This window comes from Camellia sinensis, chromosome 13, assembly GCF_055761805.1.
Source record: "Camellia sinensis isolate YWXY chromosome 13, ASM5576180v1, whole genome shotgun sequence".
NCBI lineage: Eukaryota > Viridiplantae > Streptophyta > Magnoliopsida > Ericales > Theaceae > Camellia > Camellia sinensis.
The window spans coordinates 60789385-60933563 of NC_138973.1; the positions used below are offsets into that span (position 1 = coordinate 60789385).

Genomic DNA, 144179 nt, shown 5'->3' on the forward strand with positions numbered 1-144179 from the left:
TCTCTCTCTCTCTCATTTCTTGTCGCTTTCTCTTTCCATGCCCCTTCTCTTCGACCAACCTTTGTAAATTTCGCTCAGAGAATCGTAACCAGAGCTTCTCTGAATAACCAAATCTCTTCCTTCATATATATATTTATATATATATTTTGTCATCATCTCTCTCTCTCTAGAAATTGCACTTGGGTCTCACACAAAACCTCCATTGATGGGATCCTCATCACCAATCTCAATCCAACAGACTCTTCACCAAGACCCAAATCCCGAATCCTCCCCAAAACCACTTCCCTACAAGAAAAGATTCGTTACTTCTCTAATGGAGGCCGCTACACTCCAAACCCCCTCGTTCCGTGAAGAGTCTTATTTTGTTTCCCACCTTAAATCCTCCGAACGCAAAGCTCTCCAAGAGCTTAAAGACAAGCTCATGGCTTCTCATGGTCCAGACTCCGTTTCTGGGTTTTTTGTTGTGGGTGTATATTACCATTAAATGGTCGCTCATAAGGTAAAAATCTCAATTTGAAAACTGTTTTCTGTGTTTTTGAAACTGGGTTTTGGATTTTGATGTTTTTATTTTCTCGGTTTGTACAAATATTCATCAATGTACCATGGTACTTCAGTGTGTTGTATTCAATGTTCAGTCCGTTCCTGACTCAACGAACTAAGAGCAAGTTCGTGATCTCTAAGGAAGGGAATGTTGCAGAGACATTATACAAGTTAGTACAACTCTATTCTCCTTAAATTGATTCTGATTTGGGTTTTTAATTTGATCTGTTAAATCATAAATGCTCGTATGTTGTTTCATTGTTTGCCTGTTATCTTCTATTTATAGTATCAAGTTATGAATGTTTCAATTGCTTCATTACAGAGTTGTTTGTTTGTTACTACTCTTTAGAGATCTGGTCTGTTGACTATTGCTCTTTATGGTCTCTTTGGTTATGTTTTTGTTTTTTGTTTTTTGTTTTCATTTTTGAAAACACGTTTTTCCCTTTTTATTTATTTATTTATTTTTTGGGGGGAGAGGTCTCTGCAATTTGTGTATGCTGTTTTTCCTTTTCTTTCTTATATCTGTGTTTAGGATTTTGTTTCATTTTGTTTTGTTTTTCATCAAATTTCATGAAAAACAGAGTAAGGATGGACAGATGTGCTTCTGAGTTAAAACTTTAGGCTTCAGAGTGGTACTTCTCTTCTTGCTAGTTGCCACCTTTGGCTAAGGTGACTGCTTCAGTGGTTCTTCCATTTATAGTTTTTACCAACATAGTTGGCTGACCTCTTTCATTCGTTTTTGTTTTTGTTTTTGCATCAAATTTATTTATTTTTATTATTTCAGTATTCTTATGTTTGGTATATGGCCCGTTTTTGCAGGTCTAAGAATGGTAGATGCTCAGTATAACTTAAATGAGCAACCAAATGAAGGTGGGCTGTTCTTTTGGTTCTTCAACTCCATTTTTCTGGGCAATGGTTTAACTATTGACTGCTAACCCAACTATGATGTTTCAATATATGTTATAAGGACATAGTCACCAGTCAGACAAATAAGGTTGTTGACATCTAGCATGCTATAGGTTGCCTAATTTGATGTCATCCCAAAAATTGAAATTTCAGAAAAGTGTTGATCTCTATGGCATATGATACAAATTAAATGGTAAAACTGGAGTGCTACAGTTGCAAAGGTTTGATATCCATTTTATTCTGAATCTTCCTTATCATGTGCAGGCAATTTTGCAACTGGTTTTGAATTTTATATTCTGCTGAAGAAAGATGGTAAAACCATTTGTCGGACACGATGCCTTAATCCACTTATTCAAATGTATGAGTATTGTCCTTTACATTTTGTATGCTAATTTGTTGGTTGTTTTTTGGACTTTCTTACATCCAATACTGAATTTACCATTTTTAGGTTGGTTCTTTGCGTGTTAGGTTGAACTTTGACATGTATTTTGGGGTGCTTTTAGAGATTACAAGCCTGTCTCTCATTTTATGCAATACAGTATCACTTTCCATGCAGGTTACTAGTCCCATTTTCTTTTAGAATTGTGTATGCTAATTCTTACGCAGTTACATCTTCTAGTTGGCCAGAGCCCCGAAAGTTGTGATGAAATTTGAAGTTACACATGTCCATGGCTATTCAAGTTTTTGAGTGACAGTTACAACTTCTGTGTGATTAGGCTTGGGTATTAGATTGAATTATTTTTTCTCTTTGTTGGCCATGGGGCACTCCTTGTAATTAGTGCAATTACTGTGCATGAGTCCTATGTTCTTATGCATCTCTTCATAGTACCAGCTTATCTCCCACATGTAGTTATCTTGTTTTTGTAGGAATATTTATATTTTTTTTACAAAGTGATATGGCCTAGAGCTTTACATGTTACTTTTTTGACAATTTTGAGGCTTACACATTGTGTCTTTAGAAGATTGGTATAATTTAGCTTAACCTATAATGAGGTTCAGCCATGTATATATGTAGACAAATTACGAGTAGGGAAACTAAATCTGATTAAATTGAACAAGGCATAGAATCCGTGATTGCCTAATCATGGGATATCATTCTAGATATTCTTAAAGTAGGTATTCCTACATCTTTTACTTCTTTCCTTATGTGGATTCTTGTTTTCACACTTCTGGAAATAGGTTGTCCCTTGTAGTTTTTTGGTTGGTCCATTTAAGATCTTTTACATTCTTGATCATGAAATTCTACTCACACTAACTATGAAACATTTTGCAGGCCTCTTGTTTGGACCACATCTAATATAGTTCGACAAAAGCCAGATGCTATTGTTTCTGGATTACCTCAATGTATCCTACTCCCTGCTTTTCAAAATTCTCAACAGCAAAATGAGTGGGGACTGTTTTTGGGTTTTCTCCAGAAGTATAAAAGGGTAAAGTTATGTACATGTTACCTGATATTCATTTTGTTTATGTTTAGATGTATACTAAGGCCCTTCCAAATAGCCTAAGTTGACATTTCCAGTGCTTGCTGCTAATTTGAATTGAACTGCCTTAAAGAAATTTTTGTTGCTCACCTGACCACCGTGACATGCACTGAAAGAAACATGTGAATGTTGGAAATTTTTATAAATTTCATTATTTGGCAAGGACAATTGGTTATTGACACTGTATGTAGCTGGCTTCTTGGATTATGTAATTTTACAAGGAATTGGAGCTTGAATAGCATTTTTCAAAGCCTAAAATTAAAGATGATTTTGCCAAATTTGTCTCAAATAAATGGATTGGTGCTATTATTTTCAGTAGGGTCTTGTTTGGTGTCATAACATATTTCCATTGCTTAATTTTCTCAGAAATGCATTTGTTCTCATTGTTGATTGAGATGTTTAATTATCCATGTGGGATTTTATGACTAACAAAAAAAATGTTGTATTTGATGTTGTTGAGAGTTAGAGCCAGATTTCAGATATAATTTTTATGTTTTTTGTATTTGATGCTATAGTAGTTAAATTTTTATTTTTGTATTTGATTGAGATGTTTAATTATCCATGTGGGATTTGATGACTAACAAAAAAAATGTTGTATTTGATGCTATAGTAGTTAAATTTTTATGTTTTTTTGTAATTAACATTAACACATAATTATATTGTCATTAATTATTTTTATTTTTATTTTTCAGATATTTCCCATATAAGAGTGTGCTTCTTGTGGAATGCATGCCTGTGGAGAATGTGACTAATTTTTGTTTTTGTTATTTACGAAGAATGATGAGAAAAACATTTAATTTTGGTTTATGTTATTTTGAATTATGAACAAAATCATGTATTTAAACATTATATATGTATTATGGAACATTATATAGTGGGATAATTTTGTTGATGTGTAATTATGAACGGAAGAATATTTTATTATGGAGAAATTGTTATTTTTATACAGGAATTTTTATATTATTACGCAATTATTATAGAGAAATTTTAATATTTTTAATGATTTTATCGCAGGATGTTTCTTTTCTTTTGTGACGGTACTACACCGTTGCAAAAAACAAAAAATTTTAATATTTTTGTTGATTTTGTTACAGGTTTGACTTTTTGCGACGGCACTAAATTGTCGCAAAAAATAGAAATTTTATTCTTTAAAATAGAAATTTTATTATTTTTTAATACTTTTTGCGACGGCAGTACACTGTCGCAAAAATCGAAATTTTCATATTTTTAATACTTTTTGCGACGGCAACACATCGTCCCAAAAGCAGTGTTCTTGCCGTTGCAAAAAAGAAGACTATTAGCGACGGCTTTTTATGCCGTCTCAAATAACATTTTTAGCGACGGTAAAATAGTGCCGCCACCAAAAAGTCAAGAAATTTCAAACATTATTAGCGACTGTAAAGTGCCGTCGCAAAAGGCAAAAATACCGTCGCAAAACATTAGCGACGACACTGTGCCGTCGCAAAAACTCTTTTGCAATGCCCCCAGTTGCGACCCCCCTCTTGCCGTCGCAAAAAGTTTTTTGCGATAGCATTAGAAGTATTAGCGACGGCATTTTACCGTCGTAAAAAGCTGAAATTTTAGTAGTGAGTACATAGACCCGTATTAATATAAAAGTATATGTATAAAAATAATTATTTTTATTTACATAATTTAAGTAAAAGTAAATTATTTAGTAGCAAAATAAAAATAAAAATTTAACTTTTAACGACCAAAATAATTTTGGTCGCCGAAGAGACTTTCGCGCTAAAAAAGACCACTTTTCGCTACTAAACATATTTTTAGTCGCCAATTGTAGACTTTTTGGCTACTAAATTTTTTTAGTCACCAAAAAACTTACTTTTGGCTACTAAAAAATGTTTTAGTCGGTAAAACCCACATAATTGGCGACCAAACTTATAATTAGTCGCCAATTGTAGACTTTTTGGCTACTAAATTTTTTGTAGTCGGCAAAAACTGTACTTTTGCCTACTAAAAATGTTTTAGTCAGTAAAACCCACATAATTGGCGACCAAAATTTTAATTAGTCGCCAATTGTTGACTTTTTGGCTACTAAATTTTTTTTAGTCGGCAAAAACTATACTTTTGGCTACTAAAAATGTTTTAGTCGGTAAAACCCATATAATTGGCGAGCAAACTTATTTTTAGTCACCAATTGTAGACTTTTGGCTACTAAATTTTTTTAGTCGCCAAAAGGCTTCACAATTGGCTACTAATGCTTTTTTAGTTGCTGAAAGCTCTACTTTCAGCGACCAAATTCCTTTTAGTCGAGAAATTTGGTCGCCGAATGTGTTTTTTCTTGTTGTGATAGGAAATCAAACCAAATTCCGTATGATACCACAGTGTCCTTAAAATAGATTAGCCGCCTCACCGTGGGTGCTGGAGGAACGTCGACTTCTATCTCCCAAGACAAGATGGTTTAAACCGGCAAACTCAGAAGCACCTTCTGTTAGCTTTGGCGAACCAACAATGGCAGCACTCTCTCACAGTAAGAAATTTCTAGCAAACTGACTAAAGAATGAAAGAAACAATTTTTGTCTTTGAGACTTAACACGAGGGTCTCAATTTATACATGTATAGGAGAGAGAGGAGAAGCCTTTAGCCATTATGGCTGGTCACTAATGCACCATTAACCTCTGCAATAAAGGCAGGAGTTACAAACCCCATTAATGCACTATTAAACTCTGCAATAAAGGCAGAAGTTACAAACCCCATTAATTCTTTCATGAAGCTAACATTATAGGACAATTTTTCATTCAATTCTCAATGGTTTTTGGCCATTTTATTTGTGGTGCAAAGATCTCATTGCAAAGTATCTAGACCCACTTAGACCGAACACAATAGATGGTTGGGACCTACTTTAATATTTAGTTAAATTCATCAAAAATTCATTTTTTCCAACAGCTATCTCTATATTTTCTTCATCACCAAACAAAAAAACCAAAAACAAAAGAGTCTATTTTCTATCTATAAAAGCCTAACCCACTCCACCATTTCCCCCAACAACATTCTCTCTCTCTCTCCCCCCCCCAAAAAAAAAGAAGAATTGTAAGAGTTTTTTAGGTGTCATTTGAGATGGCTTCAAAGGGTCTCCTCCTCCTCTCCCTCAACCTCCTCTTCTTCACTCTGGTGAGTTCTAATTATGACCCATGCCCACCACCACGACGAAAAACTCCCAAGCACCACCACAAGCGCCCATCTTGGCCCGCTATGGCCACTTGTCCTAGAGACACCCTAAAGTTGGGTGTTTGTGGTAACTTGCTTGATGATTTGGTGCACCTTGTCATCGGAACCCCGCCCAATACTCCATGCTGCACCCAAATTCAGGATCTTGCTGATCTTGAGGCTGCTGTTTGCCTTTGCACCGCCATTAAAGGTAACGTGTTGGGAATTAACCTCAATGTTCCTACTTCATTGAGCGAGCTACTGAATTGCTGTGGAAAGAATGTCCCAAGTGACTTCCAATGTGCTTAATTAAAGTTTTTGTATTGATCTCATAATTATATCTCTTCCTCGTAAACTCTTCCAGTGTGCTGTTGTATGAGGAACGATCATATGGGTAATCGTTTGAGATGTTACAACTTGATTTATATATCCACCGTATTGTTATCCTTGTTCATGAAGGAGAAAATAATTAAGGATTGCAGGCTTTCAACATCAATAAAATGCGATTATTGATTCTTGTTATTTTGAAAGTTGTTTTGCTTTCTATGATTCCTACTCCATGATTACTTTGGTGTTTCTTTGCAAGTTATGGAGAATATGAGTACAAAATTTTCTTCGTTAATTCTCTTTTAAAATTATGTGAGTGATTGTTGTTTTGCAATTTTAATTTCCGACACCCTTCACCCTCCCCTTTAGATTAGGACATTTCTATGATGTTGTTTGATGTTCTGAAAAACTAAAAAGAAAAAAAAAAGATTGCTATATATAATGAACAGTAATATTAAAATGATTAAATTTTGAACCGGCTTCCCGTTCCGTTTAGTAATTGAATTGAAGGGTCTTGTTAAGGTAGTGTGGGTTTATTTTGGAATCATCTAAATTGTTTATTTTCTATGTAAAAAAATAAAGTTAATTTGAGTCTATAATAATTCATATACTCCATTGGGATCTCTGAGTCTATTGAAATATTGATAATTCGAATAAATGAAAATATAGACAGGAAAAAGAAAAAAAAAAGGGAGAAGTAACCAGTACAAAGTAACCATTTGGTTCACTAACTTTGTTCTAATCATACTATGTATGATAATTTTTCTATTCCTTGAAGCAGGCATTTGCTTCTCTAAACATAGGGTTAAAAAAAAAAAAACCCTAATTACAGCATAAACAACAAAGGAAAAAAAATGTAGTCATCAATGAAAAATCTCATCTACCAATGTGAAAGGCTCCATCAGAATTTTAAATATCAGCTAATACTTATTGAGATTTTAACTTTCGATATTGATATTTGTTGATATATTTACTTATACTATTTATGTATGACTGCATTGTTAATATTAACATGTATTCTGATACTGCTATTTAAAATCATGAGCTCCAAACGCACATTCTGCTTATTCATAGAATAAGGCCTGCGCCCTAGGTCGATGGCTGCTGAAGTTGCTGTACTGCTCATGATGTTGGATTGGGCTGTTCGGCATTTCAAGTCCCTCCCCATGCCCATTTCCAGGATACTGCTACACCACCAACACTGACATGGTGGCCGGAAAATCTGATGGTGCCAACAAATCACCAATTGCACCAAGTTCTGGGCACTTGCTCCAATCTGTCAACCCTGCCGTGAGCGGCGACACCATGCCTTGTCCTCTGCCAACTATGAAAAGGTCATATAATGTATTGTGAATCGATCTTATCGCCGCCATGGTATCTTCCCCATTATTTACCATATTTTCTTTGTAAATTATTGAATCGTTCACAGTTCTTGCCCTAAACTCTTTTATATAGTCCTCGTCTAGTTATTTATCTCTATCACTGTCTGTCACCACTGTCAGTGTGGTAGGGCTGTTGGGTTCGGCGCTAGTCTCCACCCTCGTTGGATCAATTGCATTGTCACCGGCGATGAATCGCATGACGGTTAGACTAATTCCGGGATGCTCAGACATCCTCCAAGCATATGATAATGCCTCTCTGTCATCTGCTCCACCGAAGAACATGACAACAACTTGGTGTGAAACCTGTTAGGATGTTTTAACAAAATCAAAATTATTATTTAATTTTTTTTTATTTTGTCTAAAGATCAGTACTGTTGAAATTAAGTTCAAAACAGATGTACAAAATCCAATACATAATTTATGTTAAATCATTACAGATTTAAACCCATCGATTTTTCAGTTTTGTTACAAAATAATACTCATTTATTGTGTTAGATTTATAGGGATCATGAAAAAAATGTCATGAAGATGATCATAAAAGATTCTCCACCTTTGGATTACACATACAATAAAACATTACACACTTAGCAAAGGATGAAAAATCTTCATGATACATTTCATGATATTTTTTTCATGATCCCTAACATTACTCTTTTTTTATTTTTAAGGTTGTGTTTAGATTATAAACATAAGAAATGATTTAAAAAGGAAAAGGAAAAACTGAGGAAAATGAAGAAAAAATTAACTTATATTTCAGTCATTACTACTGTCATATTATTTAAATTCTAACTGTTTCGTATTTTTTGTCATTTTTATTTATAATATTTGCACTTACTATTTTGATTGTTATTTTTCTAGACTAAGAATAACAATCTCAAACTACTTTTCTTTCTAAATTATAGTAGATCTAGAAGAGAGATGTTAGTGTTACTTGGTTTTGTCAAACAAATTGTTAATATGTTGTTCTCAACTTTTATTTTCCCTCAGTTTATATTATATTTTCTTGTCATTGTTATTATAAGATTTTATATAAATATTATTTTGCTAGATTAACAAAAAGCTGGTTAGAAGCACCTAAACGAGTCAATCCAGTTAGCCCTCGGTCGACAAGAATCCCCACTGAGCATGGCGCGTTAGCCAACGCGTTATGGTTGATGGATCGGAATGCAGCATTGGCAACCTGCATTCCTCCATCCACCGTTTGCTGTTTGTGAAAAGGAATGATGTTAAAGGCAACATGCTTGTCCTCTGCCAAGTTGCAAATTTCCTCGTGCATCATGGTGTAGGGGGAGACGGCGGTGAGAGGGTTGACGAAGACACAAGTGACGCGTTGTTTGAAGTTTTCAAAGGCATTGATAATTTGGTTGGATTGGGCTTGGGTCCAGTTGAGGGCGGGGCTACCAGAGCCTTGGGTGGAGTGGACAATGAGCATGGAAGAGGCTCGACCGGTGAGCTCGACGAGGTGGAGGACGTAGATGCAAAATGGGGAATTTTTTGTGGGGTGGGAGGCTTCAAGGAGTTTGATGATTGTTGGAACATTTCGAGGGGTGTGGATGCAAACTAGTACTCGAAGTTCGGCTTCGGGTTTAAATATCTGAATTGATCTTTGTTTGTAGGGGGCCAACCTTTTTGATGGTTTGTAGATTGTGGTTACAATTGGAGTGATGATCGCAGTCATGGCTACAGCTACAATGATCATGATTGCAAATGCTCTGTCATCTAACACCTGCACAACAAAATGGAAAATGAGACTCCCAATTGTGAATTTTTTGTGTAGTGCTATAAAAATAGAATTTTTTCAAAAATTTTCTTTGGGGATAAGATTGTGAGATTGGATTGTCAATCTAAATTTCGTGTTTGGATATAATAGTAGATTAAATTATAATTGTAGTTATTATTACAAAGATTGAATTGTTATCAATAGTCCGGGTTGGGCTCCCTATCCAGCCTGCAAGTAATATGCCCAAGTCCTCATTGATGGATTGAATCTTATGAACTTTGACCAGTTAACGAGTTAGACCGGGCTGGGCTTGCTTAGCAAATTGAAACCATATTCCACTCATATGCCCTATGTTTATTAGTTAAAATCAAAATGAATCGGGCTTGACTGAGACCATTAGACTTATATTATTACCATTTGTACTTTTTCCATTTTCAACATTTAATATTTCCATTAGTTCGTTTGTTTGTTTTTGTTTTTATTTTTTTAAAACCTGTTTCATGTATTTTCTTTTATTTTTTTCTTTTCCTTGTTACATTTCTCATATAATCGAACAATGATCCTGTAACATAATAAATATTACTGTTGGAATGGAATTAGGCCATTTGACTGTGTGGATTAATAAGTTCTGGAAATGCGTTCTTGTGAGTTTTAGTGTCATTTGGGCTTTCTTTAATTTCATGATAATAGGCCCAATTGAATATGGGTTCAAAATTAGGCAATAAGTAAATCGGTGGACAGTGTTGAGTTTGTGCACGAGAATTATTTTCAGTGGACAATTTGGGTTATGGGCTAATGGGATGGTCGGGTTGAGTTTGCCTGTGCTAGATTTTACGGACTTAACTTATGGGCGCGCTCAGATTACAAATTCTTGATCAAAGTCTTAAATTATCTTTTATGAGTTGGGTTGGAATGGGCTGGGCATTGAAGTGGGTCGAGCCGGGTCAGGACAGGCCATAGGATAACTGTCACGCCCCCAAACCGCCCCTAGTAGTTTGGTGCCGTGATGGCCAGTAACCCGAGGTTACCGAAGGCCGTCTTACAAAAATCACACACAATCAGAGTATAAAATATGGGGCTTACAAGTGCGGAAGCAATATATATATACATATACAAAATCTAAATAGTCCATGAGAGCCGTGCATAAGTCCAATGGAATGTCATACATCAAACATCTTTACAAGTCTTACAATTTAGATACAGCAAGAATGAGATACAAACACATCCTGACCAAAAGGCTTCTCAAGCCGACATATGCCAAAACAAACAAAGAAACATAAGCCGAGAAGCATAATCTTCAAGACGATGCAAAACGCAAATCCAAAACATGTCGGCTATACGCCCAAAACACATCGGCAATCAAAACACATCGGCAATCACGTCTAGGCCTCAATGCCTTCTTGTTCATCACCTACATATATATATATAGAGAGGGTGAGCTTGGATACTCAGTGAATGATATTAGAAATAAAGGTTTGCATGATTGATATCCAAGATTTCTTTCAAAACAATACAAAGTATACTTTACAATCAGGGAAAAGTCAAGTTCATTGCCGGCCTTTCAAGTTCTTTGGATGTTATTACATCTACTTAATACAAGAGGGTGATGACATTCCCAAAACAAGAGTGCAGTTGCATTATAGTCCCCTGCAACTAAGGACTTTCAAGACAAGCTGTGCTGCGAAAGTTTAGAGTCCTCTAGCACTAACGACTGTCAAGACAAGCTGTGCTGCGAAAGTTTAGAGTCCTCTAGCACTAAGGACTGTCAAGACAAGCTGTGCTGCGAAAGTTTAGAGTCCTCTAGCACTAAGGACTGTCAAGACAAGAGTGCAGTTGCATTATAGTCCCCTGCAACTAAGGACTTTCAAGACGAGTCATCAAAACAAGATAGCATTTGATATACAAAATAGGGATAGTCATTCATGCTAGATCAAGTACTTTTCAAAACAAGGCAAGACGAGATTTATGAAAGCAAGTGTAACATAGCTTTATTAAAAATACCACTCACATCGTTTCTTCACACGTCGGGGTCGAGACAAGCCCAAGTCCTACAACACATGGCAAAGCCTATTGAATGCGCTTTCAAACAAGTCTCTCATGTACACAAATGTTTTCGGAAAACATGCTGGGCACCAACCAGGTCTAGGCCGAGGTTCCACACCTCCTTGCCGAGGTGTGTTCCCGAGGGCCACATGCAAGGAAAAGAGGTCGGGAAACTCTGGGTTTCCCTCTGCTGATAGACATGAAGAACATGAGTGTGAAAACATGAAAAATACGAATGTTTGATCATAATCTGCCATCACAAATCTGGGATTTTCGTGCTATGAGTTTGAAAACATGGACCTGGGTACCCGTACTTGAAATCCTTGCGAAAATAAACACAAAATCATGATTCTTTATGCAAGCTTTCGGATCAAAACAAGACTTCCTTGAAGAACACATGAATGTCATTTTCTCTTTCTAAAACCGAACTTCAAAACGATGCATGGCTTACAAATCATTTTCAATCATGCAATGCAATAACATAAACATAAAGAACATCATGAGCAGATCAAGAATCTAACCTTAGAACGCGGATTTAACGGTTCGATCTCTAGGAATCAAGCTTGAAGATCTACTTCCTCACTCTAAAACTCTTTCTTCCTCCTAGAGCTTCTCTCTCTACAAGGCAAGTTTTTGATACCAAATGATAGTTTTCTATACCCGGTTCTGGGGTTAACCCTCTGCTGAGACACGTGGCGGCGACTGATTGGGTTCTTCCTGAAAAGGTGGCTGACAGACCAGACAAAGCATGGTGGAAGGGTGTTCAACAAGCAAAGCGGTATGGGCTCTCTGACAGGGTAATGACATCGGCTAATCATCAAGGCGTATCTAACAAGCTACACAGAATGACACTCCGGCAAGGGGTGACATCGGCTAACAAAGGACTTCGGCAACTAAGGTGACAATGACCTCGGCTAGGAAGGACAACACTTGACTAAGCTGTGCCACATCTTGGCCTAGATGCGCCACACCTCGGTCTGGGTCATACCACTCCAGGACGAGATCACTTGGGTGCAAGGTAACATCTCGGCTAATGTGGTCAAGGCAAGAACTGAGGTCGACAAGGGGTTTCAAGATACTAATGCTAGACTAAGGATGACCTCGGCATTGGAATAACATCGGCTAGCATAACTCAGGCAAGGCGTAACCTAAGTTTCACATCAAGGAAGGAACAAGACAAGCATACTACACTTAGACAAATCACAAGGCTTCAAATCAAGACATGGATCGCATTAGCTCAAGCGAAACAAATCACAACATACACACGCAAGCTAAACAAGTCATAATCATACCGATGCTCATGAACATGATGAGGACATGCAGTGTGGGTTCCTACAATAACTGGGCTAGACTTGGAAATGTTGGGTTTTCTACTTGCGGGCCCACTTGATGACCCTTATGAGAGGCCAACTATAAGGACTATGAGTTTTATTTGTCCCTGTATTTATGCACCTCTTTCTATAGATTTTATCATGGTTATAAAAAAAAAAAAATGAATTTCTAACCTCATTTTCTCACTACAAAACAAAAAGAAAAAGAAGAAGAAAGAAGTAGTAGTGGTGAAAATTTATTCATGTAAGATCCATAACTTTGTTGTCTAGTGTTTAAAAGATGGAACTTTGTTGTCTAGGTATGACATTTTTTCTTTCAAAACTGTTAGAGATACTAAAAGAACTATCAAAATTTCTACACAACTATTATGTAAAATTTTTAGTAATTTTTTTGGGTCTTAGTTTTGCTCTTTTTGTTTTATCATACTAGCATGTGAATAATTGAAAAGGTTTCAAGAAGCAAGTACCTGTTGTTCCCTACCAACATTAAGCACAATCATTTCAACAAGGTCTTTGGCAGTCATCAGCAAACCTAGTGTAAATGCTTTATAAATGGCATTTGGTAATACATTGCAACAACTAGAGTCCCTGCAATTTTCCCAAGAAAAGCAAGAACAATAACCAGAATCAAGTACCCGCATGTTATAGCCCCTGTGATCGCCAAAAAATTGGTTTTCAACCCACTCATGGCGAAAAACAGTCATAGGTGATTCTAATTAGTCATAAGTTTATCACTGCTGGAAAACAGACTTTTAGTGTCGTTTAAAAAACGCCGCTACAAGTGCCAAAAATGCCTCAAAACCCTTTTGCGACGCTTAGCACCAAACGTCGAGGACGCGGCCGTCGCTAGAGCTTTGTGGCGTTTTGAAAACGTTGTGATATTAGTGTAGGCGTTACGCCGCCAAATGTCCTAAATAACAGTACCATGACATCACTGTGATATTTAGCGACATTTTTAAAACGCCATCTTATCTTTTTAAAAACATATGATCGTTAGATTTAGGGTTTAAGTGACGTGATATCCTTTTTCATTTTTTTTTTTTGAAATTGTGCTAATTTTAAACCCATGAAGTAGTATTCAGAGATTTTGAGACAGTTTTCAAACTGCTCTGCAAAAGAGAAACATTATTATAAATGCTTATAGTATGGTAATTTTAAAGAACTCAGCTGAACAGAAGCTAGTGTAAAAAGAAATTGTTGGAGTTCCTAATAATACATCCAAATGCACAATTCATGTAGTCAAGTAGTCTAAGTGAATACAGCAATGAAAGCTTTCCATAAAAAGCAATCTGCCTTCTGAAGCGATGCTCATCACGTGCAACCATTCCACGCATGTCAGCCTGAATAGAAATAATAGAGGAGCACAATTCTTTATAAGCTTTCCTAGCAACATGCATACGAAAATCTCTCTGAATTATCAGACAAGAAGCTTCTCTCCTAATGTTCTCGTAAACTTCCCGAGCAAGTTGTCCTGTAATCAGCACAAGGAAAAAATCATTGAGTTATATACTTTCAAGACCTCAACAATGAGCTAATTAAAGAAGTTCAGTTGAAAAGACACATCTAACACAATTAACTACCTCTACACACATATTGAATCCGACCAATAAAGAATCTTTGCATCTTATAATTTGTAAGTTACAAAAGGGTACCAGGCCAATAACAAGTGCTGTGATATAATCATTTAACATACACAAAATAGGTTCAGAACAATAGCCGAGCCAATCTGAATGCCATTCTCATGGGTAAACTCTTCTCAGATACAGAATTTACGACAACAGCCTCTGTGACATCAAACAGATGTTGAATTACTTCACACTCACCCACATCGGAGTAAAATCAATATTATAGCATAATCACAAGTAGGATAGGTAGGAATATTCCCATGTAGGATCTCAATATTAACAATCATGGTATAAACTATAAAGTTCTCTCATAAAGAAAAATATATGGAAAAACCATAAAAGGCGAGATACCATAATCTCATAGACTCAACTGAAATTTAGGTACACTAAGGGTTTCCATTACCTCCGTTGCTCATTTTAAAAAACCAGCTAAAAAGTGGAAAGCATAATAAAGCTCACACAATCCTTGTTGGCTAATCCTTGGGAAGCAGCAAGACCTTCAGCCATTTGGGCTTGGATGGGGCTCAGGGTGATGCCTTGGCATTGGGCTTCATATTCCTAGCTAGATATCTAGAACTGCCTCCAATTCCACATCCAACATCAACAATATGCTTAGGTCTCTTCATTGGCTCCCCTGCAAACCAATTCATCAAAACATTAAAATATAAAAAAATAGAAACATGTAGAAGGTGACCTCCATTCACAAATATGCATATGTGAGAATAGTGAATCATGAATCATCAGATCCACTTTATTTAGCATTTTATATAATTTTATATATACATCTATAAACTATAAACACATAAAAATACATACAGGATTTAGAATGAAATAAATATCAACATTACTAAATTATATATGTGTATATAGTATATACATATAAAACCACCTATATCAATATAATTGATTGATCATTAACAAAACCTCAAGCTCAGAAGCAACAACAAAGCCCAGATGGAGAGCAATGACTAGCAGAAAACACTACCTTAAAGGTTTTTGTAGCATCGGCAGCAACATCGAAATTTACAAGTTGTATATAGTCAAAAGCAATCAAACGTGAATAAACCTATTGCCTCTGCAGATTTGCAACCAGCAGGGTGGCATCCTTACGGGCCTATTAAAAATAATCTTTTCATAATAAGCAACAGCAATTAAGAAAATTAAACAAAACACAAAAGTATGAGTGAGAAAAAAATATTCATTAACTCAACCATGAAGAAAATAGACAAATAAATTAATGAAGCTAATTCTATTATGCAACTTGACATAGTTACCAACCAATTAGATGATATTCCATACTTAATGGAGATCAATGGTTCTTGCTTTTAAAGCGCACACATAAATTTAATTGGATTTATTAAGCAATTTTCACTCTGCTAAGATGTAATGAAAGGCTGAAGTTACTAAATTTACACTAAATTACACTGACATCAACTGAAAGAGTCCATAATTACCTGTCTCGGTGAAGAGATTGCTTTTCTCCTTCAAGAAAGTAGCACGATTAGAGCCTTCCAACAATGTCTACTCTATTAGGACTTCCAAAATCATATATGGTCATAGTTGAGTTGGAGAGTTGACAAGAAATTAAAAACTTTACAATGATTAAAACCAATTCCACCATCTAAAATAGGTAAATAATTGCAAGCTCCAGCACCATAACACAGTTACTTGAATTGAACAACATACCTCACTGCGTTCACCTTATACCCTTCGCAAATAAAAATTGGACTGAGAGACTAACACTCTTCAGTAGATCTTTTAGCATTTTGTAATGCCAATTATTTCTTCATTGGTAGGATATATGATGAATCTGCTATACTATTAAAGGAAGCATGAAAACTATAAATTTGTCTTAAGTTAAGAAATTTCTCCACACAAGAAATTCAACTATATTGAAATTGAAAGCTCTTTGCACCTCCTTTCCAGCTAAAGCTTGTGAAAATAGCATCAGGCACTGTTTTTGGAATAAAATGATGCCCCAACTACCTAAATCCTCTTCCAGAGGAGCTCCTACCTGAAAAAGAGTGGCGAAGAATTTCCAAACAAATGATTAGAACCAAGAACATTAATACTATAAGCGTAAATTTAACACAAGAAATTTTTGATAACCTGTTTCTTTAAGCTTCATAACTTATGCAAGCACCCAGAAATTTTTGATAACCTGCATCTCTGAGCTTCATAACTTATACCAGGTCACGTCTTCTTTTTCACCCAACTCACAATAGCATCCCTACAAAAGATGAGTAATAAGACAATAAGACAATAGTATTGTTCCATATTGTTCCAACCACCTACATGAAGACAAATTGATCCAAATGAATTCTAACGAACAAAAGTAAAAACCAGAAATCTTCCACTGCAGAGAAAATATATGAGCTACCACCACAAATTACCACAAGTATAGCATACCAATATGTAATAGAATTCGAAACCAACTAAATAAAATTTACATGCCAACAATCTCTAGATCAAGGAGAGATGGGCAGGCTGACAAAGCTGCACAAAGTGCTGCGTTATCCATTCTTTCAATATTGTAAAGGTGCAACCTCCTCAAAAGAACCCTTCAAATTCCAAGACAAAGAAACAAAGTCAATATAATATATATATATATATTATATGGCGAGAATTTCCCTGGGCATGGGCACATGCACCAATAAGGAATTTTAGATAAGCCCAAAAAATCCCCATCGTGCTTAGGACAAATTTATAGTATATATATATCATCCAACCCCTTCTATTGACCCACCAAAAATATACCAATGATAATATACAAGAAAATTTCCTTAGAACCATACCCAGGAGGATCGATGTCCCCACTCAAAGAGCCCAAACAGGACCTAGTGAGAATACATGACGTTGTTTGAATTGCTGAATTCTAGGGTCTGCAGTTTAATGTTTCAATTAATTACTTCAATCAATCATCTAAGAATAAAAAAAACAACTAAATTAGGAAATATATTGTTATTGGTCCCAGCAAAATATAACTATTGATATTGGAGAAGCACTAAAATCAAACTTGTCTTATTTAATTCTAAAATATCAAATATTACCGTGAACATTCATTTTTATTTCTTATCTCTTATATATATATATATATATATATATATGTCTATATATCTATATAAACCCTATCACTTATAAATCATTATCCATAATATACTATATCATCTTTCATTTTTATTAGTATTGTCATTTTTAAAGTTGTAAAATTAATACAGAAGGTGTTTAGTATAAAATTTAGAGAGACACACCCATTTTCCCTAACAGAACGCCTAAAAATAGCCCTTGCTTCTCCAGGTTTTCCCTCATTCCTTTTGTCCATGTCTCGGGCCTGACAACACACAGCATGATGAATGGAAGAAGTAGAAACACTTAAAACACAACAATTAGTGCAAATATGTACCAACCTTCCATTTAAATCTACATCTAACACACTCCTTTGATCTTTTGTCAGCTTTCCAATATATCTCCATATGTCATCACCTAAGAAAAAATTGAATCAGACAGCCTAAGCAGCTGACACTAAAGAATACAATAAACATTGTAAGAAAACTACTAAATAAATAATTTTCCGAAAGCATTGGCATTTCTTCCCAAAGTTAAAATTAATGGAAAAAAGATTAAAACAAACACAAGACCTAGAAGCAATCAATTAAAAATTAAGCAGGATTTAAAACTTCAAGCCCTTGTGTATTCTAAGAAACCAAACACCAAATAAGTCTATAGCTTGATAAGAGCAAAACTCACCAAAGATCTTATAACCTGTAGCTAGAGTATTTAAAGCAGCCTTCCGAATTTCACCATCTCGTTCTGCTGTTAGGCTTGCAACAAGCTGCAAGGATTTTAACTGTCCCACAATCTGTAGGCAAATTATAGAAAACTCAGTACCTTTCAAAGAAGAAAAAAGATCAAATAGCATTCCATATGTTACCTCTGCTCCATGGTTATCAATTAAGAATCCAACAAGATCCACACACTCAATTTGGGTTCGATTGTTTCTGGAACGTAAATCCTCTCTGAAATACTTCATATGATCATTCTGTGGCATAGAAACAATCAAGGAACCTGCCAAATTCAGAGAGATCTAACAGCAAAGCAAGAAACCATCCGTTGAATGCTCAAAAGCACATACCTCAAGATCTTGTATTTGAGTGAGAGAAAGAGAGAGAACTAACCTTTGATCGAAGAAGACGAAGAGTTCCAAATCCACGGAGATAAATCACGGAGCTATGCTCAAAATCAAACTTCAAAATCGCAATCCGAGATGAATCACCGAACTGAAGAAAAATTGAAGAAGAATCACTGAACTTAAGAAGAATCGAGAGAGATTTGAGTGAGAGAAAGAGAGAGGAACTAACCTCTGATTGAAGAAGACGAAGAGTTCCAAATCCACGGAGATGAATCACGGATCTATGCTCAAAATCAAACTTCGAAATTGCAATCCCGAGATGAATCACTGAACTGAAGAAGAATCGAAGAAGAATCACTGAACCGAAGAAGAATCGAGAGAAAGAGAGAGAGAGAGAGAGAGAGATTTGAGTGAGTGACAAGGAGACGGCAGTGCTCAAAACAGGGTTTTCAAAATATAAGTTTAAAGAGATAGAAGAGGGTGTGACGAGAGACAGGGTTTGGAGGCGCTTTTTAAACGTCTTCTATTTACAAAACGGTACCGTTTTACCTAACAACAAAGGCGACTTTTAAAAAACGCCGTTAATTATAAAAAAAAGTGACGTTTAACAAAATGTCGTTAATTAAACGCCGTTAAATCCTCATTTTCCTGTAGGGGGAGAGGAGAAGCAATTTTTGTGTTTGAGACTTGACAGGAGGGTCTCAATTTATACATATATAGGGGAGAGAGGAGAAGCCTTCAACCTTTATGGTTGGTCACTAATACACCATTAACCTCTGCAATAAAGGCAGGAGTTACAAACCCCATTAATGCACTATTAAACTCTACAATAAAGGAAGAAGTTACAAACCCCATTAACTCTTTCATGAAGGTAACTTTATGGGGCAATTTCTCATTCAATTCTCAATGGTTTTTGGCCATTCTATTTGTGGTGTAAAGATCTTATTGCAAAGTATCTAGATCCACTTAGACCCAACACAATAGATGGTTGGGACCCACTTTAATATTTAGTTAAAGTCACCAAAAATTCATTTTTTCCAACAATCTCCCACATGAATAAAAATTGACCAAATGACTCAACAAAGGGACACTGTTCAACAAAGACTCAGAGAGAGAGCACACAGACTAACCCTGCGTCAGAAAAGGTAGCTGTTGGTCTTGAACCTTTCGTAGTGACAACCTATCGAATTTACTAGTTGACCAGTGAACGTGATGTCTTGAACTGTTCTGCCGTTTGTGTAAACTGAGACAATAGGCCTCACACAGGAGTTTGTCCAACCATTGTTCTTGTTCTCACTTATGTGTCCGGTATGGCCCTGGAACACTAGCTTGGTTTAGTGAGTGGTTTTAAAGAATTCAGCCTTACCAATTCTTAAAGAAGCGGCCCCACTTTGCACTCACATAGGTGACCTATATAAGGTATCTCATTATACCCCGGTTGACTATCATATGAGAGGTCATTAAAAGCATTAGCTTAACCTTATACCCTCATCGGGTATCACTGCACAAAGGAATGGACAAGAGGATTTACCTCCTTAGTGACTCATCCATTACACGAAATTAGGTTGTCCCTTTGAACTTAGATCTTGGGATCTCCAGTCAACTAGGTTGGGTTTTCTGTTCCGGTAACATTACTAAAGGCCTTAACCTCATTCATCTTGACGATGTTTCTACTAACTCTCGAGTTAACCCTTTGGTTAGCGGATCCGCAATGTTGTCCTTAGACTTTACATAGTATAGAGAGACAATTCCATTAGAGAGTAGTTGTCGTATGGAATTATGTCTACGACGGATATGTCTAGACTTTCCATTATACATATGACTTTGCACCCGTCTAATCACCGATTGGCTATCGCAATGAATACAGATAGCAGGCATAGGTTTCGGCCAACGTGGAATATTCTCAACGAACTAGTGAAACCATTTAGCCTCTTCAGTTACTTTATCCAACGCAATAAACTCATATTCCATCGTTAATCTCGATATACACGTTTGCTTGGAAGATTTCCAAGACACGGCTGCCCCTCCGAGGGTAAACACATAACCACTAGTGGATTTGGAGTCTTTTATATCAGATATCCAGTTAGCGTCACTATACCCTTCTAGTACCGCTGGGTATCTGGTATAATGCAGCCCATAATCCCGGGTGTGGCGTTGATAACCTAACACCCGCATAATGCCTCTCCAATGAGTGGCATTAGGATTACTCGTGTATCTACTAAGCCTGCTAACAGAGTAGGCTAATCCGACCTTGTACAACTCATCAGATACATCAAACTTCCAATGACCCGAGAATATTTTAGCTGAGAGACACTTTCACCATTATTCTTGGTCAAATGTAGACTCACGTCTATTGGTGTCTAAGACACACTCGTATCTGATTCACTAAATTTCTCAAGTATCTTCTCAACATAGTGAGACTGAGAAAGTACAATACCACTAGATGTTTTGATAATCTTAATACCTAGAATGACATCTGCAAGGCCCATATCTTTCATGTCAAACTTTGAGTTTAATAATCTCTTGGTAGTTTGAACCATTTCATCATTACTACCAACAATGAGTATGTCGTCTACGTATAGACACAAAATGACATAACCTCTGTCAGTGTCTTTAACATATATGCACTTGTCACACTCATTGATTCTAAATCTATTTGACAACATAACATTGTCAAACTTCTCATGCCATTGCTTAGGCGGTTGTTTCAAACCATATAATGAATTGACAAGCTTACAGACTTTCTTATTTTTCCCTGGAGCTGAAAACCCCTCGGGTTGTTCCATGTAGATTTCTTCATCTAAATCTCCATTTAAGAAAGCTGTCTTTATATCCATTTGATATATCTTTAGACCACGTAAAGCGGCTATCGCAATCACCATGCGAATGGATGTAATTCTTGTCACAAGTGAATGCATATCAAAATAATCCAGGCTTTCTCGCTGCCTATATCCTTTGATAACTAGTCTAGCTTTATATTTATCAATTGACCCATCAGCCTTCATCTTTCTTCTAAAGATCCACTTACTGCCCAAGGCCTTACTGCCTAGGGTTAGATCAACCAACTCCCAAGTATGGTTCTGTAAGATGGAGTCAATTTCACTTTTAATAGCTTTTTTCCATAAGGGATTTTTTGGTGAAGTCACTGCTTCATGAAAAGTTCGAGGTTCTCCCTCTAACATATAAGTCAAGAAGTCCGGGCCAAAGGACTTGGTAGTCCTAGCCCTCTTACTCCTTCTCAGCTCATCGACTTTCTCATCTTTATCATTATCTTCAAGTTCCTTCTCAGAACTTTGATCCTCTCCTCGGGTTCGGCAAGGAAATGTGTTTTCAAAGAAAGACGCATTCCTTGACTCCATTATGGTATTCTTATGGATATCTGAAATATCAGACTTGTGCACAAGGATCTTATATGCACTACTGTTCTGTGCATAAGCAATGAATATACAATCCACGATTTTTGGACCTATCCTAACCCGCTTGGGTGTAGGTATCGCCACTTTTGCAAGACACCCCATATTCGTAGGAAATTATAAGAAGGCTTCCGGCCTTTCCCGAACTCATATGGAGTCTTGTCTACTTTTTTCCAAGGGATTCTATTTAGAATGTAATTCGCGAAGAGAATTGCTTCCCCCCACAAGTTCTATGGCAATCCAGAACTTAGCAACATTGCATTCATCATCTTCTTTAGTGTCCTATTTTTCCGTTCAGCAATCCTATTTGACTGAGGAGAATAAGGTGCCGTGGTTTGGTAGAAAATCCCAAATTGAGTACAAATCTCAATAAACGATAATTCATACTCACCACCACGATCATTTCTTAAAGCCTTAATCTTGCGGCCTAATTGATTCTCAACTTCATTCTTATAAAGAACAAATTTGTCAATAGCCTCATCTTTGCTTTTGAGCAAATAGACATAACAATATTTAGTGCAATCATCAACAAAAGTGATGAAATATTTATTGCCACCACGTGATTGTATAAACTTTAAGTCACACACATCACTATGCACTAAGTCCAACGGCTTTGAACTTCTTTCAACAGAATGAAAGGAAGATCTTGTCAACTTCGCTTCAATACAAGTCTCACACTTGTGTTTTGTATTAATCTTAAAAGATGGTATATGATCTAACTTAGTTAATTTATGTAAAGATTCAAAGTTCACAGGTCCTAGTCTACCATGCCACAAATTGGAAGACTCAAGCATGTAAGCAGAAGAAGATGCATCTTTATTTATCTTTGGGATAAAAGTCATTACATTGAGTTTAAACATACCCCCAACATATTACCCTTACCTACATACACTCTGCTCTTGGTCAAAACGACCTTGTCGGACTCAAAAACCAAGTGAAAACTATGTTTGCTGAGAAGAGACCCTGAGACAAGATTCTTACGAATGTTCGGAACATATAGGACTTCGTTCAAGGTCAGCTCCTTTCTTGGAGTCAACTTCGGGACCACCTTTCCTTTCCCCTCAACAATCGAGGTAGCAGAGTTTCCCATAAACAACTTTTCACCGTTTGTAACCGGCTCGAAAGTTGTAAACAGCTTCTTCTCGGAGCAGATGTGGCGTGCAGCCCCAGTATCAATCCATCATTCTCTTGGATTTGAACCCACTAGATTCACCTTAGAGACAACAGCAGACAAGTGCATATCATCCTCCTCGTGGGAGTGCTCTTGTATATCTGCCGTATGAGCACGAGATTTGGTCTTGTATGGTTCTTCTGCTTGCGGCAGCCACTAGCCCGATGCCCCTCGCTACCATAGTTGTAGCACTTCCTTAAGAACCGATAACCAGGTTCTTGCGGCTTGTATGCCGGCTTCTTTGCAACACCACCCCTTGGCCCCAACTTTGAGCCCTAGTTCACAGGAGGCTTCTTCCTCACCGCAGAGGGTTTACCATGCTCGATGATATTAGCCTTCACAGAGGAGGTACTCCCTCCTTTCTTTCTATTATCCTCCTTAATTCGGAGTTAGACAATTAGTTCTTCAACAGACATTTCCTTGTGCTTATGCTTCAAACAGTTCTTGAAGTCCTTCCAACCATTGGGAAGTTTCTCAATGATCACAGCAGCTTGGAATGACTCGTTCAACGGCATCCCCTCAGCATGAATCTCATGCAAGATCACTTGGAACTCTTGGACTTGGCTTATCGCAGTTTTTGAATCAATCATTTTAAAGTCCAAGAATCGGCCAACTACAAATTTCTTTGCCCTAGCATCCTCAGTCCTGTATTTCTTGTCCAGAGATTCCCATAACTCCATTGTTGAGCTCTTGGCACAAAATACACTGTATGGTGAGTCAGCCAAGCTGTAGAACACATAGTTCTGGAAAAAATAATTTGTCTGCTTCCATGTGTCAAGCGCCATGACTTTCTGCCTGTATGGCTCATTCTCTGCTAGAACTGGAGGATCCTCGCTCAAAACCTTTGCAAGGTTCAACGTGATCAAGTAGAATTACATCTTTTGCTGCCATCTCTTGAAGTTCACCCTAGCAAATTTCTCTGGGTGCTCATGATGACTGAGCGGTCCTCTTGGAGCAGCCGGAGTAACACCAGGATTGACCACAGAGGTCACAGCAGTAGGGGTTGGCAACCCAGTTGCCCGGTGTTCAGATCCCCACCAACATTAGCAGTAGCAACAGCATTAGTGATAGTGGCCATTTTTGAAAATTACACCAGAATATCACGTTCTGTGTTTTTCAGAATTGAAACTTAATACTAGAAAATCCCATAGTTGAAAAGTTAATTCAAAATTAGTCTTACCACTAAACCTAGAATCAAACATGGTCAAGAATGTTCCCAGGAAGACTAGAAGGGTCACAACGGTCGCACTTAAAATCCAGTTAACCTTTTGACAAAACTTTCAAGAGCATGTTAACTCCTAGTCCGTGAGAAACAATTTTTAAAATTAAATTTCCAAGGGATGAACTAGGTTAAAACAAACCAAGGTCCAAAACTTTTACAAGAAATGTAAAACAATTGCTACAACATTATAAGCAAATAAAACTTGCTTTTACAAACTTGGCAAACAAACCAAATAAATCTCAAGCAAAAAATTGTTTCAAATATAAAGGAAAAATAAACCAATCCAATTGAGGATTATAAGTAGTCCATAAAATTCCTTTCCACGCTTAGGTATGCCTACAAAGAAAGTTAGTAGCAAACGACAACATAAGACAAAGCAACTAATCTAAAGATATTGTACATACAATCAAATATTATTTAACATTCTAGCAAATCATAGAATAGTAAAATAAATAATGAATTAAGATACTATACAAGTTATAAAGCCTTATAACTCCTAAATAACTTACAAAACTTACAATTCTAACCATTAAATTACAAATTAATTGCCATGAACTATACAAGAATTTAATTCACAATAACCATGTAAATAAATATAAGCAAGTTACACAAATTTTATAACTCCAAAATAAATAAATTTAATTCAAAATTTAATTCATCCAATTAAATCACACTATTTATGGAAATAAATACATAAGTTACAAACCTGAAAATTTATAATCTCAAATACTAAAATTAAATTTATTGCCATGAGTTATATAACAATTATTAAATAATAAACATGGAAATAACTTATGTGTATAATTCTAGAAAACTAGAAGCAATTTCACATGCAAATTAGATAGTACAGCTAGAAGCATGCAAAACCAAAATATACATATGCAACATTAGTCAATTAGGATGAAACCAGTAGCATTCATCCTATTCCTATATGAAATTCATAGTCCAATTATGACAATCATATATGAAACGATAAACAATAAGCTTATTATTATACAAAAGTATATGCTAATTTACATGGGAAAAGAAAAACCAGTGAACTATTACAAATATTAAATAGACTGTAGACATACACAATAGCATCAAATCTTGTTGGTATTACCCAAAAAACAAAAAAACCTCATGCCATGTTTTATAGAACCACATAGAAACCAATACAGCAGCATTCATATGAAATTAATTTTATAATCAAGCACTATAATATTAGAAACAGTGGTCTATACACCATTTTGATCTTCCAGAACCAAACATATATTACATAATACAATATCCTAATCATGACTTTTAGATAATTCTTGACATATTCTGCAAACATGCTATTACACACATAGAAACGAAAATAAACAATTCTGAGCAACAAGTTTTTATGATCAGTATGCAACAGTCACATATGTAACAATATGATGCAACAGTGGGCTAATAGATATAAATTACGTATGAATCTATTTATTTTTTCCATGAAAAATACATAATATGTTTTAAGATTGTTGTTTAAATTGGGTAATTGAAACAAAATAAATAAATTCATGCTTTATTAAATTAACTAAAAGAACATCAAATAAAACCATACTTGATAAATTACATCATAGAGCATAAATATGAAACAAGACTAATATAAGAACATATTTAATCTGAATACGAAAATACACTACAAAAAAAGTCACTTTTAGCTACTAAAATATTGGTCGCCAATTGTCTGTTTTTTGGTTGCCAAAGCCATTCTGCGACAAAAAATTTTGGTCGCTACATTTGTCGCCAAAACCCTGTCGGGAAAGGTTTTGGAGGGTTTTCCCGACTAAAAAACCTTTGGTCGGCTAAAAGCAAGTCTTTAGTGACCAAAATTTTGGTCGCCAATAGTCAATTATATTTCTTTAAAATCATACATTCACCGACCAATGTTTTAGTCGCCAATAGTAAAGGAATCGCCGACCAAAATCTTTAATCGCCAAAAGCTACCAAACAGCGACCAACATTTTTAGTCGCCAAAAGCTTCATCCGTGAAAAAAATAATTCATTGTTAAGCTTTGCATCCACTCTTATGAAGACTCAAACCACCAACCTCCCACACCATAAACCTTATGCATCACACATTTCCCACTACGCCTCTATAACACCACATGATTATAGATGTAATATATATTATTTATATAGTCACTACAAGAAAATGGGGTTTAAGAGACGGAACTTTTTGCGACGGCATAACTTTCTGTCACAAAAAAATGTGACCTTTTGAGATGACACAACTTGTCGTCGCCAAAAAATATGACTTTTTGAGACGGCACAGCTTATCGTCGCAAAAAATGTGACCTTTTGAGACGGCACAACTTGCCGTCGCAAAAAAAAATGTGACTTTTTGAGACGGCACAACTTGTCGTCACAAAAAATAGAGTATTTGCGACGGCATAAAATGTTGTCACGAAAAAATAGAGTATTTGCGACTGCAGAAATTGCTGTCGTAAAAAAAAATAGAGTTTTTGCGACGGTACCAGCTGCAGTCGCAAAAAAAAAGAACAGTTTTTTTCGACCGTAATAGGTACCGTTGCACACAAATATATATATATATATATGTTGTGGCTTTGAGACGGCTTCATATATATATATATAGTCACAAAATGGTTTAAATAAATGCAATGGTATTTTTCTGTCACAAAAAAAAAAAAAAAAAATGACGTCGTCTTACTCTTTTGAACATTTCTCTTTTCACCCATTTTTTCATCTTCCTATCTCTCTGTCTCTGTTTCTGTCTCTCTTCTCTCTTTCTCACTCACTCATCACTCTTCTCTATCTGTCTATCTCTCTCTTTCTCTCTGTGTCTCTGTCTCTCTTCTTTTTTTCTCTCTCTCTCACTCATCACTCTTCTCTGTCTGTCTGTCTGTCTGTCTCTCTCTCTCTTTCTTTCTGTGTCTCTCGTCCATTTCTCTTCTATCTATCTCTCTCATCTCTCTTCTCTTTCTATCTCTCTTCTCTCTCTCTCTCTTCTCTTTATCTCTCTCACTCATCTCTCCCTGTCTCTCTCTCGTTATCTCTTTTCGCTCTTTTTTTTTCTCTCTCTCTCTTTGTCTATATCTTTTCAACCATTTTTTCATCTTCCTCCCTCTCTTCTCTTTCTCTATTTCACTCATCACTCTTCTCTCTCTGTCTATCTCTCTTTTTTTTTTTTCTCTCTCTCTGTCTGTCTCCCACTCATCTATCTCTTCTCTCATCTCTTTTCTCTCCCTGTCTCTTTCGCTCATCTCTGTTCTCTCTATCTCTCTCATCTCTCTCTGTCTCTCTTGCTCATCTCTCTTCTCTCTATTTCTCTCTCGTTTATCTCTCTTCTCTCTATGTCTCTCTTGCTCATCTCTCTTCTCTCTATCTCTCTCTCTCTGTCTCTCGCTCATCTCTCTTCTCTCTTCTCTCTCTATCTCTTTTTCTATCTCTCATTTTCTATCTCTTTATCTTTTTGTCTCTCTCTCTCTCTCTCTCTCCTCCACTGTGTTCGCGTTGCTCACTCTCTTCCTTCCGTCTTCTCTATTTACTGAGTTTCCTCTCGATTTATCTATTCACTACAAGAAAATACACTTTTAGCGACCATTTTGTCTCTCTCTCGCTCATCACTCTGTCTCTGTCTCTCTTCTCTATCTATCTCTCACTCATCTCTCTCTTTCACCACCCATCTCCTTTACCACCTTCACCACTACTGCAAATGCCATTCCACTACCACCATTACTACCACTGTCGCCACTTCACCTCTACGACTACCATTACTACTACGATTGCCACCACTCCACTACCACCACTACCACTACCACTACTGCCACTACTACTACCATTACCTCTCTTTCACCCCTGCCACTCCATCTACTCTACCACTACCACAACTTCACCACTAATCTCCTTCGCCATCACCACCACCACGACCACCATCATCTCTTATCCACCACCTTCACCACTACTGCCGCTCCCTCTCCTTTACCACAAAAAATTAGTTCATGATTTTTAATAACCAAAAAAAATGGACAGCAGAAAAATATTTTTCATTGACCACAGAAAATTAATTTTTATTTTAGTGGAAAATATTTTTCATTAAAATATTACCCCTACTTCTACCAAATAAAAAATAATAATATTTTTTTTCATTAAAATAAAAATGAAACAAATAAATTTTCAATCTTAGTAACTAAAAAAAAGAATTTTTTTTTAAAAAAATTCATTAACTACAAAAAAATATATATTTTAACAAAAAATAAAATTTTTTGACGATGGCAACCCCGTCGCAAAAAAAAAAAAAAAATTTAAATTAAATGGCATTATTTTGTTATTTAAATTTCATTTCTGACCAAAAATAAAAAATAAAAAATTATTGTTATTTTTTATTCCCGCCCCCTTTTTTTCCAATCCCCACCCTTCCCAAAACAAAAAATCCCCAATCTCAAACACAAAAATCCCTAATCTCTTCTTACCTCCGTCTCTCTCTCTCTCGATCGACGGCGAGCGGCGGAGGAGCAGCGTCATCGTCGTCGGAGCAGCGTCGTCGTCTACACAACAGTCTCACACTAATCTTGTCACCTCAAGCACAATAATTTATGTACTCTCTCTCTCTCTCTCTCTCTCTCTCTCATTTCTTGTCGCTTTCTCTTTCCATGCCCCTTCTCTTCGACCAACCTTTGTAAATTTCGCTCAGAGAATCGAAACCAAAGCTTCTCTGAATAACCAATTCTCTTCCTTCATATATATATATATATACTTTGTCATCATCTCTCTCTCTCTAGAAATTGCACTTGGGTCTCACACAAAACCTCCATTGATGGGATCCTCATCACCAATCTCAATCCAACAGACTCTCCACCAAGACCCAAATCCCGAATCCTCCCCAAAACCACTTCCCTACAAGAAAAGATTTGTTACTTCTCTAATGGAGGCCGCTACACTCCAAACCCCCTCGTTCCGTGAAGACTCTTATTTTGTTTCCCACCTTAAATCCTCCGAACGCAAAGCTCTCCAAGAGCTTAAAGACAAGCTCATGGCTTCTCATGGTCCAGACTCCGTTTCTGGGTTTTTTGTTGTGGGTGTGTATTACCATTAAATGGTCGCTCATAAGGTAAAAATCTCAATTTGAAAACTGTTTTCTGTGTTTTTGAAACTGGGTTTTGGATTTTGATGTTTTTATTTTCTCGGTTTGTACAAATATTCATCAATGTACCATGGTACTTCAGTGTGTTGTATTCAATGTTCAGTTCATTCCTGACTCAACGAACTAAGAGCAAGTTCGTGATCTCTAAGGAAGGGAATGTTGCAGAGACATTATACAAGTTAGTACAACTCTATTCTCCTTAAATGGATTATGATTTGGGTTTTTAATTTGATCTGTTAAATCATAAATGCTCGTATGTTGTTTCATTGTTTGCCTGTTATCTTCTATTTATAGTATCAAGTTATGAATGTTTCAATTGCTTCATTACAGAGTTGTTTGTTTGTTACTACTCTTTAGAGATCTGGTCTGTTGACTATTGCTCTTTGTGGTCTCTTTGGTTATGTTTTTGTTTTTTGTTTTTTGTTTTCATTTTTGAAAACACGTTTTTCCCTTTTTATTTTATTTTTTTTTGGGGGGGGGGGGGAGGGGTCTCTGCAATTTGTGTATGCCGTTTTTCCTTTTCTTTCTTATATCTGTGTTTAGGATTTTGTTTCATTTTGTTTTGTTTTTCATCAAATTTCATGAAAAACAGAGTAAGGATGGACAGATGTGCTTCTGAGTTAAAACTTTAGGCTTCAGAGTGGTACTTCTTTCCTTTCTAGTTGCCACCTCTGGCTAAGATGACCGCTTCAGTGGTTCTTCCATTTATAGTTTTTACCAACGTAGTTGGCTGAACTCTTTCATTTGTTTTTGTTTTTGTATCAAATTTATTTATTTTTATTATTTCAGTATTCTTATGTTTGGTATATGGCCCGTTTTTGCAGGTCTAAGAATGGTAGATGCTCAGTATAACTTAAATGAGCAACCAAATGAAGGTGGGCTGTTCTTTGGGTTCTTCAACTCCATTTTTCTGGGCAATGGTTTAACTATCGACTGCTAACCCAACTATGCTGTTTCAATATATGTTATAAGGACATAGTCACCAGTCAGACAAATAAGGTCGTTGACATCTAGCATGCCATAGGTTGCCCAATTTGATAACATCCCAAAAATTGAAATTTCAGAAAAGTGTTGATCTCTAGGGCATATGATACAAATTAAATGGTAAAACTGGAGTGCTAAAGTTGCAAAGGTTTGATATCCATTTTATTCTGAATCTCCCTTATCATGTGCAGGCAATTTTGCAACTGGTTTTGAATGTTATATTCTGCTGAAGAATGATGGTAAAACCATTTGTCAGACACGATGCCTTAATCCACTTATTCAAATGTATGAGTATTGTCCTTTACATTTTGTATGCTAATTTGTTGGTTGTTTTTTGGACTTTCTTACATCCAATATTGAATTTACCATTTTTAGGTTGGTTCTTTGCGTGTTAGGTTGATCTTTGACATGTATTTTGGTGCGCTTTTAGAGATTACAAGCCTGTCTCTCATTTTATGCAATACAGTATCACTTTCCATGCAGGTTACTAGTCCCATTTTCTTTTAGAATTGTGTATGCTAATTCTTACGCAGTTACATCTTCTAGTTGGCCAGAGCCCCGAAAGTTGTGATGAAATTTGAAGTTACACATGTCCATGGCTATTCAAGTTTTTGAGTGACAGTTACAACTTCTGTGTGATTAGGCTTGGGTATTAGATTGAATTATTTTTTCTCTTTGTTGGCCATGGGGCACTCCTTGTGATTAGTGCAATTACTGTGCATGAGTCCTATGTTCTTATGCATCTCTTCATAGTACCAGCTTATCTCCCACATGTAGTTATCTTGTTTTTGTAGGAATATTTATATTTTTTTTACAAAGTGATATGGCCTAGAGTTTTACATGTTACTTTTTTGACAATTTTGAGGCTTACACATTGTGTCTTTAAAAGATTGGTATAATTTAGCTTAACCTATAATGAGGTTCAGCCATGTATATATGTAGACAAATTACGAGTAGGGAAATAAATCTAATTAAATTGAACAAGGCATAGAATCCGTGATTGCCTAATCATGGGATATCATTCTAGATATTCTTAAAGTAGGTATTCATACATCTTTTACCTCTTTTCTTATGTGGATTCTTGTTTTCACACTTCTGGAAATAGGTTGTCCCTTGTAGTTTTTTGGTTGGTCCATTTAAGATCTTTTACATTCTTGATCATGAAATTCTACTCACACTAACTATGAAACATTTTGCAGGCCTCTTGTTTGGACCACATCTAATATAGTTCGACAAAAGCCAGATGCTATTGTTTCTGGATTACCTCAATGTATCCTACTCCCTGCTTTTCAAAATTCTCAACAGCAAAATGAGTGGGGATTGTTTTTGGGTTTTCTCCAGAAGTATAAAAGGGTAAAGTTCTGTACATGTTACCTGATATTCATTTTATTTATGTTTAGATGTATACTAAGGCCCTTCCAAATAGCCTAAGTTGACATTTCTAGTGCTTGCTGCTAATTTGAATTGAACTGCCTTAAAGAAATTTTTGTTGCTCACCTGACCACCGTGACATGCATTGAAAGAAACATGTGAATGTTGGAAATTTTTATAAATTTCATTATTTGGCAAGGAAAATTGGTTATTGACACTGTATGTAGCTAGCTTCTTGGATTATGTAATTTTACAAGGAATTGCAGCTTGAATAGCATTTTTCAAAGCCTAAAATTAAAGATGATTTTGCCAAATTTGTCTCAAATAAATGGATTGGTGCTATTATTTTCAGTAGGGTCTTGTTTGGTGTCATAACATATTTCCATTGCTTAATTTTCTCAGAAATGCATTTGTTCTCATTGTTGATTGAGATGTTTAATTATCCATGTGGGATTTGATGACTAACAAAAAAAATGTTGTATTCGATGTTGTTGGGAGTTAGAGCCAGATTTCAGATATAATTTTTATGTTTTTTGTATTTGATGCTATGGTAGTTAAATTTTTATTTTTGTATTTGATTGAGATGTTTAATTATCCATGTGGGATTTGATGACTAACAAAAAAAATGTTGTATTTGATGCTATAGTAGTTAAATTTTTATGTTTTTTTATAATTAACATTAACACATAATTATATTGTCATTAATTATTTTTATTTTTATTTTTCAGATATTTCCCATATAAGAGTGTGTTTCTTGTGGAATGCATGCCTGTGGAGAATATGACTAATTTTTGTTTTTGTTATTTACGAAGAATGATGAGAAAAACATTTAATTTTGGTTTATGTTATTTTGAATTATGAACAAAATCATGTATTTAAACATTATATATGTATTATGGAACATTATGTAGTGGGATAATTTTGTTGATGTGTAATTATGAACGGAAGAATATTTTATTATGGAGAAATTGTTATTTTTATACAGGAATTTTTATATTATTACGCAATTATTATAGAGAAATTTTAATATTTTTAATGATTTTATCGTAGGATGTTTCTTTTCTTTTGTAACGGTACTACACCGTCGCAAAAAACAAAAATTTTTAATATTTTTGTTGATTTTGTTACAGGTTTGACTTTTTGCGACGGCACTAAACTGTCGCAAAAACTAGAAATTTTATTCTTTAAAATAGAAATTTTATTATTTTTTAATACTTTTTGTGACGGCAGTACACTGTCGCAAAAATTGAAATTTTCATATTTTTAATACTTTTTGCTACGGCAACACATCGTCGCAAAAGCAGTGTTCTTGCCGTTGCAAAAAAGAAGACTATTAGCGACGGCTTTTTATGCCGTCTCAAATAACATTTTTAGCGACGGTAAAATAGTGCCGCCACCAAAAAGTCAAGAAATTTCAAACATTATTTGCGACTGTAAAGTGCCGTCGCAAAAGGCAAAAATATCGTCGCAAAACATTAGCGACGACACTGTGCCGTCGCAAAAACTCTTTTGCGATGCCCCCAGTTGCGACCCCCCTCTTGCCGTCGCAAAAAGTTTTTTGCGACAGCATTAGAAGTATTAGCGACGGCATTTTACCGTCGTAAAAAGCTGAAATTTTAGTAGTGAGTACATAGACCCGTATTAATATAAAAGTATATGTATAAAAATAATTATTTTTATTTACATAATTTAAGTAAAAGTAAAATATTTAGTAGCAAAATAAAAATAAAAATTCAACTTTTAACGACCAAAATAATTTTGGTCGCCGAAGAGACTTTCGCGCTAAAAAAGACCACTTTTCGCTACTAAACATATTTTTAGTCGCCAATTGTAGACTTTTTGGCTACTAAATTTTTTTTAGTCACCAAAAAACTTACTTTTGGCTACTAAAAAATGTTTTAGTCAGTAAAACCCACATAATTGGCGACCAAACTTATAATTAGTCGCAAATTGTAGACTTTTTGGCTACTAAATTTTTTTTAGTCTGCAAAAACTGTACTTTTGCCTACTAAAAATGTTTTAGTCAGTAAAACCCACATAATTGGCGACCAAAACTTTAATTAGTCGCCAATTGTTGACTTTTTGGCTACTAAATTTTTTTTAGTCGGCAAAAACTATACTTTTGGCTACTAAAAATGTTTTAGTCGGTAAAACCCATATAATTGGCGAGCAAACTTATTTTTAGTCACCAATTGTAGACTTTTGGCTACTAAATTTTTTTAGTCGCCAAAAGGCTTCACAATTGGCTACTAATGCTTTTTTAGTCGCTGAAAGCTCTACTTTCAGCGACCAAATTCCTTTTAGTCGGGAAATTTGGTCGCCGAATGTGTTTTTTCTTGTAGTGATAGGAAATCAAACCAAATTCCGTATGATACCACAGTGTCCTTAAAATAGATTAGCCGCCTCACCGTGGGTGCTGGAGGAACGTCGACTTCTATCTCCCAAGACAGGATGGTTTAAACCGGCAAACTCAGAAGCACCTTCTGTTAGCTTTGGCGAACCAACAATGGCAGCACTCTCTCACAGTAAGAAATTTCTAGCAAACTGACTAAAGAATGAAAGAAACAATTTCTGTGTTTGAGACTTAACATGAGGGTCTCAATTTATACATGTATAGGAGAGAGAGGAGAAGCCTCTAGCCATTATGGCTGGTCACTAATGCACCATTAACCTCTGCAATAAAGGCAGGAGTTACAAACCCCATTAATGCACTATTAAACTCTGCAATAAAGGCAGAAGTTACAAACCCCATTAATTCTTTCATGAAGCTAACATTATGGGACAATTTTTCATTCAATTCTCAATGGTTTTTGGCCATTTTATTTGTGGTGCAAAGATCTCATTGCAAAGTATCTAGACCCACTTAGACCGAACACAATAGATGGTTGGGACCTACTTTAATATTTAGTTAAATTCATCAAAAATTCATTTTTTCCAACAGCTATCTCTATATTTTCTTCATCACCAAACAAAAAAACCAAAAACAAAAGAGTCTATTTTCTATCTATAAAAGCCTAACCCACTCCACCATTTCCCCCAACAACATTCTCTCTCTCTCTCCCCCCCCCCCAAAAAAAAGAAGAATTGTAAGAGTTTTTTAGGTGTCATTTGAGATGGCTTCAAAGGGTCTCCTCCTCCTCTCCCTCAACCTCCTCTTCTTCACTCTGGTGAGTTCTAATTATGACCCATGCCCACCACCACGACGAAAAACTCCCAAGCACCACCACAAGCGCCCATCTTGGCCCGCTATGGCCACTTGTCCTAGAGACACCCTAAAGTTGGGTGTTTGTGGTAACTTGCTTGATGATTTGGTGCACCTTGTCATCGGAACCCCGCCCAATACTCCATGCTGCACCCAAATTCAGGATCTTGCTGATCTTGAGGCTGCTGTTTGCCTTTGCACTGCCATTAAAGGTAACGTGTTGGGAATTAACCTCAATGTTCCTACTTCATTGAGCGAGCTGCTGAATTGCTGTGGAAAGAATGTCCCAAGTGACTTCCAATGTGCTTAATTAAAGTTTTTGTATTGATCTCATAATTATATCTCTTCCTCGTAAACTCTTCCAGTGTGCTGTTGTATGAGGAACGATCATATGGGTAATCGTTTGAGATGTTACAACTTGATTTATATATCCACCGTATTGTTATCCTTGTTCATAAAGGAGAAAATAATTAAGGATTGCAGGCTTTCAACATCAATAAAATGCGATTATTGATTCTTGTTATTTTGAAAGTTGTTTTGCTTTCTATGATTCCTACTCCATGATTACTTTGGTGTTTCTTTGCAAGTTATGGAGAATATGAGTAAAAAATTTTCTTCTTTAATTCTCTTTTAAAATTATGTGAGTGATTGTTGTTTTGCAATTTTAATTTTCGACACCCTTCGCCCTCCCCTCTAGATTAGGACATTTCTATGATGTTGTTTGATGTTCTGAAAAACTAAAAAGAAGAAAAAAAGATTGCTATATATAATGAAGAGTAATATTAAAATGATTAAATTTTGGACCAGCTTCCCGTTCCGGTTCAGTAATTGAATTGAAGGGTCTTGTTAAGGTAGTGTGGGTTTATTTTGGAATCATCTAAATTGTTTATTTTCTATGTAAAAAAATAAAGTTAATTTGAGTCTATAATAATTCATATACTCCATTGGGATCTCTGAGTCTATTGAAATATTGATAATTCGAATAAATGAAAATATAGACAGGAAAAAGAAAAAAAAAAAAAAGGGAGAAGTAAGCAGTACAAAGTAACCATTTGGTTCACTAGCTTTGTTCTAATCATACGCTGTATGATAATTTTTCTATTCCTTCAAGCAGGCATTTGCTTCTCTAAACATAGGGTTAAAAAAAAAACCCTAATTACAGCATAAACTACAAAGGAAAAAAAATGTAGTCATCAATGAAAAATCTCATCTACCAATGTGAAAGGCTCCATCAGAATTTTAAATATCTGCTAATACTTATTGAGATTTTATCTTTCGATATTGATATTTGTTGATATATTTACTTATACTATTTATGTATGACTGCATTGTTAAAATTAACACGTATTCTGATACTGCTATTTAAAATCATGAGCTCCAAACGCACATTCTGCTTATTCATAGAATAAGGCCTGCGCCCTAGGCCGATGGCTGCTGAAGTTGTTGTACTGCTCATGATGTTGGATTGGGCTGTTCGGCATTTCAAGTCCCTCCCCATGCCCATTTCCAAGATACTGCTGCACCACCAACACTGACATGGTGGCCGCAAAACCTGATGATGCCAACAAATCACCAATTGCACCAAGTTCCGGGCACTCGCTCCAATCTGTCAACCCTGCCATGAGCGGCGACACCATGCCTTGTCCTCTGCCAACTATGAAAAGGTCATATAATGTATTGTCAATCGATCTTATCGCCGCCATGGTATCTTCTCCATTATTTACCACATTTTCTTTGTAAATTATTGAATCGTTCACAGTTCTTGCCCTAAACTCTTTTATATAGTCCTCGTCTAGTTATTTATCTCTATCATTGTCTGTCACCACTGTCAGTGTGGTAGGGCTGTTGGGTTCGGCGCTAGTCTCCACCCTCGTTGGATCAATTGCATTGTCACCGGCGATGAATCGCATGACGGTCAGACTGATTCTGGGATGCTCAGACATCCTCCAAGCATATGATAGTGGCTCTCTGTCATCTGCTCCACCGAAGAACATGACAACAACTTGGTGTGAAACCTGTTAGGATGTTTTAACAAAATCAAAATTATTTTTTAATTTTTTTTTATTTTGTCTAAAGATCAGTACTGTTGAAATTAAGTTCAAAACAGTTGTACAAAATCCAATACAGAATTTATGTTAAATCATTACAGATTTAAACCCATCGATTTTTCAGTTTTGTTACAAAAAAATACTCATTTATTGTGTTAGATTTATAGGGATCATGAAAAAAATGTCATGAAGATGATCAAAAAAGATTCTCCACCTTTAGATTACACATACAATAAAATATTACACACTAATCAAAGGATGAAAAATCTTCATGATACATTTCATGATATTTTTTTCATGATCCCTAACATTACTCTTTTTTTATTTTTAAGGTTGTGTTTAGATTATAAATATAAGAAATGATTTTAGAAGGAAAAGGAAAAACTGAGGAAAATGAAGAAAAAATTAACTTATATTCCAGTCATTACTACTGTCATATTATTTAAATTCCAATTGTTTCATATTTTTTGTCATTTTTATTTATAATATTTGCACTTACTATTTGTGATTGTTATTTTCTAGACTAAGAATAACAATCTCAAACTACTTTTCTTTCTAAATTATAGTAGATCTAGCAAAGAGATGTTAGTGTTACTTGGTTTTGTCAAACAAATTGTTAATATGTTGTTCTCAACTTTTATTTTCCCTCAGTTTATATTATATTTTCTTGTTATTGTTATTGTTATTATAAGATTTTATATAAATATTATTTTGTTAGATTAACAAAAACCTGGTTAGAAGCACCTAAACGGGTCGATCCAGTTAGCCCTCGGTCGACAAGAATCCCCACTGAGCATGGCGTATTAGCCAACATGTTATGGTTGATGGATCGGAATACAGCATTGGCAACCTGCATTCCTCCATCCACCGTTTGCTGTTTGTGAAAAGGAATGATAATGAAGGCAACATGCTTGTCCTCTGCCAAGTTGCAAATGTCCTCGTGCATCATGGTGTAGGGAGAGATGGCGGTGAGAGGGTTGACGGAGACACAAGTGACGCGTTGTTTGAAGTTTTCAAAGGCATTGATAATTTGGTTGGATTGGGCTTGGGTCCAGTTGAGGGCGGGGCTACCAGAGCCTTGGGTGGAGTGGACAATGAGCATGGAAGAGGCTCGACCGGTGAGCTCGACGAGGTGGAGGACGTAGATTCAAAATGGGGAATTTTTTGTGGGGTGGGAGGCTTCGAGGAGTTTGATGATTGTGGGAACATTTCGAGGGGTGTGGATGCAAACTAGTACTCGAAGTTCGGCTTCGGGTTTAAATATCTGGATTGATCTTTGTTTGTAGGGGGCAAACCTTTTTGATGGTTTGTAGATTGTGGTTACAATTGGAGTGATGATCGCAGTCATGGCTACAACTACAATGATCATGATTGCAAATGCTCTGTCATCTAACACCTGCACAACAAAATGAAAAATGAGACTCTCAATTGTGAATTTTTTGTGTAGTGCCATAAAAACAGAATTTTTTCAAAAATTTTCTTTGGGGATAAGATTGTGAGATTGGATTGTCAATCTAAATTTCGTGTTTGGATATAATAGTAGATTAAATTATAATTGTAGTTATTATTATAAAGATTGAATTGTTATCAATAGTCCGGGTTGGGGTCCCTATCCAGCCCGCAAGTAATATGCCCAAGTCCTTATCGATGGATTGAATCTTATGAACGTTGACCAGTTAACGAGTTAGACCGGGCTGGGCTTGCTTAGCAAATTGAAACCATATTCCACTCATATGCCCGATGTTTATTAGTTAAAATCAAAATGAATCGGGCTTGACTGAGACCATTAGACTTATATTATTACCATTTGTACTTTTTCCATTTTCAACATTTAATATTTCCATTAGTTCGTTTGATTGTTTGTTTGTTTGTTTTTTTAAACCTGTTTCATGTATTTTCATTTATTTTTTTCTTTTCCTTGTTACATTTCTCATATAATCGAACAATGATCCTGTAACATAATAAATATTACTGTTGGATTGGAATTAGGCCATTTGACTGTGTGGATTAATAAGTTCTAGAAATGTGTTCTTATGAGTTTTAGTGTCATTTGGGCTTTCTTTAATTTCATGATAATAGGCCCAATTGAATATAGGTTCAAAATTAGGCAATAAGTAAATCGGTGGACAGTGTTGAGTTTGTGCACGAGAATTATTTTCAGTGGACAATTTGGGTTATGGGCTAATGGGATGGTCAGGTTGAGTTTGCCTGTGCTAGATTTTACGGACTTAACTTATGGGCGGGCTCAGATTACAAATTCTTGATCAAAGTCTTAAATTATCTTTTAAGAGTTGGGTTGGAATGGGCTGGGCATTGAAGTGGGTCGAGCCGGGTCAGGCTAGGCCATAGGATAGCTGGGCTAGACTTGGAAATGTTGGGTTTTCTACTTGCGGGCCCACTTGATGACCCTTATGAGAGGCCAACTATAAGGACTATGAGTTTTATTTGTCCCTGTATTTATGCACCTCTTTCTATAGATTTTATCATGGTTATAAAAAAAAAAAATGAATTTCTAACCTCATTTTCTCACTACAAAACAAAAAGAAAAAGAAGAAGAAAGAAGTAGTAGTAGTGAAAATTTATTCATGTAGGATCCATAACTTTGTTGTCTAGTGTTTAAAAGATGGAACTTTGTTGTCTAGGTATGACATTTTTTCTTTCAAAACTGTTAGAGATACTAAAAGAACTATCAAAATTTCCACACAATTATTATGTAAAATTTTTAGTAATTTTTTTGGGTCTTAGTTTTGCTCTTTTTGTTTTATCATACTAGCATGTGAATAATTGAAAAGGTTTCAAGAAGCAAGTACCTGTTGTTCCCTACCAACATTAAGCACAATCATTTCAACAAGGCCTTTGGTATTCATCAGTAAACCTAGTGTAAACGCTTCATAAAATGGCATTTGGTAATACATTGCAACAACTAGAGTCCCTGCAATTTTCCCAAGAAAAGCAAGAACAATAACCAGAATCAAGTACCCCTATGTTATAGCCCCTGTGATCGCCAAAACATTGGTTTTCAACCCACTCATTGCGAAAAACAGAGGAAGAAAAAGCCCCGAAACAAAGTCCTCAAGCGTTTCAACGAGTGTGACACTAAGTTGTCCATTCGAGATAACTAGACCAAACATGAAAGCTCCAAACACAGAATGTGTCCCAATAGCATCGGTTATAAACCCTGCTACCATAACCCCGGTGAGAATCAAACATACGTAGAATTCGTTTATCGCTTCCCCTTCTGGGGTTCGCTTCATCATCCATGTGACCAGCGGTCTCACGAGGAATATGCTACAAACCACGAAAGCCACGCTTGATACGATCACCCAGAGTGCGGCCATTGAAGTTGTGTCATTTTCGGCTAAGGCAATAACGTTAGCTAATAGAATCCAAGCACACACGTCGTTGATAAGAGCGGATGCCATGGCGATCCTGGCTATATTGGAGCTGAGGAGTTTGAGCTCAGCTAGGATGCGAGGGAGGACAGGGAAGGCGGTGACTGAGAGAGCCACACCAAGGAAGAGGATGACAGTGGCTTGGGTTTTTTTGGACGTGTGTGATTTTTGTTACAAGATGAAGGAGAAGGAGATGCCGATGATGAAAGGTAGTATCATGCCTCCAATGGCTATGGCTAGGGCTTTTCTTCCAGTGCGGTGAATTACGGTTAGGTCCATTTCTACTCCGATGAGGAAGAGGAAGTAGAGGAGACCAACGTTTGCCATTGTTTCTATGACCATTACACTTCTTAGAGGGAACACTGCTTTTGCAAATTCTTCACTCTGTCCTAATATTGAAGGACCTAGTACCACTCCACCCTGTGAGCATTGAGCAAGTCATAGGTGATTCTAATTAGTCATAAGTTTATCATTGCTGGAAAACAGACTATTAGTGGCGTTTAAAAAACGCCGCTATAAGTGCCAAAAACGCCTCAAAATCCTTTTGCGACGCTTAGCACCAAACGTCGAGGACGCGGCCGTCGCTAAAGCTTTGTGGCGTTTTAAAAACGTCGTGATATTAGTATAGGCGGCGTTTTAAAAACGCCGCCAAATGTCCTAAATAACAGTACCATGACATCACTGTGATATTTAGCGACGTTTTTAAAACGCCATCTTATCTTTTTAAAAACATATGATCATTAGATTTAGGGTTTAAGTGACGTGATATCCTTTTTCATTTTTTTTTTTTTTTGAAATTGTGCTAATTTTAAACCCATGAAGTAGTATTCAGAGATTTTGAGACAGTTTTCAAACTGCTCTGCAAAAGAAAAACATTATTATAAATGCTTATAGTATGGTAATTTTAAAGAACTCAGTTGAACAGAAGCTAGTGTAAAAGGAAATTGTTGGAGTTCCTAATAATACATCCAAATGCACAATTCATGTAGTCAAGTAGTCTAAGAGAATACAGCAATGAAAGCTTTCCATAAAAAGCAATCTGCCTTCTGAAGCGATGCTCATCACGTGCAACCATTCCACGCATGTCAGCCTGAATAGAAATAGTAGAGGAGCACAATTCTTTATAAGCTTTCCTAGCAAGATGCATACGAAAATCTCTCTGAATTATCAGACAAGAAGCTTCTCTCCTAATGTTCTCGTAAACTTCCCGAGCAAGTTGTCCTGTAATCAGCACAAGGAAAAAATCATTGAGTTATATACTTTCAAGACCTCAACAATGAGCTAATTAAAGAAGTTCAGCTGAAAAGACACATCTAACACAATTAACTACCTCTACACACATATTGAATCCGACCAATAAAGAATCTTTGCATCTTATAATTTGTAAGTTGCAAAGGGTACAGACCAATAACAAGTGCTGTGATATAATCATTTAACATACACAAAATAGGTTCAGAACAACAGTCGAGCAAATCTGAATGCCATTCTCATGGGTAAACTCTTCTCAGATACAGAATTTACGGCAACAGCCTCTGTGACATCAAGCAGATGTTGAATTACTTCACACTCACCCACATCGAAGTAAAATCAATATTATAGCATAATCACAAGTAGGATAGGTAGGAATATTCCCATGTAGGATCTCAATATTAACAATCATGGTATAAACTATAAAGATCTCTCATAAAGAAAAATATATGGAAAAACCATAAAAGGCGAGATACCATAATCTCATAGACTCAACTGAAATTTAGGTACACTAAGGGTTTCCATTACCTCCCTTGCTCATTTTAAAAAACCAACTAAAAAGTCTAAAGCATAATAAAGCTCACACAATCCTTGTTGGCTAATCCTTGGGAAGCAGCAAGACCTTCAGCCATTTGGGCTTGGATGGGGCTCAAGGTGATGCCTTGGCATTAGGCTTCATATTTCCTAGCTAGATATCTAGAACTGCCTCCAATTCCACATCCAATATCAACAATACGCTTAGGTCTCTTCATTGGCTCCTCTGCAAACCAATTCATCAAAACATTAAAATATAAAAAAAAGAAACATGTAGAAGGTGACCTCCATTCACAAATATGCATATGAGAGAATAGTGAATCATGAATCATCAGATTCACTTTATTTAGCATATTATATAATTTTATATATACATCTATAAACTATAAACACATAAAAATACATACAGGATTTAGAATGAAATAAATATCAACATTACTAAATTATATATGTGTATATAGTATATACATATAAAACCACCTATATCAATATAATTGATTGATCATTAACAAAACCTCAAGCTCAGAAGCAACAACTATAGCGATCCCGGTTGTCCCTTTACTGTTCTGTTGTATTCCGGACCTGGTTCCATGGAGTTGGTAGTTGTATCTATCTTGTTGCTATCCTTTAAATCCTTTTGTTTGAGTTTTAGGATGTGTTGGGCTTGGTTGTTACAGGTTGGTAGAGCTTTGGCTCCCATGGTTGTTGCCCAGTTTTTGGATGGTCCGCCCGAGCGGGTCGTTTTGCGCTCGAGCGGGGTTTGCACCCTTCCAGCATTTCATGTCTCTGCAAAACTTCTACAGATGTGTTTTCTACGCTCGAGCGGGTTTCTTGCGCTCGAGCGGGTTTGTTGGCGCTCGAGCGGGTAGTACAGTTTTGGTGTAAGTTCTGGGAGAGGAAAATCTACGCTCGAGCGAACTGGTTTTCGCGGTCGAGCGGATGTACTTTATTCTTGTGTCTTGGCGCTCGAGCGGACATTATTGCGCTCGAGCGTGTCCAGATTTTTGTGCTTGACGCTCGAGCGTTGTGTTTTTCGCTCGAGCGGGAATGTCATATAATAGAGGGCAGCTGGGCATTTTTGAATCACTTTGTACACTTCCTCTCTCTCTCTCTCTCTTGTATTCTAAAAAGATATTTTGAGAGCCTCTCTCTCTAGAAACTCTCTTCTCTCTAGGTATTGATCTAGTAGGAGTGATTTCCTCACCTTCGGTCTTTACGAAAGTTGGGTTGATCATCGAGGGCTACGTTTTGATCCGAAAATATTGAGTTTTGGAGCACGTTGAGTTTCTTCATATTCTTCCCTTGAACTCCGAATTTGAGGTAGGGATTCCTACTCACTCTTATGGTCTTTGACATAGATCTTTGGTTGTTTTGATAAAGTGTTAAAGTTAGGAAAATTTGGGACCTAGGATTTCAAAATGCTAAAAGAGGGTTTGCTATTTTGATCCTAAAATGGGTATTGTTGGGTTTCAAAATAATGATATTGTCGTTGTTTGTTGATATATAGGCCATTGGGCCAATATTGGGAAATGGGGTAGAAAACCCTAATTTGTGGTGTAAATTAATTGGTATAATTAATTTGGGAAATTGTGGACTTATGGAATTGTGTTGGAAAAAATGAAATTGGCTCATTATATGGTAGAATAGTGGAATTGGATTTGTTAATCGCTCACTTTTGAAAACATTGATATTTTATCTGTTGGAGCTTTTATTATTTGTTTAGAAATAAGTGCTTGGGCTACCGGTGGAGGGTAGTTTTGATTGTTGTAGACAATGCATGATGATTAGGCAAACTAAAACTAATCAATTGGTTATGTCATAGAGTATGACGGTTGATAGAATACATTAACATTATGTATTGATTGATTGTGTATATGACCTATGTGTATATACGTTGTGTGTGTGGGAGGAGATAGGGGATGTACTCCACGGTTTAGGGGAAGATAGGGGATGGACCTCTGAACCGGATGTTGTTTAGGAGGAGATAGGGGATGGACTTCACTGATACAGCTCATATGCTTGTCAGATAGCGTGGTGATACAGCTCATATGCTTATCTATGGAAGTGTCGATATAGCTCATATGCTTATCTGTTGAAGTGTGGATACAGCTGGTATGCTTATCTGTTGAGATGTCGATATAGCTAGTAGGCTTATCTATTGTGTAATGAGAAACGTTTAATATGAGTCATTGTCTCATAAGTGGTTGGCCAGGTTCTGAGCCATCAATATAAATTGTGAAATTGTTAAGAAATGGAAAATGAAATGAAACATGGCCATAGTGATTATAAAAATGGAAATGGGTTATGAATTGATTTATGGAAATTGAACATTTATCAATTGCTAATGTCTTAGTTATTGCTCATACTGTGTTTAGCATATCTCTACTGGGCGTTGGCTCACCCTATATGGGACATTATTTTCAGGTACAGGTAGCATGCCTCCTCCAAGGACATAGCCTGGATGATGACGAGAGTTGAAGACTCTTTTGTTTATTTGTTTGTATTACACGTACATCTAGCCAAGGGCTTATTTTGTATAGAGTTAGTACTCTACTTTTGTGTAACCAAGTGTTGACTTGGAAAGCTGTAAGCCCATAGGGCATTTGCTTTTGTTGTTAACATGTAATACCGTTGTAAAGTTTACTCTGATGAAATGAAATGGTTGGTTTCTTTTATATCAATGCATGTCAAAAGAGATGGATTTTATGTATTTTCGGGGCGTTACAACAACAAAGCCCAGATGGAGAGCAATGACTAGCAGAAAAAACTACCTTAAAGGTTTCTGTAGCATCGGCAGCAACATCGAAATTTGCAAGTTGTATATAGTCAAAAGCAATCAAACGTGAATAAACCTATTGCGTCTGCAGATTTGCAACCAGCAGGGTGGCATCCTTACGGGCCTATTAAAAATAATCTTTTCATAATAAGCAACAGCAATTAAGAAAATTAAACAAAACACAAAAGTATGAGTGAGAAAAAAATATTCATTAACTCAACCATGAAGAAAATAGACAAATAAATTAATGAAGCTAATTCTATTCTGCAACTTGACATAGTTACCAACCAATTAGATGATATTCCATACTCAATGGAGATAAATGGTTCTTGCTTTTAAAGCGCACACATAAATTTAATTGGATTTATTAAGCAATTTTCACTCTGCTAAGATGTAATGAAAGGCTGAAGTTACTAAATTTACACTAAATTACACTGACATCAACTGAAAGAGTCCATAATTACCTATCTTGGTGAAGAGATTGCTTTTCTCCTTCAAGAAAGTAGCACGATTAGAGCCTTCCAACAATGTCTACTCTATTAGGACTTCCAAAATCATATATGGTCATAGTTGAGTTGGAGAGTTGACAAGAAATTAAAAACTTTACAATGATTAAAACCAATTCCACCATCTAAAATAGGTAAATAATTGCAAGCTCCAGCACCATAACACAGTTACTTAAATTGAACAACATACCTCACTGCATTCACCTCATAACCTTCGCAAATAAAAATTGGACTGGGAGACTAACACTCTTCAGTAGATCTTTTAGCATTTTGTAATGCTCAATTATTTCTTCATTGGTAGGATATATGATGAATCTATTATACTATTAAAGGAAGCATGAAAACTATAAATTTGTCTTAAGTTAAGAAATTTCTCCACACAAGAAATTCAACTATATTGAAATTGAAAGCTCTTTGCACCTCCTTTCCAGCTGAAGCTTGTGAAAATAGCATCAGGCACTGTTGTTGGAAAAAAATGATGCCCCAACTACCTAAATCCTCTTCCAGAGGAGCTCCTACCTGAAAAAGAGTGGCGAAGGATTTCCAAACAAATTATTAGAACCAAGAACATTAATACTATAAGCGTAAATTTAACACCAGAAATTTTTGATAACCTGTTTCTTTGAGCTTCATAACTTATGCAAGCACCCAGAAATTTTTGATAACCCGTTTCTCAGAGCTTCATAACTTATACCAGGTCCCGTCTTCCTTTGCACCCAACTCACAATAGCATCCCTACAAAAGATGAGTAATAAGACAATAAGACAATAGTACTGTTCCATATTGTTCCAACCACCTACATGAAGACAAATTGATCCAAATGAATTCCAAGGAACAAAAGTAAAAACCAGAAATCTTCCACTGCAGAGAAAATATATGAGCTACCACCACAAATTACCACAAGTATAGCATACCAATATGTAACAGAATTCGAAACCAACTAAATAAAATTTACAGGCAAACAATCTCTAGATCAAGGAGAGATGGGCAGGCTGACAAAGCTGCACAAAGTGCTGCGTTATCCATTCTTTCAATATTGTAAAGGTGCAACCTCCTCAAAAGAACCCTTCAAATTCCAAGACAAAGAAACAAAGTCAATATAATATATATATATATATATATATATTATATGGCGAGAATTTCCCTGGGCATGGGCACATGCACCAATAAGGAATTTTAGATAAGCCCAAAAAAGCCCCATCGCGCTTAGGACAAATTTATAGTATATATATATCATCCAACCCCTTCAATTGACCCACCAAAAATATACCAATGATAATATACAAGAAAATTTCCTTAGAACCATACCCAGGAGGATCGATGTCCCCACTTAAAGAGCCCAAACAAGACCTAGTGAGAATACATGACGTTGTTTGAATTGCTGAATTCTAGGGTTTGCAGTTTAATGTTTCAATTAATTACTTCAATCAATCATCTAAGAATAAAAAAAGCAACTAAATTAGGAAATATATTGTTATTGGTCCCAGCAAAATATAACTATTGATATTGGAGAAGCACTAAAATCAAACTTGTCTTATTTAATTCTAAAATAAGACTAAAATATCAAATATTACCATGAACATTCATTTTTATTTCTTATCTCTTCTGTATATATGTCTATATATCTATATAAACCCTATCACTTATAAATCATTATCCATAATATACTATACCATCTTTCATTTTTATTAGTATTGTCATTTTTAAAGTTGTAAAATTAATATAGAAGGTCTTTAGTATAAAATTTAGAGAGACACACCCATTTTCCCTAACAGAATGCCTAAAACAGCCCTTGCTTCTCCAGGTTTTCCCTCATTCTTTTTGTCCTTGTCTCGGGCCTGACAAAACACAGCATGATGAATGGAAGAAGCAGAAACACTTAAAACACAACAATTAGTGCAAATATGTACCAACCTTCCATTTAAATCTACATCTAACACGCTCCTTTGAGCTTCTGTCAGCTTTCCAACATATCTCCATATGTCATCACCTATGAAAAAATTGAGTCAGACAGCCTAAGCAGCTGACACCAAAGAATACAATAAACATTGTAAGAAAACTACTAAATAAATAATTTTCCGTAAGCATTGGCATTTCTTCCCAAAGTTAAAATTAATGGAAAAAAGATTAAAACAAACACAAGACCTAGAAGCAATCAATTAAAAATTAAGCAGGATTTAAAACTTCAAGCCCTTATGTATTCTAAGAAACCAAACACCAAATAAAGTCTATAGCTTGATAAGAGCAAAACTCACCAAAGATCTTATAACCTGTAGCTAGAGTATTTAAAGCAGCCTTCCGAATTTCACCATCTCGTTCTGCTGTTAGGCTTGCAACAAGCTGCAAGGATTTTAACTGTCCCACAATCTGTAGGCAAATTATAGAAGACTCAGTACCTTCCAAAGAAGAAAAAAGATCAAAAAGCATTCCATATGTTACCTCTGCTCCATGGTTATCAATTAAGAATCCAACAAGATCCACACACTCAATCTGGGTTCGATTGTTTCTGGAACGCAAATCCTCTCTGAAATACTTCACAAGATCATTCTATGGCATAGAAACAATCAAGGAACCTGCCAAATTCAGAGAGATCTAACAGCAAAGCAAGAAACCATCCGTTGAATGCTCAAAAGCACATAGCTCAAGATCTTGTATTTGAGTGAGAGAAAGAGAGAGCAACTAACCTTTAATCGAAGAAGACGAAGAGTTCCAAATCCACGGAGATAAATCATGGAGCTATGCTCAAAATCAAACTTCGAAATCGCAATCCGAGATGAATCACCGAACTGAAGAAAAATCGAAGAAGAATCACTGAACTTAAGAAGAATCTAGAGAGATTTGAGTAAGAGAAAGAGAGAGGAACTAACCTCTGATTGAAGAAGACGAAGAGTTCCAAATCCACGGAGATGAATCACGGATCTATGCTCAAAATCAAACTTCGAAATTGCAATCCCGAGATGAATCACCGAACTGAAGAAGAATCGAAGCAGAATCACTGAACCGAAGAAGAATCGAGAGAGAGAGAGAGAGATTTGAGTGAGTGACAAGGAGACGGCAGTGCTCAAAACAGGGTTTTCAAAATATAAGTTTAAAGAGATAGAAGAGGGTGTGAAGAGAGACAAGGAAGAGGGTGTGAAGAGAGACAGGGTTTGGAGGCGCTTTTTAAACGTCTTCTATTTACAAAACGGTACCGTTTCACCTAACAACAAAGGCGACGTTTAAAAAACACCGTTAATTATAAAAAAAAGTGATGTTTAACAAAACGTCGTTAATTAAACGCCGTTAAATCCTCATTTTCCTCCGTTAATTATCAAAAAAAGTGATGTTTAACAAAACGTCGTTAATTAAACGCCGTTAAATCCTCATTTTCCTATAGGGGGAGAGGAGAAGCAATTTCTGTGTTTGAGACTTGACAAGAGGGTCTCAATTTATACATATATAGGGGAGAGAGGAGAAGCCTCCAACCTTTATGGTTGGTCACTAATACACCATTAACCTCTGCAATAAAGGCAGGAGTTACAAACCCCATTAATGCACTATTAAACTCTGCAATAAAGGTAGAAGTTACAAACCCCATTAACTCTTTCATGAAGCTAACTTTATGGGGCAATTTCTCATTCAATTCTCAATGGTTTTTGGCCATTCTATTTGTGGTGTAAAGATCTTATTGCAAAGTATCTAGATCCACTTAGACCCAACACAATAGATGGTTGGGACCCACTTCAATATTTAGTTAAAGTCACCAAAAATTCATTTTTTCCAACAATCTCCCACAAGAATAAAAATTGACCAAATGACTCAACAAAGGGACACCGTTCAACAAAGACTCAGAGGGAGAGCACACAGACTAACCCTGCATCAGAAAAGGTAGCTGTTGGCCTTGAACCTTTCATAGTGACAACCTATCGGATTTACTGGCTGACCAGTGAACGTGATGTCTTGAACTGTTCTGCCGTTTTTGTAAACCGAGATAATAGACCTCACACAGGAGTTAGTCCAACCATTGTTCTTGTTCTCACTTATGTGTCCAGTATGGCTCTGGAACACTAGCTTGGTTTAGTGAGTGGTTTTAAAGAATTCAGCCTTACCAATTCTTAAAGAAGCGGCCCCACTTCGCACTCACATAGGTGACCTATATAAGGTATCTCATTATACCCCGGTTGACTATCATATGAGAGGTCATTAAAAGCATTAGCTTAACCTTCTACCCCCATCGGGTATCACTGCACAAAGGAATGGACAAGAGGATTTACCTCTTTAGTGACTCATCCATTACATGAAATTAGGTTGTCCCTTTGAACCTAGATCTTGGGATCTCCAGTCAACTAGGTTGGGTTTTCTGTTCCGGTAACATTACTAAAGGCCTTAACCTCATTCATCTTGATGATGTTTCTACTAACTCTCGAGTTAACCCTTTGGTTAGCGGATCCGCAATGTTGTCCTTAGACTTTACATAGTATAGAGAGACAATTCCATTAGAGAGTAGTTGTCGTATGGAATTATGTCTACGACGGATATGTCTAGACTTTCCATTATACATATGACTCTGCGCCCGTCTAATCACCGATTGGCTATCGCAATGAATACAGATAGCAGGCACAGGTTTCTGCCAACGTGGAATATTCTCAACGAACTGGCGAAGCCATTTAGCCTCTTCAGTTACTTTATCCAACGCAATAAACTCAGATTCCATCGTTAATCTCGATATACACGTTTGCTTGGAAGATTTCCAAGACACGGCTGCCCCTCCGAGGGTAAACACATAACCACTAGTGGATTTGGAGTCTTTTATATCAGATATCCAGTTAGCGTCACTATACCCTTCTAGTACCGCTGGGTATCTGGTATAATGCAGCCCATAATCCCGGGTGCAGCATTGATAACCTAACACGCGCATAATGCCTCTCCAATGAGTGGCATTAGGATTACTCGTGTATCTACTAAGCCTGCTAATAGAGTAGGCTATATCCGGCCTTGTACAACTCATCAGATACATCAAACTTCCAATGACCCGAGAATATTTTAGCTGAGAGACACTCTCACCATTATTCTTGGTCAAATGTAGACTCACGTCTATTGGTGTCTAAGACACACTCGTATCTGATTTACTAAATTTCTCAAGTATCTTCTCAACATAGTGAGACTGAGAAAGTACAATACCACTAGATGTTTTGATAATCTTAATACCTAGAATGACATCTGCAAGGCCCATATCTTTCATGTCAAACTTTGAGTTTAATAATCTCTTGGTAGTTTGAACCATTTCATCATTACTACCAACAATGAGTATGTCGTCTACGTATAGACACAAAATGACATAACCTCTGTCAGTGCCTTTAACATATATGCATTTGTCACACTCATTGATTCTAAATCTATTTGACAACATAACATTGTCAAACTTCTCATGCCATTGCTTAGGCAGTTGTTTCAAACCATATAATGACTTGACAAGCTTACAGACTTTCTTATTTTTCCCTGGAGCTGAAAACCCCCCGGGTTGTTCCATGTAGATTTCTTCATCTAAATCTCCATTTAAGAAAGCTGTCTTTATATCCATTTGATATATCTCTAGACCACGTAAAGCGGTTATCGCAATCACCATGCGAATAGATGTAATTCTTGTCACAAGTGAATACATATCAAAATAATCCAGGCCTTCTCGCTGCCTATATCCTTTGATAACTAGTCTAGCTTTATATTTATCAATTGACCCATCAGCCTTCATCTTTGTTCTAAAGATCCACTTACTCCCCAAGGCCTTACTGCCTGGGGTTAGATCAACCAACTCCCAAGTATGGTTCTGTAAGATGGAGTCAATTTCAATTTTAATAGCTTCTTTCCATAAGGGATTTTTTGGTGAAGTCACCGCTTCATGAAAACTTCGAGGTTCTCCCTCTAACATATAAGTCAAGAAGTCCGGGCCAAAGGACTTGGTAGTCCTAGCCCTCTTACTCCTTCTCGGCTCATCGACTTTCTCATCTTGATCATCTACTTGATCATCATCTTGATCATTATCTTCAAGTTCCTTCTCAGAACTTTGATCCTCCCCTCAGGTTCGGCAAGGAAATGTGTTTTCAAAGAAAGACGCATTCCTTGACTCCATTATGGTATTCTTATGGATATTTGAAATATCAGACTTGTGCACAAGGAGTCTATATGCACTACTATTCTATGCATAAGCAATGAATATACAATCCACGATTTTGGACCTATCCTAACCCGCTTGGGTGTAGGTATCACCACTTTTGCAAGACAACCCATATTCATAGGAAATTATAAGAAGGCTTCCAGCCTTTCCAGAACTCATATGGAGTCTTGTCTACTTTTTTTCCAAGGGATTCTATTTAGAGTGTAATTCGCAAAGAGAATTGCTTCCCCCCACAAGTTCTGTGGCAATCCAGAACTTAGCAACATTGCATTCATTATCTTCTTTAGTGTCCTATTTTTCCGTTCAGCAATCCTATTTCACTGAGGAGAATAAGGCACCATAGTTTGGTAGATAATTCCAAATTGAGTACAAATCTCCATAAACGATAATTCATACTCACCACCACGATCACTTCTTAAAACCTCAATCTTGCGGCCTAATTGATTCTCAACTTCATTCTTATAAAGAACAAATTTGTCAATAGCCTCATTTTTGCTTTTGAGCAAATAGACATAACAATATTTAGTGCAATCTTCAACAGAAGTGATGAAATATTTATTGCCACCATGTGATTGTATAAACTTTAAGTCACACACATCACTATGCACTAAGTCCAACGGCTTTGAACTTCTTTCAACAGAATGAAATGAAGATCTTGTCAACTTCGCTTCAATACAAGTCTCACACTTGTGTTTTGGATTAATCTTAAAAGATGGTATATGATCTAACTTAATTAATCTACGTAAAGATTCAAAGTTCACATGTCCTAGTCTATCATGCCATAAATTAGAAGACTCAAGCATGTAAGCAGAAGAAGATGCATTTTTATTTATCTTTCGGATAACAATCATTACATTGAGTTTAAACATACCCCCCAACATATTACCCTTACCTACATACACTCTGCTCTTGGTCAAAACGACCTTGTCAGACTCAAAAACCAAGTGAGAACTATGTTTGCTAAGAAGAGACCCTGAGACAAGATTCTTACGAATGTCCGGAACATATAGAACTTCGTTCAAGGTCAGCTCCTTTCTTGAAGTCAACTTCAGGACCACCTTTCCTTTTCCCTCAACAATCAAGGTAGCAGAGTTTCCCATAAACAACTTCTCACCGTTTGTAACCGGCTCGAAAGTTGTAAACAGCTCCTTCTCGGAACAGATGTGGCGTGCAGCCCCAGCATCAATCCATCATTCTCTTGGATTTGAACCCACTAGATTCACCTTAGAGACAACGGCAGACAAGTGCATATCATCCTTCTCGTGGGAGTGCTCTTGTATATCTGGCATATGAGCACGAGATTTGGTCTTGTATGGCTTCTTCTGCTTGTGGCAGTCACTAGCCTGATGCCCCTCGCTACCACAGTTGTAGCACTTCCTTAAGAACCGATAACCAGGTTCTTGCGGCTTGTATGCCGGCTTCTTTGCAACACTACCCCTTGGCCCCAGCTTTGAGCCCTTGTTCACAGGAGGCTTCTTCCTCACCCCAGAAGATTTACCATGCTCGATGTTATTAGCCTTCACAGAGGAGGTACTCCCTCTTTTCTTTCTATTATCCTCCTTAATTCAGAGTCAGACAATTAGTTATTCAACAGACATTTCCTTCTGCTTATGCTTCAAGCAGTTCTTGAAGTCCTTCTAACCATTGGGAAGTTTCTCAATGATCACAGCAACTTGGAATGACTCGTTCAATGGCATCCCCTCAGCATGAATCTCATGCAAGATCACTTGGAACTCTTGGAACAGTTTTTGAATCGATCATTTTAAAGTCCAAGAACCGGCCAACTACAAATTTCTTTGCCCTGGCATCCTCAGTCCTGTATTTCTTGTCCAGAGATTCCCATAACTCCTTTGCTGGGCTCATGGCACAAAATACACTGTATGGTGAGTCTGCTAAGCTGTTGAACACATAGTTCCAGCAAAGATAGTCTGTCTGCTTCCATGTGTCAAACGCCATGACTTTCTGCCTGTATGGCTCATTCTTTGCCAGAACTGGAGGATCCTCGCTCAAAACCTTTGCAAGGTTCAATGTGATCAAGTAGAACAACATCTTTTGCTGCCATCTCTTGAAGTTCACCCTAGGAAATTTCTCTGGGTACTCATGATGACTGAGCGGTCCTCTTAGAACAGCCGGAATAACACCAGGGTTGACCACAGAGGTCACAACAGTAGGGGTTGGCAACCTAGTTGCCCGGAGTTCAGATCCCCACCAACGTTAGCAGTAGCAGTAGCATTAGTGATAGAGGCCATTTCTGAAAATTACACCAGAATATCACGTTCTGTGTTTTTCAGAATTGAAACTTAATACTGGAAAATCCCATTGTTGAAAAGTTAATTCAAAATTAGTCTCACCACTAAACCTAGAATCGAACATGGTCAAGAATGTTCCCAGGAAGACTGGAAGGGTCACAATGGTCGCACTTAAAATCCAGTTAACCTTTTGACAAAACTTTCAAGAGCATGTTAACTCCTAGTTCGTGAGAAACAATTTTTAAAATTAAATTTCCAAGGGATGAACTAGGTTAAAACAAACCAAGGTCCAAAACTTTTACAAGCAATGTAAAACAATTGCTACAACATTATAAGCAAAGAAAACTTGCTTTTACAAACTTGGCAAACAAACCAAATAAATCTCAAGACAAAAATTGTTTCAAATATAAAGGAAAAATAAACCAATCCAATTGAGGATTATAAGTAGTCCATAAAATTCCTTTCCACGCTTAGGTATGCCTACAAAGAAAGTTAGTAGCAAACGACAACATAATACAAAGCAACTAATCTAAAGAAATTGTATATACAATCAAATATTATTTAACTTTCTAGCAAATCATAGAATAGAAAAATAAATAATGAATTAAGATACTATACAAGTTACAAAGCCTTATAACTCCAAAATAACTTACAAAACTTACAACTCTAACTATTAAATTACAAATTAATTGCCTTGAATTATATAAGAATTTAATTCACAATAACCATGTAAATAAATATAAGCAAGTTACACAAATTTTATTACTCCAAAATAAATAAATTTAATTCAAAATTTAATTCATCCAATTAAATCACACACTATTTATGGAAATAAATACATAAGTTACAAACCTGAAAATTTATAATCTCAAATACTAAAATTAAATTTATTGCCATGAGTTATATAACAATTATTAAATAATAAACATGGAAATAACTTATGTGTATAATTCTAGAAAACTAGAAGCAATTTCACATGCAAATTAGATAGTACAGCTAGAAGCATGCAAAACCAAAATATACATATGCAACATTAGTCAATTAGGATGAAACCAGTAGCATTCATCCTATTCCTATATGAAATTCATAGTCCAATTATGACAATCATATATGAAACTATAAATAATGAGCTTATTATTATACAAAAGTATATACTAATGTACATGGGAAAAGAAAAACCAGTGAACTATTACAAATATTAAATAGACTGTAGACATACACAATAGCATCAAATCTTGTTGGTATTACACAAAACACAAAAAAACCTCACGCCATGTTTTATAGAACCACATAGAAACCAATACAGCAGCATTCATATGAAATTAATTTTATAATCAAGCACTATAATATTAGAAACAGTGGTCTATACACCATTTTGATCTTCCAGAACCAAACATTTATTGCATAATACAATATCCTAATCATGACTTTTAGATAATTCTTGACATATTCTGCAAACATGCTATTACACACATAGAAACGAAAATAAACAATTCTGAGCAACAAGTTTTTATGATCAGTATGCAATAGTCACATATGTAACAATATGATGCAACAGTGGGCTAACAGATATAAATTACGTATGAATCTATTTATTTTTTCCATGAAAAATACATAATCTGTTTTAAGATTGTTGTTTAAATTGGGTAATTGAAACAAAATAAATAAATTCATGCTTTATTAAATTAACTAAAAGAACATCAAATAAAACCATACTTGATAAATTACATCATAGAGCATAAATATGAAACAAGACTAATATAAGAACATATTTAATCTGAATACGAAAATACACTACAAAAAAAGTCACTTTTAGCTACTAAAATATTAGTCGCCAATTGTCTGTTTTTTGGTCATCAAAGCCATTCTGCGACAAAAAATTTTGGTCGCTACATTTGTCGCCAAAACCCTGTCAGGAAAGGTTTTGGAGGGTTTTGCCGACTAAAAAACCTTTGGTCGGCAAAAAGCAAGTCTTTAGCGACCAAAATTTTGGTCACCAATAGTCAATTATATTTCTTTAAAATCATACATTCACCGACCAATGTTTTAGTCGCCAATAGTAAAGGAATCACCGACCAAAATCTTTAGTCGCCAAAAGCTACCAAACAGCAACCAACATTTTTAGTTGCCAAAAGCTTCATCCGTGAAAAAAAATAATTCATTGTTAAGCTTTGCATCCACTCTTATGAAGACTCAAACCACCAACCTCCCACACCATAAACCTTATGCATCACACATTTCCCACTACGTCTCTATAACACCACATGATTATAGATGTAATATATATTATTTATATAGTCACTACAAGAAAAGGGGGTTTAAGAGACGGAACTTTTTGCGACGACACATTTGCCATCGCAAAAAATGACTTTTTGCGACGGCATAACTTTCCGTCGCAAAAAATATGACCTTTTGAGACGGCACAACTTGCCATCGCAAAAAAATGTGACCTTTTGAGACGGCACAACTTGCCGTCGCAAAAAAAATGCGACTTTTTGAGATAGCACAACTTGCCGTCACAAAAAATAGAGTATTTGCGACGACATAAAATTTTGTCGTGAAAAAATAGAGTATTTGCGACGGCAGAAATTGCTGTCGCAAAAAAAAAAAATTAGAGTTTTTGCTACGGTACCAGCTGCAGTCGCAAAAAAAAAAAAAAGTTTTTTTTTACCGTAATAGGTACCGTTGCACACAAAAATATATATATATATATATATATATATATATATATATGTTTTGGCTTTGAGACGGCTTCATATATATGCAGTCACAAAATGGTTTAAATAAATGCAATTGTATTTTTCTGTCACAAAAAAAAAAAAACGACATCGTCTTACTCTTTTGAACATTTCTCTTTTCACCCATTTTTTCATCTTGCTATCTCTCTGCCTCTGTTTCTGTCTCTCTTCTCTCCCTCTCTCTCTCTCTCTCACTCATCACTCTTCTCTGTCTGTCTATCTCTCTCTTTCTCTCTGTGTCTCTGTCTCTCTTCTTTTTCTCTCTCTCACTCATCACTCTTCTCTGTTTGTCTGTCTGTCTCTCTCTCTCTCTCTCTTTCTTTCTGTGTCTCTCGTCTATCTCTCTTCTATCTATCTCTCTCATCTCTCTTCTCTTTCTATTTCTCTTCTCTCTCTCTCTCTCTCTCTCTCTCTTCTCTTTATCTCTCTCACTCATCTCTCTCTGTCTCTCTCTCGTTTATCTCTTTTCGCTCTTTTTTTTTCTCTCTCTTTGTCTATATCTTTTCAACCATTTTTTCATCTTCCTCCCTCTCTTCTCTTTCTCTATTTCACTCATCACTCTTCTCTCTCTGTCTATCTCTCTTTCTCTCTCTCTCTCTGTCTCTCACTCATCTATCTCTTCTCTCATCTCTTTTCTCTCCCTGTCTCTTTCGCTCATCTCTGTTCTCTCTATCTCTCTCATATCTCATCTCTCTCTGTCTCTCTCGCTCATCTCTCTTCTCTCTATTTCTCTCTCTGTCTCTCTCGTTTGTCTCTTTTCTCTCTATGTCTCTCTTGTTCATCTCTCTTCTCTCTATCTTTCTCTCTCTTTCCCTTTCGTTCATCTCTCTTCTCTCTCTGTCTCTTTTTCTGTCTTTCACTTTCTATTTTTTTATTTATTTGTCTCTCTCTCTCTCTCTCTCTCTCTCTCTCTCTCTCTCCTCCACTGTGTTCTTGTTGCTCACTCTCTTCCTTCTGTCTTCTCTATTTACTGAGCTTCCTCTTGATTTATCTATTCACTACAAGAAAATACACTTTTAGCGACCACTTTGTCTCTCTCTCGCCCATCACTCTGTCACTGTCTCTCTTCTCTATCTATCTCTCACTCATCTCTCTCTCTCTCACCACGCATCTCCTTTACCACCTTCACCACTACTGCAAACGCCATTCCACTACCACCATTGCTACCACTGTCGCCAATTCACCTCTACGACTACCATTACTACTACCATTGCCACCACTCCACTACCACCACTACCACTACTGCCACTACTACTACCATTACCTCTCCTTCACCCCTGCCACTCCATCTACTCTACCACTACCACAACTTCACCACTAATCTCCTTCGCCATCACCACCATCACCACCATCATCTCTTATCCATCACCGTCACCATTACTGCCGCTCCCTCTCCTCTACCACAAAAAATTAGTTCATGATTTTTAATAACCCAAAAAAATGAACAGCAGAAAAATATTTTTCATTGACCACAGAAAATTAATTTTTATTTTAGTGGAAAATATTTTTCATTAAAATATTACCCCTACTTCTACCAAATAAAAAATAATAATATTTTTTTCAGTAAAATAAAAATGAAACAAATAATTTTCAATCTTAGTAACTAAAAAAAAGAAGAAATTTTTTTAAAAAAATTCATTAACTACAAAAAATATATATATTTTAACAAAAAATAAAATTTTTTGACGATGGCAACCCCATCGCAAAAAAAAAAAAAAATTAAACGGCGTTATTTTGTTATTTAAATTTCATTTCTGACCAAAAAAAAATAAAAAATTATTGTTATTTTTTATTCCCGTCCCTTTTTTTCCAATCCCCCCCTCCCCAAAACAAAAAATCCGCAATCTCAAGCACAAAAATCCCTAATCTCTTCTTACCCCCGTCTCTCTCTCTCTCTCTCTCTCGATCGACGGTGAGCGACGAAGGAGCAGCGTCGTCGTCGTTGTCGTCGTCGGAGCAGCGTCGTCGTCTACACAACAGTCTCACACTAATCATGTCACCTCAAGCACAATAATTTATGTTCTCTCTCTCTCTCTCTCACATCTTGTCGTTTCCTCTTTTCATGCCCTTTCTCTTCGACCAACCTCTGTAAATTTCGCTCAGAGAATCGAAACCAGAGCTTCTCTGAATAACCAAATCTCTTCCTTCATATATATATACTTTATCATCATCTCTCTCTCTCTAGAAATTGCAATTGGGTCTCACACAAAACCTCCATTGATGGAATCCTCATCACCAATCTCAATCCAACAAACTCTCCACCAAGACCCAAATCCCGAATCCTCCCCAAAACCACTTCCCTACAAGAAAAGCTTCGACACTTCTCTAATGGATGCCGCTACACTCCGAACCCCCTCGTTCCGTGAAGACTCTTATTTTGTTTCCCACCTTAAATCCTCCGAACGCAAAGCTCTCCAAGAGCTTAAAGACAAGCTCATGGCTTCTCATGGCCCAGACTTCGTTTTTGGGTTTTTTGTTATGGGTGTGTATTACCATTAAATGGTCGCTCGTAAGGTAAAAATCTCAATTTGAAAACTGTTTTCTGTGTTTTTGAAACTGGGTTTTGGATTTTGATGTTTTGATTTTCTAGGTTTGTACAGATATTCATCAATGTACCATGGTACTTCAGTGTGTTGTATTCAATGTTCAGTCCGTTCCTGACTCAACGAACTAAGAGCAAGTTCGTGATCTCTAAGGAAGGAAATGTTGCAGAGACATTATACAAGTTAGTGCAGCTCTGTTCTCCTTAAATTGATTCTGATTTGGGTTTTTAATTTGATCTGTTAAATCATAAATGCTCGTATGTTGTTTCATTGCTTGCCTGTTATCTTCTATTTATAGTATCAAGTTATGAATGTTTCAATTGCTTCATTACAGAGTTGTTTGCTTGTTACTACTCTTTAGAGATTTGGTCTGTTGACTATTTCTCTTTAAGGTCTCTTTGGTTATGTTTTTGTTTTCTGTTTTCATTTTTGAAACATGTTTTTTCCTTTTTATTTTTTATTTTTTTTGGGAGGGGAGAGGGTCTCTACAATTTTTGTATGCTATTTTTCCTTTTCTTTCTTATATCTATGTTTGGGATTTTGTTTCATTTTGTTTTGTTTTTCATCAAATTTCATGAAAAACAGAGTAAGGATGGACAGATGTGCTTCTGAGTTAAAACTTTAGGCTTCAGAGTGGTACTTCTTTCCTTTCTAGTTGCCACCTCTGGCTAAGATGACCGCTTCAGTGGTTCTTCCATTTATAATTTTTACCAACGTAGTTGGCTGAACTCTTTCATTTGTTTTTGTTTTTGCATCAAATTTATTTATTTTTATTATTTCAGTATTCTTATGTTTGGTATATGGCCCGTTTTTGCAGGTCTAAGAATGGTAGATGCTCAGTATAACTTAAATGAGCAACCAAATGAAGGTGGGCTGTTCTTTTGGTTCTTCAACTCCATTTTTCTGGGCAATGGTTTAACTATTGACTGCTAACCCAACTATGTTGTTTCAATATATGTTATAAGGACATAGTCACCGGTCAGACAAATAAGGTTGTTGACATCTAGCACGCTATAGGTTGTCTAATTTGATGACATCCCAAAAATTGAAATTTCATAAAAGTGTTGATCTCTATGGCATATGATACAAATTAAATGGTAAAACTGGAGTACTACAGTTGTAAAGGTTTGATATCCATTTTATTCTGAATCTTCCTTATCATGTGCATGCAATTTTGCAACTGGTTTTGGATGGTAAAACCATTTGTCGAACAAGATGCCTTAATCCACTTATTCAAATGTACGAGTATTGTCCTTTACATTTTGTATGCTAATTTGTTGGTTGTTTTTTGGACTTTCTTACATCCAATACGATTTTTAGGTTTGTTCTTTGCGTGTTAGGTTGATCTTTGACATGTATTTTGGTGCGCTTTTAGAGATTACAAGCCTGTCTCTCATTTTATGCAATACAGTATCACTTTCCATGCAGGTTACTAGTCCCATTTTCTTTTAGAATTGTGTATGCTAATTCTTACGCAGTTACATCTTCTAGTTGGCCAGAGCCCCGAAAGTTGTGTTGAAATTTGAAGTTACACATGTCCATGGCTATTCAAGTTTTTGAGTGACAGTTACAACTTCTGTGTGATTAGGTTTGGGTATTAGATTTAATTATTTTTTCTCTTTGTTGGCCATGGAGCACTCCCTGTGATTAGTGCAATTACTGTGCATGAGTCCTATGTTCTTATGCATCTCTTCGTAGTACCAGCTTATCTCCCACATGTAGTTATCTTGTTTTTGTAGGAATATTTATATTTTTTTTACAAAGTGTTATGGCCTAGAGCTTTACATGTTACTTTTTTGACAATTTTGAGGCTTACACATTGTGTCTTTAGAAGATTGGTATAATTTAGCTTAACCTATAATGAGGTTTAGCCATATATATATGTAGACAGATTATGGGTAGGGAAATAAATCTAATTACATTGAACAAGGCATAGAATCCGTGATTGCCTAATCATGGGATATTCTTAAAGTAGGTATTCCAACATCTTTTACCTCTTTCCTTATGTGGATTCTTGTTTTCACACTTCTAGAAATAGGTTGTCCCTTGTAGTTTTTGGGTTAGTCCATTTAAGATCTTTTACATTCTTGATCATGAAATTCTACTCACACTAACTATGAAACATTTTGCAGGCCTCTTATTTGGACCATATCTAATATAGTTTGACAAAAGCCAGATACTATTATTTCTGGATTACCTCAATGTATCCTACTCCCTTCTTTTCAAAATTCTCAACAGCAAAATGAGTGGGGACTGTTTTCGGGTTTTCTCCAGAAGTATAAAAGGGTAAAGTTCTGTACATGTTGCTTGATGTTCATTTTGTTTATGTTTAGATGTATACTAAGGCCCTTCCAAATAGCCTAAGTTGACATTTCCAGTGCTTGCTGCTAATTTGAATTGAACTGCCTTAAAGAAATTTTTGTTGCTCACTTGACCACCGTGACATGCACTGAAAGAAACATGTGAATGTTGGAAATTTTTATAAATTTCATTATTTGGCAAGGACAATTGGTTATTGACACTGTATGTAGCTAGTTTCTTGGATTATGTAATTTTACAAGGAATTGCAGCTTGAATAGCATTTTTTAAAGCCTAAAATTAAAGATGGTTTTTCCAAATTTGTCTCAAATAAATGGTTTGGTGCTATTATTTTTAGTAGGGTCTTATTTGGTGTCATAACTTATTTCCATTGCTTAATTTTCTCAGAAATGCATCTGTTCTCATTGTTGATTGAGATGTTTAATTATCCATGTGGGATTTGATGACTAACAAAAAAATGTTGTATTTGATGTTGTTGGGAGTTAGAGCCAGATTTCAGATATAATTTTTATGTTTTTTTGTGTTTGATGCTATAGTAGTTAATTTTTTTTTTTTTTTTTGTATTTGATTCAGATGTTTAATTATCCATGTGGGATTTGATGACTAACAAAAAAAATGTAGTATTTGATGCTATAGTAGTTAAATTTTTATGTTTTTTTGTAATTAACATTAACACATAATTATATTGTCATTAATAATTTTTATTTTTATTTTTCAGGTATTTCCCATATAAAAGTGTGCTTCTTGTGGAATGCATGCCCGTGGAGAATATGACTAATTTTTGTTTTTGTTATTTACGAAGAATGATGAGAAAAACATTTAATTTTGGTTTATGTTATTTTGAATTATGAACAAAATCATGTATTTAAACATTATATATGTATTATGGAACATTATGTAGTGGGATAATTTTGTTGATGTGTAATTATGAATGGAAGAATATTTTATTATGGAGAAATTGTTATTTTTATACAAGAATTTTTATATTATTATAGAGAAATTTTAACATTTTTAATGATTTTATCGCAGGATGTTTTTTTCTTTTGTGACGGTACTACACCGTCGCAAAAAACAGAAAATTTTAATATTTTTGTTGATTTTGTTACAGGTTTTACTTTTTGCGACGGCACTAAACTGTCGCAAAAAATAGAAATTTTATTATTTAAAATAGAAATTTTATTATTTTTTAATACTTTTTGCGACGGCAGTACACTGTCGCAAAAATCGAAATTTTCATATTTTTAATACTTTTTGCGACGGCAACACACCGTCACAAAAATAGTGTTCTTGCCGTTGCAAAAAAGAAGACTATTAGCGACGGCTTTTTTATGCTGTCTCAAATAACATTTTTAGCGACGGTAAAATAGTGTCGTCGCAAAAAAGTCAAGAAATTTCAAACATTATTAGCGACTGTAAAGTGTCGTCGCATAAGGCGAAAATGCCGTTGCAAAACAAGTGCCATCGCAAAAACTCTTTTGCAACTCCCCCAGTTGCAACCCCCCTCTTGCCGTCGGAAAAAGTCATTTCCCGTCGCAAAAAGTTTTTTGCGACAGCATTAGAAGTATTAGCGATGGCATTTTACCGTCTGAAATTTTAGTAGTGAGTACATAGACCCGTATTAATATAAAAGTATATGTATAAAAATAATTATTTTTATTGACATAATTTATGTAAAAGTAAATTATTTAGTAGCAAAATAAAAATAAAAATTTAACTTTTAACGACCAAAATAATTTTGGTCGTCGAAGAGACTTTCTCGCTAAAACGGACCACTTTTCGCTACTAAACATATTTTTAGTCGCCAATTGTAGACTTTTTGGCTACTAAAATTTTTTTAGTCGCCAAAAAACTTACTTTTGGCTACTAAAAAATGTTTTAGTTGGTAAAACCCACATAATTGGCGACCAAACTTAAAATTAGTCGCCAATTGTAGACTTTTTGGCTACTAAATTTTTTTTTAGTCAGCAAAAGTTGTACTTTTGGCTACTAAAAATGTTTTTGTTGGTAAAACCCACATAATTGGCGACCAAAATTATAATTAGTCGCCAATTGTTGACTTTTTGGCTACTAAATTTTTTTTAGTCGGCAAAAACTATACTTTTGGCTACTAAAAATGTTTTTCGGTAAAACCCATATAATTGGCGACCAAACTTATTTTTAGTCGCCAATTATAGACTTTTGGCTACTAAAGTTTTTTAATCACCAAAAGGCTTCACAATTGGCTACTAATGCTTTTTTAGTCGTTGAAAGCTATACTTTCAGCGACCAAATTCTTTTTAGTCGGGAAATTTGGTCGCCAAATGTGTTTTTTCTTGTAGTGATAAGAAATCAAACCAAATTCCGTATGATACCACAATGTCTTTAAAATAAATTAGCCGCCTCACCATGGGTGCTGGAGGAACGTCCACTTCTATCTCCCAGGATAAGATGGTTTAAACCGGCTAACTCAAAAACACCTTCTATTAGCTTTGGCGAACCGACAATGGCAGCACTCTCTCACAGTAAAAATTTCTAGCAAACTGACTAAAGAATGAAAGAAACAATTTCTGTGTTTGAGACTTAACAGGAGAGTCTCAATTTATACATGTATAGGGGAGAGAGGAGAAGTCTCTAGCCTTCATGGCTGGTCACTAATGCACCATTAACCTCTGCAATAAAGGCAGGAGTTACAAACCCCATTAATGCACTATTAAACTCTGCAATAAAGGCAGAAGTTACAAACCCCATTAATTCTTTCATGAAGCTAACTTTATGGGACAATTTTTCATTCAATTCTCAATGGTTTTTGTCCATTTTATTTGTGGTGCAAAGATCTCATTGCAAAGTATCTAGACCCACTTAGACCGAACACAATAGATGGTTGGGACCTACTTTAATATTTAGTACTTTAATATTTAGTTAAAGTCATCAAAAATTCATTTTTTCCAACAGCTATCTCTATATTTTCTTCATCGCCAAACAAAAAAACCAAAAACAAAAGAGTCTATTTTCTATCTATAAAAGCCTAACCCACTCCACCATTTCCCCCAACAACATTCTCTCCCCCCTCCCCCCCCCCCCAAAAAAAAAAAAGAAGAATTGTAAGAGTTTTTTAGGTGTCATTTGAGATGGCTTCAAAGGTTCTCCTCCTCCTCTCCCTCAACCTCCTCTTCTTCACTCTGGTGAGTTCTAATTATGACCCATGCCCACCACCACCACCAAAAACTCCCAAGCACCACCACAAGCGCCCATCTCCGCCCGCTATGGCCACTTGTCCTAGAGACACCCTAAAGTTGGGTGTTTGTGGTAACTTGCTTGATGATTTGGTGCACCTTGTCATCGGAACCCCGCTCAAGACTCCATGCTGCACCCAAATTCAGGATCTTGTTGATCTTGAGGCTGCTGTTTGCCTTTGCACCGCCATTAAAGGTAATGTGTTGGGAATTAACCTCAATGTTCCTACTTCATTGAGCGAGCTGCTGAATTGCTGTGGAAAGAATGTCCCAAGTGACTTCCAATGTGCCTAATTAAAGTTTTTGTATTGATCTCATAATTATATCTCTTCCTCGTAAACTTTTCCAGTGTGCTGTTGTATGAGGAACGTTCATATGGGTAATCGTTTGAGATGTTACAACTTGATTTATATATCCACCGTATTGTCATCCTTGTTCATGAAAGAGAAAATAATTAAGGATTGCAGGCTTTCAACATCAATAAAATGCGATTATTGATTCTTGTTATTTTGAAAGTTGTTTTGCTTTCTATGATTCCTACTCCATGATTACTTTGGTGTTTCTTTGCAAGTTATGGAGAATATAAGTAAAAAATTTTCTTCTTTAATTCTCTTTTAAAATTATGTGAGTGATTGTTGTTTTGCAATTTTAATTTCCGACACCCTTCGCCCTCCCCTTTAGATTAGGACATTTCTATGATGTTGTTTGATGTTCTGAAAAACTAAAAAGAAAAAAGAAGATTGCTATATATAATGAAGAGTAATATTAAAATGATTAAATTTTGGACCAGCTTCCCGTTCCGTTCAGTAATTGAATTGAAGGGTCTTGTTAAGGTAGTCTGGGTTTATTTTGGAATCATTTTGATAATCTAAATTGTTTATTTTCTATGTAAGAAAATAAAGTTAATTTGAGTCTATAATAATTCATATACTCCATTGGAATCTCTGAGTCTATTGAAATATTGATAATTCGAATAAATGAAAATATAGACAGGAAAAAGAAAAAAAAAAATGGGAGAAGTAACCAGTACAAAGTAACCATTTGGTTCACTAGCTTTGTTCTAATCATACTCTGTATGATAATTTTTCTATTCCTTCAAGCAGGCATTTGCTTCTCTAAACATAGGGTTAAAAAAAAAAACCCCTAATTACAGCATAAACTACAAAGGAAAAAAAATGTAGTCGTCAATGAAAAATCTCATCTACCAATGTGAAAGGCTCCATCAGAATTTTAAATATCAGCTAATGCTTATTGAGATTTTAACTTTCGATATTGATATTTGTTGATATATTTACTTATACTATTTATGTATGATTGCATTGTTAATATTAACACGTATTCTGATACTACTATTTAAATCATGAGCTCCAAACGCACATTCTGCTTATTCATAGAATAAGGCCTGCGCCCTAGGTCGATGGCTGCTGAAGTTGTTGTACTGCTCATGATGTTGGATTGGGTTGTTCGGCATTTCAAGTCTGTCCCCATGCCCATTTCCAAGATACTGCTGCACCACCAACACTGACATGGTGGCTGCAAAATCCGATGATGCCAATAAATCACCAATTGCACCAAGTTCCGGGCACTCGCTCCAATCTGTCAACCCTGCCGTGAGCGGCGACACCAAGCCTTGTCCTCTGCCAACTATGAAAAGGTCATATAATGTATTGTCAATCGATCTTATCGCCGCCATGGTATCTTCCCCATTATTTGCCACCTTTTCTTTGTAAATTATTGAATCATTTACAGTTCTTGCCCTAAACTCTTTTATATAGTCCTCGTCTAGTTGTTTATCTCTGTAACGCCCTCAAAAAAAACCCAATATATATATGTGTCATTGACATGCACTATTTAAAGAAAACAATTCATTAATTCATTTATCAGAGTATTACTAAATAAAAGCATTACATGTAACATCGAATAAAATGCCCTACAGGCTTACATCTTTCCAAGCCAACACTTGGATACAAAAAGATGAGTTCTAACTCAATACAAGAAAAGCCCTAGGCTTGGATGTTTACATGTACTAATAAATAAAGACAATTAACTAAAGATAGTCTTCGAAATCCAAATCCCTTCCAAGCTAAGTCCTTGGAGGTAGCTTATCACCTGAACCTGAAAATGATGTTCCCATATAGGGTGAGCCACAGCCCAGTAGAAATATACTAAACCACATATAAGCAATGAATAAAGCAATAGCATTCAACAGATGGTTAACCAAGATAATTAATTACTTCATTTTACAGTCTCATGACACTATTGTCTAAGACACGTTTTACTTTCCAATTTTATCAACATGGCTCAGAACCTGGCCAAACTTACAACAGTGAATTATATATATCATCTTCACATTCTCCCAATATCAACAAACAAGTGAGACTCAAGCTCAATTCAAAACACTTCATACTTCCAGATTGATACACATTTTAGTGCTGTATCAATAAAACACTTCTATATAAATAAGCACACATAAAAGTGATGTTAATGGAGTCCATCCCCTATCTCCTCCCAAACAAAATCCGGTTTAGAGGTCCATCCCCTATCTTCCTCTAAACCGTGGAGTACATCCCCTATCTCCTCCCACACACAAAAACAACGTATGCAAATGCAATGCTCAATCAATACACGTATTTTCTGTATCAATGCAATAGTCAAAATTAATGACTTAACCAATGTGATTAGTTTCAGTTATTCCTAATCCACATGCAATGTCTACAACAATCACGACTATCCTCCACCGATAGCCCAAAACAGTTATTTCTAAACTGAAAATAACCATGTCAACAATTCAATAGACAAATGATTCAAATTATCCAACTACGCCATTTAATCAATGATTTCCCCAATTCCATGAATTAATTATACAAATTAATTTAATAATACAACTAGGGTTTTTCCCAAAATTTACAAAGTATCCCCAACATATCAAAATACCAAAACTTAGAACAAAACCTATAAAATGGAGTAGGAAATCCCTACCTCAAAGAAAACAACCCAAATGGTGAAGACAGAGATGAGTGCCCAAATACCAATGTGCTCCAAATCGCCAAATGTTCAGATTAAATGAAAGCCCTCGACTCCCTCTATATTTTTAATAAAGCAACTAGGGTAGAAACACCCTCTAAATAGATCAAATCTAAGAAAGAAGGTGAGTAGGGAGAGAGAGAAGTCGGACCTAGGGTTTGGAATCAAAAGAAGATGAAAAAGACTGATCAAAACCCGCTGCTGTGTATATAAACTGGACAGGCTCGCTCGAGCGAAGACTTGGTCGCTCGAGCGACCAGACACAAGAAGCTACGCTCGAGCCAAGGAAGCCTTGCTCGAGCCAGCAACCCAAAAGCTCGCTCGAGCGAAAGAAAACTCGATCGAGCGAAGAACTCAAACCCTCAGGTCTGAAACCAGACACACGCTCGAGCGAAGGAACTATAGCTCGAGCGAATGATGAACTAACTCGCTCGAGCGAAGAAAATCTCGCTCGAGCCAAGAATACAAAGCTACAGGTCCATACTGGACGCCATCTCTCGCTCGAGCGACCAAACCCCAGCTCGAGCGAAGAACCAAAACGACATCTCGCTCGAGCGACCAACTCCTCGCTCGAGCGAAAAACCAAAAACCTGGACAGCAACACTTGGTTTCTAAACCCAACCAACCTGAAACAAACCTGCCCAACACATCCTATAATTCCAAATGAGAAAATAAAGGACAACAACAACAATTATACAATGACAGAATCTACGGAACCTAAGTCCGGATACAATAATCAAATGGGAAAAGACCGGGGTCGCTATAATCTCTATCACTGTCTGTCACCACTGTCAGTGTGGTAGCATTGTTGGGTTCGGCGCTAGTCTCCAGCCTCGTTGGATCAATTGCATTGTCACCGGCGATGAATCGCATGACGGTCAGACTGATTCCGGGATGCTCAGACATCCTCCAAGCATATGATAGTGCCTCTCAGTCATCTGCTCCACCGAAGAACAGGACAGCAACTTGGTGTGAAACCTGTTAGGATGTTTTAACAAAATCAAAATTATTATTTAATTTTTTTTATTTTATCTAAAGATCAGTACTGTTGAAATTAAGTTCAAAACAGTTGTACAAAATCCAATACAAAATTTATGTTAAATCATTACAGATTTAAACCCATCGATTTTCCAGTTTTGTTACAAAATAATACTCATTTATTGTGTTAGATTTATAGGGATCATGAAAAAAAAATGTCATGAAGATGATCATAAAAGATTCTCCACCTTCGGATTACACATACAATAAAACATCACACACTAATCAAAGGATGAAAAATCTTCATGATACATTTCATGATATTTTTTTCATGATCCCTAACATTACTCTTTTTCTATTTTTTCTATAATATAAACTGAGGAAAATGAAGAAAAAATTAACTTATATTTCAGTCATTACTACTGTCATTTAATTTAAATTCTAATTGTTTCGTATTTTCTGTCATTTTTATTTATAATATTTGCACTTACTATTGTGATTGTTATTTTTCTAGACTAAGAATAATAATCTCAAACTACTTTTCTTTCTAAATTATAGTAGATCTAGCAAAGAGAAGTTAGTGTTACTTGGTTTTGTCAAACAAATTGTTAATATGTTGTTCTCAACTTTTATTTTCCCTCAGTTTATATTATATTTTCTTGTCATTGTTATTATAAGATTTTATATAAATATTATTTTGCTAGATTAACAAAAACCTGGTTAGAAGCACCTAAACGGGTCGATCCAATTAGCCCTCGGACGACAAGAATCCCCACTGAGCATGGCGCGTTAGCCAACACGTTCTAGTTGATGGATCAGAATGTAGCATTGGCAACCTGCATTCCTCCATCCACCATTTGCTGTTTGTGAAAAGGAATGATGATGAAGGCAACATGCTTGTCCTCTGCCAAGTTGCAAATGTCCTCGTGCATCGTGGTGTAGGGAGAGATGGTGGTGAGAGGGTTGACGGAGACACAAGTGACGCGTTGTTTGAAGTTTTTGAAGGCATTGATAATTTGGTTGGATTGGGCTTGGGTCCGGTTGAGGGTGGGGCTACCAGAGCCTTGGGTGGAGTGGACAATGAGCATGGCAGGGGCTCGACCAGTGAGTTCGACAAGGTGGAGGACGTAGATGCAAAATGGGGAATTTTTTGTGAGGTGAGAGGCTTCGAGGAGTTTGATGATTGTTGGAACATTTCGAGGGGTGTGGATGCAAACTAGTACTCGAAGTTCAGCTTCGGGTTTAAGTATCTGGATTGATCTTCGTTTTTAGGGGGCAAACCTTTTTGATGGTTTGTAGATTGTGGTTACAATTGGAGTGATGATCGCAGTCATGGCTACAGCTACAATGATCATGATTGCAAATGCTCTGTCATCTAACACCTACACAAAATGGAAAATGAGACTCTCAATTGTGAATTTTTTGTGTAGTGCCATAAAAACAGAATCTTTTCATAAATTTTCTTTGGGGATAAGATTGTGAGATTGGATTGTCAATTTGAATTTCGTGTATGGATATAATAGTAGATTAAATTATAATTGTTGTTATTATTACAAAGATTGAATTATTATCAATAGTCTGGGTTAGGCTTCCTATCCAGCCCGCAACTATTATGCCCAAGTCTTCATATATGGATTGAGTCTTATGAACTTTGACCAGTTAACGAGTTAGACTGGGCTGGGCTTGCTTAGCAAATTGAAACCATATTCCACTCATATGCCCTACGTTTATTAGTTAAAATCAAAATGAATCGGGCTTGACTGAGACCATTAGACTTATATTATTACCATTTGTACTTTTTCCATTTTCAACATTTAATATTTCTATCAGTTTGTTTGTTTTTTTTTTTTTAAACCTGTTTCATGTATTTTCATTTATTTTTTTCTTTTCCTTGTTACATTTCTCATATAATCGAACAATGATCCTGTAACATAATAAATATTACTGTTGGAATGGAATTGAGCCATTTGACTGTGTGGATTAATAAGTTCTGGAAATGCGTTCTTGTGAGTTTTAGTGTCAGTTGGGTTTTCTTTAATTTCATGATAATAGGCCCAATTAAATATGGGTTCAAAATTAGGCAATAAGTAAATCGGTGGACAGTGTTAAGTTTGTGCACGAGAATTATTTTCAATGGACAATTTGGGTTATGGGCTAATGGGATGGTCGAGTTGAGTTTGCATGTGCTAGATTTTACGGACTTAACTTATGAGCGGGCTCAGATTACAAATTCTTGATCAAAGTCTTAAATTATCTTTTATGAGTTGGGTTGGAATGGGCTGGGCATTGAAGTGGGTCGAGCCAGGTCAGGCCAGGCCATAGGATAGCTGGGCTAGACTTGGAAATGTTGGGTTTTCTACTTGCGAGCCCACTTGATGACCCTTATGAGAGGCCAACTATAAGGACTATGAGTTTTATTTGTCACTGTATTTATGCACCTATTTCTATAGATTTTATCATGGTTATTAAAAAAAAAAAAAAAACGAATTTCTAACCTCATTTTCTTACTACAAGACAAAAAGAAAAAAAAGAAGAAAGAAGTAGTAGTAGTGAAAATTTATTCATGTAGGATCCATAACTTTGTTGTCTAGTGTTTAAAAGATGGAACTAAAAAATTGGTTTAGGTACGACATTTTTTCTTTCAAAACTGTTAGAGAGACTAAAAGAACTATCAAAATTTCTACACAATTATTATGTAAAATTTTTCGTAATTTTTTTGGGTCTTAGTTTTGCTCTTTTTGTTTTATCATACTAGCATGTGAATAATTGAAAAGGTTTCAAGAAGCAAGTAGCTGTTGCTCCCTACCAACATTAAGCACAATCATTTCAACAAGGCCTTTGGTATTCATCAGCAAACCTAGTGTAAACGCTTCATAAAATGGCATTTGGTAATACATTGCAACAACTAGAGCCCCTGCAATTTTCCCAAGAAAAGCAAGAACAATAACCAGAATCAAGTACCCCCTTGTTACAGCCCCTGTGCTCGCCAAAAAAATGGTTTTCAACCCACTCATGGCGAAAAACAAAGGAAGCAAAAGCCCCGAAACAAAGTCCTTAAGCTTTTCAACGAGCGTGACACTAAGTAGTCCATTCCGGATAACTAGACCAAACACGAAAGCTCCAAACACAGAATGTGTCCCAATAGCATCGGTTATAAACCCTGCTACCATAACCCCGGTGAGAATCAAACATACATAGAATTCGCTTATCGCTTCCCCTTCTGGGGTTCGCTTCATCATCCATGTGACCAGCGGTCTCACAAGGAATATGCAACAAACCATGAAAGCTATGCTTGATACGATCACCCAGAGTGCGGCCATTGAAGTTGTGTCATTTTCGGCTAAGGCAATAGCGATAGCTAATAGAATCCAAGCACACACGTCGTTGATAAGAGCGGATGCCATGGCGATCCTAGCTATATTGGGGCTGAGGAGTTTGAGCTCAGCTAGGATGCGAGCGAGGATAGGGAAGGCGGTGACTGAGAGAGCCACACCAAGGAAGAGGATGACGGTGGCTTTGTTTTTTGTGGAGGTGTGTGATTTTTGTTGCAAGATGAAGAAGAAGGAGATGCCGATGATGAAAGGTAGTATCATGCCTCCAATGGCTATGGCTAGGGCTTTTCTTCTAGTGCGGTGAATTACGGCTAGGTCCATTTCTACTCCGATGAGGAAGAGGAAGTAGAGGAGACCAACGTTTGCCATTGTTTCTAGGACCATTACACTTCTTAGAGGGAACACTGCTTTTGCAAATTCTTCACTCTGTCCTAATATTGAAGGACCTAGTACCACTCCACCCTTTGAGCATTGAGCAAGTCATAGGTGATTCTAATTAGTCATAAGTTGATCACTGCTGGAAAACAGACTTTTAGTGGCGTTTAAAAAATGACGCTATAAGTGCCAAAAACGCCTCAAAATCCTTTTGCAACGCTTAGCACCGAACGCCGAGGACGCGACCGTCACTATAGCTTTGTGGCGTTTTAAAAACGTCGCGATATTAGTATAGGCGGCATTTTAAAATCGCCACCAAATGTCCTCAATAATAGAACCATGACGTCACTGTGATATTTAGCAACGTTTTTAAAACGCCATCATATCTTTTTAAAAACATATGACCATTAGATTTAGGGTTTAAGTGACGTTTTGAAAAACGCTGTGATATCCTTTTTTAATTTTTTTTTTTTTGAAATTGTGCTAATTTTAAACCCATCAAGAAGTATTCAGAGATTCTAAGACAGTTTTCAAACTGCTCTGCAAAAGAAAAACAATATTATAAATGCTTTATAGTATGGTAATTTTAAAGAACTCAGTTGAACAAAAGCTAGTGTAAAAAGAAATTGTTGGAGTTCCTAATAATACATCCAAATGCACAATTCATGTAGTCAAGTAGTCTAAGAGAATACAGCAATAAAAGCTTTCCATAAATAGCAATATGCCTTTTGAAGCGATGCTCATCACGTGTAACCATTCCACGCATGTCAGCCTGAATAGAAATAGCAGAGGAGCACAATTCTTTATAAGCTTTCCTAGCAAGATGCATACAAAAATCTCTCTGAATTATCAGACAAGAAGCTTCTCTCCTAATGTTCTCGTAAACTTCCCGAGCAAGTTGTCCTGTAATCAGCACAAGGAAAAAATCATTGAGTTATATACTTTCAAGACCTCAACAATAAGCTAATTAAAGAAGTTCAGCTGAAAAGACACATCTAACACAATTAACTACCTCTACACACATATTGAATCCGACCAATAAAGAATCTTTGCATCTTATAATTTGTAATTTGCAAAGGGTACCAGACCAATAACAAGTGCTGTGATATAATCATATAACATACACAAAATAGGTTCAGAACAACAGCCGAGCAAATTTGAATGCCATTCTCATGGGTAAACTCTTCTCAGATACAGAATTTACGGCAACAGCCTCTGTGACATCAAGCAGATGTTGAATTACTTCACACTCACCCACATCGGAGTAAAATCAATATTATAGCATAATCACAAGTAGGATAGGTAGGAATATTCCCATGCAGGATCTCAATATTAACAATCATGGTATAAACTATAAAGTTCTCTCATAAAGAAAAATATATGGAAAAACCATAAAAGGCAAGATACCATAATCTCACAGACTCAACTGAAATTTAGGTACACTAAGGGTTTCCATTACCTCCCTTGCTCATTTTAAAAAACCAGCTAAAAAGTGGAAAGCATAATAAAGCTCACACAAACCTTGTTGGCTAATCCTTGGGAAGCAGCAAGACCTTCAACCATTTGGGCTTGGATGGGGCTCAGGGTGATGCCCTGGCATTGGGCTTCATATTTCCTAGCTAGATATCTAGAACTGCCTCCAATTCCACATCCAACATCAACAATATGCTTAGGTCTCTTCATTGGCTCCCCTGCAAACCAATTCATCAAAACATTAAAATATAAAAAAATAGAAACATGTAGAAGGTGACCTCCATTCACAAATATGCATATGTGAGAATAGTGAATCATGAATTATCACATTCACTTTATTTAGCATATTATATAATCTTATACATACATCTATAAACTATAAACACATAAAAATACATACAGGATTTAGAATGAAATAAATATCAACATTACTAAATTATATATGTGTATATAGTATATACATATAAAACCACCTATATCAATATAATTGATTGATCATTAACAAAACCTCAAGCTCAGAAGCAACAACAAAGCCCAGATGGAGAGCAATGACTAGCAGAAAACACTACCTTAAAGGTTTCTGTAGCATCGGCAGCAACATCGAAATTTTGCTAGTTGTATATAGTCAAAAGCAATCAAACGTGAATAAACCTATTGCCTCTGCAGATTTGCAACCAGTAGGGTGGCATCCTTACGGGCCTATTAAAAATAATCTTTTCATAATAAGTAACAGCAATTAAGAAAATTAAACAAAACACAAAAGTATGAGTGAGAAAAAAATATTCATTAACTCAACCATGAAGAAAATAGACAAATAAATTAATGAAGCTAATTCTATTCTGCAACTTGACATAGTTACCAACCAATTAGATGATATTCCATACTCAATGGAGATCAATGGTTCTTGCTTTTAAAGCGCACACATAAATTTAATTGGATTTATTAAGCAATTTTCACTCTACTAAGATGTAATGAAAGGCTGAAGTTACTAAATTTACACTAAATTACACTGACATCAACTGAAAGAGTCCATAATTACCTGTCTCGGTGAAGAGATTGCTTTTCTCCTTCAAGAAAGTAGCACGATTAGAGCCTTCCAATAATGTCTACTCTATTAGGACTTCCAAAATCATATATGGTCATAGTTGAGTTGTAGAGTTGACAAGAAATTAAAAACTTTACAATGATTAAAACCAACTGCACCATCTAAAATAGGTAAATAATTGCAAGTTCTAGCACCATAACACAGTTACTTGAATTGAACAACATACCTCACTGGGTTCACCTCATAACCTTCACAAATAAAAATTGGACTGAGAGGCTAACACTCTTCAGTAGATTTTTTAGCATTTTGTAATGCTCAATTATTTTTTCATTGGTAGGATATATGATGAATCTGCTATACTATTATAGGAAGCATGAAAACTATAAATTTGTCTTAAGTTAAGAAATTTCTCCACACAAGAAATTCAAATATATTGATATTGAAAGCTCTTAGCACCTCCTCTCCAGCTAAAGCTTGGAAATAGCATCAGGCACTGTTGTTGGAAAAAAATGATGCCCCCAACTACCTAAATCCTCTTCCAGAGGAGCTCCTACCTGAAAAAGAGTGGCGAAGAATTTCCAAACAAATGATTAGAACCAAGAACATTAATACTATAAGCGTAAATTTAACACTAGAAATTTTTGATAACCTCTTTCTCTGAGCTTCATAACTTATGCAAGCACCCAGAAATTTTTGATAACCTGTTTCTTTGAGCTTCATAACTTATACCAGGTCCCGTCTTCTTTTTCACCCAACTCACAATAGCATCCCTACAAAAGATGAGTAATAAGACAATAAGACAACAGTATTGTTCCATATTGTTCCAACTACCTACATGAAGACAAATTGATCCAAATGAAGACAAATTTTGAATTCCAAGGAACAAAAGTAAAAACCAAAAATCTTCCACTGCAGAGAAAATATATGAGCTACCACCACAAATTACCACAAGTATAGCATACCAATATGTAACAGAATTCGAAACCAACTAAATAAAATTTACAAGCTAACAATATCTAGATCAATGAGAGATGGGCAGGCGGACAAAGCTGCACAAAGTGCTGCGTTATCCATTCTTTCAATATTGTAAATGTGCAACCTCCTCAAAAGAACCCTTCAAATTCCAAGACAAAGAAACAAAGTCAATATAATATATATATATATATATATTATATGGCGAGAATTTCCCTGGGCATGGGCAAATGCACCAATAAGGAATTTTAGATAAGCCCAAAAAAGCCCCATCGCGCTTAGGACAAATTTATAGTATATATATATCATCCAACCCCTTCTATTGACCCATCAAAAATATACCAATGATAATATACAAGAAAATTTCCTTAGAACCATACCCAGGAGGATTGATGTCCCCACTCAAAGAGCCCAAACAGGACCTAGTGAGAATACATGACGTTGTTTGAATTACTGAATTCTAGGGCCTGCAGTTTAATGTTTCAATTAATTACTTTAATCAATCATCTAAGAATAAAAAAAGCAACTAAATTAGGAAATATATTGTTATTGGTCCCAGCAAAATATAACTATTGATATTGGAGAAGCACTAAAATCAAACTTGTCTTATTTAATTCTAAAATAAGACTAAAATATCAAATATTACCGTGAACATTCATTTTTATTTCTTATCTCTTATATATATATATATATATATATGTCTATATATCTATATAAACCCTATCACTTATAAATCATTATCCATAATATACTATATCATCTTTCATTTTTATTAGTATTGTCATTTTTAAAGTTGTAAAATTAATACAAAAGGTGTTTAGTATAAAATTTAGAGAGACACACCCATTTTCCCTAACAGAACGCCTAAAAACAGCCCTTGCTTCTCCAGGTTTTCCCTCATTCCTTTTGTCCATGTCTCGGGCCTGACAAAACATAGGATGATGAATGGAAGAAGCAGAAACACTTAAAACACAACAATTGGTGCAAATATGTACCAACCTTCCATTTAAATCTACATCTAACACGCTCCTTTGAGCTTTTGTCAGCTTTCCAACATATCTCCATATGTCATCACCTAAGAAAAAATTGAATCAGACAGCCTAAGCAGCTAACACTAAAGAATACAATAAACATTCTAAGAAAACTACTAAATAAATAATTTTCCGCAAGCATTGGCATTTCTTCCCAAAGTTAAAATTAATGGAAAAAAGATTAAAACAAACACAAGACCTAGAAGCAATCAATTAAAAATTAAGCAGGATGTAAAACTTCAAGCCCTTGTGTAAACCAAACACCAAATAAAGTCTACAGCTTGATAAGAGCAGAACTCACCAAAGATCTTATAACCTGTAGCTAGAGTATTTAAAGTAGCCTTCCGAATTTCACCATCTCGTTCTACTGTTAGGCTTGCAACAAGCTGCAAGGAGTTCAATTGTCCCACAATCTGTAGGCAAATTATAGAAGAGTCTGTACCTTTCAAAGAAGAAAAAAGATCAAATAGCATTCCATATTTTACTCCTGCTCCATGGTTATCAATTAAGAATCCAACAAGATCCACACACTTAATCCGGGTTTGATTGTTTCTGGAACGCAAATCCTCTCTGAAATACTTCATAAGACCATTTTGTGGCATAGAAACAATCAAGGAACCTGCCAAATTCAGAGAGATCCAACAGCAAAGCCAGAAACCATCCGTTGAATGCTCAAAAGCACATACCTCAAGATCTTGTATTTGAGTGAGAGAAAGAGAGAGCAACTACCCTCTGATCGAAGAAGACGAAGAGCTCCAAATCCACGGAGATAAATCACGGAGCTATGCTCAAAATCAAACTTCGAAATCGCAATCCGAGATGAATCACCGAACTGAAGAAAAATCGAAGAAGAATCACTGAAATTAAGAAGAATCGAGAGAGATTTGAGTGAGAGAAAGAGAGAGGAACTAACCTCTGATTGAAGAAGAAGAAGAGTTCCAAATCCACGGAGATGAATCACGAATCTATGCTCAAAATCAAACTTCGAAATCGCAATCCTGAGATGAATCACCGAACTGAAGAAGAATCGAAGAAGAATCACTGAACCGAAGAAGAATCGAGAGAGAAAGAGAGAGAGAGAGAGAGAGCAAGGAGTGAATGAGAGATTTGAGTGAGTGAGAAGGAGACAGCAGTGCTCAAAATAGGGTTTTCAAAATATAAGTTTAAAGAGATAGAAGAGGATGTGAAGAGAGACAGGGAAGAGGGTGTAAAAAGAGACAGGGTTTGGAGGCACTTTTTAAACGTCTTCTATTTTCAAAACGGTACCGTTTTACCTAACAACAAAGGCGACGTTTAAAAAACACCGTTAATTATCAAAAAAAGTGACGTTTAATAAAACGTCATTAATTAAACGCCGTTAAACCCTCATTTTCCTATAGGGGGAGAGGAGAAGCAATTTTTGTGTTTGAGACTTGATAGGAGGGTCTCAATTTATACATGTATAGGGGAGAAAGGAGAAGCCTCCAACCTTTATGGTTGGTCACTAATACACCATTAACCTCTGCAATAAAGGCAGGAGTTACAAACCCCATTAATGCACTATTTAACTCTGCAATAAAGGCAGAAGTTACAAACCCCATTAACTCTTTCAGGAAGCTAACTTTATGGGGCAATTTCTCATTCAATTCTCAATGGTTTTTTGCCATTCTATTTGTGGTGTAAAGATCTTATTGCAAAGTATGTAGATCCACTTGGACCCAACACAATAGATGGTTGGGACCCACATTAATATTTAGTTAAAGTCACCAAAAATTCATTTTTTCCAACAATCTCCCACATGAATAAAAATTGACCAAATGACTCAACAAAGGGACACCGTTCAATAAAGACTCAGAGAGAGAGCACACAGACTAACCCTGCGTAAGAAAAGGTAGCTGTTGGCCTTGAACCTTTTGTATTGACAACCTATCGGATTTACTGGCTGACCAGTGAATGTGATGTCTTGAACTGTTCCGCCGTTTGTGTAAACCGAGACAACAGACCTCACACAGGAGTTAGTCCAACCATTGTTCTTGTTCTCACTTGTGTGTCCGGTATGGCCCTGGAACACTAGCTTGGTTTAGTGAGTGGTTTTAAAGAATTCAGCCTTACCAATTCTTAGAGAAGCGGCTCCATTTCGCACTCACATAGGTGACCTATATAAGGTATCTCATTATACCCCGGTTGACTATCATATGAGAGGTCATTAAAAGCATTAGCTTAACCTTCTACCCTCATCGGGTATCACTGCACAAAGGAATGGACAAGAGGATTTACCTCTTCAGTGACTCATCCATTACACGAAATTAGGCTGTCCCTTTGAACCTAGATCTTGGGATCTCCAGTCAACTAGGTTAGGTTTTCCGTTCCGGTAACATTACTAAAGGCCTTAACCCTATTCCTCTTGACGATGTTTTTACTAACTCTCGAGTTAACCCTTTGGTTAGCGGATCCGCAATGTTGTCCTTAGACTTTACATAGTACAGAGAGACAATTTCATTAGAGAGTAGTTGTCATGTGGAATTATGTCTACGACGGATATGTTTAGACTTTCCATTATACATAAGACTCTGCGCCCATCTAATCGGCGATTGGCTATCGCAATGAATACAAATAGCAGGCACAGGTTTCGGCCAACGTGGAATATTGTCAACGAACTGGCGAAGCCATTTAGCCTCTTCAGTTGCTTTATCCAACGCAATAAACTCAGATTCCATCATTAATCTTGATATACACGTTTGCTTGGAAGATTTCCAAGACACGGTTGCCCCTCCGAGGGTAATCTCATAACCACTAGTGGATTTGGAGTCTTTTATATCAGATATCCAGTTAGTGTCACTATACCCTTCTAGTACCGCTGGGTATTTGGCATAATGCAGCCCATAATCCCGGGTGTAACATAGATAACCTAACACCCGCATAATGCCTCTCCAATGAGTGGCATTAGGATTACTCGTGTATCTACGAAGCCTGCTTTTAGAGTAGGCTATATCCGGCCTTGTACAACTCATCAGATACATCAAACTTCCAATGACCCGAGAATATTTTAGCTGAGAGACACTCTCATCATTATTCTTGGTCAAATGTAGACTCACGTCTATTGGTGTCTAAGACACACTCGTATCTGATTTACTAAATTTCTCAAGTATCTTCTCAACATAGTGAGACTGAGAAAGTACAATACCACTAGATGTTTTGATAATCTTAATACCTAGAATGACATCTGCAAGGCTCATATCTTTCATGTCAAACTTTGAGTTTAATAATCTCTTGGTAGTTTGAACCATTTCATCATTACTACCCACAATAAGTATGTCGTCTACATATAAACACAAAATGACATAACCTCTGTCAGTGTCTTTAACATATATGCACTTGTCACACTCATTGATTCTAAATCTATTTGACAACATAACATTGTCAAACTTCTCATGCCATTGCTTAGGCGGTTGTTTCAAACCATATAATGACTTGACAAGCTTACAGACTTTCTTATTTTTCCCTGGAGCTGAAAACCCCTCGGGTTGTTCCATGTAGATTTCTTCATCTAAATCTCCATTTAAGAAAGCTGTCTTTATATCCATTTGATATATCTCTGGACCACGTAAAGCGACTATCGCAATCACCATGCGAATAGATGTAATTCTTGTCACAAGTGAATACATATCAAAATAATCCAAGCCTTCTCGCTGCCTATATCCTTTGATAACTAGTCTAACTTTATATTTATCAATTGACCCATCAGCCTTCATCTTTCTTCTAAAGATCCACTTACTCCCCAAGGCCTTACTGCCTGGGGTTAGATCAACCAACTCCCAAGTATGGTTCTGTAAGATGGAGTCAATTTCACTTTTAATAGCTTCTTTTCATAAGGGATTTTTTGGTGATGTCACCACTTCATGAAAAGTTCGAGGTTCTCTCTCTAACATATAAGTCAAGAAGTCCGGGCCAAAGGACTTGGTAGTCCTAGCCCTCTTACTCCTTCTTAGCTCATCGACTTTCTCATCTTGATCATCTACTTGATCATCATCTTGATCATTATCTTCAAGTTCCTTCTCAGAACTTTGATCCTCTCCTCGGGTTTGGCAAGGAAATGTGTTTTCAAAGAAAGACGCATTCCTTGACTCCATTATGGTATTCTTGTGGATATCTGAAATATCAGACTTGTGCACAAGGAGTCTATATGCACTACTATTCTGTGCATAAGTAATGAATATACAATCCACGATTTTTGGACCTATCCCAACCCGTTTGGGTGTAGGTATCGCCACTTTTACAAGACACCCCATATTCGTAGGAAATTATAAGAAGGCTTCCAGCCTTTCCAGAACTCATATGGAGTCTTGTCTACTTTTTTCCAAGGGATTCTATTTAGAATGTAATTCGCGAAGAGAATTTCTTCCCCCCACAAGTTCTGTGGCAATCCAGAACTTAGCAACATTGCATTCATCATCTTCTTTAGTGTCCTATTTTTTCGTTTAGCAATCCTATTTGACTGAGGAGAATAAGGCGCCGTGGTTTGGTAGATAATCCCAAATTGAGTACAAATCTCGATAAACGATAACTCATACTCATCACCACGATCACTTCTTAAAGCCTTAATCTTGCGGCCTAATTGATTCTCAACTTCATTCTTATAAAGAACAAATTTGTCAATAGCCTCATCTTTGCTTTTGAGCAAATAGACATAACAATATTTAGTGCAATCATTAACAAAAGTGATGAAATATTTATTGCCACCACGTGATTGTATAAACTTTAAGTCACACACATCACTATGCACTAAGTCTAACGGCTTTGAACTTCTTTCAATAGAATGAAAGGAAGATCTTGTCAACTTCGCTTCAATACAAGTCTCACACTTGTGTTTTGGATTAATCTTTAAAGATGGTCTATGATCTAACTTAATTAGTCTACATAAAGATTCAAAGTTCACATGTCCTAGTCTACCATGCCACAAATTGGAAGACTCAAGCATGTAAGCAGAAGAAGATGCATCTTTATTTATCTTTCGAATAACAGTCATTACATTGAGTTTAAACATACCCCCCAACATATTACCCTTACCTACAAACACTCTGCTCTTGGTCAAAACGACCTTGTCGGACTCAAAAACCAAGTGAAAACCATGTTTGCTGAGAAGAGACCCTGAGACAAGATTCTTACGAGTGTCCGGAACATACAGGACTTCGTTCAAGGTCAGCTCCTTTCTTGAAGTCAACTTCAGGACCACCTTTCCTTTCCCCTCAACAATCGAGGTAGCAGAGTTTCCCATAAACAACTTCTCACCGTTTGTAACCGGCTCGAAAGTTGTAAACAGCTTCTTCTCGGAGTAGATGTGCCGTGCAGCCCCAGTATCAATCCATCATTCTCTTGAATTTGAACCCACTAGATTCACCTTAGAGACAACGGTAGAAAAATGCATATCGTCCTCCTCGTTGGAGTGCTCTTGTATATCTGCCATATGAGCACAAGATTTGGTCTTGTATGGCTTCTTTTGCTTGCAGCAGTCACTAGCCTGATGCCCCTCGCTACCACAGTTTTAGCACTTCCTTAAGGACCGATAACCAGGTTCTTACAACTTGTATGCCGGCTTCTTTGCAACACCACCCCTTGGCCCCAGCTTTGAGCCCGTGTTCACATGAGGCTTCTTCCTCACCCCAGAAGATTTACCATGCTCGATGATATTAGCCTTCACAGAGGAGGTACTCCCTCATTTCTTTCTATTATCCTCCTTAATTCGGAGTCAGACAATTAGTTATTCAACAGACATTTCCTTCTGCTTATGCTTCAAGCAGTTCTTGAAGTCCTTCCAACCATTGGGAAGTTTCTCAATGATCACAGCAACTTGGAATGACTCGTTCAACGGCATCCCCTCAGCATGAATCTCATGCAAGATCACTTGGAACTCTTGGACTTGGCTTATCACAGTTTTTGAATCGATCATTTTAAAGTCCAAGAACTGGCCAACTACAAATTTCTTTGCCCTGGCATCCTCAGTCCTGTATTTCTTGTCCAAAGATTCCCATAACTGCTTTGCTGAGCTCTTGGCACAAAATACACTGTATGGTGAGTCTGCCAAGCTGTTGAACACATAGTTCCGACAGAGATAGTCTGTCTGCTTCCATGTGTCAAACGCCATGACTTTCTGCCTTTATGGCTCATTCTCTGCCAGAACTGGAGGATCCTCGCTCAAAACCTTTGCAAGGTTCAACGTGATCAAGTAGAACAACATCTTTCGCTGCCATCTCTTGAAGTTTACCCTAGCAAATTTCTCTGGGTGCTCATGATGACTGAGCGGTCCTCCTGGAACAGCCGAAGTAACACCAAGGTTGACCACAGAGGTCACAGCAGTAGGGGTTGGCAACCCAGTTGCCCGGAGTTCAGATCCCCACCAACGTTAGTAGTAGCAATAACATTAGTGATAATGGCCATTTCTGAAAATTACACCAGAATACCACGTTCTGTGTTTTTCAGAATTGAAACTTACTACTAGAAAATCCCATAGTTGAAAAGTTAATTCAAAACTAGTCTCACCACTAAACCTAGAATCGAACATGGTCAAGAATGTTCCCAGGAAGACTGGAAGGGTCACAATGGTCGCACTTAAAATCCAGTTAACCTTTTGACAAAACTTTCAAGAGCATGTTAACTCCTAGTCCGTGAGTATAGCGACCCCGGTCTTTTCCCATTTGATTATTGTATCCGGACTTAGGTTCCGTAGATTCTGTCATTGTATAATTGTTGTTGTTGTCCTTTATTTTCTCATTTGGAATTATAGGATGTGTTGGGCAGGTTTGTTTCAGGTTGGTTGGGTTTAGAAACCAAGTGTTGCTGTCCAGGTTTTTGGTTTTTCGCTCGAGCGAGGAGTTGGTCGCTCGAGCGAGATGTCGTTTTGGTTCTTCGCTCGAGCTGGGGTTTGGTCGCTCGAGCGAGAGATGGCGTCCAGTATGGACCTGTAGCTTTGCATTCTTGGCTCGAGCGAGCTTTTCTTCGCTCGAGCGAGTTAGTTCATCCTTCGCTCGAGCTATAGTTCCTTCGCTCGAGCGTGTGTCTGGTTTCAGACCTGAGGGTTTGAGTTCTTCGCTCGATCGAGTTTTCTTTCGCTCGAGCGAGCTTTTGGGTTGCTGGCTCGAGCAAGGCTTCCTTGGCTCGAGCGTAGCTTCTTGTGTCTGGTCGCTCGAGCGACCAAGTCTTCGCTCGAGCGAGCCTGTCCAGTTTATATACACAGCAGCGGGTTTTGATCAGTCTTTTTCATCTTCTTTTGATTCCAAACCCTAGGTCCAACTTCTCTCTCTCCCTACTCACCTTCTTTCTTAGATTTGATCTATTTAGAGGGTGTTTCTACCCTAGTTGCTTTATTAAAAATATAGAGGGAGTCGAGGGCTTTCATTTAATCTGAATATTTGGCGATTTGGAGCACATTGGTATTTGGGCACTCATCTCTGTCTTCACCATTTGGGTTGTTTTCTTTGAGGTAGGGATTTCCTACTCCATTTTATAGGTTTTGTTCTAAGTTTTGGTATTTTGATATGTTGGGGATACTTTGTAAATTTTGGGAAAAACCCTAGTTGTATTATTAAATTAATTTGTATAATTAATTCATGGAATTGGGAAAAGATGTTTAAATTCATGAAATTGGGGAATTCATTGATTAAATGGCGTAATTGGATAATTTGAATCATTTGTCTATTGAATTGTTGACATAGTTATTTTCAGTATAGAAATAACTGTTTTGGGCTATCGGTGGAGGATAGTCGTGATTGTTGTAGACATTGCATGTGGATTAGGAATAACTGAAACTAATCACATTGGTTAAGTCATTAATTTTGACTATTGCATTGATACAGAAAATACGTGTATTGATTGAGCATTGCATTTGCATACATTGTTTTGTGTGGGAGGAGATAGGGGATGTACTCCACGGTTTAGGGGAAGATAGGGGATAGACCTCTAAACCGGATTTTGTTTGGGAGGAGATAGGGGATGGACTCCATTAGCATCACTTATATGTGTGCTTATTTATATTGAAGTGTTTTATTGATACAGCACTAAAATGTGTATCAATCTGGAAGTATGAAATGTTTTGATTTGAGCTTGAGTCTCATTTGTTTGTTGATATTGGAAGGATGGGAATTTGATATATGTAATTCACTGTTGTAAGTTTGGCCAGGTTCTGAGCTATGTTGATAAAATTGGAAAGTAAAACGTGTCTTAGACAATAGTGTCATGAGACTGTAAAATGAAGTAATTAATTATCTTGGTTAACCATCTGTTGAATGCTATTGCTTTATTCATTGCTTATATGTGGTTTAGTATATTTCTACTGGGCTGTGGCTCACCCTATATGGGAACATCATTTTCAGGTTCAGGTGATAAGCTACCTCCAAGGACTTAGCTTGGAAGGGACTTGGATTTTGAAAACTATCTTTAGTTAATTGTCTTTATTTATTAGTACATGTAAACATCCAAGCCTAGGGCTTTTCTTGTATTGAGTTAGAACTCATCTTTTTGTATCCAAGTGTTGGCTTGGAAAGATGTAAGCCTGTAGGGCATTTTATTCGATGTTACATGTAAAGCTTTTATTTAGTAATACTCTGATGAATGAATGAATAAATTGTTTTCTTTAAATAATGCATGTCAGTGATATATATAATGGGTTGATTTTGAGGGCGTTAAAACTTGGTATCAGAGCGTACCGGGTTTGAATACTTTGGGTACGTGGGAAGTGATTAGTATCACATTGGGTTCGTCTCGTTTGATAGAGACTTAGTGTAATGTTATATGCTTATGTGATAACATGTTTATGTGATTATGTGGGTATGGAATGTAGTTTCTAGGATGTTGATTGGACCCTTGAGTTTCTAGTAGTCTTGTTGGAAAGGCACTTGATCACTGCTGCTTCCAATCGGAACTATAGTAACGCATTGGGACTATCATTATCCGGGAATGAAATTCGTAGGTGCTTATGTGATTATGTGCTTACGTGGAATGAATTATTGTTGTCCATTGCATTAGGACGCGAGTGTTTAGCTTCGGCACATTTATTAATGTGCTAATGTCTTTGTTTCCTTTATTAGGATGTCAGGACAAGGACGAGGACGCGGTAGGCGTGGTAGGCCGGGTAGGCAGGAGGTGCCTGTGCCAGAGGAGATTCCGGCAGTTCAAGAGGGAATTGGCCAGGCCAATGTGGCCGAGCCAGTAGGCCAGCAGGCTATGGGCGCTCTAGCCCGAGAGATAGCAGGGGCATTCAGGGAGTCAGTAGGCATTCTCAGAGCTGAGAATCAAGCTCAGGCTGTTATTGCGGATGCAGGACCTTCCTTTCTGAAGAGGGAGTTCTTCCGGTCTAATCCGGATGAATTTGTGGGTGATCCTAAAGAGCCGCTTAAGGCAGATGAATGGCTCGAACAGACAACGAAGACGTTTGAGATGCTTGGTATCGAAGACGAGGGGTTGAAAGTGACCTTGGCATCTTTCCAGTTGAAGGGGGATGCGGGTCAGTGGTGGAAGTTTACTAAGGGGCGTATAGGAGGTACGTGGGAGGCTTTTGTGAATGCTTTCCAGGAGAAGTTTTTATCTCCGGCAGTCAGGGAGAAGCTGCGAGACCAGTTTTGTCAGCTTAAGCAGGCGAGTTCTTCAGTGGCCGAGTTTGAGGCTGCATTTACTAGTTTGTCCAGGTTTGCACCTGAGTTGGTGGCGTCTGAGGAACGCCGTTGTATTGAGTTTGAGAAGAAGTTGAGGCGTGGCCTCAAGCTGAGAGTTGGGGGAACTATGATTCGGGATTATGGGCGTATGGTTGATGCTGCAGCCCACATGGAAATCATGATGCAGGAGGAGGAGGAAGGACAGAAGGTCTCCAAGAGGAGTCAGGATGGTCAGAGTGATGGTAGGAGACAGAAGGGTTTTAATCCTCAGCAGTCTCAGGGCAGCTTTTCTAGATCGACTTTTCCTGTGCCGAGTGCTAGTTCGGGGAAAGGCAGTCAGGGAGACATTACCTGTTTCAAGTGTGGCCAGCTGGGCCACAAGTCTCCAGTTTGTCCTCAGAGGGGAGGAGTGCAGAGAGCAGCATCATCTTCGGCTCGATCTCAGAGCCAGAGTCAGGGTAGAGGTCAGCCACTCTCGTGTTATCAGTGTGGTCAGCCAGGGCACATGAAGAGGTATTGCCCACAGTTGGGTGGCACACCTGGTGCATCTGGTTTGAGGCAGATTCAGGGTCAGCAGCCAACTCAGTCGGGTCAGGCCTCGAGGGCTAATCAGGGGGCTTCATCGTCCCAGTCGGTACAGCAATCTTATGCTCCTAGGGTTGAGCAGGTTGATCAGAGGTCGTCTGGGCGCGTGTATGCTGTTACCGCGCAGGATCTTGTGCCAGCACCATCAGTTGTGAGAGGTACCTTCTTGTTTTACAACTCGGTTGCTAATGTTTTGATTGATACGGGTGCATCCCATTCCTTTGTGTCTGCTGCATTTGCATCTGTTTTGGAGTTGGAGTTAGCACAGTTAGCATCTCCTATATGTGTAGTATCACCTCTTGGGGGTGAATTGATTTTGAAACAAGGTGTTAGGGGTTGTGATATAGAGATTGATTATCATAGAATCCCATTTTCCTTTGTAGTTATGCCTATGAGGGGTTTCGATGTTATTTTGGGTATGGACTGGTTATCGTCATACCGGGCAGTTATTGATTGCTACCGCCAGAGGGTCACTTGTTGTACCGTGAGCGGAGAGTATTTCCATTTTCTGGGGGACCGGGTGGGTAATGTGTTGCCACCGGGGTATGTTCCGCGAGGACGGAGTGAGCTTAGTGGTCTACTTGCTAACCTTTCGATTAGTGAGGATGATGAGTCTCAGATTGTGTTGCCAAGGGTGGTTTGTGAGTACTCGGACGTCTTTCCCGAGGATCTTGTTGGTTTGCCACCGCATCGAGAGATTGAGTTCTCTATTGACCTAGTGCCCGGCACGGCGCCGATTTCTATGGCACCTTATCGTTTTGCCCTAGCCGAGTTAGTTGAGTTGAAGATTCAGCTCCAGGAGCTGCTAGATAAGGGCTTTATTCGTCCTAGTGTTTCGCCGTGGGGAGCACTGGCCCTCTTTGTTAAAAAGAAAGGTGGTGCTTTGAGACTTTGTATAGATTACCGGAAATTGAATCGGGCTACGGTTAAGAATAAGTACCCTATGCCTCGTATCGATGATCTGTTCGATCAGTTGAAGGGTTCCCGTTGTTTCTCGAAGATAGATTTGAGATCGGGTTATCATCAGTTAAGAGTCAAGGAAGAGGATATTCCAAAGACGGCATTCCGTACTCGGTATGGCCACTATGAGTTTTTGGTGATGCCATTTGGGCTCACCAATGCACCGGCAGTTTTTATGGATTTGATGAACTGGATCTTCCGGAAGTTCTTGGATCGGTTTGTAGTCGTTTTTGTGGATGATATCCTTATCTATTCACCTTCTGAGGAGGAGCACGAGGAACACTTGAGAGTGGTGCTTGAGTTACTTAGAGCCCATAGGCTGTATGCCAAGTTTGGGAAGTGTGAGTTCTGGCTGAGGGAAGTCAAGTTCTTAGGCCATGTAGTTTCTGGGGAAGGAGTGTCTGTTGATACATCCAAGACTGAGGCAGTGCAAGATTGGGCACAGCCTAAGAGTGTGTTTGAGATCCGCAGTTTTCTGGGGTTAGCTGGGTATTATCGTCGGTTTGTGAAAGATTTCTCCAGATTAGCTTCGCCTTTGACTAGGTTGACTCGGAAGGGAGTAAAATTTGTATGGAGTGAGATTTGTGAAAAGTCATTCCAGGAGTTGAAAGTTAGACTGACCACCGCTCCAGTATTGATTATTCCAGAGAGAGGGTTGGGTTATGCAGTCTATTGTGATGCCTCACGAGAGGGTCCGGGTTGTGTGTTAATGCAAGAAGGGAAAGTAGTTGCCTATGGCTCACGTCAGTTGAAAATTCACGAGCAGAATTACCCTACGCATGATCTAGAGTTAGCAGCTGTGATATTTGCCTTGAAGATTTGGAGGCATTATCTTTTTGGTGAGAGATTTGAGGTTTTCTCGGATCATAAGAGTCTGAAATATTTGTTTACACAGAAAGACTTGAATTTGAGGCAGAGGAGGTGGATGGAATTCATAGAGCATTATGACTTTGAGTTGCATTATCATCCGGGAAAGGCCAACGTGGTGGCCGATGCCCTTAGCAGGAAACCTGTTGGTGACATAGCTAGTATAGCCATCCGAGAATGGGAGATGTTGGGTGCACTTGGGGAGTTTGATTTACTTTTGGGCGAATCCGTTGAGACTGCGGCATTGTTTTCTGTTGTTGCACAGCCTACACTTGTGACTCGAGTGTTAGAGGCTCAGAGGGGTGACCTTGAGATAGAATCTCTCCGTGAGAGGATTTCCGGTGGGAAGGGTGAGAAGGGTTTGACGGTGTATCCCGACCTGAGTGTGAGATACCGAGACCGTCTGTTTGTGCCAGAGTCTTGTCGAGAGGAGGTACTCCGAGATTTTCATCATTCACGCCTTGCGGTGCATCCGGGAGGCACTAAGATGTATCGGGATTTGGGTCGCCAGTTCTGGTGGCAGGGTATGAAGAAAGATGTGGCAGCTTTCGTATCTAAGTGCCTTACTTGTCAGCAAGTGAAGGCCGAACATCAGCGGCCAGCGGGTTTGTTGCAACCCTTGCCTATTGCCGAGTGGAAGTGGGAACACGTCACTATGGACTTCGTTATGGGTCTTCCGAGGACTCAGCGGGGTAGTGATGCTATTTGGGTGGTCGTAGACCGGTTGACTAAGTCGGCGCACTTCATTCCTATGCGCGTGAGAGATTCGGTAGATCATCTTGCCGACCTATACATTCGGGACATAGTGAGATTGCATGGGGTCCCAGTGACGATCGTCTCAGATAGAGATCCTCGTTTTACTGCCAGGTTGTGGCAGAGTTTGCAGAGTGCCTTAGGCACTAAGTTGACCTTTAACACGGCTTACCATCCTCAGACTGACGGGCAGTCCGAGCGTACTATTCAGATCCTTGAGGATATGCTTCGGGGTTGTGTTCTAGACTTTAGTGGGTCATGGGAGAGGCACTTGCCGTTGGTGGAGTTTGCCTACAACAACAGTTTCCAGTCTAGTATCGGTATGGCACCATTTGAGGCCTTGTATGGCCGACCGTGTAGATCTCCTGTTTGTTGGGCCGAGGTGGGTGATGCACCTCTATTGGGTCCGGAGTTGGTGAGGGAAACGACGGAGAAAGTTGAGCTTATCCGTAAGAGGCTTGTTACAGCACAGAGTCGTCAGAAATCTTATGCCGACCGTAGGAGGAGACCTTTGGTGTTTGAGGTGGGTGATCATGTCTTTCTGAAGATATCACCTAGACGGGGTTTGATGAGGTTTGGGAAGAGTGGGAAGTTGTCCCCTCGGTTCATTGGACCATTTGAGATCTTTGAGAGGATTGGCGAGGCTGCTTATCATTTAGCTTTACCACCGCAGTTGTCCGGAGTACATGATGTGTTTCATGTGAGTATGCTTCGGAAGTATGAGCCGGATCCATCACATGTGTTGGATTGGACCGATTTAGTGGTTGATGAGGATGTCTCGTATGAGGAGAGACCGGTTCGGGTCTTGGATAGGCGGGATCAAGTTTTGCGAGGCAAAACCATCCCTTTGGTGAAAGTTTTGTGGAAACATCACGGAGTGGAGGAAGCCACTTGGGAACGTGAATTGGAAGTCCGCCAGAAATATCCGGACATATTTGTTGATTTGTAATCTTATAACTAGATTCTGTTATATTGTTAAACTTAAGAGCTTTATATATGTCTTAAGTTGCAAAACATTGAGTTTGTATTGGTAAATGGGTATATCTTGAAACTTGCTTCATTATAGAAGTGTAGTGTAACATTGCATCTGTTGAGTACATTGTTGATTGTGTGGCATATATCATGCGATTGAATATGATATGGGAATTACTAACATTGGAAGGATTAATGCATAATAATGATACAGGCTGAAATGTTGGTTGCTTTATATATATTGTGAGATGCCTCTTAATAAAGAGATGAGGTGACCAGTATTGGGTCAAGTTGTTTATTATGGTTATATAATATCATTGGGAATTGAGAAAAATCTATTTTCAAAAACTTAAGCTTAATTTCGAGGACGAAATTCTTTGAATGGGGGAGGTTATAGCGACCCCGGTCTTTTCCCATTTGATTATTGTATCCGGACTTAGGTTCCGTAGATTCTGTCATTGTATAATTGTTGTTGTTGTCCTTTATTTTCTCATTTGGAATTATAGGATGTGTTGGGCAGGTTTGTTTCAGGTTGGTTGGGTTTAGAAACCAAGTGTTGCTGTCCAGGTTTTTGGTTTTTCGCTCGAGCGAGGAGTTGGTCGCTCGAGCGAGATGTCGTTTTGGTTCTTCGCTCGAGCTGGGGTTTGGTCGCTCGAGCGAGAGATGGCGTCCAGTATGGACCTGTAGCTTTGCATTCTTGGCTCGAGCGAGCTTTTCTTCGCTCGAGCGAGTTAGTTCATCCTTCGCTCGAGCTATAGTTCCTTCGCTCGAGCGTGTGTCTGGTTTCAGACCTGAGGGTTTGAGTTCTTCACTCGATCGAGTTTTCTTTTGCTCGAGCGAGCTTTTGGGTTGCTGGCTCGAGCAAGGCTTCCTTGGCTCGAGCGTAGCTTCTTGTGTCTGGTCGCTCGAGCGACCAAGTCTTCGCTCGAGCGAGCCTGTCCAGTTTATATACACAGCAGCGGGTTTTGATCAGTCTTTTTCATCTTCTTTTGATTCCAAACCCTAGGTCCAACTTCTCTCTCTCCCTACTCACCTTCTTTCTTAGATTTGATCTATTTAGAGGGTGTTTCTACCCTAGTTGCTTTATTAAAAATATAGAGGGAGTCGAGGGCTTTCATTTAATCTGAATATTTGGCGATTTGGAGCACATTGGTATTTGGGCACTCATCTCTGTCTTCACCATTTGGGTTGTTTTCTTTGAGGTAGGGATTTCCTACTCCATTTTATAGGTTTTGTTCTAAGTTTTGGTATTTTGATATGTTGGGGATACTTTGTAAATTTTGGGAAAAACCCTAGTTGTATTATTAAATTAATTTGTATAATTAATTCATGGAATTGGGAAAAGATGTTTAAATTCATGAAATTGGGGAATTCATTGATTAAATGGCGTAATTGGATAATTTGAATCATTTGTCTATTGAATTGTTGACATAGTTATTTTCAGTATAGAAATAACTGTTTTGGGCTATCGGTGGAGGATAGTCGTGATTGTTGTAGACATTGCATGTGGATTAGGAATAAATGAAACTAATCACATTGGTTAAGTCATTAATTTTGACTATTGCATTGATACAGAAAATACGTGTATTGATTGAGCATTGCATTTGCATACATTGTTTTGTGTGGGAGGAGATAGGGGATGTACTCCACGGTTTAGGGGAAGATAGGGGATGGACCTCTAAACCGGATTTTGTTTGGGAGGAGATAGGGGATGGACTCCATTAGCATCACTTATATGTGTGCTTATTTATATTGAAGTGTTTTATTGATACAGCACTAAAATGTGTATCAATCTGGAAGTATGAAATGTTTTGATTTGAGCTTGAGTCTCATTTGTTTGTTGATATTGGAAGGATGGGAATTTGATATATGTAATTCACTGTTGTAAGTTTGGCCAGGTTCTGAGCTATGTTGATAAAATTGGAAAGTAAAACGTGTCTTAGACAATAGTGTCATGAGACTGTAAAATGAAGTAATTAATTATCTTGGTTAACCATCTGTTGAATGCTATTGCTTTATTCATTGCTTATATGTGGTTTAGTATATTTCTACTGGGCTGTGGCTCACCCTATATGGGAACATCATTTTCAGGTTCAGGTGATAAGCTACCTCCAAGGACTTAGCTTGGAAGGGACTTGGATTTTGAAGACTATCTTTAGTTAATTGTCTTTATTTATTAGTACATGTAAACATCCAAGCCTAGGGCTTTTCTTGTATTGAGTTAGAACTCATCTTTTTGTATCCAAGTGTTGGCTTGGAAAGATGTAAGCCTGTAGGGCATTTTATTCGATGTTACATGTAAATCTTTTATTTAGTAATACTCTGATGAATGAATGAATAAATTGTTTTCTTTAAATAATGCATGTCAGTGATATATATATAATGGGTTGATTTTGAGGGCGTTACAGTGAGAAACAATTTTTAAAATTAAATTTCCAACGGATGAACTAGGTTAAAACAAACCAAGGTCCAAAACTTTTACAAGCAATGTAAAACAATTGCTACAACATTATAAGCAAATAAAACTTGCTTTTATAAACTTGGCAAACAAACCAAATAAATCTCAAGCAAAAAATTGTTTCAAATATAAAGAAAAAATAAACCAATCCAATTGCGGATTATAAGTAGTCCATAAAATTCCTTTCCACGCTTAGGTATGCCTACAAAGAAAGTTAGTAGCAAACGACAACATAATACAAAGTAACTAATCTAAAGAAATTGTACATACAATTAAATATTATTTAACTTTCTAGCAAATCATAGAATAGAAAAATAAATAATGAATTAAGATACTATAAAAGTTACAAAGCCTTATAACTCCTAAATAACTTACAAAACTTACAACTCTAACTACTAAATTACATATTAATTGCCATGAATTATAAAAGAATTTAATTCACAATAACCATGTAAATAAATATAAGCAAGTTACATAAATTTTATAACTCCAAAATAAATTAATTAAATTCAAAATTTAATTCATCCAATTAAATCACACACTATTTATGGAAATAAATACACAAGTTACAAACCTGAAAATTTATAATCTCAAATACTAAAATTAAATTTATTGTCATGAGTTATATAACAATTATTAAATAATAAACATGGAAATAACTTATGCGTATAATTCTAGAAAACTAGAAGCAATTTCAAATGCAAATTAGATAGTAAAGCTAGAAGCATGCAAAACCAAAATATACATATGCAATATTAGTCAATTAGGATGAAACCAGTAGCATTCATCCTATTCCTATATGAAATTCATAGTCCAATTATGACAATCATATATGAAACTATAAATAATGAGCTTATTATTATACAAAAGTATATACTAATTTACATGGGAAAAGAAAAACCAGTGAACTATTACAAATATTAAATAGACTGTAGACAGACACAATAGCATCAAATCTTGTTGGTATTACAAAAAGAAAAGAAAAAAAACCTCACGCCATGTTTTATAGAATCACATAGAAACCAATACAGCAGCATTCATATGAAATTAATTTTATAATCAAGCACTATAATATTAGAAACAGTGGTCTATACACCATTCTAATCTTCCAGAACCAAACATATATTACATAATACAATATCCTAATCATGACTTTTAGATAATTCTTGACATATTCTGCAAACACGCTATTACACACATAGAAACGAAAATAAACAATTCTGAGCAACAAGTTTTTATGATCAGGATGCAATAGTCACATATGTAACAATATGATGCAACAGTGGACTAACAGATATAAATTACATATGAATCTATTTATTTTTTCCATGAAAAATACATAATCTGTTTTAAGATTGTTGTTTAAATTGGGTAATTGAAACAAAATAAATAAATTCATGCTTTATTAAATTAACTAAAATATCAAATAAAACCATACTTGATAAATTACATCATAGAGCATAAATATGAAACAAGACTAATATAAGAACATATTTAATCTGAATACGAAAATACACTACAAAAAAAGTCACTTTTAGCTACTAAAATATTGGTCGCCAATTGTCTGTTTTTTGGTTGCCAAAGCCATTCTGCGACAAAAAATTTTGGTCGCTACATTTGTCGCCAAAACCCTATCGGGAAAGGTTTTGGAGGGTTTTGCCGACTAAAAAACCTTTGGTCGGCAAAAAGCAAGTCTTTAGCGACCAAAATTTTGGTCGCCAATAGTCAATTATATTTCTTTAAAATCATACATTCACCGACCAATGTTTTAGTCGCCAATAGTAAAGGAATCGCCGACCAAAATCTTTAGTCGCCAAAAGGTACCAAACGGTGACCAGCATTTTCAGTCGCCAAAAGCTTCATCCGTGAAAAAAAATAATTCATTGTTAAGCTTTACATCCGCTCTTATGAAGACTCAAACCACCAACCTTCCACACCATAAACCTTATGCACCACGCACTTCCCATTACGCCTCTATAACACCACATGATTATATATATAATATATATTATTTATATAGTCACTACAAGAAAATGGGGTTTAAGAGACGGCACTTTTTGCGATGGCATAACTTTTCGTCGCAAAAAATGTGACCTTTTGAGATGGCACAACTTGCCGTCGTAAAAAAATGTGACCTTTTGAGACAACACAACTTGTCGTCGCCAAAAAATATGACTTTTTGAGATGGCACAACTTGCTGTCGCAAAAAATGTGACCTTTTGAGACGGCACAACTTGCCGTCACAAAAAATAGAGTATTTGCGACGTCATAAAATGCTGTCACGAAAAAATAGAGTATTTGCAATGGTAGAAATTGCTGTCGCAAAAAAAAAAAAAATAGAGTTTTTCCGACGGTACCAGCTGCAGTCGCAAAAAAAAAAAAAGAGTTTTTTTCGACCGTAATAGGTACCGTTGCACACAAAATATATATATATGGCTTTGAGACGGCTTCATATATATACAGTCACAAAATGGTTTATATAAATGCAACGGTATTTTTCTGTCACAAAAAAAAAAAAATGACGTCGTCTTACTCTTTTGAACATTTCTCTTTTCACCCATTTTTTCATCTTCCTATCTCTCTGTCTCTATTTCTGTCTCTCTTCTCTCTCTCTCTCTCTCTCTCTCTCTCTCTCTCTCACTCATTACTCTTCTCTGTCTGTCTATCTCTCTCTTTCTCTCTGTGTCTCTCTCTCTATTTTTTTTCTCTCTCTCACTCATCACTCTTCTCTGTCTGTCTCTCTCTTTCATTCTATGTCTCTCGTCCATCTCTCTTCTGTCTATCTCTCTCATCTCTCTTCTCTTTCTATCTCTTCTCTTCATCTCTCTCACTCATCTCTCTCTGTCTCTCTCTTGTTTATCTCTTTTCGCACTTTTTTTTTCTCTCTCTCTCTCTCTTGTTTATCTCTTTTCGTACTTTTTTTTTCTCTCTCTCTCTCTCTCTTTGTCTATATCTTTTCACCCATTTTTTCATCTTCCTCCCTCTCTTCTCTTTCTCTATCTCACTCATCACTCTTCTCTCTCTATCTATCTCTCTTTTTGTCTCTCTGTGTGTCTCTCACTCATCTATCTCTTCTCTCATCTCTTTTCTCTTCTTGTCTCTTTCGCTCATCTCTCTTCTCTCTATCTCTCTCATCTCTCATCTCTCATCGCTCTCTGTCTCTCTCGCTCATCTCTTTTCTCTCTATTTCTCTCTCTGTCTCTCTCGTTTATCTCTCTTCTCTCTATGTCTCTCTCGCTCATCTCTTTTCTCTCTATCTCTCTCTCTGTCTCTCTCGTTCATCTCTCTTCTCTATCTGTCTCTTTTTCTGTCTCTCACTTTCTATCTCTTTATCTTTTTGTCTCTCTTTCTTCTCTCTCTTCTTTCTCTCTCTCCTCCACTGTGTTCGCGTTGCTCACTCTCTTCCTTCCGTGTTCTCTATTTACTGAGCTCCGTCTCGATTTATCTATTCACTACAAGAAAATACACTTTTAGTGACCACTTTGTCTCTCTCTTGCTCATCACACTGTCTCTGTCTATCTCTCTCTGTCTCTCTCCTCTATCTGTCTCTCACTCATCTCTCTCTCTCTCACCACCCGTCTCCTTTACCACCTTCACCACTACTGCAAACGCCATTCCACTACCACCATTGCTACCATTGTCGCCACTTCACCTCTACGACTACCATTACTACTATCATTGCCACCACTCCACTACCACCACTACCACTACTGCCACTACTACTACCATTACCTCTCTTTCACCCCTGCCACTCCATCTACTCTATCACTACCACAACTTCACCACTAATCTCCTTCGCCATCACCACCACCACCACCATCATCTCTTATCCACCACCTTCACCACTACTGCCGCTCCCTCTCCTCTACCACAAAAAATTAGTTCATGATTTTTAATAACCAAAAAAAATGGATAGCAGAAAAATATTTTTCATTGATAACAAAAAATTGATTTTTATTTTAGTGGAAAATATTTTTCATTAAAATATTACCCCTACTTCTACCAAGTAAAAAATAATAATATTTTTTTTCATTAAAATAAAAATGAAACAAATAAATTTTCAATCTTAGTAACTAAAAAAAAGAAGAATTTTTTTAAAAAAAAATTCATTAACTACAAAAAATATATATTTTAACAAAAAATAAAATTTTTTGACGATGGCAACCCCGTCGCAAAAAATAAAATAAAATAAAATAAACGGCGTTATTTTGTTATTTAAATTTCATTTCTGACCTAAAAAAAAATTTATTCACTGTGTTTGGTTTGAGTTTTTTGGATTAAGTTTTTTGAAAACTGAGTTTTTTGATTTTCGTGTCTTTTTGTTTTTAGTGAAAATTTTTAAAATTTTAAATTTTTTTTTTTACTTTTTTAGATGCACCTTACTTAGATGTGTCTAAAAAGTAAAAAAATTGCGAAAAAATATTTTTAAAAATTAAGAAATACATAAAAATACAAAAAATGTACTAAATTCTTGTATTTTTTTTTTGTATTTTTGGTATTTAGCGAATTTTTAAAAGATTTTTTTTACAATTTTTTTTACTTTTTAGGTGTATTTATGTTAGGTGTGTCTAAAAAGTAAAAAATTTGCATAAAATATTAAAAAAATTCAATAAAAACAAAAAAATAAAAAAAATAAGAGTGTAAAATTTTCTGAAAATTGTTTTTAAAAAATGGGAACCAAGCAAAGTGATTGTTATTTTTTATTCCCACCCCTTTTTTTTCCAATCCCCCCTCCCCTCCCCAAAACAAAAAATCCCCAATCTCAAACACAAAAAATCCCTAATCTCTTCTTACCCCCGTCTCTCTCTCTCTCGATCGACAGCGAGCGGCGGAGGAGCAGCGTCGTCGTCGTCGTCGTCGTCGGAGCAGCGTCGTCGTTTACACAACAGTCTCACACTAATCATGTCACCTCAAGAACAATAATTTATGTTCTCTCTCTCTCTCTCACTTCTTGTCGCTTTCTCTTTCCATGCCCCTTCTCTTCGACCAACCTCTGTAAATTTCGCTCAAAGAATCGAAACCAGAGCTTCTCTGAATAACCAAATCTCTTTCCTTCATATATATATATATACTTTATCATCATCTCTCTCTCTCTAGAAATTGCGTTTGGGCCTCACACAAAACCTCCATTGATGGAATCCTCATCACCAATCTCAATCCAACAGACTCTCCACCAAGACCCAAATCCCGAATCTCCCCAAAACCACTTCCCTACAAGAAAAACTTCGTCACTTCTCTATTGGAGGCCGCTACACTCCGAACCCCCTCGTTCCGTGAAGACCCTTATTTTGTTTCCCACCTCAAATCCTCCGAACGCAAAGCTCTCCAAGAGCTTAAAGACAAGCTCATGTCTTCTGATGGTCCAGACTCCGTTTTTGGGTTTTTTGTTGTGGGTGTGTATTACCATTAAGTGGTCGCTCGTAAGGTAAAAATCTCAATTTGAAAACTGTTTTCTGTGTTTTTGAAACTGGGTTTTTGATTTTGATGTTTTTATTTTCTGGGTTTGTACAGATATTCATCAATGTACTATGGTACTCCAGTGTGTTGTATTCAATGTTCAGTCCATTCCTGACTCAACGAACTAAGAGCAAGTTCGTGATCTCTAAGGAAGGGAATGTTGCCGAGACATTATACAAGTTAGTACAGCTCTGTTCTCCTTAAATTGATTCTGATTTGGGTTTTTAATTTGATCTGTTAAATCATAAATGCTCGTATGTTTTTTCATTGTTTGCCTGTTATCTTCTATTTATAGTATCAAGTTATGAATGTTTCAATTGCTTCATTACAGAGTTGTTTGTTTGTTACTACTCTTTAGAGATCTGGTCTGTTGACTATTGCTCTTTATGGTCTCTTTGGTTGTGTTTTTGTTTTCTGTTTTCATTTTTGAAAACATGTTTTTCCCTTTTTATTTATTTATTTTTTTTAGGGAGGGGGGGGGCTCTGCAATTTGTGTATGCTGTTTTTCCTTTTCTTTCTTATATCTGTGTTTGGGATTTTGTTTCATTTTGTTTTGTTTTTCATCAAATTTCATGAAAAACAGAGTAAGGATGGACATATGTGCTTCTGAGTTAAAACTTTAGGCTTCAGAGTGGTATTTCTCTTCTTGCTAGTTGCCACCTATGGCTAAGATGACTGTTTCAGTGGTTCTTACATTTATAGTTTTTACCAACGTAGTGGGCTGACCTCTTTCATTCATTTTTGTTTTTGCATCAAATTTATTTATTTTTATTATTTCAGCGTTCTTATGTTTGGTATATGGCCCGTTTTTGCAGGTCTAAGAATGGTAGATGCTCAGTATAACTTAAACGAGCAACCAAATGAAGGTGGGCTGTTCTTTTGGTTCTTCAACTCCATTTTTCTGGGCAACAGTTTAACTATTGACTGCTAACCCAACTATGTTGTTTCAATATATGTTATAAGGACATAGTCACCAGTTAGACAAATAAGGTTGTTGACATCTAGCATGCTATAGGTTGTCTAATTTGATGACATCCCAAAAATTGAAATTTCATAAAAGTGTTGATCTCTATGGCATATGATACAAATTAAATGGTAAAACTGGAGTGCTACAGTTGCACAGGTTTGATACCCATTTTATTCTGAATCTTCCTTATCATGTGCAGGCAATTTTGCAACTGGTTTTGAATGTTATATTCTGCTGAAGAAAGATGGTAAAACCATTTGTCGGACACGATGCCTTAATCCACTTATTCAAATGTACGAGTATTGTCCTTTACATGTTGTATGCTAATTTGTTGGTTGTTTTTTGGACTTTCTTACATCCAATACTAAATTTACCATTTTTAGGTTGGTTCTTTGCGTGTTAGGTTGATCTTTGACATGTATTTTGGTGCGCTTTTAGAGATTACAAGCCTGTCTCTCATTTTATGCAATACAGTATCACTTTCCATGCAGGTTACTAGTCCCATTTTCTTTTAGAATTGTGTATGCTAATTCCTACGTAGTTACATCTTCTAGTTGGCCAGAGCCCCGAAAGTTGTGATGAAATTTGAAGTTACACATGTCCATGGCTATTCAAGTTTTTGAGTGACAGTTACAACTTCTGTGTGATTAGGTTTGGGTATTAGATTGAATTATTTTTTCTCTTTGTTGGCCATGGAGCACTCCCTGTGATTAGTGCAATTACTGTGCATGAGTCCTATGTTCTTATGCATCTCTTCATAGTACCAGCTTATCTCCCACATGTAGTTATCTTGTTTTTGTGGGAATATTTATATTTTTTTTACAGAGTGATATGGCCTAGAGCTTTACATGTTACTTTTTTGACAATTTTGAGGCTTACACATTGTGTCTTTAGAAGATTGGTATAATTTAGCTTAACCTATAATGAGGTTCAGCCATGTATATATGTAGACAAATTACGAGTAGGGAAATAAATCTGATTAAATTGAACAAGGCATAGAATCCGTGATTGCCTAATCATGGGATATCATTCTAGATATTCTTAAAGTAGGTATTCCTACATCTTTTACCTCTTTCCTTATGTGGATTCTTGTTTTCACACTTCTGGAAATAGGTTGTCCCTTGTAGTTTTTTGGTTGGTCCATTTAAGATCTTTTACATTCTTGATCATGAAATTCTACTCACACTAACTATGAAACATTTTACAGGCCTCTTGTTTGGACCATATCTAATATAGTTTGACAAAAGCCAAATACTATCACTTCTAGATTACCTCAATGTATCCTACTCCCTGCTTTTCAAAATTCTCAACAGCAAAATGAGTGGGGACTGTTTTTGGGTTTTCTCCAGAAGTATAAAAGGGTAAAGTTCTGTACATGTTACCTGATATTCATTTTGTTTACGTTTAGATGTATACTAAGGCCCTTCTAAATAGCCTAAGTTGACATTTCCAGTGCTTGCTGCTAATTTGAATTGAACTGCCTTAAAGAAATTTTTGTTGCTCACCTGACCACCGTGACATGCACTAAAAGAAACATGTGAATGTTGGAAATTTTTATAAATTTCATTATTTGGCAAGGATAATTGGCTATTGACACTGTATGTAGCTAGCTTCTTGGATTATGTAATTTTATAAGGAATTGCAGCTTGAATAGCATTTTTTAAAGCCTAAAATTAAAGATGGGTTTGCCAAATTTGTCTCAAATAAATGGTTTGGTGCTATTATTTTCAGTAGGGTCTTATTTGGTGTCATAACTTATTTCCATTGCTTAATTTTTTCAAAAATGCATCTGTTCTCATTGTTGATTGAGATGTTTAATTATCCATGTGGGATTTGATAACTAACAAAAAAAATGTTGTATTTGATGTTGTTGGGAGTTAGAGCCAGATTTCAGATATAATTTTTATGTTTTTTTGTATTTGATGCTATAGTAGTTAAATTTTTGTTTTTGTATTTGATTGAGATGTTTAATTATCTATGTGGGATTTGATGACTAACAAAAAAAATGTTGTATTTGATGCTATAGTAGTTAAATTTTTATGTTTTTTTTGTAATTAACATTAACACATAATTATATTGTCATTAATAATTTTTATTTTTATTTTTCAGATATTTCCCATATAAGTGTGTGCTTCTTGTGGACTGCATGCCTGTGGAGAATGTGACTAATTTTTGTTTTTGTTATTTACGAAGAATGATGAGAAAAACATTTAATTTTGATTTATGTTATTTTGAATTATGAACAAAATCATGTATTTAAACATTATATATGTATTATGGAACATTATGTAGTGAGATAATTTTGTTGATGTATAATTATGAATGGAAGAATATTTTATTATGGAGAAATTGTTATTTTTATACAAGAATTTTTATATTATTATGCAATTATTATAGAGAAATTTTAATATTTTAATGATTTTATCGCAGGATGATTTTTTCTTTTGTGACGGTACTACATCGTCGCAAAAAACAGAAAATATTAATATTTTTATTGATTTTGTTACAGGTTTTACTTTTTGCGACGGCACTAAACTGTCGCAAAAAATAAAAATTTTATTATTTAAAATAGAAATTTTATTATTTTTTAATACTTTTTGCGACGGCAGTACACTGTCGCAAAAATCAAAATTTTCATATTTTAATATTTTTTGCGACGGCAACACACCATCGCAAAAACAGTGTTCTTGACGTTGCAAAAAAGAAGACTATTGGCGACGGCTTTTTTATGCCGTCTCAAATAACATTTTTAGCGACGGTAAAGTAGTGCCGTCGCAAAAAAGTCAAGAAATTTCAAACATTATTAGCGGCTGTAAAGTGCCGTCGCATAAGGCAAAAATGCCGTCGCAAAACGTTTTTGTAACGCCCCCAGTTATGACCCCCCTCTTGCCGTCGCAAAAAGTCATTTCCCGTCGCAAAAAGTTTTTTGCGACGGCATTAGAAGTATTAGCGACAGCATTTTACCGTCGCAAAAAGCTGAAATTTTAGTAGTGAATACATAGACCCGTATTAATATAAAAGTATATGTATAAAAATAATTATTTTTATTGACATAATTTATGTAAAAGTAAATTATTTAGTAGCAAAATAAAAATAGAAATTTAACTTTTAATGGCCAAAATAATTTTGGTCGCCGAAGAGACTTTCGCGCTAAAAAAGACCACTTTTCGCTACTAAACATATTTTTAGTCTCCAATTGTAGACTGTTTGGCTACTAATTTTTTTTTAGTTGCCAAAAAACTTACTTTTGGCTACTAAAAAATGTTTTAGTCGGTAAAACCCACATAATTGGCGACCAAACTTATAATTAGTCGCCAATTGTAGACTTTTTGGCTACTAAATTTTTTTTAGTCGGCAAAAGCTGTACTTTTGGCTACTAAAAATGTTTTAGTCGGTAAAACCCACATAATTGGCAACCAAAATTATAATTAGTCGCCAATTGTTGACTTTTTGGCTACTAAATTTTTTTTAGTCGGCAAAAACTATACTTTTGGCTACTAAAAATGTTTGTCGGTAAAACCCATATAATTGGCTACCAAACTTATTTTTAGTCGCTAATTGTAGACTTTTGGCTACCAAATTTTTTTAGTCGCCAAAAGGCTTCACAATTGTCTACTAATGCTTTTTTAGTCGCTGAAAGCTATACTTTCAGCGACCAAATTCTTTTTAGTCGGGAAATTTGGTCACCGAATGTGTTTTTTCTTGTAGTCATAAGAAATCAAACCAAATTCCGTATGATACCACAGTGTCCTTAAAATAGATTAGCCGCCTCACCATGGGTGCTGGAGGAATGTCCACTTCTATCTTCCAGGATAAGATGGTTTAAACCGGCTAACTCAAAAACACCTTCTGTTAGTTTTGGTGAACCGACAATGGCAGCACTCTCTCACAGTAAAAAATTTCTAGCAAACTGATTAAAGAATGAAAGAAACAATTTCTGTGTTTGAGACTTAGCAGGAGGGTCTCAATTTATACATGTATAGGGGAGAAAGGAGAAGCCTCTAGCCTTCATGGATGGTCACTAATGCACCATTAACCTCTGAAATAAAGGCAAGAGTTACAAACCCCATTAATGCACTATTAAACTCTGCAATAAAGGAAAAAGTTACAAACCCCATTAATTCTTTCATGAAGCTAACTTTATGGGACAATTTTTCATTCAATTCTCAATGGTTTTTGGCCATTTTATTTGTGGTGCAAAGATCTCATTGCAAAGTATCTAGACTCACTTACACCGAACACAATAGATGGTTGGGACCTACTTTAAAATTTAGTTAAAGTCATCAAAAATTCATTTTTTCCAACAGCTATCTCCATATTTTCTTCATCACCAAACAAAAAAACCAAAAACAAAAGAGTCTATCTTCTATCTATAAAAGCCTAACCCACTCCACCATTTCCCCCAACAACATTCTCTCTCTCTCTCTCTCTCTCTCTCTCTCTCTCTCTCTCTCTCCCCCCCCCCCAAAAAAAAAAAAAAAGAAGAATTGTAAGAGTTTTTTAGGTGTCATTTGAGATGGCTTCAAAGGATCTCCTCCTCCTCTCCCTCAACCTCCTCTTCTTCACTCTAGTGAGTTCTAATTATGACCCATGCCCACCACCACCACCAAAAACTCCCAAGCACCACCACAAGCGCCCATCTCCACCCGCTATGGCCACTTGTCCTAGAGACACCCTAAAGTTGGGTGTTTGTGGTAACTTGCTTGATGATTTGGTGCACCTTGTCATCGGAACCCCGCTCAAGACTCCATGCTGCACCCAAATTCAGGATCTTGCTGATCTTGAGGCTGCTGTTTGCCTTTGCACCGCCATTAAAGGTAATGTGTTGGGAATTAACCTCAATGTTCCTACTTCATTGAGCGAGCTGCTGAATTGCTGTGGAAAGAATGTCCCAAGTGACTTCCAATGTGCTTAATTAAATTTTTTGTATTGATCTCATAATTATATCTCTTCCTCGTAAACTCGTCCAGTGTGCTGTTGTATGAGGAACGATCGTATGGGTAATCGTTTGAGATGTTACAACTTGATTTATATATCCACCGTATTGTTATCCTTGTTCATGAAGGAGAAAATAATTAAGGATTGCAGGCTTTCAACATCAATAAAATGCGATTATTGATTCTTGTTATTTTGAAAGTTGTTTTGCTTTCTATGATTCCTACTCCATGATTACTTTGGTGTTTCTTTGCAAGTTATGGAGAATATGAGTAAAAAAATTTCTTCTTTAATTCTCTTTTAAAATTATGTGAGTGATTGTTGTTTTGCAATTTTAATTTCCGACACCCTTCGCCCTCCCCTTTAGATTAGGACATTTCTATGATGTTGTTTGATGTTCTGAAAAACTAAAAAGAAAAAAAAAGATTGCTATATATAATGAAGAGTAATATTAAAATGATTAAATTTTGGACCAGCTTCCCGTTCCGGTTCAGTAATTGAATTGGAGGGTCTAGTTAAGATAGTGTGGGTTTATTTTGGAATCATTTTGATAATCTAAATTGTTTATTTTCTATGTAAAAAAATAAAGTTAATTTGAGTCTATAATAATTCATATACTCCATTGGGATCTCATAGTCTATTGAAATATTGATAATTCGAATAAATGAAAATATAGACAGGAAAAAGAAAAAAAAAAATGGGAGAAGTAACCAGTACAAAGTAACCATTTGGTTCAGTAGCTTTGTTCTAATCATACTCTGTATGATAATTTTTCTATTCCTTCAAGCAGGCATTTGCTTCTCTAAACATAGGGTTAAAAAAAAAAACCCTAATTACAGGATAAACTACAAAGGAAAAAAAAATGTAGTCATCAATGAAAAATCTCATCTACCAATGTGAAAGGCTCCATCAGAATTTTAAATATCAGCTAATACTTATTGAGATTTTAACTTTTGATATTGATATTTGTTGATATATTTACTTATACTATTTATGTATGACTGCATTGTTAATATTAACACGTATTCTGACACTGCTATTTAAAATCATGAGCTCCAAACGCACATGCTGCTTATTCATAGAATAAGGCCTGCGCCCTAGGTCGATGGCTGCTGAAGTTGCTATACTGCTCATGATGTTGGATTGGGCTGTTCGGCATTTCAAGTCCGTCCCCATGCCCATTTCCAAGATACTGCTGCACCACCAACACTGACATGGTGGCCGCAAAATCCGATGATGCCAACAAATCACCAATTGCACCAAGTTCCGGGCACTCGCTCCAATCTGTCAACCCTGCCGTGAGCGGCGACACCATGCCTTGTCCTCTGCCAACTATGAAAAGGTCATATAATGTATTGTCAATCGATCTTATCGCCGCCATTGTATCTTCCCCATTATTTACCACCTTTTCTTTGTAAATTATTGAATCGTTCACAGTTCTTGCCCTAAACTCTTTTATATAGTCCTCGTCCAGTTGTTTATCTCTATCACTGTCTGTCACCACTGTCAGTGTGGTAGGGCTGTTGGGTCCGGCGCTAGTTTCCACCCTCGTTGGATCAATTGCATTGTCACCGGCAATGAATCGCATGACGGTCAGACTGATTCCGGGATGCTCAGACATCCTCCAAGCATATGATAGTGCCTCTCTGTCATCTGCTCCACCGAAGAACAGGACAGCAACTTGGTGTGAAACCTATTAGGATGTTTTAACAAAATCAAAATTATTATTTAATTTTTTTTATTTTATCTAAAGATCAGTACTGTTGAAATTAAGTTCAAAACAGATGTACAAAATCCAATACAGAATTTATGTTAAATCATTATAGATTTAAACCCATCGATTTTCCAGTTTTGTTACAAAATAATACTCATTTATTGTGTTAGATTTATAGGGACCATGAAAAAAATGTCATGAAGATTATCAGAAAATATTCTCTACCTTTGGGTTACACATACAATAAAACATCACACACTAATCAAAGGATGAAAAATCTTCATGATACATTTCATGATATTTTTTTCATGATCCCTAGCATTACTCTTTTTTTATTTTTAAGGTTGTGTTTAGATTATAAATATAAGAAATTATTTAAAAAGGAAAAGGAAAAATTGAGGAAAATGAAGAAAAAATTAGCTTATATTTCAGTCATTACTACTGTCATTTAATTTAACAGCAATGCTAGGTATCATAAAAAAACTTTCATGAAAACAATCATGAAAGTTTGTAACCCTTGGATTACACTTAGAATAAAATACCACACACTAATCAAGGTAATCCAAAGATCATAAATTTTTCATGATCATTTTCATGAAAAGTTATTCATGATCCCTAACTTTTCTCTTAATTTAAATTCTAATTGTTTCGTATTTTCTGTCATTTTTATTTATAAAATTTGCACTTACTATTGTGATTGTTATTTTTCTAGACTAAGAATAACAATCTCAAGCTACTTTTCTTTCTAAATTATAGCAGATCTAGCAAAGAGAACTTTTACTTGGTTTTGTCAAACAAATTGTTAATATGTTGTTCTCAACTTTTATTTTCCCTCAGTTTATATTATATTTTCTTGTCGTTGTTATTACAAGATTTTATATAAATATTATTTTGCTAGATTAACAAAAACCTGGTTAGAAGCACCTAAACGGGTCGATCCAGTTAGCCCTCGGTCGACAAGAATCCCCACTGAGCATGGCGCGTTAGCCAACACGTTCTGGTTGATGGATCGGAATGCAGCATTGGCAACCTGCATTCCTCCATCCACCGTTTGCTGTTTGTGAAAAGGAATGATGATGAAGGCAACATGCTTGTCCTCTGCCAAGTTGCAAATGTCCTCGTGCATCGTGGTGTAGGGAGAGATGGCGGTCAGAGGGTTGACGGAGACACAAGTGACGCGTTGTTTGAAGTTTTCAAAGGCATTGATAATTTGGTTGGATTGGGCTTGGGTCCGGTTGAGGGCGGGGCTACCAGAGCCTTGGGTGGAGTGGACAATGAGCATGGCAGAGGCTCGACCGGTGAGCTCGACAAGGTGGAGGACGTAGATGCAAAATGGGGAATTTTTTGTGGGGTGGGAGGCTTCGAGGAGTTTGATGATTGTTGGAACATTTCGAGGGGTGTGGATGCAAACTAGTACTCGAAGTTCGGTTTCGGGTTTAAGTATCTGGATTGATCTTCGTTTGTAGGGGGCAAACCTTTTTGATGGTTTGTAGATTGTGGTTACAATTGGAGTGATGATCGCAGTCATGGCTACAGCTACAATGATCATGATTGCAAATGCTCTGTCATCTAACACCTGCACAACAGAATGGAAAATGAGACTCTCAATTGTGAATTTTTTATAAAAACAGGATTTTTTCATAAATTTTCTTTGGGGGATAAGATTGTGAGATTGGATTGTCAATCTGAATTTCGTGTTTGGATATAATAGTAGATTAAATTATAATTGTAGTTATTATTACAAAGATTGAATTGTTATCAATAGTCCGGATTGGGCTCCCTATCCAGCCCGCAACTAATATGCTCAACTCCTCATATATGGATTGAGTCTTATGAACTTTGACCCGTTAACGAGTTAGACCGGGCTGGGCTGCTTAGCAAATTGAAACCATATTCCACTCATATGCCCTCATATATGGATTGAGTCTTATGAACTTTGACCCGTTAACGAGTTAGACCGGGCTGGGCTGCTTTGCAAATTGAAACCATATTCCACTCATATGCCCTGCGTTTATTAGTCAAAATCAAAATGAATCGGCCTTGACTGAGACCATTAGACTTATATTATTACCATTTGTACTTTTTCCATTTTCAACATTTAATATTTCCATTAGTTTGTTTGTTTGTTTGTTTGTTTTTTTAAACCTGTTTCATGTATTTTCATTTATTTTTTTCTTTTCCTTGTTACATTTCTCATATAATCAAACAATGATCCTGTAACATTATAAATATTACTGCTGGAATGGAATTGAGCCATTTGACTGTGTGGATTAATAAGTTTTGGAAATGCGTTTTTGTGAGTTATAGTGTCATTTGGGCTTTCTTTAATTTCATGATAATAGGCTCAATTGAATATGGGTTCAAAATTAGGCAATAAGTAAATTGGTGGACAGTGTTGAGTTTGTGTACGAGAGTTATTTTCAGTGGACAATTTGGGTTATGGACTAATGGGATGGTCAGGTTGAGTTTGCCTGTGCTAGATTTTACGACCTAACTTATGGGCGGGCTCAGATTACAAATTCTTGATCAAAGTCTTAAATTATCTTTTATGAGTTGGGTTGGAATGGGCTGGGCATTGAAGTGGGTCGAGCCGGGTCAGGTCAGGCCATAGGATAGGTGGGCTAGACTTGGTAATGTTGGGTTTTCTACTTGCAGGCCCACTTGATGACCCTTAAGAGAGGCCAACTATAAGGAGTACGAGTTTTATTTGTCCCTGTATTTATGCACCTATTTCTATAGATTTTATCATGGTTATAAAAAGAAAAAAACGAATTTCTTACCTAATTTTCTTACTACAAAACAAAGAGAAAAAAAGAAAGTAGTAGTAGTAGTGAAAAGTTATTCATGTAGGACCCATAACTTTGTTGTCTAGTGTTTAAAATATGGAACTAAAAAATTGGATTATGTATGACATTTTTTTTTCAAAACTGTTAGAGATACTAAAAGAACTATCAAAATTTCTACACAATTATTATGTAAAATTTTTAGTAATTTTTTTGGGTCTTAGTATTGCTCTTTTTGTTTTATCATACTAGCATGTGAATAATTGAAAAGGTTTCAAGAAGCAAGTACCTGTTGTTCCCTACCAACATTAAGCACAATCATTTCAACAAGGCCTTTGGTATTCATCAGCAAACCTAGTGTAAACCCTTCATAAAATGGCATTTGGTAGTACATTGCAACAACTAGAGTCCCTGCAATTTTCCCAAGAAAAGCAAGAACAATAACCAGAATCAAGTACCCCCATGTTATAGCCCCTGTGATCGCCAAAAAATTGGTTTTCAACCCACTCATGGCAAAAAACAGAGGAAGCAAAAGCCCCGAAACAAAGTCCTCAAGCTTTTCAACGAGCGTGACACTAAGTTGTCCATTCGGGATAACTAAACCAAACATGAAAGCTCCAAACACAGAATGTGTCCCAATAGCATCAGTTATAAACCCTGCTACCATAACCCCAGTGAGAATCAAACATACATAGAATTCGCTTATCGCTTCCCCTTCTGGGGTTCGCTTCATCATCCATGTGACCAGCGGTCTCACAAGGAATATACAACAAACCACGAAAGCCACGCTTGATACGATCACCCAGAGTGCGGCCATTGAAGTTGTGTCATTTTCGGCTAAGGCAATAGCAATAGCTAATAGAATCCAAGCACACACGTCGTTGATGAGAGCGGATGCCATAGCGATCCTGCCTATATTGGAGCTGAGGAGTTTTAGCTCAGCTAGGATGCGAGCGAGGACAGGGAAGGCGGTGACTGAGAGAGCCACACCAAGGAAGAGGATGACAGTGGCTTGGTTTTTTGTGGTGGTGTGTGATTTTTGTTGCAAGATGAAGGAGAAGGAGATGCCAATGATGAAAGGTAGTATCATGCCTCCAATGGCTATGGCTAGGGCTTTTCTTCCAGTGCGGTGAATTACGGCTAGGTCCATTTCTACTCCGATGAGGAAGAGGAAGTAGAGGAGACCAACGTTTGCCATTGTTTCTAGGACCATTACACTTCTTAGAGGGAACACTGCTTTTGCAAATTCTTCACTCTGTCCTAATATTGAAGGACCTAGTACCACTCCACCCTGTGAGCATTGAGCAAGACATAGGTGATCTAATTAGTCATAAGTTTATGAATAAATCTACCTATACAGAAATCGGTGACACAAAATGCATGCATACGAATAAGATTTTTCAAAGTGAAACTGCTAATAAATCTTGTGAAATCTTATTTCTTTGTGTATTTTGTGTTTGATTTTGTAATAAGTTTAAAGAATGAAAGTTTATTGAAAAAGATGAAGAGATAGCATTGCAGATATCTCAGAAGCACAAATTTCTGAAACGAACATGTGATATTATACGGACAAGCGGACAAATAAAATTTTGAAAGTTTAAGGCATGATAGTCAGTAACATGGGCAAAAAAATATAATTTTATATAATTATTATGTCATAAATTTTAGTATTATATATTTATTCTATGTTAAATATTTATATTCATCAAATTCATCAACCTTAGTAGTTATTCTAGTATTTTTTTTAATGGGCCTCCAATGTGTCTTAATGTGTCTTTATTGTGTTCTCATCGACTCCATCCACTGTGTCCGACATGTATCCGAAGAGTGTCTATGTTTGACATGTGGCAAGCATTGGTATATGACTTTCGAGGGGTGTCCCTGCTATATAGGCATGAACAATACATTTAAACTTCCAATTTTGGTGATTTTATCATGTCGGTTAAATACACATTATTAGTCTCTTTATAGTTTTTCTACATGTACAAAATTTGATCACAAAATATGTAAATGAGTTGTGCTTGATTTTGTAATCGAATTCTATATATCTCAAATTTCTCATGTCTATATGATTGTTTTACGAGTTTGCATTTATAGTTCACCTCCAATGATCAACTTGTGCATTCATGATTCTCTCATTATTAGACCAGCAAAAATGAGACATGAATATAATTTTCGGTTCCGCTACGTAGCTCGAAATATCAAAGGCTCGAATGGCTCGAAATTTCAAAACGACGTCGTTTTAAGGATTTTTTTATTCTCTTACCAGTAAGATAATATTTTCCGTACCATTCGAGCCATTCGAACTTTACACATTCGAGTTACAGATCATTTTCGTATAATTTTTACACAAAAAAATCCTTTCATAATGATGACAATGATAATTTTGAAAGTATGACTATTATGATGGGCTATTCTGATTTAGAATAAAAGGATCATAACTCTTCTTATTATTGGTCTTTAGATCATCATTTTGCCATGTAATTATATGTTTCTTGCTACTAACTAGGGAAGGAAGGGCTTCTTGTCCTATTGATTTATGCAAATTTTCGTGCCAAGATGGGTTTTTTATTGTTTTTTCCTCAGCTTTTTCAGATCTGACTAATACTGTGGGATTTTTAGATTTCCCAAAACTTTTATAAGGAAAATGAGTGAGAGCACTAATTAGTACTATCATTAATGATGTGACAGTGGGTCCCATCAGGAATGATTTGATGTTTTGGTCTTGGTGTTATATTTTTTTTTTTTTTTATTGAGTGCCATGTCATTAGTGGTCTTTTTAGAGGTTCAAAATTAGTGGTATCTATCATTGTTGCTTTTATAATTAGTTGGTCTTATGGATTTCATATAAATTTGAATTGGTTTCTTTCAAGTGAAAAATTTAGGGCTCGTTTAGGGGACATATTATTTTAATAATTTTTTTAATATTTTAATTAAAATATGAGATAAAAAAATTAATATGTTTGGAATGATTTTTTAATTTTTTATAAAAAAAAATGCAAAAAAGTAGAAAAAAAAAAGAAGAAATTTTTGACTTTTTATTATAGATTATAGGCTTTTTGATTTTTTTAGTAATTTTTACTTTTTAACTAAAACACTCATATGCCAAACGAGGCCTTAGTAATCTGTTAATTCATCATATTAAGAGTTTGACATGAATTGTAATGATAATTTGGCACTGTCAAATGCAAAAGGGGGGGGAAAAAAAAAAATACGTACAAGGATTTCAGAGAGAACACGAGGCTGGCGAAGGGGTTTCAAGATGAAACCGAGAAGGCGAGTAGTAACAACAATCAACAACAATTGCAAGATGAAGAGAGGGAGGGAATAATTGAGAGGATTGTCACCCTGCCATATCCCATTAGTTGTTATCATCGTTGGTGCATAACACACTATTGTTGCGTTCTTTGTTTTATTTGGTAATATTGCCTCTTCCATTTTCGTCTGCCTGTGTTTTTTTTCACCACCACCACCACCACTATCACAACTACAACCACCACCGACACCACCTCTTTTATCTCTTATAATACCCAAACTTAGCACAACAAATGAAACCTAGACCTCCTTGGCCGCCACCCACCACGAATAATACCATCACTAGGGAAGGCTTGAGAAGAAGCAAATTTTCTTTTCTTTTCTTTTCCTTTTCAACAGAAACTGTAAAAGAAAGAAATGGTAAACTCTCTTTCAGATGGGAAGGGAAGGAAAGAAATTTGGATAAAAAATTAATGATTTAGTTATTGTGGGTTGTGTTTGTTGGTGCATTGACCATGAAAGAGGAATGGATGAGGAGAGAAGTTAAGTTAGCTTAGGTGGTTGCCTGCCCACCCCTTTTGGGCCATGTTTCTCTCTTCTTCTGGTCTCTACTTACCAAACAGTTGTCTGTTTTAAGAAATGACACAGTTAATAAAAGTAATACACTAACATTTTTTACATTTTTTTACAAACATACCTAGCACTTGATTATTCGACTGTTAAATACCACATCACAACTATTTAATTACTCAAAAAAAAAAAAAAAAAAAATCTCTATTTGTCCATTGGTAAAGAATAAGCAAAGTTGCATTGTTCTTCACTGATTTTTCGGTAAACTATAGGTTAGTTTGATTTTCAATATAATATTCCTAATTTTTTCTATTTAAGTCCTCCAACTTCAATCTTGATTTATTGTGATTCTTAAACTTTAATTTTTTTCTATTTAGGCCTACAACTTTAATAAGTCAAGTTAATCCATTCTATTAATAGATGTGGGAAAAACTATGCTATATTTTTTAATTCTAGATTTAAACTAAAAACAATAGTTTAAATGTAAAGGAAAAAAAAATGCAGAGTAAAAACTATTAACAGTTTACGAGGATTGATTAGGATAAATTTGCACTGTTATCGGACAAGACAAAGAGGTGAGATTCGACCATTTTAAGTAATTCAGATCTTCTATAAAACATTGCTCGTAATATCTCAAAAGGACAAATTATTATATTCTTTTATTTTAAGTTGTACCCCAAAACGATATCGTTTTAGAACACTATAGAGTACGCAACCGTCAATGCTCCTATAGAGAATCTAAATTCTAGTTTTTCTTGTCTTTGACGTCAAAGACCAAACTGAATATCAGTAAACCCTACATGTTCCTTTACATTCAATCTGACCATCAATGAGACAAACAAACGTGTCCATTCTCTCTATAGTGTGGTACTACTATGACTTTATTATCAGATTGCTTTATGGCCTTGGGGGAAAATCATATTGCAGAAATTTGAGTATATTGCACAGTCAAAATTAAATAATTCAACACTGAATCTTTTCCCTAATACAAATTGATGAAATGCACTTTCTTTTTCATTCTTTTTCCATGTGAAGATGCATTATTTTTTCATCAAATTGTTAGTCACGGACTCATTACTGTGCTACAAAATGCTGAAAGATTTCTTCCAAAGGGACCCATGAAAAAATTGGCGTACAATGAGTACCATGGCCTAGCTACTTTAGAAGCAGTAAATGACAAATTTAGAATGATGCAAGCTGACTCAATCACTACGTAACATCTAGCATCGCCAAACAAACCTTAAAAAAAAATTATTTTCTTTTAATTTGTTGAAAATTAAAATAAAATCTTATTTTGATGTTCATTCTGAATCTCCACTAATCCAAATGCTCTAGCTATGAAGTTTAAATCTTGAATCTTGATCCTTATTAAGTCTGTGTACTGTTTCTTCTTTGATTTAATGAACCATTCTTTAGCTGATTTAGAAAAAAATAAAAAAATAAATAATTAAAAAAAAGCTGCAAGATCAATCCAAGTTGCTCGGTGAGCTTTTTGTATATTAACTATAAACAATTGAATGATAAATTTTTTTTTTGGTTAAATTTTAAAAAAACTTGAAAAGTAATCATGTCTTGATGGATGATGGATCACTACTGCCTGAGCCTATATGTCCAAAGTTTTGAGTTAGTAGAAACTAATAAATAGAATGGATTTAGAACTGAGAAGTTGAGGCTGACGGGGAGATATTAAAATCTATTCAGGCCATGTGATTTGAGATCTATTTTTGTTTCTCTGGCATAACCACATGGTAGTGTGTTTTTTCATTTCGATCTTTTCCATTTGGTTGAATCGGCATATTCATTACATTGCGTAAGGTTGCAATATATAATTAATATTGAAATCAATGGCATATAATTGTTACATCAATTTAAATTTTAAAATATTCGTAATTATTTTTTAATTTGTAATAAAAATTGGTTGATTTGATGCAATTCTCATAATATTTTTTTTTTTTTGAAACAGCCAAAAGGAAAATTTATTGATAATGATCAAGCAAATATGTTGACAATTATCAATAAAAAGATAGCCCGATCCCAACTAAGTTGGCACCGAGAAACAAAACAAAGAGATAGAAATCACCACCCACCCACAGTTGGTAAGACACCAACCCAAAGCACAAGGGAGAACTATATTAGCAGCCCAATACAATTTTACTCCCCAAACTGCATCTGATTTGGCTCAGATTGGTCAAGAAGTCCAGAATAGTGAAGTGAGAATCCTTAAATCTTTAATTCAGCCATGTTGCAACTTTAACCTTAATCAAATTACAAACTTCCTCCAACTTAGGTGTAGCAGAGTAAAAAATGCACTCATTTCTACATTTCCACGATGACCACAAGACTGCCAAGGGGATGATCTTCCAAATCAATTTTTCTTTTCTGTTCAATTGATCACAGTCCCACCAATGAAGTACAGCTTCCACAGAATCTGGAAGAGCTCCTTGCATCTCCCACCAATTCAACATTGTAGTCCAAACCTTCCACGAAAAATAACAATGCAGCAGCAGCACATGACAGATCGATTCAATTCTCATAATACTTTGTATGTCAATTTGTTTACTTTCGTGCAGGCATTCAGTTTAGGTCCATCAGCATACCATGGTTTCTACTCTAGAGATTTAAATTGTGCATCGGAAAAAAAAAAAAAAAAAAAAATCAAATTGATTCAATAATCGCAATCACATAATTTCATCATATTTGTTTTTAAAAATATATGACAAATATGATATTAAAAATATATCATCTATTTTTTTTGAATAAAACTAAGGGAAAATCTTGCAATTACGATTATTGAATAATTTTTTTTTTTGGTGGATGATCTAAGAAGAATAGTTTGGGGTATCAAAATGAGATTTATGCCAAGTGCATGGGCCGAGGATTGGAGCAATGCTATAATGCATTTTTATTTTTTGTCACGAAACAAAAATGTTAACAATTAATATTATTTTTTTTTTTTACTCAGGAGATTGTTGGAAACTTTACTCCAAAATAGTCCCCAAATACCTCCTTGTATTTCTATATTTCGACTTAATCATTAAAATAAACAAAAAAATTTGCCAAAAAAAGAGAAAAGAGTGGGGTATGAAATTTTCAGCCATTGGAAATGTGTTTGATGGAATTGGAATCCAGAGATGTAACACTGTTATTGCTGAACAATATCAGGGTCAGGGGATCACATCTAGTGTGAGAAAAATAATTACAAATTAATAATTTTTTTATCAAAATTAATACTTAAAATTATAAAAAAAATTTAATGATTTTGCAACTATTTTTCTGTTAGCATACTGCATTGTAATTTTCCTAAACAAAATCATGAAAAATATGTTTGGATCAAAATCATGAAAATGACGATATTTGATTATAAACTCTGAAATTCATTGTTTAGGAATTAGGATAACTGTGTCCCAACATTTACCAAAAATTTGGACACTCATTTTGCTCATAAATATGCATGTAATATGATATTACCTTTGATTATGCCTTAAAATAAACAAATTTGATATATATTTAGATTAGGAAACAATAATCGAGTCGGTCAGTAATAGCGTTCATCACCCATTTCCAAGCACTTTATGCCATGGACTTGTTTCGTTGCACTTACAAGTCATATTACAAAATTTTCAAAATTTTAACACAGATGATTCCTGAATCATATACATATACATTTTATCAGAAAAAATGAATAAAAAAATAAACAAAAACAAAAATAAAATGCATGAATCAGATTTATGATCCACATAACATTAAATTCGAATTCAAAAACTAACTTTTTTAATTATATCTAAAATTTTTGAACACTTTCAGAACAATTTCTCTTGGTTTTTAGCTTTTCTGAGAGTAGTAGTAATAACCTTTCATTTCTAGAAGTAAAGGTAGTAACTTACACAAAAGCAAGCCAAGTGATCACTTGAGATCTTCCACAAGGAAACTTATTACATCTCACGAAATCAAATTACACACAAATCACTATTACAAAGGAAAAGGTGAAGTATCCACCACACAAACACAACACAACACAAACTTAATAGCAAGAAACAAGAAGCTAGGTGAAAGAGAGGGAACTAATTTAGGCACAATGAAAGCCAGAAGGAACTTTTTTCTCACAAACATTAAGAAGCAAGCTGAGGGAAAGAGGGACATTAAGGTTGATTCCCAAAACATTTGCTTTAATGGCAGTGCAAAGGCAAACAGCAGCTTCAAGGTTAGCTAGGCCTTGAATGAGACTGCAGCATGGAGTTTTTGATGGAGTACCCACTGTTATATTAAGCAATCCGCCGAGCAAATCGGCACACACACCTAATTTTAGGGCATCTTTAGGGCAGGTGGCCTTAGATGGCTTTGGTATTGGTTTTGGGTTAAATGGGCAAGTGCCACATGAACTTACAAAGGTAAAGAAGAGAAGGTTGAGTAAGAGGAAAAGGGTAAGTGTTGCATTGCCCGTTGAACCCATCTCTCAAAAACCCTAATAAATCTTTTTAAGCTAAAGATGTGAGAGAAGGGTATTTGGAATGATGGAGAGATTTGAGAAGGGTGGGTTTTTATAGAGTGCAAGGAAGAGGGTTAGTTCCTTGATTTGATTTGAATGAAAATATTATAAACAAAATCCATGTACGCATGTGAACCTTTGGGATTTTAAATGGAAGATCAGGATTTGGCAAACTTTTGGATGTATATGAGGGGGAGAAGGCAAATTGCCATGTTATCTGCAATACATGGAACTATATGCATCATTTCTTGTGGCTGCACAGTTTTAAATTCATAATTCAAACAGTAGAAATCATGTTATATAAGATCAACTTCCCTTGTATTTTATGCAATGTCTCTCCTATACATACCCCCATCTTTTATCAAAGGAGAATACCGACATAATTTCTATACATAAAACTCACACTACTATTGTGATGGTGGTAATTTTATAATTTTGAGCAATAATGATAGATATTTTATTTTGGAATGAGGGAATCACAAAATACCATATCATTCCATATAAAATTTTGGGACAATTGCAATAAATGGAAAGACCAAAAATAATTACAAAACATGTGACAATTAGATTTGGGGTGGCTGCTATGCAATCAAATGGTCCAATTTCGGGGTCCATTTTGATGATCTGAACTATTTACATTTTAGAATACATTGAGTGGAGATACTACAAAAAAATCAAGTTAATTGGATATTGTTAATCTTTTCATCCACTCACATTTGTATCTACAAAAATAAGAGTAAATTACATTTTGCACCCCTACACTTTGCACCAAATCTCACTTTGTCTCCTACACATGAAATCATGATAGTCAACCCCTACACTTTTGGTCAAATCCCACTTTAGTCCCTACACATGAAATCGTAACAGTCATCCCCTGTACTTTTACTCAAATCCCACAATGTCCCTCTTCTATTATTTTATTTTTAAATCTTTAACAAAATCCAATCATATGACAAAAATGTGACTACGAAATAAGAGTTAGAGAAGAAAATCATCAATATTTCCTACCAATACATTTTGTCCTACGTGATAAGCATATGAGAATTATACAAATACAATATATATATATATATGTTCGTATGGTAAAAATTGGGACGAAAAGGGAAAAAAAAAAAGTAGAACTTTTAAAATAAAAAAAATGCGACAAAGAAATCAAAGAGAAATAAAGATGAATAAATAGAAGACCGTTTTACCGTGAAAATAAAGTTCCGTGATTCTAATTTATGCAAATCTTTAGTTTATCTTTTTAATTGTTCACAATCTGCGTTTTGTTTTAGCCTAATACAATCATATTTTGATGTAAATTTTGGGATAAAGTGTGTATTGGTGGAAAATATAAATAATTTTCCTTTCTTATCCTTATGTTATAGTCACATTTTTATCACATGATTAGATTTTGTTAAAGATCTAAACAATTAAGTAACAGAAAGGCGACATTGACACATGTGTAGGAACTAAAGTGAGATTTTATCAAAAGTACAAGGGGTTGACTGTCACAATTTAATGTGTAGGGATCAAAGTAAGATTTGAGAAGAAGTGTAAGGGGTTAACTGTCATAATTTCATGTGTGAGGTCAAAGTAAGATTTGATGCAATATGTAATTTATCCAAAAATAAATAATAATTGTGATTTAAAATATTAAAATTAATACAAATATAAGTAGATAAAAGGGTTAGCGATATTCGATTAATTTAATTTTTTATAAGTATATTTTATTGGATGTGCTCTAAAATGTGAATGGCTTGTATCATCAAAATGAGTCTAAATGAACCCATTTAACTGTATAGTAGTGATTGTTGTGCCACCAACCCAACAATCATTCTAATTCCACGATAATCTAAAATAATTGTAGTTGACATGGAAGCTTCTAAAATAATTATAAAACAGCAAATTCTATTGGTTGAAAGGCTTGAAAGATATGTTACCGTTTTGAAAGGATTAATGCCCTTTCAAGAAAGCATAACGCATTCCTTTGGTAATTATTTTTTCATCTTGCCATTTATTTGCAATTCTCAAAATTTTTATAAAATTTTTTGTTTTTATGGTATTACTTTTAAATTAAAATGATATGATAATAATATTTTTAAAAATTTTATTTATACGATATTACTTTTAAATTAGAATGATATGATAATAATATTTCTACAATTATATGTTTGTCACAAATGAGTATTTGAACTTGGTTGTGACCTTGTGGGTGAGTATTTAAAAAAATAAAAAACGTATTCGAATCTATGAAAAAAAAAGGGGTTCTATTTGTATAGTACTATTAAAGTGGGTGTCGGCCCAACAATCCCATGTCCCAGGGCTGTCGTGACTGGCTGCATTAGTAGGTTATGTATGTTTTATTCATCGTTGATTTGAACCCTGTGCTGTGGGGGCAATGTTTTGATTGTATTTGAGATTTTACTGGAAACATATTAATTTAGGAATAAGTTATTTTAGTAATTTTTTAATTAAAATATGAGATAAACAAATGTGTAAAAATTAAAAAATCAAGAAGTCACTAAACTTATTTTTGTAAAAAATTAAAATGACAACTAACATAGTTAAAAAAAAAAAGAAAAGAAAGAAACTCTAAATATGCCATCTATATGTTGCGTAATCAACAGTAAGCAATCACATACAAATACAGTCCAATCAATTCACTATATTATAATCCACAGCAAAATGCAAGTAAGATTTTACAACTCAACCTAACTGAATTAAAGCATTTTAGGCTTTTTAGTTGTCGAATCTACAAATTTGCAATTGTGCTTTTTTGTAACAACCAAATCCTATAACATAGTTCCCACTTTCGGTGCACATTGATATATTATTTTAGGCATAATTAACATTATTTTAAGACATAGTTTCAAGATCATTATAAAAATAATTAAAATCATCATTTTAGAGAATAGAAAGGCCAACATGCCTTTGCACATGACATGTTAGGCTTGGACGGACTCGATTGAGTTAAGAGTTAAGAGTTAGTCCAAACTCAGCCCGAAATATGAAGGGATTAGTCCAAGACAAAACTAAGTCCAAGCCCAAGCACCTGCACCTAACCTCTGCCTAAATGAGTTTGAGGCCTCGTTTGGGAACAGGCTAATTTAGTAATTTTTTGGCTATTTGGCTAAAAAGGTAGGAAAAAAAAACTTGTATGTTTGGGATGACTTTTTGGCTAATTACGAAAAGATGTGCAAAAAGTAGAGAGAAAAGAGAATCTTTGACTTTTTGGTATGGGGTTGTTGGCTTTTTGGCTAATTTAGTAACTTTTTGGTTAATTGACTAAAATAACCTCTTGCCTAACGAGGCCTGAGTTTAATTCAAAGAATCTAAACTAGTTTTGGATTGTCAAAGAGAAGAAAAAAAGAAAAGAAAAAAAGAACTATGTTTGCCCTATGTTAAGTATTGCTTCTTCTTTTTCTTTTTTTTTTTGAAAATAAAACAAAGTAAAATAAATATTTATTAAGTCATGTGTTTGAAACAATAGAATATATTACATCACATATGTTCTAATCCAAATGATAAAAGAAATAATAAGTGTTTTTTTAATATTTTATGCATATTATATTAATTTATAATAATACTCAAGTTGATATAAATATAAGTTTTAGTAAGAGTTCCCAACCTATATCCGAATTTAGTTTGGATTGACAATTATAAGTTTTAATTACTCAAAGTTGAGCTTGATTAAATTTGGGCACTCCTAATGATATAGGCACCCAGTGTTACTTTTATTCCTTCTAAAACTATGTTTGAACGTTAGATTTGAATAGAATAGTGTTTAAAAAAAAAAAAAAAAGGCAATGGTAGAGAGCCACAATTTTTGTGGCTCAAATGGCTCAAAACTGTCAAAACGACGTCGTTTTGAGCACAAAACATGCCAAAACAACGTCGTTTTAGCAGTTTTGAGCCATTTAAACCACAAAAATTGTGGCCTTCAAACATTATTCAAAAAAAAAGTCAATTACCTTGCCTTTTCTGTTGATTCAAAGAGCAAATTGTCTGAGGAAGGCTTCACATTTCCACTTAATTCACTGATTGAAAATGTAGAGGGCACTATCACACACCTAAATTTTTTACTCATAATTTAAATTAAAAAAAATAATTTATGATTTAAATTCATTTGATATGTAAAAATTATATTAAATTAATTTAATTTTTATTACACAATCTTATTCTAATTAATAATTTGATTTTTGAGTCCTGCTAAGACCCAGCAGGAGAAGACCCCAGCATCCCTCCACGTGGAGGGCTGCCAATGGATAAAAAAAAGAAAAAAAAATTAAATTAAATTGTTTTAGACCAATCAAAAGGGACCCAGCACCTTCTGAAGTCTCATGCATTTTCCTTGATTTTTTTTTTTAAAATTAATAGATTTCTAATTTACTGCTAATACCAGCATGCGAAAAGGTGATTGAAATAGAGGTTTCGACAAGACCACATAACAATTTTCTGTTGGCTCTGCTGGTTTACATGTTCTCTCTCTACATGTCAATATCAACCCGTTGGCTCACTTTGTTAAATTAAATAACAACAATGATTCATACTCCTTTTCTTCCCATTCTCTTTGATCTCCTCTCTCTCTCATTGGTTATTTTTTTTTTTCTTTTTTTTTTTCTTACTCCTCTAATCACCACCCGTCACGTGGCAAAGGGGGTGAGGGGTGACCCCCAAAAAGGGTCCCAAGTATTATTTATTAAATAATGATTTACTTTATGAAATTGCGGCTGCTGCGCGGATTACAGAGCAGCAATTGCTGTACAGTTTTATACAGTAAAATAGTTTCATTTTAAGATTTATTTTGATGAAAAATGATGCAGATCAGTAATTAGTGGTTACATTGGGGATGTGACAGTGGGTCCTACTCACCGTTATATGTGTTTTGTGTCTTAGTTTTTTTTTTTTACTTACCACATCATTAGTGATGGTGTTAGTGGTAGAAATTTAATGGTCTGTAACATTGTTATATTTTGATAATTTAAGTTGTTTTTATTTTAAAATATATTAAGTAAAATATATATACAAAAAAATAACTTAATCGGATATCATTTATCTATTCATTAATTCACATTTGTATTCATTTTAATACTTTAAGTCACAATTATAATTTATTTTTGTAGATACAAATATGAGTGGATGAATGGATAAACGATATCCGATTAATTTGATTTTTTGCAAGCATATTCTACTTGATATATTTTAAAATGTGAACGGTTTGGATTATCAAAATAGGCCCCAAAATGAGCCATTTCATGGCACATCAGTTGCTACTGCGCGGACTGCGCAGCAGCATCCCCAATTCCTTACTTTATGCTGTGTTTGGTTAGAGAATTGAAAAGAGATTTAGAAAGAAAAATGAAAAAGGTAAGTGACATACGAATAAAATATACTTAAATTTTATCTAATTTCACATACCTTTTCTCTTTTCCTTTTCAAATTCCTTTTCAAATCTCCTAATCAAATACAATATTAATGAAAACAAAAATGTTAGACATCTCAAATAAATTATTAAATATTTTAGCATCGCTATATTTACTAAATTTGTTTAGTTTGAATTTGTCCGAATAAAACTCTTACCAGTAAGAGTTTACCGTTTTAAAAAATTTTGAAAACTCTTACCAATAAGAGTCTTATTTGGACGAATTTAAGTTGAACAAATTAAATGAATGAACCATTAATTTAAATATTTTACACGATACTGAGTACTGGGTAAAATATTTGATAATTTTTTTTAGTGTTTCTAACGTTGCTCTTTTTCAATGGTCACAAAAATTGTGGGGGCACGTTTTTTTGCTGTTGAAAAATTATAACAAAAACATCGCATAAAAGAAAAATATCATTTTTAATGTATGTTTAAATTTGGCAATAGAATCCCAATCTAATTTGCAGCTTAATTCCAAGAACGAATCTCTTTGGAGTTTTAACCTAATTTATCTTTTACCATAGGACTTAATGTTATTATATATATATATATATATAATAAAATAGGATGGTTTTTGAATTTGTCCTACACACATTTGTCCAACTATAACATTTGAACGACTCAGATCTATTCAATTTATAAAACAAAGGCTGAGATATATTTTTCAAAAAATATTCTACATGTACATTTTCTATTTTCCTACTTCACCCTCTTACTTTTTCTTTTTCTCACACATTATTCTATGATCTCATCATCCCACCTTCATTTCTCTTTTCTTTTTATTTTTTTATTTTCTCCCGTTTTTATTTTTCTCTCTATTTGTTTTTATTTTTCCCTCCTTTTTGTTCACTTATTTTTTATTCATATTATATGGAAAAGTTTGCAATCCCAAAATTAGGAACCAAATTTTACTCTGTTTAGTGGAGATTAAATTAATGAATTTTATAGTCCACAAATTAAATGAATTTGAACAATTAATTATTATTTTTAAATATATTGAATACATGATAGACTTCATAAATTTATATCTCAAATGAATCTTCAACATCTATATAATAAAGTAGGATGGTTTTGAATTTGTCCAACACACATTTGTCCTACTAGGACATTTGAACGACTCAAATCTATTCAATTTATAAAACAAAGGCTGAGATATATTTTTCAAAAGATCTCCTACATATACATTTTCTATTTTCCCGTAAGATAGTTTTTGAATTTGTCCTACATACATTTGTCCTATTAGGACATTTAAACGGCTCAGATCTATTCAATTTATAAAACAAAGGCTAAGATATATTTTTCAAAAAATATTCTACATGTACATTTTCTATTTTCCGCTTCTCTCTTTTACTTTTTCATTTTCTCACCCATTCTTCTATGATCTCATCATCCCACCTTCCTCTCTCTTTTCTTTTTATTTTTTTTATTTTTTTATTTTCTCCCCGTTTTTATTTTTCTCTTTATTTGTTTTTATTTTCCTCTCCTTTTTGTTCACTTATTTTCTATTCATATTATATAGAAAAAATCTGCAATCCTAGAATTAGGAACCAGATTTTACTCTGTTTAGTGCAGATTAAATTAATGAATTTTATAGTCCACAAATTAAATGAATTTGAACAATTAATTATTATTTTTTAATATATTGAATACATGATAGACTTCATAAATTTAGATCTTAAATGAATCTTCAACATCTATATAATAAAGCATGATGATTTTTGAATTTGTCCAACACACATTTGTTCTACTAATACATTTGAACGGTTCAAATCTATTCAATTTAGAAAACAATGGCTGAGATATATTTTTCAAAAGATATCCTATATGTAAATTTTTTATTTTCCCTCTTTTCTCTCTTACTTTTTTCTTTTCTCACTCATCCTTCTATGATCTCATCATCCCACCTTCCTCTCTCTTTTCTTTTTATTTTTTGATTTTCTTCCATGTTTATTTTTCTCTCTATTTGTTTTTATTTATTTTTTTATTTTCTCCTTTTTTTCACTTATTTTTTATTCATATTATATGGAAAAATCTACAATCCCAAAATTAGGAACTAGATTTTAATTTGTTTAATGGAGACTAAATTAATGAATTTTTATAGTCCACAAATTAAATAAATTTAAACAATTAATTATTATTTTTAAATATATTGAATATATGATAGACTTCATAAATTTAGATCTCAAATGTATCTTCAATATCTATATAATAAAGCGGGATAGTTTTTGAATTTGTCCTACTAGGACATTTGAACGGCTTAAATCTATTCAATTTATAAAATAACGGCTGAAATATATTTTTTAAAAGATATCTTACATGTACATTTTCTATTTTCCCGCTTCTCTCTCTTACTTTTTCCTTTTGTCACCCATCATTCTATGATCTCATCATCCCATCTTCTTCTCTCTTTTCTTTTTATTTTTTTATTTTCTCCCATTTTTATTTTTCTCCTATTTTTATTTTTCTCTCTATTTGTTTTTTTCCCCCCTCCTTTTTGTTCACTTATTTTTTATTCATATTATATGGAAAAATCTGCAATTCCAGAATTAGGAACCAGATTTTACTCTGTTTAGTGGATATTAAATTAATGAATTTTATAGTCCACAAATTAAATGAATTTGAACAATTAATTATTATTTTTGAATATATTGAATACATGATAGACTTCATAAATTTAAATCTCAAATGAATCTTTAACATCTATATAATAAGGGAAGAGGATTTTTGAAGATATATAAATGTATGAGAGATACATTTTAATGGCTGAGATTAATCCCAAATTCATATCAATGGTTCAGATCAATAGATCTCTCGCCCAAGACTTCTCTCCTTAAGCATCATTGTCTTTCCCACCTACCTACGTCTGCCTCCCCACCTTCCCTTTCTATCTCTCTCTCCCTCTCCCTCTCTGTTCTTGAATACATCTCTCTTTCACAGATACATCTCTCTCTTTCACAGATACACCTCTCCTCTCCCTCGTCGGAGAACCAAACTTGAACCCTCTATTCTTGTCCTCATCCCTTCATTTCCCGCTCCTTCATCCTCCTTCCCCATTTTAGGCCTTTGTTTTGCAACAAACCCATACCTTCTTCGATTCAATGAGAGGAGAGAAAGAGGAGGGCATCGTCGTCCCGCCCCGCCGACGCCGACGCCCTACTCCGTCATCCCCGACAAGAAGGTTCGAAATACATAAGGTAAAAGGTCGCAGTCCACCTGATGAATTTAGATTCAGTTTTGGAACTAAAATTTGACAATAGTAGATGGTATGAGTGTGTGTCTTTGCCCAAGAATCTGTGATGTTTTGTGATGGTTTCGATGGCTTCTACTTCCTGTCAATTTTTTTTTTTTTTTTTGTATCTCTCCATCTAAGATTCTAAGAATCTGTTGGGTTAAGATTCTAAGAATTTTATATGCATTATTAATTTTCTGAATCTGTTAGGTTAAGATTCTAAGAATTTTTTGAACTCTTAATCGTTAGGTGTTTGTTCCATTGGGTTCCATTGGGTTGTTTTATTTATTTATTTCCATGCTCTGTTTTTTTTTTTTTTTTTTTAAAGAAAATTGTATTCAAAGTTAGATTTTTTTGTAATGGAAAAGTATTTGATTGTAATGAAACTTAGAATCTGTTAGGTTCAAAACATCCCCTAGCTTCAATTCACAACCCGAACCCCGATAGGAGCTCTCCGGGTTCGTTTTCTTCTCTTGCCATTTTGAGTTTGCTTTGAAATTTCAAATTTTGCTTGAAATTTCAGATTTTGTTTGAAATTTCAGACCGATTGGAGCTCTCCGAGTTTTGTTTTCTTAAATATTTTTTTGGTCTGATGGGAATGTTTTTTGATATGTATAATTGGGTTCATTTAGTTGTCAGCATCATTGATTTGTGATCAAAGTTTGAATTGAATATTGTTAGGTCCCTTGATTGTCAAATCCAGGTACAAAACTCTGTGTTGAACAAGTTGTATTTTTCCTGTGTTTTTTGTTCTTCCCGCTCGAGCGGGACTATTGGCGCTCGAGCGTAGATTGTTGTCTCTCAGTATTTTGTCAGGTTTGTAAAAATACTGGAAGGTATGATTTCGCGCTCGAGCGGGTCATCGAGCGCTCGAGCAGAACTCTGTTTTGTTGCACGCAGTTTTTGCTGAAGCCGCTCGAGCGGGATGTTGGACGCTCGAGCGGAGATCGCGGACTCAGGAATCCTATTTATATCTGTTTAGGTTGTTTTTAGGACTACTTTTCCAAGATCTGATTCAAGAGTCCTAGGGTTTTGTTGGAAGTTTTCTTCTGAGGTTTTTTATGAGTTTTTCCTTGATGTTTTGAGAAGAGTTCTTCAATCATGATCTAAGATACATACATCAAGGAGTTGGTTACTTTAGATTCAAGAGAGATCTCTTCGGTGGATTCCGAAGATTCAAGCGTAGAGTATCAAAAGGAGTTCAATTCTGTACGTAGTCGTTCATTCGACAAGTGAAGTTGTGGATTCAACTTCAGGATTGATCAGTTCCGAGACGAAGGCGTGGTGAAAGAGTTACAGAAGATTCAAAGGCAAATTGACTGAGTGGGGTAATTTGTGTGTTATCTTTGTAATCTTTCTTACTTCAGTAGTGGATTGATTAGTGGCGTTTCGCCCGTGGTTTTTTATTACAATTGAAGGTTCTTCAATTGTGGTTTTTTCCACGTAAAAATCGTTTGTGTCGATTTATTGTTTATTCTGAAAAACAAACAATCTACGTTGGTTTAGATTGTGTGTTTTGGATACTTGGGATTTGGAATATTTTAATCTTGATCTAATCACGAATCACTTAGGATTTTCAATTGGTATCAGAGCAGGTCACTCTTTTTTTTTTAAAAAAAAATATAGGAGTGTGATTTTGTGTGATTAGTGATATGGATTCTATTCGTGAAGGTAACTCGACCCATAGACCTCCTTTACTCGATGGTACAAACTATTCTTATTGGAAAGCTCGTATGAGAGCGTTTTTAAAATCCATCGATGAGAAAGTTTGGCACAGCGTAATCTATGGGTGGAGTGAACCTACTATCACCATTGATGGTGTTGATATTCCTAAACCCCTTGATAAATGGGACACTACTGATTACCAAAACTCGAGTTGGAACAGTAAGGCTCTCAATTCCCTGTTTTACTCCGTCACACCTGAAGAATTTCGTCGTATCTGCACGTGTGAGGTAGCAAAAGAGGCTTGGGACATTCTTGAAACAATTCACGAATGTACTACTTCTGTCAAAGGTCAAAACTTCAATGTCTCACCTCATCCTTTGAAACCCTTTTTATGCGCGATGAGGAGACGTTTGATGATTTCTATACAAAACTTAGTGATATCGTGAATTCCTGTTTCACACTCAGGGAAAAAATCCCGGAAGCTAAAATTGTTGGAAAAATTTTGAGGTCTTTACCCGAGAGGTTCCAACCAAAAGTGACAGCCATTGAGGAGGCTCAGAATGTTGATACCCTCAAGCTTGATCAATTGGTTGGAAACTTGCAGACTTATGAAGCCCACCAGATTTCAAAGAAAAAACAAAAAGAAAGTGTGGCTTTCACTAGTGCTCATGAGTCTGCAAAAACTCCGGAGGCTGAATTTGATTTAGAGTCTGAAATGACGGCTAAGTTTACTAAACAATTTTAAAAAATTTTGAAGAAAAAGAAGCCTAATTTCAGAGACCCTATTTCCAAAGACAAGAGTAATGAAAAATCCAAAACTTTTCCACCAAAATTTGCTCCAAAAACTGAAAAGAAGATTGTAAAGGGGCAAGGGGTCAAGTGCTATGAATGTCAAGGGTTTGGTCACATTGCCCTTGAATGCCCTTCGAAAAAGAATCGAAAGAAAGTCTACACTGTAACTTGGGATGATGAAAGCGGGTCGGAGCAAGAACCCGAAGAACCTGAATCTGGAGAAGACGGGGATAGTGCTTTCATGGCATTTTGGTCCACTTTCACTCAAACTCTTCCAAAGCCTGCGGAGTTAGCTCGTGGTCAGAACCTACATCATGCTCCTACCTTTGATGTGAGTAACTACCTGCTTTGGAAAATCAAAATGAGGGCTTTTCTGAGAGCTTTTGATCCAGAAGGCTGGCAGGCCATTGAAGAAGATACAGACAGGGCTGACAATCCGAGCAGTCAGAGAGCCCTGATCACTATTCGTGGAGCAATTTCTACTGAAGAACAGCAACGGGTTGTTCATTGCACAAAGGCTAAAGAGGCATGGGAAATTTTGAACCAATTCCATGAAAGAGGAAATTCACTTTCACTACCATCCAGCAACCTTCCTGTCTTAGTTGCTAGACTGGATGAGGTCAAGGAGAATGAAGAGCAAAAAGAGGATGATGAAACATCTGAAGATAATGATGAGATCAATGGCGATGAACTACAACAAGCCTACGAAAAGCTGTACGAGGAATCTCTGAATTTGTCCAAAATCAATAACAAACTCTCTCTCAAGCTCAAAACACGTGAGAGTGAGAATGTTGGGCTGAAAGGAGAACTTGCAACAACAAAGCAGAATATCATCAAGATCTCTAGTGATAGGCAAGAATTATGTGGAAAACTTCTATTCTGTGAAACTGAAAGGAATGAACTCCTAAAGGTGTATTCCACATATGAAGAAAAGCTTGAAAGTCTTGAGATGTCACAAGCTACATTGGAAGAGAGAGTCTGTCAAAAAGATGAAGAACTCCGTGTTGCTAGAGCCACTATAGCCATGTGGAACAAAGGTTCCAAATCTTTAGAGAACATCCTCGGGTCTCAACAAATGGGTTGTGACAAAAGCGGGCTAGGTTATGGTGCAACAGCTCATAAGGGATAGGCCTCCACTTCTTATGACATGAAGACTCAAGCAAAGGGAAAGTTGAAGGTAGACCAGGCTGATCTCTCTCTTCATCCACCTAAAGTTGGTAAGATCAACAAAAGGGAGGTAAAACCTGTTTTTATTTGTCATCACTGTGGTAGGTATGGCCACATTCGTCCTTATTGTTTTGAATTGTTTGGTACGGTGTCTCAAAAGGATAGAAATTCGAAAACTTTTTGGGTTAGGAGACAACCTTATATGTCTAGGCAAAATACCAAGACTAAAAAGATTTGGGTGAGAAAAGATGATTTGACTTGTTTAGTTGTTCACACTGCTCTAAAAGCACGTGATTCCCACATGTGGTATCTTGACAGTGGGTGCTCTCGTCATATGTCCGGTAACAAATCTTACTTCACCTCCCTTGAAAAATATGAAGGAGGAATTGTTACTTTTGGAGATGGCGGCACTTCTAGAGTCATTGGTAAGGGCTCTATAAGTGTTGCTGGTCTTCCTAAGCTCGAAAATGTTCTTCTTGTTGATGGTCTTAAAGCAAATCTTTTGAGCATTAGTCAAATGTGTGATTCCCATCATGAAGTATTGTTTTCAAAAAATAAATGTGAAATTTTGGATAAAAAGGGAAATACTGTCTTACATGGGGTTCGCACATCTGATAACTGCTATGGGATTGTTACTGCTAATGATCTCACGTGTCACTCTGCCATCATTAGTAACATTGACCTGTGGCATCAAAGATTAGGTCACATGAATTTCAAAGACCTAACTAAGATAGCCAACAAAGAGCTTGTGAGAGGAGTACCTAAATTGGGTAAGAATTTGAGCCATGTGTGTGGACCATGTCAACTTGGAAAGCAAACCCGTGCCCCTCATAAAAAGGTGAACAACTTTACAACCAAACGTCCTCTTGAATTGGTTCACATGGATTTAATGGGTCCTATTCGCACTGAAAGCATCGGAGGTAAAAGATACATTTTTTTAACTGTGGATGATTTTACTCGATTTTCATGGGTAAATTTTTTAAAGGAAAAATCTGATACGTTTGATGCTTTCCAGGCCTTAGTCTTTAAAATTCAAAATGAACAAGGTGTTTCCATTGGTCGTATCATAAGAATCCGAACCGATCATGGTCGTGAATTTGAAAATAGTTCGTTTTCGGATTTTTGTGATACACATGGAATTAAGCATGAATTTTCTGCACCCATTACTCCACAACAAAATGGAGTTGTTGAGAGGAAGAACAGGATTGTTCAAGAAATGGCTAGGGTCATGCTCCTTAGTAAGAAACTTCCTCCAAAGTTTTGGGCCGAAGCCCTAAATACTGCTGTTTATGTCATAAATCGCGTGTATTTAAGGCCTGGCACTTTACAAACTCCATATGAATTGTGGAAGGGATTGAAACCTAATGTAAAATACTTCAAAACTTTTGGGAGTAAGTGCTACATTTTCAAAGATAGAGAGCCTTTGGGCAAATTTGACTCCCGAAGTGATTAAGGTATTTTTCTAGGGTATTCAACCACTAGTAGGGCTTTTCAAGTCTATAACCTGCGAACTTCATCTTTAATGGAATCTATCAATGTGGTTATAGATGATACAGGTGCACCTACTCCAGCAACATATGAGGATGACAATGATGAGTCTCCAATCTTGGATACTGAACCACAAAATCAAGGAGAAGCAGCGGACCAATCACAAGAAATTATTACAGCTCCATCCTCACAGGTAAGTTCAAATCCAAAGAGTGCTCCAAAGGACATCACTCCTGTTGCACCTGTCACCACAAGTCCTGAGCTAAAACCATCAGCTAGGGTGAAACTGAATCATCCAGCTCAACAGGTCATTGGAAGTGTTTCAGATCGAATGAAAACCCGAAGATAGATTCGGGATGAGGTATCACATATGTGTTATGTTTCATTAATTGAACCTAAGAATTTTAAAGAGGCCTTGCTAGATGATAATTGGGTCAATGCTATGCATGAAGAATTAGGTCAATTTGAACGTAACAAAGTTTGGACTCTAGTTCCCAGACCTAGAGACATGAATGTGATAGGTACCAAGTGGATCTTTAAAAATAAATCTGATGAGAATGGTACAGTTGTTAGGAATAAAGCTAGGTTGGTTGCTCAAGGCTACACACAAGTAGAGGGTGTTGACTATGATGAGACGTTTGCCCCAGTTGCACGTCTCGAATCTATTCGTATTTTGCTTGGTGTTGCATGTTTTCTTGGCTTTAAATTGTTTTAAATGGATGTGAAAAGTACCTTTCTGAATGGGTACTTGAGAGAAGAGGCATATGTTGAGCAACCAAAAGGGTTTGAGGACCCTAAATGTCCTAATCATGTCTACAAGTTAGACAAGGCTTTGTATGGATTGAAACAGGCCCCTCGAACTCGGTATGATAGACTTACTACATTTCTTTTTTATAATGATTTTCAAAGGGGTAGTGTGGATAAGACTTTATTTGTGAAACATACTAAGTCTCATATTCTTGTTGCTTAGATTTATGTTGATGATATTGTGTTTGGATCCACTGCTGAACATCTTGTGAAATATTTTTCGGATTGCATGATACATGAGTTTGAGATGAGCATGATGGGAGAGTTGTCTTATTTTTTGGGTCTTCAAATTAAACAGTCTCCTTCAGGTATATTTGTGTCTCAGTCTAAGTATGCGAAAAATCTTGTGTCTAAGTTTGGTCTTGAGTCTGCCAAACATGCTTGCACTCCCATGAGCACCAGTCTTCACCTCTCCAAAGATTCCTCTGGTATTGATGTTGATCCTACCCTCTATAGGAGTATGATAGGGAGTCTTTTGTACCTCACAGCCAGTCGTCCTGATATTGCTTTCAGTGTAGGTGTTTGTGCCCGTTACCAAGCTAGTCCTAAAGAGTCTCATATTTTTGCTGTCAAACGCATCATTAAATATGTTAATGGAACATTGGGGTATGGGGTTTGGTTTTCTACTAATACTACAGCTGAGATTACTGGTTTTTCTGATGCCGACTGGGCTGGGTGTGCTGATGATAGGAAAAGTACATCCGGGGGGTGTTTTTACCTTGGGAATAATCTGGTTTCCTGGCATAGTAAAAAGCAAAATGCCATCTCTCTCTCGACTGCTGAGGCTGAGTACATTGCTGCAGGGAGTTGTTGTGCACAAATGCTGTCGATGAAGCAAATGCTTCATGATTATGGGATAGAACAGAACACTCTCACTCTTTTCTGTGATAACACAAGTGCCATAAACATTTCAAAAAATCCTGTCCAACACTCTCGCACCAAACACATAGACATACGTCATCATTTTATTCGAGAGTTAGTGGAAGGGGGCCTTGTTGTTCTTGAGCATATTCCCACTGAGCATCAAAAAGCTGATATTTTTACAAAACCCCTTGATCTTCTTCAGTTTGAGTTCCTTAGAAAGACCTTGGGTGTCATGCTCGATCACTAGAGTGTTACTTGTTTCTTGAGTAGGTGTAAGTGTTTTGCCTTATGTATGCTTGGATGTGATAATCTCATTGTCATTGATATCCGTTTTACTTGCATCCAACTTTTTATGTACACTACTCATGCTGCTTACAAGATCTCATTGTTCATTGGTCATAGCTCATTTTGAATGCCCATACTCATTAACATCATGATCTCATTCTGTACACATCCTTGAGATTAATTATTGCAGGGGTTTCCGCACATGTGATCAAAGTTCTCTATGGACCACTAACAGTTTTTCTTGTACTTTTATAGTGGAATTGACCGATACTAGCATATCATGGGTGATGTTGAGTCTCTTAACCATCTACCATCTGTTTTTCACTTCCACGGTTTCTCCCTCAGTTCTTTGAAGTCCGGGCATTAGGAAAAGGCTACCTCAGAGGCACCAAACAGGCCATCCTTTATGATTTCATTCTTCTCTGGTTTGGTTTCCATACTCTTGAGAGTGAAAGCCACCAGTGAGTGCCCACAAGAAAGAAAATGTTAAAAAAAAAAAAGGGGGACTCATTGATTGAGGGGGAGCCTCCGCATTTACTCAACAAATATCCTGTGATTCCTAGTGGTTTGACTTTTCTCTGTATTGTTGAGTTACTCTTGATGGAGGTCCAGCCATCCGATCACTACTAGGATTAACTCTAGCTCAGTGACCTCTCATGGATTGCACACACACACTTTCTTTTGTGAGCTCTCATGTTGGATTTTGAGTTGTACATTCTCATGTAGCTTATGATCATTGATTATATTTTATCTGCTTTGCTCATGATTTCCAGTGTCATTTTTTTTAAAATTTGCAAGTTTACGGAATTCATGAATTGCGGATTATTTCATCTTCGTCGTCAATTTTGGCTAAATGTGATCATCCACTTTTGTCCCAGGTTTCTTCTAGATCTTGAGTTTCTTGTTTTATTTAAAAAAAAAAAAAAACAAACTTTCCGCTCGAGCGGATATTTCCACGCTCGAGCGTGTTTTTGCGCCTTGCAATAGTTTGCTCTTTGCTTTACAGTTCTGAGAGATGTATTTTTGCGCTCGAGCGTCCTTATTCGAGCTCGAGCGGGTGTCAGCTTGCCTTGACTGACGCTCGAGCGTTCTTTCCTACGCTCGAGCGGACCTATTTTGTATAAAACTCCCTCCCTCGACTCTTCAGGTCATTTTTTTCTCTCCTCTTCAGTTTCTCCGACCTAGGGTTTGGCTCGTGTGCTTCGCATGGTCGATTTCACCTTCCTTCTTCCTCTTCCTTGCCGATTTCACCTTTGGTAGGTTTTACTCTCTCTTCTCCTCTGTTTTTCTCTGTAATTTCGGCACCTTTGGGGGTTGTATTTCGGGTTTTTTGGTTTCTTTTGTGTTTCATTTTTTTTTCCTTTCTCTCACACACTTTCACTGAGTCGTTTTGTCTTTCTCATGTTGCATCTCCTGTTTGTGTGTATGGAGTTTGTGTTGTCCATTCAACCTAGCATTGTGTTTTCCACATGCTTGAGGTATTTGTGTTTGTGCTTCAAGTTTGAGCAACTGTTTTGACCACAAGATGGAATAGTGTTGACATAGGAGTCCTCTTGGTTTTTATATCAGTAATTAGCTTCACAAGGTTATTGATATTCTGCCATTGCCATTATGCACATTTTTGCATTCTGCATTTCATTGATCTTTGTCCTCCATGTTTCTGAACTGATATCATTGATATTTCTCCTTCATGATTATGCATTATGCGTTTAATGTTACTAATGCTCTCTGTCTTGTGCATGTTTTGTTTTTTGGGTTTGGTTTCTTTTTGGCTTTGTTGGGTTTTTGGGTTTTAGTCATCTCTCATCTCATCATGTCCACCCCTAAACGCCGAAAGGTGACCATGTCTCGTCCATCCTTTAATTCTGAGAGGTTTCACACTGCTAAGCAAGACAAGTTGTTCCATAAATCTTTTGACGCTCACACTGTTCACCTAGAACGGAATGTCCAGCCTACCACTTTCGAGTCCATCCCTATCCGTCCATTGTTTGATCCTCTAGGTGGTGATTTGGTGTTGTCTTTTTCTGGGCGTCAAAATCTCGACTGGGTCCGAGAATTTTACTGCAATATTGAACAAATTAGTGATTTTGAGCCTTCATTCACTACTTGGGTTCGGTCCAAATCCATTTCAGTCACACCTGCTCTCATTCGCCATCTTCTTAAGATTGATCAAGTGTACCCTCAACACTATCCTTTTCCTGTCCCAGGTCGTCCTACCTGTGATTTCAATAATGTGGCTGAGGTATTATGTGGTTCTTCCCGTCCTTGGCCTACGGGCGCTTTGATTAAACAGTTTGAACTTCTTCCGGAGTTTAGACTGCTTAATCTAATTGTTTGTGCAAACATTCTTGTGACCACTCACTCCTCCGAAATTAATCAAGACCAAGGTTTTGTTTTGTTTTGTATCGCCCGACACATGTCTATTGATCTAGCGACCCTAATTATTAGGAAAATGATAGGAGTTTCTGGGAATAAACAGTTAGGTCTTCCTTATGGGTGTTTGATCAACCGTCTTTTGACTGAACTTGGGGTTCGAGTGTTAGAAGATGATGAGTTTGCCTTCCCCTCCCGACCTTTCACAAAGAAAACTGTTTCTCAGAGTCGGGCTCATGTTAAGGGGGAGTCTTCTCGGGCTGATTCTTCTGCAGGTACCACTGCTGGCTTAGCTGAGGAGGCTGAGTTTGATGCTGCAGCAGCCGGGGGTGAGGCGGATACTCCTCCACCTGTTCCACCTCGCACTTTTCATGATCAGCTTCAGCATTTTGAGGAGGCTATGACCCGGAGGTTGGACTTTCTCGATGCCCGTTTTGATGCCTTTGATGGTCGTCTTGGTCAGTTGGAGCAGACTGCCGCTCACACTACTTCTCAGCTGGACCACATCATTTCCTTACTAACGCTTTAGCCGCCACCCCCTCCACCTAGCGCATGATTTCTTGCTTCCTTGATTCCCGGTCAAAAAGGGGGAGAGTTTGGTATTTACTGTGGTGTATTGGTGTATTGGTGTATTGTGCTCATCCTTCATTGGTGATATTGGTGGTGCTCATCCTTCATTGGTGATATTGGTGGTACATTTTTTTTTGTAAGATGGTTATTTTGTTTTGTTTGTTCATTTGGTTCTGTCACATGGATATTTTGTTTATATGGATATTTTGTTCCTTTGGTTCTGTCGGATGGATACGTTTTGATATACTCTTATACAGTTCCACAAGTTTTGGTTTTTCTGGTATGTTGCTAGCCTTTTCTCAGGTGAATGTTGGATGAAGAATTGGATTGATGGACTGATACATGGCAATATTGGCAAGATTGGTTGTTTATAGAGTTGTTTTGAGTTTTTTTATTTTGTTTTTAATCTTGTCTAGTGCGTGTGTTTAAGGACATTTGTTTAGAAAGGTTTTGTCCGGGAATTGACAAAGGGGAAGATTGTTAGGTCCCTTGATTGTCAAATCCGGGTACAAAACTCTGTGTTGAACAAGTTGCATTTTTCCTGTGTTTTTTGTTCTTCCCGCTCGAGCGGGACTATTGGCGCTCGAGCATAGATTGTTGTCTCTCAGTATTTTGTCAGGTCTGTAAAAATACTGGAAGGTATGATTTCGCGCTCGAGCGGGTCATCGAGTGCTCGAGCAGAACTCTGTTTTGTTGCACGCAGTTTTTGCTGAAGCCGCTCGAGCGGGATGTTGGACGCTCGAGCGGAGATCGCGGACTCAGGAATCCTATTTATATCTGTTTAGGTTGTTTTTAGGACTACTTTTCCAAGATCTGATTCAAGAGTCCTAGGGTTTTGTTGGAAGTTTTCTTCTGAGGTTTTTTATGAGTTTTTCCTTGATGTTTTGAGAAGAGTTCTTTAATCATGATCTAAGATACATACATCAAGGAGTTGGTTACTTTAGATTCAAGAGAGATCTCTTCGGTGGATTCCGAAGATTCAAGCGTAGAGTATCAAAAGGAGTTTGATTCTGTACGTAGTTGTTCATTCGACAAGTGAAGTTGTGGATTCAACTTCAGGATTGATCAGTTCCAAGACGAAGGCGTGGTGAAAGAGTTACAGAAGATTCAAAGGCAAATTGACTGAGTGGGGTAATTTGTGTGTTATCTTTGTAATCTTTCTTACTTCAGTAGTGGATTGATTAGTGGCGTTTCGCCCGTGGTTTTTGATTACAATTGAAGGTTCTTCAATTGTGGTTTTTTCCACGTAAAAATCATTTGTGTCGATTTATTGTTTATTCCGAAAAACAAACAATCTAAATCACTTTCGTAAGTGCTTGTTGGTTTAGATTGTGTGTTTTGGATACTTGGGATTTGGAATATTTTAATCTTGATCTAATCACGAATCACTTAGGATTTTCAATATAACACTATTGTCTCTGTCATTGTTGTTGATTTTTATGCATCAGTTAGGTTTTATAAATGTGTTGATTTGGTTGTCTGCATTCAAAGATCAGTGATCAAAGTTTGAATTGAATATTTTGCTTGAAATTTCAGATTTTTCTTGAAATTTCAGACTGATTGGAGCTCTCCGAGTTCGTTTTCTTCTTCCATTGTGGAGTCTACTAGAGTTTTCACTAATATGGAAAAGGCTGCTGCCCACTTGAGGGTTTGATTTAATTTCCTATTTGTTTTTTTGTTTTCTTAAATATTTTTTTGGTCTGATGGGAATGTTTTTTGATATGTATAATTGGGTTGATTTAGTTGTTTTTTGATATGTTTTTTGAATATAACGCTATTCTCTATCATTGTTATCGGGTTGATTTAGTTTTCTGCGTACAATGATCATTGAAGTTTGAGTTGAATGTAACACTATCTCTATCATTGTTGTTGATTTTTGTACATCTTGCTTAGTCGGGTTGAAGTTTGAGTTTGCTTTGAAGTTCTTGACTTGGGTTCACTTCTGTTTATCATCATTTCTGGTTTCATCTTTGGGATTCTTTATAAATCTGCTGATCAACATTTGAGTCTTAGATCACAGTTTTTGAGTCTTTCTCATTACTCAAATTTTAAAATCACTAAATGATTTGCCTAATGATCATTGTTCGAGTTATTTTTGAAAATAGGTAAAAGAACCAAACATGCTGTCAAGAACCAAACAGTTATTTTTAAAATCACTAAATGATTCCCAAATGATCCTCTTCACAGGTTCAAGAACCAAACATGCTGTCAAAAATTGCTTCTAGGTCTTCAATTTTTCTTCCATGTTTTTCAATGGGGACCCAATTATAGTCTAAATCTTCTAAGGTCTGATGTCATCTCTGGTCTCACCATTGCAAGCCTTGCAATCCCACAGGCCTGTTTCTGTTTTCATTGGAAGAAGATGACAAATGGGCTTATGTTCCTTTCTTAGGTGGAATCTTACTTAAACCTTTATTAGTCAACTGCAAGTGCCATTTCACACCCACTTTTCTTCCTTTATTGCATTTTCTTTTTGTTAATAGTAAAACCAATACAGACCAATGCAATGTAGGAATGGCAACAAAATATGTAGGTACTCTGCTTTTAATTTTACTAAAGTATTTGCAATTGGGTCTTTTTATAATCCACAATAGGCCAGTGTATTGAGTTTTCTATTTGTACTTAAGTACCGACATTATGTTTTGTTCCTTTCTTGACTTGGGTTCATTTCTTCCAATTATGAAAACTTTAGTTAGGCCTGTTTCTGTTTTCATTTTCTATTTTTGTTTTTAGAAAACAGGTAAAAAGGTTGGTGTTTCGTTTTTTGAACAAACATAAAAAGGTTGGTTGGTGAACTATTTTTGATTTAATTAAATTTTTGTAATGAACAAAACCCACTTTTTAGGAATTATTTTTTGAATTTTCGTAAACTGTTTTTGCTTAGCAATGAAAAAATTCACTTTTTTATATTATTTTTTATTTTAACATTTCATTGTTCCTTTTTTTTTTTTTTAAACATGAAAAACAAAGAAACAAAAGCATAACCAAACAGGCCTATGTAGGAAAATTATCCAGTTTTATGTCGCATTTCTGGATATTTTCCAAAAATGAAAAACAGATGACAGAAAATGAAAGCATTCGAGTATTTATATGTATATATAATCATAAATATTAAAATGATGGCCATTTTTAGAATTTTTCATTGTCTTCGCTTTTCAAAAAAACTAAAAACAAAAACACAACTAAACGGCTAGGAAAATTATTTGTTCTATGTCACATATCGGGGTCATATACTATCCCAGAAAAATATATAGCAAAGAAGAAAATCTATACCTTTTTCCCAGATCTCATGTCGATTTTATCTTTAAATAGTGTTGGGAATAAATTTAAATTTAAATAGTTTTGGGAATAAATTTAAGTATTGTTGGGGTTAAATTTAAATTTAAATAGTGTTGGGATTAAATTTAAACAGTGTTGGGATTAAATTTAAATTTAAATGGTGTTGGGATTAAATCTAAATTTAAATAGTGTTGGGAATAAATTTAAATTTAAATAGTGTTGGGATTAAATTTAAATTTAAATAGTGTTGGAATTAAATTTAAATTTAAATAGTGTTGGGGTTAAATTTAAATTTAAATAGTGTTGGGATTAAATTTAAATTTAAATTTAAATAGTGTTGGGGTTAAATTTAAACTTAAATAGTGTTGGGATTAAATTTATAATAAATTTAAATAGTGTTGGGATTAAATTTATAATAAATTTAAACAGTATTGGGATTAAATAGTGTTGGGATTAAATTTAATTTTATCAAATTAAAAAATGAATTTAAATAGTGTTGGGATTAAATTTATAATATAAATTTAAATAGTATTGGGATTAAAAAATAAATTTAAATAGTGTTGGGATTAAATTTTATATTAAATTTGTAATTTTATCAAATTAAAAAATAAATTTAAATAGTGTTAGGATTACTAGAAGAACCGACCTGATCAGCAGAATACAATGGAGGTGGTTTCGACCACTCGGCTGTGGTTGAGATTGATGAATTTAATTCTTATCTCGAATAGATATTGAATTTAATATATAAAAAACCATATAATCGACTCAATCAATTTATTCATATGCGTACAACTTGAAACATGCGTGTTTATTTTCTAAATTAATAACTTGAATTCAACTTTAAACAATTGTCGCTAAAGGACTTTAAACAATTGTCGTAGAGTATAGTCTGTTAAATATATTTTTATAACTGCATTTTAATCTTAATATTATTTACACCGTGCCTTTAGGCACGGGCATACGCTATTTTCAGCTCCCAAAACTCTCAAACCTGTTTTTGAGAACCTGTTTTTGATGACAAAATATATTACTGTAATATATTACTTGATCACAGTAACATATCCCAAAACTCTCAAACCTGTTGGGTTCAAAATATATTTTTTAGAACCTGTTTTTGAGGTTTAAAAAATATATTTTTTGTAATGGAAAAGATATGCTCCATGTTAGTAGTCATCTTGGGCATGTTATTGATCGTATATATATGTATATGCATATCTTAGCTTGGTGGCGGGTTGTTGATTTTGCTTTGATTTTCTGTCGGGCTGTATTGATTTTTTGTTGGTTTCAGATTCTAAGAATGTATCAGATATACATTTTGTTTAAGGGTTGAGATCAATCCCAAGTATATATTAATGGTAAAGCAGGACTGCTGTTGTTATAGTTCCTGCCCAAACATTTCTCTCCCTAACCATGTTTGCCCATGTCTGCCCCCCCTCCCACCTTCCCTCTCTATCTCTCTTTCACTCTCTGTTCTCCTACTTGAACAGAACGAAAAAAATCCTTTGGTCGCTGTTGTAATGCTATCATTGATTTCAACTCAGAAGGTAATTTCGTCGATTTCGGTCGCTAATGATTATGTTGTTTCTCTGATCTCCTCTTTCGAACTGTCATTGATTATGTTGATTGTGTTGTTTTTCTCCTCTCCTCCTTCAAATTGGCTGATGGCTTTTTCATGGTTGTATCTATTTTTATTTTTATTTTTGGCTGTGTTAGGTTACCATTTTTACGTTGAAGTTCCCTTGCTGACGCTGCTCCTCCTTCGGCTCCCTTCAACTCCCTTCGAACTCGCACTCGCAAGGTAAGACTTCAAACTCGCCGCTCTTAATCACTGTTGTGTTTTCCCATTTCTCTGCTCTTGATCGCTGTTCTTGGTTTATTATGTTGTTTGGATTTGTCTAATTCTCCAGCTTGAATGAGTAATTTTTGGTTTTGTAGTTTAGGTGTTTGACAAAATGTCTGTGAGTCCATCATATTGGTTTGGAATTTTAGGAAATTAGGAGACATGAGCATCTTAAAGGAGCTGGAAAACTTTGTTCTTTACCTACTTGCAAAACTTTTTGCTTTATTGTTGACTATAAACTATGTTCACACCAATATTTTTGTTCATGCTTTATGCAAAAAAAATAAACATAAATTTCTAGAGAGGGTGATAAATAAAAATTATTCATAAACATAAACATAAATTTTAGGTGTACTTGATTCTCAATGTTCTTAGCTTAAGAAAGAGTGATAAATGAAAATTATTCAAACAAAACATTATTGACAATGTGCCTTTAGGCACGGGCATACACTAGAAAAATTGTCATTTCGTTTATAACATTCAATTGTCATGTACTAATGTTAATTTCGTTTATAACATTCAATTGTCATGCAAGGTTATAACATTCAATTGCCAAATTTCGGTTACTATTATAGAAAAATTGTCACTCACTTTTCCAATTCATTCGATTTTCGCTAATTCTTCCTGCATATATTCTGCATACTAAGTTTCCGGGAGTACATAGCATAGTTTTTGGTTTACTGGCAAATTTATTGTAATGTTGTTTCAACATCATTTCATCCTAAAAGATGAGATCCATAGATATAAATCTACATGACCAAACCTACGCCATTTTCCGGTTCAAGATTATTGATTAGATAGATGGTAGGGAAGAGTTGAGAGGGAACTGCATATAAACTACACATCATTAGCTGCCCCAGGGTTAAAGCAGAAATAATCTTCCTCACGGAAAAGCTTCCATTCCAAATTATGGTATAACTTGACATAATCCAACATTTGTTTAATAATGTGTCTAACTCGAAGACAATTTGGTAAAAAACCACTTCCATCGACCAAATGGAGTTTGTCAAAAGTAAAGCCACTAGAGTTCTATTAAGAGCACAAAGCAATTGTCAATTGGTTTTACACCAAATTCCAATACAAACCACAGTCAATAACTACCCAACAGTAGCATGTGCTTCCTTCCAAGGCCTAATCAGCAAAACCCTTCAGCACCACAAAATCAATTATTAGCTGGCACAAACACGAGAGAGAGAGAGAAAGAGAGAGAGAGAGAGATCAATAAATGGTAAATCAAGTGCATGCCTCAGGAGCCATGTAACCAAGGGTTCCAGTTTCACCAGTCATGATTTATTTTCATTTTATATTGTTAGGTATGAGTTTTACAGAATTCTCTCTAACGTGCTGTTAATAGGTTATTTCTGCTCTCCTCCCTTTTTGATCTCATTGATGATTGAGATTTTATCCTTTTGATTGCCTAATGACTTGGTGATTAGGGTTTATTAATTTTGATTGTATTGTGGTTTCAAAACTTATTTGTGCGTTAATTTGTGGTTGAGAAAACAATATTGTTCATTATTGATTTCTAATAGCGATTAGGTTCTATAGTTTTTTTTCACATATATGGGATGTTGTTTTTTATTTATTTATTATTTTTTTATTTGGGTAACAAGAAGAATTATGTTACAATTGGGGAATTATTGATTGTATTGATACTGATGTTATTTAGACTCTTCCCATTGTTATTTTTATGTCCTAAAATGCTTAACAAAGCCAAGATAGTTAGGTTTGTGTGAATGCATTTAACAGAGGGACAACATTGAAACTTCTTAATATATTGAACGTTGAAAATTCTTAATATATTGAAAGTCAAGTTACTTATGTGTTTATGGGATATTTATGTGTTTATTTGATTTGGAAAACAAGAAGAATTATATTAAAATTGGGAAATTATTGGTGAAATTAATATTGATGATATTTACACTTACTAACAGAGTATGTCCGCCCACCTTCCATTGTTGTTTGGGATGTCTCAAATAGTTAACCATCTTGAAGAGCCAAGAAACTAATACTGTTACCATCATTTTGTTAAGTTTGAATGCATTTAATAGATGGACAACTTTGAACATTCTTACTATACTGTTAAAGTGTAAACATATTAACTCATTTGTTTTAAATTGGGATATGTACGAAATTAGATGCATTCTTTATTTGTTTATTTATTTTTAAATTAATGAGGGGCCGGTATTGTGATTTATGGGTGGAAAATTGAATTTAGGAAGGTGAGTAATCACTTAGTTTGTTGATCTGACATCACAGTAATTTATAATCTGCAAGATATCTGAGAAATTATTGAGAGGAGTTAGAATTCCATAGAGAAATTGATGGATTCGCAAAAATTCTGATTTATATCACTTGGGAGAACAGGAAAGTAGGTACTTGCAATTTGTAGGTGTTTGAAATGATTTGGTAATTCTAGACATAAGAGAGAATTTTTTATGATGGAGATTAATTTAGCTGATTATATCTCTTACCGTTGATGGTAAAATTAGTACATTATTGCATTAAAATTGGCGTATTCTAAGCTAACATAAAAAATTCATGTATTTGTGTGCAATGAAAAACAAATAGTTGATGAATAACATAGAATGGATGAACATTCAAATCTGATGCATTGCATTTAAAAAATTGTCCCATGTTCCTGTCACAGAATCGAATTTTGCCAGATAAAGAAAATTCATGTATTATGTAAAGCGTGAATTTGTGGTTGAAAAAACAATATTGTTCATTATTGATTTCTAATAGCGGTTAGGTTCTACAATTTTTTTTCACATATATGAGATATTGTTTTTTTTATTTATTTGGATAACAAGAAGAATTGTGTTAAAATTGGGGAATTATTGATTGTATTGATATTGATGTTATTTAGACTCTTCCTATTGTTATTTTGATGTCCTAAAATACTTAACAAAGCCAAGATAGTTAGGATTGTGTGAATGCATTTAACATAGGGA

The 144179-nt window shown here is 35.9% G+C and overlaps 2 protein-coding genes, 2 long non-coding RNA genes and 6 pseudogenes across 5 annotated transcripts; 7 read left to right on the plus strand and 3 right to left on the minus strand.

The window, feature by feature from the left end:
* Positions 1–176: 176 nt before the first annotated feature.
* Positions 177–3123, plus strand: LOC114309187 (uncharacterized). 2 transcript variants are annotated; one of them, XM_082901047.1, is made up of 5 exons: positions 177–710; positions 1360–1410; positions 1711–1804; positions 1950–2002; positions 2720–3123. In XM_082901047.1, the coding sequence occupies exons 1-5, from the start codon at positions 689–691 to the stop codon at positions 2746–2748; spliced, it is 249 nt and encodes an 82-aa protein (XP_082757173.1). In that variant the 5' UTR covers positions 177–688; the 3' UTR covers positions 2749–3123. The 2 variants fall into 2 exon arrangements, with proteins under 2 accessions (XP_082757173.1, XP_082757171.1); XM_082901045.1 differs by lacking the exon at positions 1950–2002 and having other exon boundaries at positions 568–710.
* Positions 3124–6002: 2879 nt separating this feature from the next.
* On the plus strand, positions 6003–6401 carry LOC114309203 (putative lipid-binding protein AIR1 pseudogene; annotated as a pseudogene).
* Positions 6402–29646: 23245 nt separating this feature from the next.
* On the plus strand, positions 29647–31386 carry LOC145805835 (uncharacterized). Its single transcript, XR_014347987.1, has 3 exons — positions 29647–29746; positions 30393–30443; positions 30744–31386. It is a non-coding gene; the product is annotated as an uncharacterized LOC145805835 (long non-coding RNA).
* Positions 31387–35036: 3650 nt separating this feature from the next.
* Positions 35037–35435, plus strand: LOC145805432 (putative lipid-binding protein AIR1 pseudogene; annotated as a pseudogene).
* Positions 35436–36519: 1084 nt separating this feature from the next.
* Positions 36520–50322, minus strand: LOC114309158 (cation/H(+) antiporter 15-like; annotated as a pseudogene).
* A 9049-nt stretch (positions 50323–59371) lies between these two features.
* LOC145806173 (uncharacterized) lies at positions 59372–100966 on the plus strand. Its single transcript, XR_014348906.1, has 4 exons — positions 59372–59492; positions 60128–60178; positions 99913–100006; positions 100921–100966. It is a non-coding gene; the product is annotated as an uncharacterized LOC145806173 (long non-coding RNA).
* Positions 64737–65135, plus strand: LOC114309186 (putative lipid-binding protein AIR1 pseudogene; annotated as a pseudogene).
* Positions 66226–81180, minus strand: LOC114309159 (cation/H(+) antiporter 15-like; annotated as a pseudogene).
* Positions 100967–104229: 3263 nt separating the features above from the next.
* LOC114309188 (putative lipid-binding protein AIR1 pseudogene) lies at positions 104230–104628 on the plus strand (annotated as a pseudogene).
* Positions 104629–105558: 930 nt separating this feature from the next.
* Positions 105559–112865, minus strand: LOC114309189 (cation/H(+) antiporter 15). The gene is made up of 4 exons (XM_028254882.2): positions 112365–112865; positions 109435–110436; positions 107273–107938; positions 105559–106341 (listed from the first exon to the last, which is right to left on the minus strand). Exons 1-4 carry the CDS (start codon positions 112581–112583, stop codon positions 105721–105723), a joined length of 2508 nt encoding a protein of 835 aa, XP_028110683.1. The 5' UTR covers positions 112584–112865; the 3' UTR covers positions 105559–105720.
* Between the last annotated feature and the right edge of the window lie 31314 nt (positions 112866–144179).

Coding starts and splice junctions, on each gene's coding strand:
- LOC114309187 (XM_082901045.1), top strand. CDS start 689: ATGTTGCAGAGACATTATACAA. Junction 711..1,359: donor GTTGCAGAGACATTATACAA/GTTAGTACAACT, acceptor CCGTTTTTGCAG/GTCTAAGAATGGTAGATGCT. Junction 1,411..1,710: donor AAATGAGCAACCAAATGAAG/GTGGGCTGTTCT, acceptor TATCATGTGCAG/GCAATTTTGCAACTGGTTTT.
- LOC114309189 (XM_028254882.2), bottom strand. CDS start 112,583: ATGGAAGAGGCAATATTACCAAATAAAACAAAGAACGCAACAATAGTG. Junction 107,939..109,434: donor ATGTTGGTAGGGAACAACAG/GTACTTGCTTCT, acceptor TCTGTTGTGCAG/GTGTTAGATGACAGAGCATT. Junction 106,342..107,272: donor GTTTAGGTGCTTCTAACCAG/GTTTTTGTTAAT, acceptor ACATCCTAATAG/GTTTCACACCAAGTTGCTGT.